Here is a 123,138-nt window from a genome sequence, read left to right as displayed (position 1 = left end):
AGGTGTTTTATTTCCCCTGTACGTGGCGGAGCACACAGTTATAGTTGCTTCCAGACCGAGACGTGCAACGCTCTGGTAAGCTGATCTTTGCCCAGGGAGCGACCTCCATAATGTCCTCCTGTCCACGCTGTCCACAGTCAGTCTTCCAGCAACAAATACTCCTCATTCGAGTAAGGTGCCCAGCACCTCATAGCAATTACCCAGCACCCAAATTTTTGGACCTCTTGTCAGACGTTTGGCAGAAGAGTGTCTCTGACAGCTTCCTGCGTTTAAGATGCTGGTTTCCCAAGGTTGAACGCCACCCCGTCGTTCTTGAGGGAGACAAAAAGATACCGGAGACATTCCGTAGCTCTTCGTCGTTAAGGCTTCCCCGTGCGCGCTACAAGAAGCCTAATTCAGTGGCATCTCCCCTTCCAGCTCCTTCATGGGCACATTTAGAAATGAAAGAACAATTCTGCAGGCTTGGGCGGGGGGGGCTTGTGTTAAATTATCCCTTTAACATGCTCTGAAAATGTCATCTAAACGGAGTATGACTTGAGAGTTAAAAGAAAACCAATCCAAGAAGTGTTTCCCTTCACTGTTGCATCTCCAGCCCATCTCTGCGCTCCTCCTCACGCTCTGATTGAGCGCACGTCGCAGCGCGGCGATCTGATGGAGCTGTCGGCTGGTAGAACAGGAGTCGTCAGGTGCAGGAACAGCAAAGTGTTCGGGCATTTCTGTCAGAAAGAAACTATAACCAAATCTCTGCTGCCGAGGCAAAGAGACAGCGGCGTAGATCTTACGATGCATTGGCTAAGGATAAATAGTTGCAGTGACCCAAGCAAACATACCGGGGTTATATATTCCTTCTATACGTCGTGCCATCAGTGACAAACTCTTTTGATTCAGAAAAGGCACCGAGGTGAGGCACTGCTGCGGCGCAGCGCGTTCTCATCCCCTCCGTGCGTCCATGCGTCTTCTCTGACACAGGGACGTGGCAACACCTCAACTGGTGAGAACTCTTCGCTAGCAAATTCTCGCCACAACGTAGGGACGTATATACCCGTTCCCTGCCGTTAACAGCATTGCTGCGTTTAAACAGGCAACACAGACTACCGTGGGTACTTCATTTCCTTCCTTGCACAAAAAAAAAACGAAGCGGGGGGGGGAGATGCCCTTGGGAATACGAAAGCGAAGAAACTTTATTTCCAAAAAACTGCCCTGCTTGCTCAGCAACAGCCACAGCGCTGGCCAAATCCCAGCATCCAGAACAAAGGAAAACAGCGCGCTCCCTATGCCTGGCGCACGCAGCCGAAACGCGCTTTCCTTCCCAAAACCAGCCCTGCCGTGCAACAAACGCTTTTGCGGGAGACGTGGCTGCGGGAGACAACGCGGGCCCCCGCCCTCCCTCACTCCCTGCCCGGGGGGGGGCCCTTTGCGGGGCAGCGAGCTCCGGCACGGGAAGATGGAGCGTTCCCCGAGCGGCGCCCGGACTACAGCTCCCAGAAGGCAGCCGCGGCCCCGCCGCCGTGCCGGGCTGGCAGCCCCCCGGGGGCCCCGCCGGCCCCCCGCCCGCGCCCCCCGCTGCCTCCCCGGGGTGGGCGTCCGGCTGCGGGAGCGTCCTCCTTTGTTGGCGGCCTCCGCGTGCCTCCGGGGGTTTGCGTGGGTTTGTTCGCCCGTGGGCATGAGGCGGGGGGGGGGGCTGGAGACGCTGGCTTTGAGTTGGGGGTGCGTTTTACCCCGCAGCTACGCTGCTGCTCCGAGGGGCTGAGGGGGAGGCTTGGCAGAGAGCATGGGCGAGGGACGGCGTGCCGCTGGGCAGGAGCTGCTCCTTACCACCGAGATCTGTTCTGTATTCACCAGAGATCCCCCAGAAACCAATCCTCTCTCTGCCCTGCCATTCTCCCTCCCACCCTCTTTTCTGTTCTGGGCATGTGTGCCACAGCCTTTGTCTTCCCTTCTTGAACTTGCTCCCTTTTCTACACTATTCCGTAAAGAATCAGCAGTGAAACGCCCATCTTACAAAGCGTTGTCTTTTGATTTTAAAGCTTGCATCAGGACACAGGTGAGGGGGCTTGGGACTTGCTGAGCGACCTCGGTCTTTACCCTTGCCGTTACGAAAGACAAGGCGGTGTGGCTTAAGCGAGGGTCTGGAAACTTTCCGTAGTGAAGTGGGGCAGGAGGTTTGCAGCACCAAGTACATAGAGGTGCCACTGGCATGAACCGGTAACAGTGGGCAAGGTGGTTTTATCGTTTATTCTCCGTCATAGCTTGGGTTGGATTTCTCACAGTAGCACCCTCCCAGCCTCCCGCCTTCCTTGGAGTCTGTCCAGAATAACGCTGCTGAGCAGGCGCTGGGGTTTGCTGGCACTCAGCCTGCTGGGGCACCCGCCGGAGCACGGGGCTGCTTTCCCCAAGTACTGCTGTGTTGCCCCTGTGAAACAAGACGAAGCGGAGAGAGACTGGCATCCCACCCACCCCTCTGTTTACTGCCCTGCAAGCCCCTTTTAGGGGAGGAGGATCAGCTTTTTCTCTCCCAAAGACTTGCAGTTCCAGTTTATCATCGCTTGAGCCCAATGGGCAGCTGGCCTGTGGCCCACCCTCAACTCTTTACATCAGCGGAGGGCACGTTAAAATCCCTGCGCAGCAGATCTTCATGCGACATGGTTTGGTGGAGGCGGCAGGGGCAATTCCCACCCTCCCACTGGCCTTCCCCGTGGCATTTCCCAGCTGGGCGGCTGACAGAGCGGTCTGGTTGTGGGGCAAGGCTGCAGAAGGAGGCGGGGGTCTGCTGGGCCTTCTCTTTCTCTTGCCGGTCCCCTCTGCTTGTTTTGGTTACCTTTCTGCGTGAGCCTCTCCTGCTTTGACGGCAAAATGTCCCCATTTCCCAAACACTGGCGTGTAGAGAGAAACATTGGGTCAAGCCAGGCAACTCAGGTGTGAAATACATTTTAATCGAGTTTAGGGATCTGTAGTTTGTCTGTTGCTCAGCTGAGCATGGGCTGTCCAGAAGGTGAAGCAGACGTTATGTGCGGAGAGGAGGGTGAAGGAGTGCAAGAGGGAAGGAAACAGAGAGAAAAAGGTCACGAGAAGCAAATGAGAGCATGGGTTTGTTTACGGATGTGTTTTAATATATTGCCCCACAGTACTAACGTGCTGACCCGGAGACTGACAGCACACACACACACGCACACCCACTGAGGGACAGCAGTGCACTTCAACGCTAAGCTGCTGGCAAGCACAGCCCGACACAGCACAGCACTCAGGATGGAAGGAGGGGACACGCGGGTCCCACCACGGCTCAGCGCAAACACACGCCTGGGGCACAAGGACGCTGTAGGCCAGTACACGTACACCTACACACATGCACAACGAGAGCGAGCCACTGGCGACACTCGTCCAGGCACAGCTACAGGTGTGAGACTTGTCCAAACACACCAGCCGACGCACGTATGTTCACCACACGTGCTTCGGCGTACAAGGGAAACACACCGGGCAGCATGCTCCCGTAGTCTAACACGTGAACAGAGTGGCTCAGACGCGGCCCTGCACAAAAAACAAGAGACACACAACGCCTAGATCCAGAAATGCTTATGACCCCAAAGCAAGGGACAGGGTGTAGGCCTCTCTCTCATACTTCACCTGGGTACACCTAGCCAGGGACACCTGAACTCGAGGGGTTTCGAGGTGAGAGGGAACCGAGTGGTGGACGGGGGGAGAAAGAGCAAAAAAGGGAGCAGTGGAGGGAAGGGGGCTTCAGAGTCTGTGAGGCGGGAAAGAGCAGCAGGGTGGCTGTGCCCTGGGGACAATGTTCAAAGAACACTTGGGTTACGGAAGTTGTGTCCGGCAAAGCGTGCTTCATCGCCGAGCTCTTCCTCAATCCTGCAGGAAAGAGAGAAAGTACGCGTCAGGCCCTTGCTGCAAGGGAGCATCGGAGGCACCAGGGCACCGGAGAGGCGGTGCATCGGCCAGGAAGCTGGCATGGGCCAGAGGAGCTCAGCTCCTGCGCCTGGGGGGCTGTACCCTCAGGCCAAGGAGGAGGGAAGGAGTCTGCTCCAGAGATCTCCCCAGGATCCTACTGTCATCTCTGCGCCTTGTCTTTGTAACACTTCCCCTGCAAGCCCCATCTACCCTTGGGCTTTCAGCTTCTCCCACCCCAGTTAGTCACTCCGCTGTTCTGCATTCCCGTCCCCTGGAGCCCCTTACCTCATGAGCTGGTTGTATTTAGCCAGGCGTTCAGACCTGCAGGGAGCACCCGTCTTTATCTGTAAAGCATTCCCCAAAACAAACACTGTAAGACACGGTTATGACTTGCACCAGTTTCCCATGGCAGGGCAGGGGATTCTGCCTTCACACCCCTTCGCTTTCCTCCAGGCCTGTGCGTGGCCTGGGTCTCACCTACCTGCCCGGTGCACAGTCCTACAACCAGATCAGCAATGAAGGTGTCTTCGGTCTCCCCAGATCGGTGGCTCACCATCACACCCCAGCCATTCTCCTGGGCCAACTTGCAGCTGCAAGGAGCGAGAAAAGCCATCAGTGGCTCCCACTCCTATAACCACCACCTGCACAGGGTGAGATCCAGGCACCCACTCCTCCCACCCGCAGCATCCTATGCTCTGGTAGAGACATAAGTCTATTCATCCAATGGATAGCGTGACACCCTGCTGTGGTTCATCACCAACCCTTTCACAGGACGAGGCCAGCGGGCTGGACTTACGCTTGGATGGCCTCCGTGACAGATCCAATCTGGTTGACTTTGAGCAGGAGGCAGTTGCAGGCCTTCTCTTCAACAGCTCGCTCGATGCGCTTGGGGTTTGTCACTGTCAGGTCATCTCCCACTATCTGAATCCCCACATTGGCTGTGAACTTGGACCAGGCCTCCCAGTCATCTTGGTCAAAGGGGTCCTCGATGGAGACCACTGAAGGGACAACAGCAGCGACATGGGTCAAAGCTGCCTCCCTTCCCACCCCAAAACCGCGGAGGGGATGCACCTGTTAAGTATGCAACACCAGTGCTCATTCCCTACTGCCAAGCACAGCAGCTCACCTGGATAATCACGTACAAAACTTTGGTAGAGGTCACCCAGCTCATCTGCAGAAATGTAGCGGCTTGGGTCATCCGGGGACTTGAAGTCCAGGTCATATTTGCCATCGCGGTAGAACTCGGAGGCTGCCACATCCATACCGATGACAATCTTGTCCGTGTAGCCTGCCTTGTCGATAGCTTCCTTGAGGAGCTCCAGAGCTGGGAGGAGGAAAGTTGCAGTCGTGAGAGTCAGCCCATGCAAAGAGCTCTGACTTTCAGTGGGAATCTCCCCAGGAGGGTCCCAAGAGCCACTGAGAGTCCGACGGTGTGATGGGAGCGGTAGAAGGGAGCCCAGAGCGCAACAGAAACATGCCAAGGAGCTGTGGAGGCCGTATCCAAAAGGACGAAGAGGAATTAAAATGCAACCCACAGCTCAGTGACAAGCTGGGGGAAGGCCTTGGAAAAGTCTGCACACACGTGACAGGTCTGTATGGGGAGGTTGTGACAGATCAAGGCCAAGGAGAAGGAGCTTAGAAACCGTTCCCTACCACAGGAGGTCAATGACACTGAAGCATGATTATTTTGAACCAATCTTTGGGGAATGCTGTGTGCTGGGTGTTAGGAAGCCACAGCATTGCAGGCAGGGGTAACCCCATCTCTGCAGGGCTCTCACCTTCGCTATTTTCCAGGATGTTGGGGGCAAAGCCTCCCTCATCACCCACATTGGTAGCATCTTTGCCATACTTCTCCTTGATGACGCTCTTGAGGTTGTGATAGACTTCAGCCCCGATGCGCATGGCATCGCGGAAGCTTTCAGCTCCCACGGGCAGGATCATGAACTCCTGCATGGCCAGTTTGTTGCCTGCATGGGAACCTCCATTGATCACGTTGAAAGCCTGGAAGAGTCCGTAAGAGCATCAGAGCTGAAGGAACCGGTCTTGGCACCACCTAGATGAGGCTCGCAGATGGTCACCATGCCCATTCATGCCATGTCCCACAGGGTAACGTAACACATCAGCTACTACGCATCAGACCAAAGGCACGTAAGCCCAGGGTCTTCCTTCCAACAGTGGCTCAAAGCAAATGGTTGGAGAGGACTTTCCCACCTGTTTCCCTCTCAGAGATCTCCTGAGCTACATGTGTTTATCTGTGCTGTGTTTATCGGTATCAGTTTATCAGCAATGCTACATCAATCTCTCTTCCAGGACCTTTCTCCTTGACTCTGAGAAAATGTTAGCATCCACAACATCCTTTTTGAAGGAGTTTCACAGGGCAGCTACCCCTGGTGTGAAGACCCACCTGCCCTTGTTTGGAACTGTGCCCCAGAGGGCTGACATGATGCCCTCTGGTTCTTGTGCTAAGAGTGCAATCCTCAGTCAACCCCCACCACGACCTCTGCCGTATCCTTCCCAGGCCCCTCTTTTCCGTACTGAAACCTGACAAATCTCAGGCCTTGGTTTGCTTCCTTGACGAGTGCAGCGCACTCAGCTGATGTTTCAGTCCTATATCCCTTCCTTCTCTACCTCCCAACACACCCTTTGAACTCTCTTTTGGAGTTTCTGAAGGCGGATGTCAAGGACAGAGAAGTCTTACTGGCACAGGAAGGATGAGATCGGAGTTGCCGGCCAGGTCAGCAATGTGCCGGTACAGGGGGACATCCTTCTCTGCAGCTCCCGCCTTGCACACGGCCAGTGAAACTCCCAGGATAGCATTGGCGCCAAACTTGGCTGTGGGTAAAACCAAGGCGGAGTCGGGCTTCGCGGGCAGCAACCTCCTGCCCAGCGGGAGCCCTTGCCAGCCCAGCCCTGGGCTCACCGCAGCTCCGACAGTGCCCCCCGCTCCAGCCCTGCAGCCTCCCGTGCTCTTTACTTCCCAGGCCAAAAAAGAGGAATGAATTACATTTGTTCTCCGTGCCGTCCATCTCAAGCATCAGATTGTCGATCTTCTCTTGATCCACAACAGAGAGGCCCTGCAAGAAAGGAACAGTTCCTGAGAAGGGGAGGCTGAGAAGAGCTGCTGGCTCTGGTGTGCGAGAAAGGAGGCATTGATGGAGAAGCTGGGGGTACGGGGACCTTTTTAGCTTGTGGGGGAACATATACACACAAAGCTCTGGAAATTAGTGCCTTGGCATATAGTCAAGTTAGGTAACCATGATGATGTTGCTGCAGCGTGGCGTAGATGTACCCGCGCCGGACAGGGGATCAGCTGCAGCCCAGGCAAGGCCACGCATTGCTGGGGACACAGGACTCCCTTGGGGATCTACCCAGCCTCCTGGCAGCTTCCAGGGAGCTTTGTGGTGCTGTGGCCACACAGAAGCTAGGCAGAACAACAGTACATGCTCAGCCCCAAGCAAGCGAAAATAGACTGGATGGAGCCGTCCCCAGGAGCGAGGTGGAGAGCAGGATTAGGCCCAACACAGGCAGCCCTCCACCAGACCGGGTGTTTTTCAGGGGTGGAGAGAGCTGGGCTCTCAGCCAGACCCCCCCCCGCCGCGGGCTGCATAGGGTGTAACGTGTGGCTTCAGCTCGGCTCTCCTTAGAGCAGGCGCCAGGTCTTCGGGTGTAAACAGGTTGCAGATGTGACACCACCGCTCCGCAAGGCTGTGCTGGGGGGGGCTGCCAGGCCTCGTGCGGGTACAGTCATTACTCATCACACCATGAGTGCTGGGTGGGATGAACGGGTGTGAGGCCACAGACACGTGGATGAGGTTCAGTGCTTGAGGAGGAGCACATCTGAAAGAGGGAGAGAGCTCTACAGGGAGCATCGAGGGGAAGAGTTAGGTGGTACAGATGCTGCGGTGGACCGGGGTAGCGTTAAATCCTTTCCGCCCAGAGAAAAGATAGCTGAGGACACATACAGGCATGGAGGGCAGGAGGGGTGTGCCCAGGTTCACAGAGAGCATCACTATGTCTGTTAACCCAGTGAGATGAAGAGAGGCAGAAACAGAGATTGGGGGACAGAGACGGAGCAGAGTAAGCGTTGGACAAGGGAGAACAAAGAGAAATCCTTACAGAGCCCACGAGAGCTGGGGCGACAGTGCTGTTGATATGATCCACGGCCTGCAGGACCCCTAAAGAAGGGAGGAGACAGAGAAAGAAAGAGAGAGAGAGAGAGAGAGTGAGGCAAAGAGGAGAGTGGAAAGAGGAAGGGAGAGAACCAATAGACAGAGAGGGAGACAGCGAGGGAAGATCAAGGCCTGATCTTTCACTTTACACTAGGTCTGTGCCTCTGTGTTCTCCCTGAGGGCAGTGGGACGCATTCCCGTCACGCCAGCGGATGAGCGGTGCCCTCCAGCAGAGCCCCACGCACAGGCATCCCCGGGGACGGGGTGCGGAGCAGGCATCTCCCCACCTTTTCCGAGGAAACGCGACTTGTCGTTGTCTCGCAGCTCCAGCGCTTCGTAGATACCAGTGGATGCGCCGCTGGGGACCGCTGCTCGAAACATGCCTGGGAAACAGCAAAACGTGGGTGTGAGACAAGCAGAGGGTGAAAAGGAAGGAAACCCCTCGTGCCCCTGCTGCTGTCCCACTTTCGAGGGAAAGGATTTGGCAACCGCTTGTGCAAATAGATGGCCCCGCTGGCTGGCTGCTCATGGCTGGTCTTCTCAGAGGCGGAGCACCTCAGGGAGGTGGAGCACCAGGGTGGCAGAAATAAATACACCCAGGGCTTCCAGAGTGGGAAACCTGGATCTCGGGCACCCAGAGCTCCACACTGATCCCAGAACCACGGATGATGGGTGGAAGTCTGGCTCCTCAGCCATCCTCCTGGTTCCAGAGGCAGCCTGACCCACAGCCGCCAGCGGCTTCCTCCCCCTCAGACTGCGGCTGGGTTTCTGCCTCGGTGAAGAAGGAAGAGACTGGTTGGATGCCTGCTCCGGCCCCTCACCGCTCCTCAGCCCACCTAGCTCTAGGCTCAGCGCAGATGCAGCTCTTCCAGTTGAGACACATGTGCGCGTACATGCCAGCACAGAGATCTCGGGGACAAACCTTCCCACCACCTCATGAGCATGGCCATAGATGTGCTTCCAAACTTGTGCTGTGTCCCAGGAGTAAAAGCATGGCTGCAGGAGGGCATGGCGGTGATAGGACAAGAAGGTAAATATATGTATGTTAACTAAATTTTCCATCCTTGCTACTAGCAGGCACATGTCTCAAGTCAGATACACGGCAGCCAGCTGTCTCGTCGTGATTTGCCCAGCACGTGTGTGGAGTTGCTGAGCACAGGCACAAGCGGAGCCACAAGCAAGTTTTGCCCTCTGCCTCTTCTCCCGGCTTGCTGTCTGCCAGGGGTTCACTGGAGAAGACCCTCCGTGCTCTCGGCAGAGCGTGCCAGGCTGCCGTGCAGCGCCAGCTCTGCTGGGGTGGGCAGGACCTCCCCTCCATCTCTTGTCCTCACCCACCTACCTTTGTGTGTGTACAGGTCCACCTCAACCGTGGGGTTCCCACGGGAGTCCAGGATCTCACGGGCGTGGATCCTCTCGACTGCCATGGCGAGTCTGTGGAGAGGAGAGGACAGGACAGGAGATGTTCAGCTCTGAGAGGCCCCAGGATGTGGTGCTCACCCTTCTAATGGCTAGACAATACACTGACAGAGAGAAGGGAGCTCAAGGAAGAGCGACCTTAGGAGCTGGAGCTAAAACTCTTGGCTCAAGGAAATTTAGAAATTGCTATTAAACCCCAGATTGTGGAAATCTACCCACATTTTTTCCAGGAACTGGTTATCTATTTGAATTTACTCTGTCCCTTTGCTGCAGATGACAAACTGGCAGCTCTCTCTCCCTCTCCCTGCGCCACAGCCGAGTGCTCCGAGACAGGGAGGGTGCCACAGCATCCACAGGCAGCAGAGAGGGAGGGATCAGCTGTTGCAGCCGGGAGGTGCCCCCCGGCTCTGGTGCCAAGGTCAGGGCACCAGCTCCCAGCGTCTCCCTTCCCCTTGCCGGGGGAGAGGACGGTCCCTGCCAGGGCCTGGCAGCGAGCGGCCGCTGTGTCCGTGTGCAGCGGGCAGGGAGCCAGCCGAGCAGCGGCTGCCTGGGGCAGAGATGGCCAGGGCAGGGGGGCAGCCGGCCCACGGGGACCCTCCATCCCCTCTCCAGCCTGCGGCAGCGGGGAGCTGCCTCAGCGCGGCTCTCGGAGACCCCCAGCCGCACCCCTCCAGCCGAGTGCCTGGCTCAGCCTTCCTGTCACCCCATGAGCCGCTGGGTCAGGCTGCGCTGAGGCGACAGGAGTGCGGAGGAGGCCAGCAGCCAGAGGAGCCATCTTGCTGAAGGCAGTGCTGCCTCAGACACGGGAGAAAGGGCTCTGAGGGGAGGGGGGACCAGGCCCTGCCTGAACACAGGGGCTGGGGCCAGCTGCCGACCTTTCGCTCCGCTCCTGAGGCGGGGAAGCGGATGAGTCTGGGAGACGCCTCTGTAGGACGAGGAGGGTGAGGAAACCTGGTGTTTTGGGGAGCCTGGTTAAACCTGAAGTGGAAAACAGCCTGGTGGGTGAGGACAGCTGTTTCAAAGAGCTTCTCTTGCTGAAATTGGCTCCCTAGGGGCTCCAGAACAACTCCTTCCCCCCATCCCACCTTCTTATTCCCCCAGCCGTGGGGCCATGGGATGCTGGGGAGCTGCATCCTCCCGGAGAGGGAGCAGCAGCGAGATGCGCGTCACCCCACGCCCCCAGACCTGCCAGGTTTTCCTCCCCTGGCTCCCACAGATGATTCACCCAACCCTGCGCAGGGCCGGACCCACGCACAACTCGGCGCGGAGGCCGGGCCTGGGGTAACCACAGGGCCCCAGGCAGAACCGCGCCGTGGCGCGTGTGAGCGTTCGGGGGGGGGGGTCCGGCCAGCGCAGGGGCTCAGCACGGGGCGGGGGGGGGTGTGGTGGGTGGGGGTCACAGTGTGTCACAGCACTGAGGGGAGCTAAGAAGCAGGCTGGGGGAAGCTGGAGTCGGCTCTCGACCCCATTGCCTGGGGTGGGTGGAAATTGCACGGGCGTGAGGAAATCGCGCTGCTCTGAAGTTCCAGCAAGAACTTCCCATACTGGGGAGTTTCAGTCAGCGACACCAGGGCTCTCTGGAGCCTGCGCAGGGTCCTCCACCACGTCCATCTGGGCTGGGATCCCCCATCGGCCGCCTTGGCAGCGCTCCTCACGCCATCTGGCACACGCCGCGGGAACTTCCTCCAGAGCCGTGCCCGCGCAGCTGCGAGCTTCCTTTGCAGCAGTGCCCTGGCCATGCCCCAACAGTCTCCACGGGGCAGAGAGGAACAGGACCCCATTAAAGCAATCTTTGACAGCAAGACCCGTGCCAGATGCAGCGCCTCTCTGCTTACGTGGTCACGTTGCCCGTGGTCACATCCCTCTGCCCACATCCACCTGCCCCTGTTGGGGCCGGGAAGCCAAGTGAGAAGCCCAAGTCCAGCCTTGCCCGCCCCACCCCATCACTCACTTGATCTCTTCTCCCCTCTAGTCCTCCACACTCCTTTCTCCACTTGCGTTGCTGCCCCACGTCCCCCTGCGTTTGTCCTCCGTTGAACAGTGCAAAGAACCACCCTGAAATCCCTGGCATCAGCTGCACTGTCCTGAAAGGAGGTCAGAGGCGGATAAGCCAGGATAAGGGATTGGGATGGAGCCATAGCCGGGAGCCCGTAGACCAGAGTGAGAAGAGGGGAGCCAGGCTGGAGGCTGGGCAGCCTCCCTCGAACAGGGGCTGGGCAGGGCGCCCCGGGGAGACTGGCACTGCTGCAGTGCCTTCCTGGGGGCACTGCTTCGTGGCACCCCGTGTCACCAGGGCACCGTCTCGCCGGAGGAGCTCCCGCTGCAGCAATTCCCCCTCCCCACCGGGCAGGCCAGCATGGCGAAGACCTTTCCCCCAAGCCACCGCCACCGGTCCCGTGTGCTGCTGCTGCTGCGATTCCCCGGGGCTGGGCACTGCTCCCAGGAAGCCCGCACTGCTGCAGTGTCGTGGCTGATGCAGCTATTGCTTGCTTGACTGTCACCTCCTCTCCCTGCTGCCCCCCCCTCCCCTGTGTGGTGGGGGGGGCTGTGCAGACGATAGGAAAAACATCCCCTCTCCTCCCTCCCTCTCCCCGGGAGCCGGCTGAGCGCCTGCGTTTATGTCAACACCTCGGGAGACTGGGGGGCTGCTCCGCTCCTTGGCTGGGCGCTTTCCCCAGCAGCGCCCGAGCGGAGCTTTGCCTCCTCCCCACCGCCACCCCCCTCCCCCGGGTAACGCTCCATCCCGCAGCACCTCCCGGCAATGCCCTTGGGAGCACCGCCTATCCGTGCGGGTTGCCCCCCCCGCGATCCCCTAGGCTCACATCCGAAATGATGCTCGCCGGGGGTAGGGGAGGAGGGAGTACCTGAAATTAAAATACGAAAGAAAAGTGAGAAAAGGGGGGGGTGGGTGAGAGGAGCAGGGGGAGGAAGTGAGGGGAGTTGAGGTGTTCATGCGGCTCACCGTGGTCCTTCCCCGCGGGGACCCCAAAGCGCGTGTGGGGTTTGGAGGGCACAGGGTGGGGAGCAGAAACCTGCATGCGGTGAGGAGGGGGGGTGTGCTGGGGGACACTTACCTTCCTGGGGCAGGGGTGAAGGAGAGACCGAGAAAGTGCTGGTAGGAAGGAGAGAGGAGGAAGCCGAGGAGGGACGCAGGACCTCAAGGGGAGATGATGCGTCCTCTGAGCCGGCGGCAGGATGGAGACGCCCCTGATAGGGCCGGGCCGGCAGCATGTGACCCGGAGCGGCGATGAGTCAGGGTTTAGCTCAGCTCTGCGAACAGCACGTAGAGGATGGAGAGAGGGAGAGGGAGAGGCAGGCGGGGCGCCGGCATCGGCAGGCGAGGGTGAGAGGGCCCGGGAGTAGGAGTGGGAGCGCAGGATAAACAGCTCCAGTCACTCCAGGCTCGTTAACTGTTTTTATTCGAATCAGAAAATCTCGTACGATTTTGGGGAGCCAGGAATCGAGCCACAGAGCCTGCAACTCTCCCCTTCTTTTCCCTCTGAGAATGGAGCATGTGAGTGCAGCGACTGCAAAAAGACTGCAGTGCCTCAGGGCAGCTTCCAGGAGCAGGGTGGGTAGCCCTCCTCTGTTCTCCAGGGGCAAAACAAAAAAAAAGGTGATGGTGGCTCTGGTACCCGCAGCCTTCACTTTCCCAGCTGCACCCATGGGGGAAGGCAGCTCCAAATCATGACCGTCTCAGGGAACAGGTGTTAAAACCAGGGGTCACTCGGTCCCCTCGCCCTGGAGAGATCCCTCCATCTCCTGTGGAAGGAAAGCGGGAGAAGTGAAGCGACTCCATGCCCGACCTCTTTTCCCCTTCCGCCGCTCAGTTCTGCTAGTGGGGTCGGGAATGGCTGCAGGGTGGACAACGGCGGCAGGGTCGCCGTGCTGGCCATCACAATCAGGTTGCGAAGCCTGGGCTCTGTTTCAGGCTCCTCTGTCCTTGGGACTGACCTCCCTCAGCCTTCTCCACCCATAATCCAGAGGAGGAGGGGCTCGATCAGCATGTTCGATCCTCTCTCCTTCCCTTTGCTTCCTTCTCCTCCCCCCGGCCGCGCTGTTCTCACCTGTTCTTCTTTCTGCCTTTTCTGACGGATTTTGTTCGCCTCTGCCCGCTCGTCTTGCTCAAACAATTCCTTATCCAGGCGTTGCAGGTGTGGCAGCAGGACCAGCACCTCCAGCCGGTAATTGGGTTCATCAGAACATGGATTGTCCAACAGCACCAGTGCCTGCAGCATCGGGAGGACCTGCAGTTTTGCCACCTCCTGAAGGCTACTGATCCCATTGTTCCTGAAGAAGAGGAAGCACAGAGGGCAGGGGAGAGAGGCAGGTAGTGAGGTCCCTTCGGAACAGTGAGCTGACAAGACAGACAAAGCAAAACTCAGCAGTGTGGTAGACCACAGACCTTAGACCACAGACCTTAGACCTGAGACCCAGATCTGTCTGCAGCTCCCCAGACTGAGGGACAAAAAGGACACCGCCTCTGGATATCTCTGTGCTCAAACAGTCCATGAATTGTCTGATACTGCCGTCGCCCTGTATGGCATATGCCGAGAAGGGCACTTGCAGTCATGTCCAGGACACAGAGAACACGCAGAGAGGGATCCAAAGGAATAAAAACTATGAGGTGGGGTATGAGTGTGACTGGAGAGGCACATCTTTTTCTGAGAAGCCCAGGAAAGGCCCGGGCCATTGGCTTCCTAGACAGCTGAGCGCTGAACACCAGTTAAGGACGGTAAAGATCAACCCATCCCCATCCGGTCTTCAACTTCCAAAGAAACCAGAAAATCCTGAAGGTCTAAATGGGAGTACAGCCTGATGAAGGGGTCTCTGGACCCAACACAGAGCAGGGAGGACCCACCGTAGATTGAGGTACTGCAGGCACTTCATGCTACTACAGAATCCATCCAGGGTCTCAAGCTGGTTGTCACGCAGGTGCAGAGTTGCCAGCTGCCCTAGCCCCTCAAGGCCTTCAAGGCTCCGAATGGCGTTCTGGGCCTGAGCACCAGGGAGGCAGGCAGAGAGATGGAAAAAAGGAACACACAGGAGAGGGAACAGCAGTTATTTCTGGCCTTTAAAGCTCTTTCTACCCTTCAGACTCCCTACCACTCATAACACGGCCTTCTCTGAAGCTAGATCAGGTTGCTCAGGGTCTTGCCCAAATGGGTTCTAAGTATTCAGCTTCAAGGACCAAAAGCTTGCTGAAAAAGTGTTTCCTGTAGCATCACTTGGTGACTGAGACAAAACCACCCCAGATGAATACTCCACCGCCAGCACAGCCCCCCCCCTTCCATGGCAGTGCCGAATCGGAGTCCCAAAGGCCTCAGGGAGCAACAGCGTGGAGGGGAAAGCGCGGGCCTGAGCCTGAAACAAGTGGATGAATAACCAGCCCCTCTCAGTCACACATGTAGTCCAGGGCTCTTCCAGTGCCAGCTGCTTCTCTGCTACTACCAAGAAGTCTCCTCTTCTACTCCTCTGGGAGCAGAAGCAGGCTGCGTGTTTCTGAGAGAGGTTGCAGGGGGCTGGGGGGTGTTGGTTGGTTTAATTTTAAGTGTTTCCTGGTGTAATTGTTGTTACCCATCCATAGGTGCACCTTCTTGCAACAAATCTGACACTCTTACGGGAGGAAGAATGTGTCCTATCAGTTCAAAATTCCCCATCATTGAATTTCGTTCACTTCACTGTGATGTGAGTAACGAGCTCTGAATTCCAGCAATAGTTCCACAGCGGGATTTTGGCTGGGAAGGACCAGTAGTGGTCTCCTGCCCAAGCCCGGGCTCACCGCAGCGCTAGAACCGACGCCAGGTCAGGCTGCTCACTGCCCCGTGCAGCCAAGTTTGGAACATCCCTGGTAACTACAACCTCCCCGCCACGTTCTCCAGCCTGGAGCTGCGCAGGACTTCGCTCGCAATTGTGGCTCAGGGCTGCAGGCTCTGAGGATGCAGATGCCTGCATGGGAAACGGGGGGAGAGAGGTGCCGTTGTGCTCTCTGTTCCTTGTTGGCACCCAGGCAGCGAGGTAGCCGACGCCTGAGGCTGATGAAAGGGGCACAGGCTGAACTGGTGGGATAAGAGAACAGTTTAGGGCTGGGTCACTCAGGAAAAGGACGTTTTGTAGAAAAAGAGGACTCTAATGGAAACTGGACAAGGAAAAGTCTGGACCAGCTGGGCCAAGTAAAGAGGGTAACACACGGACAAAAAGAGGAAAGTCAGAGATTTGGCGAAGGTTGTGTCAACAGATCTAACAACCAGGAAGGATTAGTAAATTGTACCTCAAAGGAAATCAGGAGCTGGTGTGGGAAATAGGGTGGGGAGCTCACAGACCGCTGGTCTGTAAAATGAATAGTGACCTCCCATCACTCTCACTTTCTTCATTACTTCAGTGTGACTAGTTTTAGCGGCTCTGGCCCTGCAAGCACTAACAGGACAAATGCAGAAACGGTTTTTTTTTTCAGGGTTGGGTTTTCTTCCCTAAATCAAAGAACATTCCATATGACTCGTTTAATTACATGTTCACGTCATCACCTTACCTTAGATACCAGTTCTTCACATAGGTGTGATGCCAACATTTGTTACGGAAAGCTGCTATAATAGGTTGCCCATGATTCCCTCTCCCCTTCCTGCACACCTGACCTTGCTCTCACTGGCCTTTGTCACCGCTGCTGCACAATGACCAGGAACCAACATAGCCCTAATGACAGCAGTGATCCTCAAACCGATACAAATGCCACCCGCTAAGCAGCCAGCTCGTAGTCTCCCTGCTAGGAGGTATAACTTTTAAAGTTACATAGTAGTTATAACCGCTAAATTTCATCTGCGGTTATGTCATACATCATTAACCAAATTTGGTTCACGTCCTTTGAATTGAACCCTTTGTCTTGAACCCTGCCCTTGAGGCATCAGCTTCATCTACCCATGGCTCAAAATCTTTATACAGAAAGCAAAGCAGTATTGGGAGAGGCCCCCCCACCAATGATTCAGTGAGCAGGCGGACATGGGAGACAAAGTCAAGCCCCCAAAGATTCCTGAGAAAGGAGTCAGTTGTTCTAGTTTTAATAATCACGCCTTGCAATTTGCCCACTTCGTATGTGCAGCTCAGAAATTCCTCAGTCATGCCAGGCACCTTCTTTAAATATAGGTGCAGTGTTTGCTTCCCTCCAATCATTCACTAAAGCGACTGGGTTTACTTTGAAATTCTGTATTACACCTAGTGACTTCGCCACTTCATCCCTTCTTCCAGCACCTCTAGCCCTAAAATCTCAGTTTTCTACCTGAAAATTGCAGACAATCTCAGCAAGCAATCTCCTTGATGTTTTCTGCCAGGGAGGCTTGATGAAAAGAAACCATATAGCTTTTCAAAGCCTTTATAATCTTTAATTGCTTTTTAAGAGGCAATGACTCAGGACACCTATCCAGTCTTCGCACGCTGTAGCACTGTGTGATGCATGGGACTAAGCCGTACGTACTTTCTTCACTTGCATCTCCAGGAGTAAACGTTCCCTGAAGCAATTGTTTACGGTATTAGGAAATTGCTTCTCCTATCTTAGTTTCACTGTGCTGTTCAATCAGTTTCTTTTCTGGCAGCTGAAGGTGTGAATCATGTAATTGTGCTGGTTTTAAACCAGTATTTGACTAGGCCCATCGGAGAGGAGAAAGAGGCATCACCTCCCCCTGTCACCCAGAGCAAACCTGTTGCTTTCCCCACTGACCTCCGCGGGTCCCGGGACACACAGAATACAGGCCTGCCTAACACTGCCGGGGGAGAACACCGCTCTCCCAGAGGAGGCTGGGAGGGAAGGAAGAACCCGACGCCCTGAACATCACCAACTCCTCCGCTCTCTACAGCGGAATTACTGGTCGGTGGCTACTCCCTTCGCACTATCTGGGCAGACAGCGTAGAAGGAGCTACCCCAAAGAAGTGATTTTGTCTCTTTAGCTCTCTGAAATCTGTTCCTCCTTAGCTCTGTGAAATCTGCTCCTCTCTCGGGCTGAGAAGATTGAACTGAATGGGCTAGCACGAAAATTATGCTGCTTTGAAGGGGACAGCCTCCTCCCCTCCTCCCGCTGAGTGGAGGTGCCAGGCTCTATAACAGCTCTGTCCCATTCCCTGGCTGATCCCTTACCAGATAGAGGTTCTTGAGCCTGGGAAGATTGAGTCCTGCTGTGCTCTCTAGCACGTTTCCTCGCAGCTCCAGGATTTGCAGGCTGAACAGCTGGCCGTGACTCAGGCCCAGCGCTGTGTGGATTTTGTTTCCTGAGCGCCAGAGGAGGAAGAAACGACAAGAGAGTTAATCCCACCCAAATAGAGCGCCCTACGTGCACAAGAATGAAGAGAGGTGGTCTGTATCACCTTTCAGGCTGAGGTTGGCTAAGCGGGGGTGAGTAATGCCCTCCATATCCTTGATGCGGTTGTGAGCAAAGCTGATGATCTGGAGGTACGGCAGCTCCTGCATGCAGGCACTGGTAAGCAGATTCCCATCCACCTTCAGCCAAAGCAGGTGGGTTAGGCTGCTCAGTGGAGACAAATCTTGCAGCTTGTTCTCTGACAAATCCACGTACCGCAGGTGAATGAAGCATTCGAGGAGGCTGATGTCTGTCAAGTCCCTGTGGGAGGGAGGATGTGAATAAAACATATCTTATATTTCGCCCTGCTACCTGCTTTCAGTTTGCTCTTCACCACTGCTGGAGGGAGGGCATCCTCCTCTCCCACGTCCCTGCTGTGCTAGGAAGCCTTGCTGGAGAGAAGGAGGAAAAAGGCAGGCGATAGGGACAGGCCGAATAGTCTGTAAACGAGGCTGAATGTTAAGATTGGACCTGCTTTCCTGGCACAGGGAGTGCTTATTCCCATTGAACCGTACCTGTCAGGAGAGGGCAGAACCAGAGCGGAAAAGAGGGTGCGTTTGGAAGGGTGGGTCTGTTAGTACTGGCAACACCAAGGACTGTGTGGAAGGACTTTGCTAGTGGGAAAAAGCTGGCTGAGATACCCACGAGGCTGCTGAAAAACACAGTCTTACCGGGGCCTGTTAGTTAGGTCTAGGGTTATATGGGTGTACTGATGGGGCTGAGGCTCTAAACTGTCCCCAGGCCATTGTGGCACTGTACTTACAAGTGCATGCCTTAAAGGTTAGCAGGTAACAAGAGAGATGCTTAATGGGTATTTCTTGAAGTGACTGTGGGGTCAGTCACTGTTCAGGTCCCCCTAGGAGACCACGGTCCAGAGGGACGGACAGGCTCCCCTCAGTCTAGGGGGACACTGATGTTCCCACCAGTGCGTCTGGCTACGGTGGAGGCAGTCCCCAGCCCAGGACTGAGGATGGACAAGCTATGCTGAGGCACAGACTGGAAGCCAGACAGCTGGAGAACATGGCCTGGAAACACTCCCACCCCACACGGCCGGTCAGCAGCGGCCTTATGGCACAGCTGCTCCGTGGCTACATAGATGCCCGGGGAGGAGGAGCCCTTCTCCTGGGGCAGGTGGAGACCTTCTCCTGGGGCAGGTGTCGCACACTCACTTGTATTTGGCTTCAAATTTCACATAGGCGTGGGCCAGGCCGTTGCCGGTCTTACAGAGGAGAGAGAGGCCTTCCTTCAGGACCTCCTCCGTCAGGGGACAGGGGGCCCGCACCTGGGAGAGAAGGAGAGAGCACAACGCCAGCGCCGGCCTACCCACAGCCGGAGGGTGCTGAGGCCCCCCTCCCTCACCTGTTCTTCCTCCTCCTGCTCCCACAGCGCCGCCGCCGCCTCCTCCTCCTCCTCTCCCTCCTCCTGAAGGCTGTACTCGTCCCCCTCCACCTCCTCGCCCTCCATCCTCGCAGGCCCCGCTCCCCGCCCCGCTGAGGGAGCTCCCTCAGGCCCGCCGCCTGCGCGGGCCGCGGCGCCCCGCTGCCATGGAAACCGGGGAGGCGGGGCCCGGCCCCACTGCCATAGCAACCGCGCTGAGTGACAGCGACGGGGCGAGGCGGGGGGGGCTTGTTGCTTCCCGCGCCGGCGCAGAGCGTGCGGAGCAGCCGGGGCCGGCGGCGCTGCAGGGTGTTATAGGGTGTTATAGGGTGTTATAGGGTTATAGGGTGTTATAGGGTTATAGGGTGTTACAAGGGGTTATAGGGTGCTGCAGGGTGTTATAGGGTGTTATAGGGTGTTATAGGGTTATAGGGTGCTGCAGGGTGTTATAGGGTGTTATAGGGTGTTATAGGGTTATAGGGTGCTGCAGGGTGTTATAGGGTGTTATAGGGTGTTATAGGGTTATAGGGTGCTGCAGGGTGTTATAGGGTGTTATAGGGTGTTATAGGGTTTTAGGGTGCTGCAGGGTGTTATAGGGTGTTATAGGGTGTTATAGGGTGCTGCAGGGTGTTATAGGGTGTTATAGGGTTATAGGGTGCTGCAGGGTGTTATAGGGTGTTATAGGGTGTTATAGGGTGTTATAGGGTTTTAGGGTGCTGCAGGGTGTTATAGGGTGTTATAGGGTGTTATAGGGTGCTGCAGGGTGTTATAGGGTGTTATAGGGTTATAGGGTGTTATAGGGTGTTATAGGGTGCTGCAGGGTGTTATAGGGTGTTATAGGGTGTTATAGGGTTATAGGGTGTTATAGGGTGCTGCAGGGTGTTATAGGGTGTTATAGGGTGTTATAGGGTTATAGGGTTATAGGGTGCTGCAGGGTGTTGTAGGGTGTTATAGGGTGTTATAGGGTTATAGGGTGCTGCAGGGTGTTATAGGGTGCTGCAGGGTGTTATAGGGTGTTATAGGGTGCTGCAGGGTGCTGCAGGGTGTTATAGGGTGTTATAGGGTGTTATAGGGTTATAGGGTGCTGCAGGGTGTTATAAGGGGTTATAGGGCGCTGCAGGGTGTTATAGGGTGTTATAGGGTGTTATAGGGTGTTATAGGGTTATAGGGTGCTGCAGGGTGTTATAAGGGGTTATAGGGCGCTGCAGGGTGTTATAGGGTGTTATAGGGTGTTATAGGGTGTTATAGGGTTATAGGGTGCTGCAGGGTGTTATAAGGGGTTATAGGGCGCTGCAGGGTGTTATAGGGTGTTATAGGGTGTTATAGGGTTATAGGGTGTTATAGGGTTATAGGGTGTTACAAGGGGTTATAGGGTGCTGCAGGGTGTTATAGGGTGTTATAGGGTGTTATAGGGTTATAGGGTGCTGCAGGGTGTTATAGGGTATTACAAGGGGTTATAGGGCGCTGCAGGGTGTTATAGGGTGTTATAAGGGGTTATAGGGTGTTATAGGGCGCTGCAGGGTGTTACAGGGTGTTACAGGGTGCTGCAGGGTCTTATAGGGTGCTGCAGGGTGTTATAAGGTGTTATAGGGCGCTGCAGGGTGTTACAGGGTGTTATAAGGTGTTATAGGGCGCTGCGGGGTGTTATAGGGTCTTATAGAGTGTTACAGGGCGCTGCAGGGTGTTACAGGGCACTGCAGGGTGTTCTAGGGTGCTGTGGAGTGTTGTAGGGTGTTGTAGGACGCTGCAGGGTGTTATAGGGCACTGCAGGGTATTATAGGGTGCTGTAGGGTGTTATAGGGTGCTGCAGAGTGCTGTAGGGTGTTGCAGGCTGCTGTAGAGTGTTGCAGGGTGTTATAGGGTGCTGTAGGGTGTTATAGGCCGTTACAGGGTGCTGCAGGGCACTGCAGGGTGCTGCAGGGTTTTGTAGGGCGCTGCAGGCACCCTCGGCCTCTGCCTCGGCCCCACAGGCCTCATCCTCGGGGCTTTCCCAGAGACACCCCTTCTTTCGCCAGCGTTATCCTTGCCCCCCCAAATCCGGACCTTTCTGCTGCCTCAGACAGGGCAAATGTGAAACCCAAACTCCTGTCAGCTCTGAGTAACACCTTCCCCCCCAAAAAAAAGGACTTCCCCTGTTTCACGGCAGTGTTCCGGTTAGCGCACCCCGCAGCTAACACCCGATTTCTCGCAGCAAAGCGGGCGCTGCAGGTTTGCCGTTCGTCGGCCATCCCAGCTCCCTGTCGTTTTTTTCCGGTAACACTCCTCCCAGCTGACTGTCTGCGTTGGTTCGCTGCTCCGGCCACAACGGCTCCGCGTTCGCACTATTAAATTCCGCGTGGAAAGCTCAGCGCGTGTCTCGCCTTCGCCAGAAGCGCCTTGCGATCGTGCTCGACTTTCCCAAGCGCTCCCGGCCCTTCCTAGCTGGGCGACATCCGTAATTCTTGGGAGCGTCTCCAGGGAATTGAAGGATCATTTCAGTGGGAAGGGACCACTGGAGGTCGCGTCGTCCACCCCCCCCGCTCGAAACGGGGCCAGCTTCGAAGTTAGGCTGGGCTGCGCAGGGTGGTGGTCACGCAGGGGGTCAGCGTCTCTGGGAAAGACGTCCCCCCCGGTAAACGTTTAATTAATACGTTGAGCAGAATTAGGCTGGGGGTCAGTGCGAAACCTCCCACGACACGCTCTCCCGGATGCCAGGAAGCGGCTTTTTGGGGTACAGTGTCCCGAGGGGCTGCAGGTGACACTGCCTCAGCCCTCTCCTCCAGGCCGGGGAGCCGGGGAGGGCTGAGGCTGCCGGTGCCCAGCAGATGCCATCGATGCCTGCCCGGCTTTGGCACCCCCATGGCTGTGCCCCCGTCGGCTGCCGAGCAGAGACGGGTGTTCTCCATCTGGGAATGCTGCTCAGAGCTGACGGCCGCCAGTGTTTTGCAGTTAGTACCAAAGTCCAAGGCCTTGCTCCCTTTCCCTCCGGTGCACTTTGCTCCTTCGCAGCCCCCCCGGGCAACGTCAGTATTAGATAAGCTGGTCCAAGCGGAGGTGGGCACACAACCATCAGACACCGGTCTCACGCTCTCGCAGTGCGTGTGCCCACCGTCACCCCCCCACTGCTGCAAAGCACCCCTTGGGGTGGCACAGCGAGCTGCCGCCCATGTCCCCCGCCTCATCCTGCTTGACTCCCCGGCGCCGACCTCTTGTCCTGCGCTACGCTCGCCCCATCTGCATTCACTCCCTGGTCATTAACCTGCATATGATGTGGTTTTCTGCTATATCCCCTGCAAAAAAGCACCCTCTACACCTAAAGCTCTCCAGCTCCTCTCACCTTCGCTTTCCGAGGCTTTGAGGAGCCCTTCAGCAAATCGGTGCTGGAGGAAAAGCCGCAACATGCTTTTCTTCCCGTCCCTCGTCCCTTTGTGCTGAAGAACGGACTGGTAGAAGTCGTGCGTGCCTCTATGCGGGTGTTTTCTATAGTCTTACAACAGGAACACATGGCTCAATTGCCTTGTTTCTAGGTGACCAAAGAACTTACAAGAAACAAGAGAAATTATACAAGGAAATCCAAACCTTTAAAAGAGAGAAATTTTATTTAGGGTGTATATATTTAAAAAAAAAAGACCCCAAACCTAACTATACTGACCATTAAGGTCGCCGTGGTCAGGGGTGCGGGACACACGATGGGGAAGAGCATTTGGGGGTTGCACTGGACTCGTTATGGGATGTTTGGGGGAGGAACAAAGGTGGGAAAGGGGGGGATCTAGGTGATTTTGGAGGAGTAAGTGTGGGAGAGCAGAGGGATATGGGAATAAAAAGGGCCGGTTGCGCGTAAATGGTTTGTGATGGTTTGTCTGGCCGTGCCCGACGCCTGATCGGCGCAGCCTGTCCCCGCTTATCGTTGAACTCCTTCCACTTTGCCCTGGGCCAGGGACTCTCACGCGGGGGGTGTGGGGGGGTCTGGGTGCCAGCGGCTGGGCTGGGACTGGGGCCCTGTGGGTGCGGGCGAGTGTGTGAGCGGCAGCAAGGGCGCAGCCAGACCGGCCAGCGAGGGGGCCTGGGGGGGGGCTGCGGGGCAGGAGCTGGCTGCCCGGGGGACTGGGGGTGTCCCGGCAGTGGCCGAAGAGGCTGGGGGGGCCGGAGCACCACGGGGGAGCTGGCTACTGGGGGACCAGGGGGACTGGAGAGACTGGGATCAAGGGGCAGCTACTGGGCAGACTGCCTGAGCCCGGCTGCTGGAGGGAGCCACGCCATACATATCTGTGTGCATATATATATATAAAAATACACATATATATCTGCATGCTTACTAGCACACCTCCATCCCGCTCAGCCAGAGGAGGGAGTGGGATGAGGGTGCTGGTCCTGTGTTCATCTGAGTGCTGTGTGACTGGCCATATAATCCGCATGGCCATTGTGTATGTACGTGGTATATATGTGTGCTTGTGTGTGGGTGCCTACTGGGAATACAAGCTCAGCCTGGCTACTGGCTGAGGACACAGAGCCACAGCAGCCTCTTTCGGGCTGTCGCATCTGGCACAATGCGTTTTCCCCAACAGCAACCTGTTTAAGATAAAACCACTACAATTTGCAGTGGGGATCAGGCAGTATTTCCGCTCCAGAGAGCTGTGGTCCTGCCAGAAAGCAGACAAAAAGAAGAAAAACAAGGTCTGGCATTCCTGCTGATGCAGAAATTATTTTCCGTGAGTTTACTCCTCATTAGACAAATGCTTTTATGCCTCTGTATTCTGCTCAAAGCAGCAAGATCGATGCTCAGCTCCCATCTGTTTTTTTTCTATGTAGGTCACTCTCCTGGGCTCTTGCCTAGCTCCGCGGGCAGGGCTGGGAACTGATGGCAGAGCTGCTGCCCGTGGCCGATCCCTGCGAGCCATCCTGGCTACCTGCTCCCGGCAGCCTCAGGCACAGTCCATGTCCCAGTCGAGACAATACCGCTCTGGTCACGCTGATCCTAATGCCCTGGGGCACCAAACTGCGGGGTCGTGCCCCAGCAGCCTCCCAGAAACACTTCCTCGCACTTCAGCAGAGTGGGAGGACCCGCAGCCTTAGTGGGTTTCCTAAGATTTTTCTCCTTCATCCCTTGGGTGATGCTGGCAGGGCAATACACGGACAGCGGAGTACCAGGGGAGGAACGTGCCACAACCGCAAAAGCTACTGTGGACCAGAAACATGAAATGGAAGAGGATCTCTCAGACATGCGTTAACAGACCAAGCGTCCTTTCGCACGTCTGCTCCATACCCAAGCACTGCCCACAGGCTCCCAAGGACACACTGCCTCACAGATAAGCTCCTCCTTGTGAAGCATTTCCTTTTCCATTTCCCTTAGCACTACCCAAGTATCTCCCAGCTGGTGCAGCAGCTTGCTTTCTCATCTCGTCTTGATTTCTCACCCATCAGCACACAGCTGCAAGCAGGCAGCCAAGCACAGCCTCAGCACACACCCAAAAAACCTTCCCTGCATAAAGAGGGAGGTGCTCTGCACCGCATTTTACGAGCAGCAAGTCAATTACCAGCCCTCACAGAGAGAGCAGGGTGAGTGCATTACCGAGCCTGCCTGGAGAGATCAGCTCACTAGCGGGACAGCCAGGTGCTCCAGCAGCTACTGGAACGGAGAAACGCATGTCAGAAGACACACACAAATCACCATGGGCCCAAAGAAGAGCTGTAACCTGACAGAAGCGAGGTGCTCAGGGCATGCTGCAGGTGAAACCCACGACAGCGAGACGCAGGTTAAACCTGTGCAATGCCTACTGGGGCAACAGCGGACCCTCGAAGAAAACCCCACACGACCCTCTCTGCAACCAGCTACCTCCAGAAGCAGCAAGCTCGCTACACTGCTCATCCCCAGCTGCTTCTGAATAAGATCCAAGACACACCTTTGCTTTTTCTTTTTTCCATTTATTGTTCAGTACAGGACACAGGTGAGGTAAGACATCTCACAAAGGTCTAAGCTGACAGGCTCCTTGCGGATGGAGCTGAAGGATGCAGGAGAGTGTGGTTCCTTTTTCCCCTCCCCCAGCACCGGTGGCCCTCTCTCCCTGCAGCGCTGCAGAGAAGGGGGGGGAAGTACCAGCCAGGTTGACCGTGGGCTCTTACAGGTCAACAGGCAACTGAGGATTTTGCCAATTCGGAGAGGAGGCTGTCAAGACTCTGCCGAGACAGGCTCCCACTAACAGGACTCCAACATGGTGGTGGGGGTTAGCAGCACAGCTAGAACAATGACCGTGGAGGGGGGCAGCCTCAGAGGAGGCCTCTGTACTGAGACGTGTGCAATGAAAGGTCCCTTTTGCTTCCGTTTCTTGCTCTTAACCACAAGGGACTGCTCCTCACCGGCTGCTTCAGTGTTTGGCATTGATAATATCCACAAACTCTGGCTTGAGAGAAGCTCCACCAACAAGGAAGCCATCCACATCATGCTGAGAGGCCAGCTCCTTACAGTTGCTGCCAGTGACGGAACCTAAGGAGGGAGCAGTATTTCAAGGTCAGATGTGGCCAGCTCTAGGAAATGGGGCCAGGGAACAAAGGTAAGACTAGCCACATCTTACACCGCTGACAGTAAAACCATCTCCCATTTACTACAACAGGCTAGTAGGCGATTCTTCATGCTCTGACCATCAGCAGAGCATGTTGTACAGCTGCAGCAACAAGCAGAGAAACTACGCGCTTCCTGCACCAGAAAGTGGCTTCAGATTTATTTACCTCCATAGATGATCCTAGTCGACTGAGCAACAGCATCAGACACGTGGCTTTTCAGCCACCCCCTCAGCTTCTCATGAACTTCCTGAGCCTGCAACGGAACAGAAAGAGTTCCACTGAGGGCTGAGCAATACATGCTCTGCGTACAGTTCCCTTCCAAAGAGAAGGGAGAATCTCTTTGAGAGATTCTTTAGAGCTTCTCTAATTTTTTTAGTCTTTAGAGAGAATCTTCAAAAAGATCTCTTGGTGGGAAGGGCCAGTTGGCCATTTAGTCAGCCACCTTCCCCCTGCTCGTACCTGTTGGGGAGTTGCAGTTTTACCAGTTCCAATAGCCCAAACCGGCTCATAGGCAAGAACCACTTTACTCCAGTCCTTCACGTTATCTGGGGAGGAGGGAGAAGGTGTAAGCAAGCACAGTGCCCCACGCTGGGAAGGGTAGAGCTGGAAAGCTTTCTGGAACACGCTTTTATTAACACGATCGTTACTGCGTGTGGACGTTTGCAGCAAGATATCTGCGAGCCTCACAAGGAAGGCCAGGATGGCCATTGTGGCCTCCCAGTTAGAGCCCGGATGGCCGTTTCCCAAACGTCCAAAGCAGAAAACAGCACCCGTTTTCTTCCCTTACCAGCAATGGCCTTGGTCTGTTCAAAAACCACCTTCTCCGTTATGCCAGCTTCTCTCTCGTCCAGCTTCTCCCCAATGCAGGCAATGACCCCGAGGCCCTCGGCGAGAGCGTGAGCCACCTTCTGCCCAATCAACTGGGGACGGAAGGGGAACAACGCAACCGACAGTCAGACCTGCTCCTGGGGTCGTATTTTAACCGCTCAGCCCCCCCAGCCCTTCGCAGGCACATCTGAGCTGGGCCATCCCCGGGTCACTCACCTCATCAGACTCCCCAAAAACGTGCCTTCGCTCGGAGTGGCCCAGGATCACCCACGCGGCTCCAATATCTTTGATCATCGCCGGGCTGGGGAGAAAGGAGACGACTCGTGCCTCTGGGGGAGACTCGCGTCCCAGAGGCGCCCCGGCGTCACCCTCCTCCGCGGGCTCACCTGATCTCTCCGGTGAAAGCGCCCTTAGGGACCTTGTAACAGTTCTGAGCCGCCACCCCGATCTTCGCATCCAGCTTCTGACGGGCGAAGTCCAGGTAGATGGAGGGGGCTCCGCAGACCACCTCTGGGAGCCGAAGGAGGCCGTCACCCCCGAGGCGGGCGCAGGGCAGGGACCGCGGCCCGGGCACCCACCGGGAATCCCCCCCCCCCCGATATTTGGGGGACCCTCCGCCGCGGGAGCACCCCCCGCCCCCCGATGACTGGACCGTTCCAGCGGGCGGACCGGGCCGACGGCCAGGCCACGGCCTGCGGTTGTAACCGGGCCCGGCGCGGCTGGCACAGGGAGCTCCGCACCCCGCGGGCGGCGGGGCCGAGGCCGGGGGAGAGGCGCCGGGCTGCCGGCGGGCCCGGGCCTCCTCCGGGGGGCCGCAGCCGGAGGCGAGCCGGCCGCACGCATCCGCGGCCCCGGATCCGGTTTCGCGGGTATATTTAGCCCCGCCGCCGGGTTATATTTAGGCCCCCGCCGCCCTCTGACATTTGCCGCTCCCCCGCCCGTCCCCGGGCCCCGCCGGGCCGGACGTGCGCTACGTGCGGCCGCGCCCTCACCGGTGTCGGCGGAGAGCTTGGCGCCGTTCAGCGTGTGGATGAGCTCGCCCAGGCTCTTCCTGTCGCCGTTCATCTTCCAGTTGCCCCCCACGAAGAACTTCCTGGGCGCCATGGCGGGAGCGGGCAGCGGCCGGGACCGGGACCGGGACCGGGTGGAAGGCGAAGGTCGGCGGCGGCGGCGGCGCGCGGACACCGGCGCCCGCTTTTATAGCCCGGGCCCCGCCCCGCCCCTGGCCCCGCCCCTGCGCTGGCCCCGCCCCTCCGCTCCTCGCCCCGCGCGGCCAGACGGGGGCGCTGCGCGGCTCCCACCCCACTCGCGTCCCGGCTCCCGCAGGGCCCCGGCGGCGCCGAGGGCAGACAGAAACGGGGCCGGGGGGGGGTGTGGTGTGGTGTATTTCGATTTTTATTTTGTCCCTCGTGTATTTTGGCATGTAACGGGCACACAAGGCGGGGGGGGCGCCGCCCGTGGCCCACCCTGCTGCCCGCCCCGCGCCCTCCCCGGCAGGGCGGGCAGGAGGAGCCCCCCCCACGCACAAGCCACACGTACACACAAGCCCCCCCCGCCCCTTTCCAGCCAGCAGGGAGGTGGCCCCATCCCACCAAGCAGCAAAGCACTAGGGCTGTGTCACGGGGGTGGGGACAGCGAGGACATTTCCTATAGAAACACAGGTATTCCCACCCCCCCCGGACCCCCCTTCACTCATGTCGGCGCAGGGGGGGCTCCAGCCCCCAGGCTGTGAGTCAGGGAACTCTCCTCTCCCCGTGTGTCCCCACGGAGAGGCCGCGGAGGGACGAGTGGGGAGAGAGGCGCAGGGGAGAGAAGGACCCTGCTCTCATCCTCCCGGCCCCCACCCCTTCCCCCCCCACGCCTTCAGCCCACTCTCCCCCCACCACCCACAGCAGGAGGGTGTTCTAGCTGGGAATCCGCTGGTAGAAGTAGATGTAGCCCAGGTCCTTGGGGGGCTTCTCAGAAGCACAGACCTTCTGGTCGTTGTAGATCACCCACCTGCAACAGGCAGAAGGGGGGCTCAGGGACGCCGTTCTGCGGCTACGACGCAACTCGATTCCCCGCGCCCGCTCTCATCCCCGACCCCCCAAGACGGCTGAAGAAACGGGGGAGGACAGCGGTTTAAAGCTGTACCTCGGAGCCCCCTTACGCTGTGAAAATCCCTCGTACCTGCCATCTTTCTTGATGTGACAAACGTAGTGTCCACACATAGTCGAAGTGCCCATGTGGCTGATGAAGGCGAACAGCTGATATTCTTGAGGAGAAGGGAAGAGAGGAACGATCAGAGACAGAAAGGCGTCTTACCCCAAAACACCCTGTGCAAGGCCCTCTCTAGAAAAGGATCCCTGCGGGAAGCTCTGCTGGGTAGTAATTCGGGAGCGGGTCCCTGCCAAGCGTGACTGTGAGGATTTGGCCTGAAGGCCAAACGTGCAGGGAATCAGGAGACAGTAACTGCCGCTTAGCCTTCTCTCTTCCAACTCTTTTATTTGGCCCACGGGTGCCGGGTGGGTAACGGCAGAGATTTCCCCCTCCCTCTGGCACCCAGCAGCCGAGCAGCATTGGCACGGATTCTGCACAGAGACTGGAACCTGGTTTTTCAATGGGAGCCTGAGGAACAGAAAAGCCTCCCGGGATGACTGGGGAAAAGCAGCACAGCCCTTCCCGTCTTTCACTTGATGATGCTTCCCCTGCCTCTCTCTTACTAGCTTCCAGGTAATCCCCAGCCTGAAGGGTCTATACCCGACTTTGCCATCCCTCTCCTTTTCCTCCCTGCTTCCACCTCAACAGAGCCAGACCAGCTCTGCGGCAGCTGCTGCTGCTAAAACCCGTGGTACGGCACGGATTAGGGAGGATAAAGCCACGTTGAGTTTGCACCCCCAAATCCAATGTTCCTACTGATGGGAACTCACTTCCAGGCCCATCGCGCACTTTAGGACCCACAGGGACAGATTCAGAGATGGACTCAGCTGCCGAGCGCCCTTCTGAGATATCCATAGCGGCTTCTGCATCGAGGTCATCAATGTGACTAAAGATCCAATCCACAGCACGCTCCAGACTGTTGTTCTGGAAGGAAGAAGGGAAGACCGTGAACTTGGGAATGCCTGTTCCTGGGAATATCCTTTCACTGACATCCCCCACGCCTCTCACCGTGGCTCTAAGCGCTTTCATAGCCTGGTCCCGGGAGAAGCCCATGGAGACAATGGTGGCCACACTGTCTTCTGAAGGAGGGTCTGGGCAGGCAATAGTTGACCCCGGTCCACTGGATCCAGGGAGAACTAACGGGTTAGCAAAGTCTGCAGCAGAAAACAGAACAGAGCTCAGAGCAGTTAGATCTCTCCAAAAGGGATACGTACAGTCCGAGGTCCCAGCTACTTCAGTTTTCCACTGCGGTAGTGGGACAGGATGTACGACGGCCCAGATGCAGTGAGCTTCACCACGGCCGTGTGGTCTCATACCCGGATCATCCATGTGTGACATGACCCAGTTCATGGCAGCCTCAACCCCACTGTTCCCTGTGTAATACACGGCTTTGCGGCAGGCATCCATGGGAAAGCCCATCTCCACTAGCTGGATAATCACCGACTCGTCCAACATGGGTGCTGCGGGAAGAGAGAGATGAGAGCCACCCACTCCCACCCAGCCCTGCCTGCTCCGTTTTGTGCAGTGTCACACATCCCCCAAGCCACTGTTTCCTGGCTTCGTTCCACTCCAGTTCTGTCTCTCTGCTCTTCTCATCCTTTGCTACCTTTCTTCTGCAGAAGCGCCATCTCACAGACAGGCACCCAGGGAACAAAAGGGTTCAACTCATGAACCCAGGAGCACTGGCTCTTCCCTACCCTCCAAACCCTACCTCCCACTGCGTTTTGTGAAAATAAAATACTTCTGCCATTTAAATCTTGTATAAACCCTGGCTCTGCCCCCTCTAAATGCACTAGACGTGCCACCTCCCCATCTTCCACAGAACACGAATCAAGAAGCTCCCTTGCATAACACCCTTGTGTAACAGGCATGCAAGGGAGGCAGCCGGCATTCGCTGACAGAGGGACAAGGAAAGTCTGAGCAGGTGGAAACCACTATCATGGGAGACAAGACAAGGAGAGCAAGGAAATGAGTCAGGCATCAGGAAGAGAGGAGGAGAATCACTAACATGTCGGAGAGGAGAAGTGAGGGGAGCAGAAGGAGTCGTCGTCCTCGTTGCCATAGAACCCCAGGCTACCTTTGGGCTCGTCTGGTGTCACCAGTGGGGGTGCGATGTCTGGCATTTCTTCTTCTCCATCTTGCAGCCCTGTTCCCTGCAGCGCAGAGATATCCAGCTCCTCTGGCATTTCAATGGAGACATCTGCAAGACACAGTCTTGCTCAGCCTCCCCGAAAGGGGCAGAAACAGAGGACTCGGTTGGGAGATCTAGAAGGGTAAGTCCCCGGGGATGCGATACGCTACAGTCTGCAGCTCCTTTTGGGGTCGTTACTTTCCTCTTTGCAGTAACGACCACAATACCCATATATGACTCCCAATACCTATATGCTCCGTACTTCTCATCCTTCTTACCAAGCTTTTTGGGCACCCAGTCCAGACCGAAAGTGAATTTCTTGATCTGGATCACCAGATAATCCGGGAAAGAGGCGAACCGTGTTGTTCTGAAAGAGATAAACAATACTTCTAAATACTTCGGCAGCAATGCTCGAGGGCGCCTAGCTGATTCAAGAAATCATTGAATAGGGTGGAGGCGTGTCCTAAGGGGGGGATACACGTATCTGCGCAGCTCTCCTGTGCTGAGCTTAAAGCTCCTCCAACACAGAACCATTTCTGAAGCCGATGCTCTGACAAGAAGAGACGGAATGCAACATTTACAAAATCTTGGGGGATGAGGAAAAACAGTACATGTTCCCTACCTTCCAATCCTGTATTTTACAAGCCTCCTCAGATTTTAGTATTTAATTAAAAGTCTAACCTTTAAGGAAGGTAGAAGAAATTACATCTTTTCTTAGACCGACAGATACAGCTGCAGGAACTGCAAGCTTTCAAGCACGAGAGCACTTCTTCAGATACAAAGCAGAAGCAGTGAATTTTAAGCTAACTGAATTTGACCAAACGTTATTTAGTTAGACCGTTTGAGAGAGAGGGTGTCTAGAATCTATGAAACAGAGGGGAATGTTTGTGAAGGGAGAAGCAGTAGTAAGAAGAAGCAGTAGTAAGAGAGACAGATAGTTATTATCAGGGGATAATTCTAACGTGCCGTAAAATCAGTTTAAGCAACGGTATATGTTCAATGCTAATTCTTACCAAGTGTTTGAACACGACTCACTACTTAGAAGCAAAATGTTACTTTTCAATGTGATCAGATTACTGACTGTTCGTTTATAGTAGCTATTGCTTAACAACAGAATATTTGTTAGAAAAACACTTCCAGTTCTTTGAGGACTACTCTTTCATTGCAGAAGAAGAGTCAGTAGCATCACAGCAGGAAGCTGCTTAAGTTTGTGATCTTCTCACTACCCCTTTGCGCTGTTGCATGTGCTGCAGACAGTGAGACAAATTAAAGCTGTTTTTTAAACCTTGCTATTAGCACGTATGTTGGCCTTCTTTAAAATAACTCGCGCGTCTGTTACACTCAGCGTTTTGCTCAAACTTTAATAGCTGAAAACTTCCTTTAAAGAAATTTCAGAGACCACGCAAGACCTGTGTTGCCATACTGTCAGTACTGATTTTAAAGCTAAATTCTGAATTTAGAATAAAAGCTGCTGGTTTTCTGGAGTATCACTGTATTTTCACAGCCCCTCAGCAACTGACATCTGATGGTAAGGATTTCACTAGCACTGCTGTTCTGCCCACTGTAATCCCTTGGGGGCAATCACTTCAGCACTGGCAGACTGGTTCCCCCTCGCCTCAACGTTCCATGGGCCCAGGGTGTGGAGGACTGCAAAGCTTTGGTAACACTCCTTCCCCAAGCAACTAAAAGAAGTCCCCAAAAATGCAGCTATAGCAAGTTCGTCGCGGCCTAGCTGGTCACTCACGCACACTCACTTGAGAGCCACAGACTTGGCCTGCAAGGCTGTGCTCCAGAAATCATCCACCTGCTCTGGAGCTCCATAGGCCTCTAGGCAGGAGCTGAAAGGCACCTTGGCTCGCACCAGCTCAGGTAGCGGCTGCTTCTCCTCCTCTGCCTGCCGCTTCTTCTCCTCATATTCCAGTAGTTCATCTAGAGAACAAAGCAGAGGAGTCAAGGACCACCTCTAGTTACCTACAAAGCAACTGGTGTAAGCTACACCCAGAGGCAGAATAGGCCTATAGATACACGCCATCAGGAACGGAGCACAAAGTAGACAACGCCTTCCAGAGCACTGTTCTGCCACTGCAGTCCTGTTTTGCTGTTGAATCACAGCCCAGCTTGTGGTGTCGGAGGGAAAGGTTCTAGAGGGACATCACCGTGTCACACCACCTCTGAAGAAATCAGCCTGATCCCACAAAAGCAGGTGAAGGATCGATCTGGCTTCGGAAGTGGCAAAGCCAGTCCTTGAGGAAGTCCCTTCCTCATTTAAGGAGTTCTGTAATAAAAGTACAATATCCAAACACAGTGTTTGCTACTGTTCTGGCCTTGGCACGTTACTGACCTTTGTTGAGTGCAGCATCCATGGGCACGGGTAGCTGCATGATATAGTCCACACGCTGGGTATATTTCACCTTTTCTGTGGCCAGGCACTTCAGCTTCTCCTCCACCAGAAAACGGAAGACCTCATTAGGGTTTTCCGAGCTGCGGCAGTTCCTCTGAAGAAGGATAGATTAGAAGGACAGACGTAACATCAGAATGCCAGAAATAATTATCTGCAGTAGCGGCGGTTCTACACAGGACATGGCTAAAGAGTATTCGCTTCTGTACCCAGCCTACTGGAAAAGACAGCAAAGAGTAAACTAGAGCCAACTTCTGTACCCCAGGAACCCATGCCATTCCTGCTCCTAAAGAAGACAATTTACATCTCCAGCTGTACCACTCCCGGCAGAGATTCCCCCAAGGAATCAGCCCTGAAAACATGGCCAAGCATCTCTCCTCCTCTGCTCCTGCAGGTGCTAGCTGGCCCATTTCCCTGTGTTCTCTCCCTCTCTCTTACCCGATTGCCAGCTTCTCACCTCTGCTCCTCACCCCCTGCTGTGGGGAAGAACCAAAGCCGGGCTTTTCCGTGATTTGACAGACAGACGCAACCATTACCTCCACCATGTTGATGAAGTGCAGAAAGAATTCCTGGGCGTCCTGCTGTCGGTTAGTGGAAAATTCTGGGTGCCCCTTTCCAATGAGGGATTTAAACATGCGTGGAGCAATGCCATTTTGCATACCCTGCAAATAACAAGGTGGAAGAGGAAGGTGGTTATAATTTGCTAAGCACATGTCCTGGCATCTGGCACTCTGCTCTTAGCCATCCTTTTCGTCAGGTGACAGGGCCCTGGAACGATCCCCAGGACACATCTTCAGAAAGGGTTCTCTCTCCATCCCCACGTAACACACACAATGCCTCACACAACACACACATCATGAGGATGCTGTATCCAAGTCTCACCTTCTGATCGGGCTGCTGTTCCCCATCTGCAGAAGCTGGCTTTGAATACTCCCCAGAAAGCAGTCCATGGCCCAGTTTGGCTCTGGAATGATGATGAAGTCACTGTTAGCATCAAAAAGGCTTCTGCAATCCCACATAATCCAGCAGCCACATCAACCCATCCAGCTTTAACACTGCCATGGACTGTCAATCTCACAGAGATCAGCTTTCTCTGCTGCACCAGCCAAGATCTTCTCATCTTGGTCTGCTCTCTGGTCCCATGCGACGTCATTGACCTGAAAGTTACTAGGGCTTCTGGGCACCATTCTCAACCACTGCTTGCCCAGTGGGGAGAACGTAAAGGAACAGTTTTCTTTTCCCCACAGAAAGGCAGCCAGTGCTGAGCCATGCAGCAGCTGCGCAACAGCCGAACTAAGCTGCAGCCTGATGCGGGTAAAGTAGCAGCGTATCAAACTGATTGTGCAGGAGACAACAGGGCAGAGTGAAATTGTCTGAGCCAGAAATAGCATTGCTGTGAGCAGACTGATCACGTTTTCCCAGGGGAAAGATCAAGAATGACTGCACGAGGCGCTCAATGGACAACAATAAGGTTCAGCGATTTCCTCCTATGCTCAGACTCTCCAACTATTCCACTTCACTCCAGTCCCTCCCCATCACTGTTGCCATTTGTCTGGAACCAAACCCTACCAATTCCTCCCTTTGCCCAAGGAAAAATCTTTCCAGCTGTCTCAACCTAATCCCCTCCGCAGTGAACAACTCACCCCAGCCTGTCCAAATTTAGAATCCTCCCTTATCACGGAACTCCCTTCCACAAATGCCACCTTCCATTCCTCCACCCCAAACCTCCATATACCACTTCGCTGTTTTAGAGCGGATGTAGCACAGAATTCACGTATTTAAAGTGCAACACCCTCCCAAATCTTGTGTTCCTTCTTCCGTATATTCTCCTGATACTGCTCGCACAATACCTCTTGCAGGAAGCCTCCTTAAGTATATATAAATCACCCACTGAGAATGAAGTTGCCTAAATCTATGTATTTCTTTGCTTTTAGCCATCTCCCTCTGCTGCAGAGAGCAAGCACCTTTTTGCTGTCACGCAGATAGAATATGCCTACCAGAAATCCCCCCGTGGTAACAGATGCTACTGTGTTCCCCACATAATGCATTTAAGAGCCTCTCATGAACACTGAGGTGCACTCTGTCCTCTCCATCTAGGGCATTCAGCTGAACTTTCCTGGCTTAGACCCTTATTGATCACCGAGGATCAGTGTCTCTGGCGATGGACACGGAAACAGAGAGGCGAGGCTTGAGGGAGAAACCTGCAGCAAAGCACACTGTAGCAGTGCAGAGGGGACGCACCCAGGCAGCCTCAGCCTTCCTTCTCTCACCAAAACTCTACGTACACTTGTGTGCTGAAGTCCTGCGTGGGGTCCGAAGGAGCACTTTGGAATATCTTCTCCAGCTTGTCCACATACCTGCAAAGCAAGACGGAGTAATCTAAGGGACGTACAGGTTCATCTAGTAATGACACAGTTCTGAGCCTGATTATACTGTAACAGAAGCTCCCAGCTCTAGGAGACCTTTGTACTGATCCCAGGGGATCCCAGGCTAATGGAAAGGAGTGATTAAGCTCACTTACTTTCTCTGGAAGTCTGGGATACTGAACAGCACCTGCATCACAGAATTGAGGTAGCAACTGTTGCCCAGGTTACGGATACCAGTGTACCCAGGCCCATAGAGGGGCTTGAGCTGCACGCCAGACTCCTGGATGAGCTCCCACTCCCCAATGCGCTGGTTCATGTCTATTTCCAGTTCTGTCATTGTCTTGTCTGTCTGCGGAGGGAAAGAACAGGAAAAACCCTCAAAGAAGACTCAAGGGAAGATCAGAGGTGTGAAAAGCGTGATGCTGTAGAGAAACAGAGTCAAATCCATTCTGTTCCATTAAATTAGAAGAGGAGGAAGACACAAGAATTGTTTTCAAATATCTGAACGCCTGGGACAGAAAGAGGAATGATAAGAAACACGGGAGAAATCTGAACCATCCCCTGGAAAGGGGCATGGAAATCACACACTAACACTGAATCTAGGGAACAAAGCTCAGTGCCTGGGAACCTCCCTGCCCTCAGTACTGACACAGAACCCCAAGGAAATAAACTTGAGGGACAGGAAAGAAAGGCAAAAAAGGCAATGAAAGAAGAGAGGTGGATGAGACAACTCTCTGCCTAACAAAAAACCAGGGTTTCTTGACCAGGGATGGTTCTGCATAGCCACAGAAAGCTGGGAGCCAGCTAAGACACCTCAGAGTTGCTCCCCTCCTGCTCTGGGCCTACGGAGGACCATGACCCCCTGCCCCTCACCTTCTGCATCTTGAGCATGTCAATCCCAAAGTGAGCAAGGTGTTCCGCCAGGTTGGGATCCAACACCATGTCATCCTCGTCGTAGGAGTAGACGTCTATGCAGGAACACAGAGGAAAAGGAGAGACTTATAATGGCCTGTGATCTAACATTCACTGCTGGACGAAGAGAACAGAGTGCTCAGAACTGGGAGTTTTGACAAACCGAGCAGCTGGGGTTTCTCTCCTCTCTCAGGAGAGCAGCACGACAGACAGAATATTGAGGTTCCTCCAAAACACGTGACAAGACAAACAACTTTGTCACTGATCAAGGTACAGAGGTATAGATATGTCTGGAGTGAGGGAAGTGGGTTACTGTGCCATATACTCTCCACTCAGGCTTTGCACACAAAATTCTTTGATAAACGTCCCACCACAGAAAATAAGACGGCAACCTGGATAACTATTCAAAACCCCTCCAAATTACAAGGGAGGGGAGGAGGAAGGCAAGGTTTTATCAGCTGTTTCTTTTCCTGCCACAAGAAGCAGGTCAGAGTGGGAAAGTTCATGACAGGATGACACTGAATGTTCCAGGTCATAAGATGGGCAGCACCAGCCTAATTCCTGGAAATCCTCCCTTCGCTCCCTTCGCAGAGACCGCAGGCCTGAGTGGTGCCTGGCATCTATAACCTTCACAGGATCCCCCTTCTCACCAGCCCCATCAGGAGTAATGGTTCCCAGTTTCACAGCCAGCGGGTAGCCAGTTTCCCGATAATGCTCGACCGCGTGATTGTTGCCACCGCTGCCATCAAAATAGCGCCGACCACAGAGGATGGCTCCATCGGTCATGTTCAGCCACAGGTTCTCCCTCATGTCACACTTGCTGCACTTCCAGCCACTATTGGCAAGGAACAGAGAAAAAGAGATTAGGGTGAAAACCTTTGGGTGCTACCTCCCGAGCCCTCTACATCACTACCCACTGACCATAGTATAAGCACTCTCACTCCTCTTTTACTTCGGAGCGCATCCTGAAATACCTTAATTTGCCACTTCCCCTCAATTTACTATGACAAGGCACACTCAGAGACTCACAGAGGAAGTCTCATCTGCTGCTGCAGTCGAGAACAGGAGAAGAAGGTGATGGGGGTGGGATACAGAGCGATACAGCTAGTTTCAGTACTATGCTCACCACGGTGGGATGCGGACATCATTCTGAAGTTGGTGCAAGGAAAAAGCGTGTTTGGATACACGCCGAACCTCCCCATCCCAAGCCTGCACCTCCTGTTTCCGTGAGGCTGAATCTGCTGTCAGGATGGCCTCGACTGCACTGGCAATCTGGAAATAGGACAACAGGAACAAAAGATGAAGGGCACAAGGAGAGAAGCTTCCAGTGCCACAATGCTCCGCATCTAGGCTCAGATCAGCAAGTCAGTTGTGCTAGGGAAGCATTCAGGAGCCCCAGTCACAAGCCAGGGCTCCGTAATATAAAGCACTGTATAAGTGCAGAACAACCTCTCTTACTCCACGCTGCGACTTCCCAGCAGCTCCGCAGGATCCCTTTTACGGGACAGCAGTTCTTTCTCTGTAATGGTGCGTTTCCTCCTTACCAAAAGAAACCACAGCCCCCCACCCAAACGTACCCTGTCTCTGACCATGTCTGGTAGTCCCTCCAGCCCATCGCGAGGAATATCCAAATGCTCTGGGAAAATTACTATTTTTACATCTTCGTCGTATTCAAACTTTTCCTCTGTGATGTCAAATCCACCTTCTACACCTACAGGAAGAAAAAATGTTGCGGTAACAGGCAACACTACATAGCTTCCGAGGCCTCTTTGCCCACAGCTTACACGAATAAGGCACCATGACTAAGGCAAAGCTCTAGATCAACAATCCACAATCTTTCTTCTATTTCTGGATCCCAAAGTCTCCGCTGGAGGTGTGGACTTGACAGGAGCAAACATAAGCCTAGCGACAATAGATTTGCTTTTCCCAGCTCTTTTTAACAGGTGCTTAGAGGGTATCTCCAGACCCTGACTACGACCAGAACAAAGAGGTGCTCTAGAGAGACAGTCGCCAGAACAGAGCCATGATGAAGCACTGCTGTTCATCCTTCACCATATATCCAAGATGACGGACGGATATGTGCATGAAGAGATCGTATTCTAACCCCGTTCAAAGGTCTAGTCTACCAGCATCTTTAAGGAGCCTGGCTCTGCTTCTTGCCTCTTCCAGGAAGGACAGTTCAGAGTCCTGAACTTAAGCAAGGAGTTCCCTGGAACCAGAACATCCAGAATTACAGAAGTCATCTTAGGAAAGGTATAGTGCTAGTAGTTTCTCATGCCCACCTAGCCAAGCTTTGCAGAGGTTGAAACAGAAATGGGAGTTCCGTACATAGCGGGTTATTTGCCAGTTGTCGAGAGTCGTGATGGACGGTCACCGAAAAGTAACATTTGCAGTGGAGAGAACAGTTTCTGATTTATGTAAGTACTCAGGAAAAAACCGCGGCCTTTCCTGTTCTCCAAGTGTGGACACCTTACATCCCAGAAGGAAACGGGCAGAAGACTGCTTACGAGCAGCCTTAACCCCCTATGGGTTTTTTTTAACTGAATTTCCTTTATTTCTTTAAAAATGGCATGCTGTGACTGCAATAGATCTCTGCAACAGATCTCTGAAGATCTGTCGCTGCAACAAATCTCTGAAGGGAATACGAATTTTTGCTGTTTAATGCCTCAGCCTCAAGAATCCTGTCCGTGACACAGTTCTGATAACCGTTACCACATTTAGTTAAAACATTGAAAAAAAATACCCGGTTCCCACAGTGCCTCCTGCAGCTCTCCCCTCAAATACCTGCATTTTTTAGGCTATGCACAAACGGCCACGTATGAATGCAGATGCTGCAAGCCGGAGCGATTTTAGAAATACCTGAAAACAGTCACCAGCACCATGCAACGACATACCCAGATAATCCTCTTCTGTGCCTCTTCAGCACACCCCAGAGAGACCTCCTGTCGCCACTTCATAGAGTTAAGCAATACACAATCCTTCATGGTATTACACAATTCCTGAACTCTAAACAAACTAAAACAGACCGGTGAGGTCCCCTCGGGTGGTTACGTGAACCTTCTGAGGGTCCAGTTGAGGAAGAGGGTCTTCAGCCAGCAGACTACCTCCTAGCCCTTTCCCCTCCACATTTAGCCAACAGCTTGCCATGAGGTACACTGCCTCCCTCTCCACGGTTGTATCTAAGCACCACAAACTCTGAAAGTCCTTCAACCAACATGCAGGCATGGGAGGCAAACCCTATAGATTTTTTTTCCCATGGAGAGGGAAGCTGAGGTACAGAGAGGTCAAGGGCTACGTTTTGCAGCCAAAAACGTTTTGCTCCTAAATCTTCCTAGTACTTTAAAAAATCTCCCATGTTAGGCTTAGCTAAACCACCACCGTTTAGCTAAAAAAGAGGGGGGAAAAAAAAATCTCTCCTGGATTTAAGATCACTGCCTTACGGGGCTAATACTTTCTTTTATTCTCTCCTTCTCCATTCACGCCACTAAGCTGTTATCACAGGCACCTATTTGCTGACCCAGTGACAAATCCTGTCTCAAGACCTTTGTGGAACTGAGGATGCAGAACGAACTCACAATGCAGACTGAGCCGCACCTCTCCAAAAGCAGCTTAATCCTCTATATAGAAGCACTGGCTATCTGAAGAAACGTAGATTCTGGTCTCAATTTTGCCAGAAGTGGCCTTTGGGACTCCATTCACCTCACCATAAAAACAGGGAGCAGCTGGAAGTCTTAATGTTGGTGTTTGCGTTGTGGCAGCAGTGGAGTCACCAGGCGTCTGCTACACAATGGCACAGCCAGGGAAAAAGTGAGCAAAAAGCAAGAAGAGCATGGTCCGGGTTCTGGATTTCCCTCTAGTGGTCAGCTTCCAGCAAGCCAAGAACCTGTTACTGCTAAAAAAAATGTTCCTATCCTCTGCTTTATGAATCTCCATAACGGTTCAGAAATTACTAGCCGAGACTGCTCCAAATAAGCAGCATCTTCACTGATTGCCATGACAGCCTTTGCAGTCGGTGCAAGAGAGTAAAGGAATACCAGCCCCGTTCTTCCGAAAAAGGGCTCCTTTTCAGTATTTTAAAGTTCATGTGTATTTTCTCCAGAATCAGCCTTGTATTTCAAAGAACTACCAAGCCAAAAATGTTAATACAGCATTTACCAGTAACTTCTTCCCCATCTATAGAAATAACACGAGTTCAATTTCTCAGAAGTTTAAAAAATAGTTTTTCTACCAGAAACTTCAAACGGACTTTTCTCAGACCCACACATTTTATCAAACTTACTTCAGCCCCACGCTGGACGCATCCATATAGAGCAACAGCCCCACACTGGTTATACCCACACCAAGCCGAGTCAGGCAGGCAGAGTTAAGAGAAGATGCAAAACACGTTTACCTACAGAAAACGTGATGCAACTTTGAACACAGAACAGAACTACCACCTCAAGGACTGTTTTGCAGTCATTGCCCACCTAAGACACACCAGGAAACGAGAAGCTTGAATTCCATCGGGGATACTAGCTTCAACTAGCCCAGAAGAGGAAAGGCAAAGGAGACATGCCACGAAGCCAGGCAGCTCCAGAGGACGGGTCCAAACCAACAACGACGATACAGCACACGAGCGCGTTCTTACCAATAGCCAAGCGAGTTGGTTTCTTCCTCGGGGGGTCCCCAGCGCTGGAGTTGGCGTCTTCTTCCTTCTATCGCGTTGAGAAGAAACAGGGAAATAAGAGTTAGGGGGACAGGCAAGCTGTGGCAAGCCTTAAGGATCGAAATTAAGCTGCTCTGAAAACCGAAAGAGGCCAGGCAGAAATAGCGTGGGCACTCCATACTACAGTTCAACATAAGCAGAGCTGAAGAACCGGTGTACCTCAGTTCACCAAGAAAAACATCAGTTACATTTCAGGAGAGAGAACTCTATCTGACTGAATACAGAGACATAGCCCAGCTCTCAATTTCAGAACAAGTTTGATTGTACGTCTTTTTATTGTTTACCGGTTTACGTGTTCTTTTGAGGTGCAGGTAGACCCGCTGGCCTGTTTTCTGATAGTGCTTTTCCACATACTGCTTCCCAAAGCCCAGGAACGTGTTCATGCAGATATACAAGCCGCCATCTGACTCCTGGAAGGGAGGAGAGAGAAAAACTGAAGGGAGGTGGCAAAGAATGCCATTCCAACTGCTAGGATAGGCACAGACTTAGCTCTGGGAACACTATTCATTACTCATTAAATCATGGCTACAGCTCATTCCTACAAACCAGCCACTTAGTAGCTAGTCGGAAATCAGATGGCAAGCCCCAGCCTGGCTGTCCCAGAAGAACAGGCACTCCTGTCACGACGATGTATTTGAAAACCTATGTGCCTGTTCACGTACGGCAGGATGCTACTGAATCAGGGAAGCCTGAGCTTCCTCAGAAGCTGATCTCGCAAAAGGCCCTTGGCACGCACAGTTCACACGTTCAGAGCACGGCACGATCACTACCAACAAAACTGTGCCACCCTGTCTGAAAGCATAATTCCCAGTGCCATAGGGAACTTTGCCAAACGACAGCGTGAGGAAGGTTAACAGACCGCTGTTTATTTTTGCTGCTGCATTCAAAAGCTCGGGAGAAGCTCCGAAACGGATGCAGAATGAGCCTTCCCCATCCCACAAACACCTGGAAAACGCCACGCTCATTCAGCAGAGACGCCCTTTTTAAATCGAAGGGGCGAGGGGCCCAAATACAGAGGCTGGAAAAGAGGGAAACCACTAAGAAGCTCTCAGCCTGCTTCCCAGCATTAAGCAGCTGGGACTGAATCAGAGCGGGGAGCGCACGGACAGGCATCACCGTGGGGCTTGGGGAGGGAAAGAGGGCCAGGCTGCCGGGCGCTTGCTTCCTCGAAGGACCCGTATCTTCCAGCCGCAGCCCATTTCTTCTGGCGGGCCGGGACACAGCCCGGGCGGGCGCCTGCGGAGGAGGCCAAGGGGGGCACCTTGCCCTCCCGCCGCCTGGGCCTGCCCAGGTCCGCCTGGGCCAGGCGGGGGCAGGGAGGGAGGAGCAGGGATGCCGGGCGGGGTGGAGACGGCTGGAGAAGGGACCACTGCCATCTTAATGACACAGCACCGGCTCGCCCCCCCCCCGCCCCCCCCTCCCCGCCTCACGGGCCACGCCACGCGGTGAGGCCGGGGGGGCGGCTCAGACCCGGGCAGGGCGGGACCCCCGGCCCGCTCCCCGGCGCCAAGGGCCGGGCGCGGGGCGCGCCCCGGCCCCCCGCCGGACTACAAGTCCCGGCACGGCCCCGCAACGGGGGGACGGCGGGACGACACCCGCTCCCCGGGCGCGCGGGGCCGGGCCGGGCCGGCGCCGAACGGGGCGAGCGACCTGCCCACGCCCGCTCCGGCCCCAGGACTACAGCCCCCAGCGCGCCGCGGCCGGGAGGGGCGCGGCGCGGGGCACGCCGGGCGCTGTAGTCCCCGAGGGCCCCGCGCTCCGCCCGGCCGCGGGCCGCCCCGGCCGCCGGGGAACCACAAGTCCCATCGCGCCCCGCGCGGGCGGCGCCCCGACGGGCGGGTGGGCCGGGAGCGGGCCGGAGCGGGGGGCAGCCCGGCCAGCCGGGCGGGCCGGCCGCGGGGCGCGCTTACCGGCGTGTCAAAGGAAAAGGCGCACTCGTCCTTGTGGACCCGGTCGCCGGCCTTGGGCACCCGGATGGACGGCAACACGGAGAGCAGCGCCTCGCTCAGCTCCGCCATGACAGCGGCTCCCTGCAGCACCGCCCACGGCCCCACCCTAACCAATCAGAGCCCAGCGCGGTCAGGCGGGCTCTGGCCAATCCCGCGCCGCACGGGCGCGCCGGCAGCGAGGCTGAGGGCCGGGCCCGCGGCACCGCCCGGCCGGTTCGCCCAATCGCAGCCACCCCTTCTGCCGTCCCGGGAGGCGGCGCCGGGCTCCTCGGCCAATGGCGGCGTAGAGCGGGGCGGTGCCGGGGGGCGCTCCCCGAAGATCGACAGCGGGCCGGCGGCGGGCGGGGCGGGGCGGGTCGTGCCGGGCGCGGTGCTGCCGCCGAGCCGCCGGGCGGCCCCCGCGGCAGATGGGCGGTCCCGGGGGGCGGGGCGGGCCGAGGCTGGCCCCGCCTCCGCGCGGGGGCCAATGGGGCGGTGCCGCCCGGCGCGCGGGAGATTTGAATCGCGGCGGCGGAGGAGCGCGGCCGGGCGCCCGCCGCCATGGGGGTCTCCGGCAGCGCCCCGGCCACCCCCGCCGCGCCCCGCAACAAGCACCTGGCGCACGTCAGCGACCCCCGCTCCCCCAGCGCCGGCATCCCGCGCACCCCCATCGAGGTAGGCGCCCTCCCGCCGGCCCCCCCCCCCCCCCCCCCCCCCCCCGCCGGCGGCCCCGGCCCGCCGCCCCCACGCCCGCCCTCTCCGCAGGTGGTGAGCTCCCCGGCGGGCAGCCCTCAGCCCGGCCCCGCCGAGCCGGCGGCGGGCACCAGCCAGGACCGGGACCCGCGCTCGCCCACGCCCGGCATCTCCCGCACGCCCATGAGAGCCGCGTCGAGTGGTGAGTGCGGCCGCCCCGGGAGGGCGGGCGGACGGCGCGGCCCGTCCGCTCACCCCGTCCGCTCACCCCGTCCGCTCACCCCGTCCGCTCACCCCGTCCGCTCACCCCGTCCGCTCACCCCGTCCGCTCACCCCGTCCGCTCACCCCGTCCTCCCTCCCTCCCTCCCCGGCAGACGGCGCGGACCGCCTGATGAAGCAGCTCAGCGAGGCCTTCGGGGCGGAGGCCGCGGCCCCGGCGCCGCCGGGAGCGGCCTGCCCCGCCGAGGAGCCGGCGGCCGAGGAGGGGCCGGCCCGGCGGAGCTCCCCGCCCGCCGGCGGCCCGGAGGCGGCCGCCCCCTCGGGGGACGGGGCGGAGAGGCCGCCCTCCCCCGGCGCGGCCCCGGCCCGGCCCGCCCGCCTGGCCGGGCCCGGCTTCCCCGGTAAGTGCTCGGGGCGGGGCGGGGGGGTAACGCAGCGGAGGCTCCGTGTGCCTGAGGGCTGCTCGGTCCGTGGCGTGAGCGGGTCGGGGCTCAGCACCCTCCGGTGCATCCGCCTTCTCCAGGCTGGCTTGCGTACCGAGGCCTTGTCCGCCCGCCCCGCCACAGCCTGGCCTGGGGGCTCTGCAGGTGGGAGGCCCCTTTGGGACCCCTTCTTTTATCAAACCGATTTCTGTCAGGAATCGAAAAATCACGTTTTCAACCCGTAGCCAGAACCGAGGGGTGAGCGTACCTCTTGGAGGTAAACGTCAGCCCTTCCCCTCTCCGAGACAGGTTTGTGGTTGTGGAGGCCCGTTCAGAGGGACCTTGTGGCTTCTCCTTGGGAAGAGCTGGGGGGCGAGGGCGGGGAGCGCATCTCGGCGCTACGACGGAGCGGTGCTGAGGCTTTAACACAGACCGTGCTTCAGAAAACTCTGTGCCGAGCATCCCTCCTATGAGGAGAGGCTGAGAGCTGGGACTCTTCAGCCTGGAGAAGAGCAGGCTCGGGGGGGATCTTATTAATAAGAATAAATACCTGAAGGGATGGTGTAAGGAAGGGAGAGCCAGGCTCTTCTCAGTGGTGCCCAGTGATGGGACCAGCGGCGATGGGCACAAACTGGAACATGGAGGCTCCCTCTGAACATCAGGAAACACTTTTCACCGTGAGGATGACCAAGCACTGGAGCAGGTTGCCCAGAGAGGTTGTGGAGTCTCCATTCTTGGAGATATTCAAAAGCGGTTTGGACACAGTCCTGGGCAACCGGCTGTAGGCGGTCCTGCTGGAGCAGGGGGGTTGGACCAGATGACCTCCAGAGCTCCCTTCCCACCTCAACCTTTCTGTGATCCCTTTACCTGGAAGTCCTTGGGGAACAGCCTTTGCAGTGCAGGCAAGCAAACTAGATCATAGAGGCCAGGAGGCATTTAAAATCCAGGAGCTTCTAGCCATGTTGTGATATACTGGTGCACTTACTTCTGTCACTAGGGAGCAAGCCCGTAAGACGCAAGACCAACAACAAAATCATGGCAACACCTGGTGGAACTGGCCGCTCGCCCCTCAGCATCCTGCAAGATGATAATTCCCCCAGTGCTCCTGCCCCTCGCCAGGTAAAGCTTAGTGAGCCATACTGTGGGAGGGAGAACGGGCTGGAAAAAATGCCCGAATCCTTCAATTTCTGTGTTTTGCAGGGCCCGAGTTTGGAACTGTGGCCTCCTGGGCCCATAGAGCCTGGTGACTGCGTAAGCATTTTTCTCTGGCTCAGTCTTGTCCCTAGATGACTCCAAGTCTTGTTCAATGTCTGTGCCTTTGGCATTACTATGATATTGCCTGTTTCAGTGCACCCTTTCTCTTTAGGCTGCAGAAAGAAGTCCGTCACTCTTGGATGCTATCACAAGAGAGCCAAAGCCAAGCGGCCTGCAAATGGGCTACGTGTTCCACTGAGAATTAACTAACCCTCAATTAACTTGTTTTACACTGTGTTGTTTTTTTTAATTTCTCTAGGGTAAGAGGCACGTGTTGGGAGAGAACCTTGGGGAGAAGAAGGAAGTAACAGTGGATCTGAGCAGGAGCCTCAAATCTGGGAACTGTGCTTGGAGGGACTTGAACAAGGAGAACCAACAGTGTCATTTTGTGGAGAACTAGATTTCCCTTTCCAGGATCTCGGTGTAACTTGCTTCTATGTTTTGAGAGTCGTCTTGGGGTGAGAAATCCTGCAATAGACTGAAACTTCAGACTTGTGGTCACTCTTCTCACCTATCCTTGTTGGGGAAAGGTGAAAGAGCCCACTCTCTCCTAGACTTTGGCTCTTCCATTGTATATCAGCTGTATCGACTTACTGTAGAGTTCTTATCTGTAGCAAATAAATTTGCATTAAACCTTTGACTGTATCTATGTCCTGATAGGACAGTAGGAATCCCTTGCTTGCCCAGTGCAATGTTTTCTTTGGGGACAAGGTTTAGGAACAAATAGTTCAGCCTTCCTTTAGCCCTAAAACTCAGCTCTGTCCCCTGCCTGTAATGTGCTGAGAAAGGTCTGACCTTGAACCCATGTGCTACAGGCTGGCCTGGGGACTGGCAGCTCTGTGCAGGAGACTGATGTGTCTAGTGTAACTTTTGGAGTTCTGCTGTACTGACTCTGACCCAAAACTAACAAACACACAAAGGACCGTAGCTGATGGTGAGGGTCAAGCATGAGGGTGAGACCCAAAATAGGATGAGATAGTATTGTGCATTAATATCTTGACCTTCTGTCAATTAGGTCGCTACACCTTGTTGATGTTCAGCTCTCCCTGGCAGAGCTTTGGGGCTGCAGCATGTGGCTATGAGCCAACCAGTGGAATAGGGGTTGAATACAATGGCTGTGTCCTGTAGCTGAGCTCAGATCCCCAAATTCCGCAAGGATGCGTTTTCAGCTCTCTATCCCCACTCTAGGGCAGCAAGCCTTGGGACTAACAGCCTCTTCTCAATGAAAACGTAGGTGAGGAACACCCTCCCCTGGGGACTTTGAGGTAGAGCAAGACCTGTGGATGAGATGTTCTCTGGCCGGGGTCAGTAGGCAGTATTCACAGGAGGAGAGTTGTGTTTGCAGTAGCTCATTGCAATGCTGGAAAGAACACAGCCTGCAGTGCTTATGTGAGCTTTCTTTATTAGCCTGGGCTATGATGATCTATAACAGATGTGAAAACAGGGGCTGATGGCTACTGGTTAGAGTGGGTCACCACACAACGCAGGAGTGAGGGGAAAAAGAGAAGGAACAGCAAGAAGCAGAAGATAACTAAGAATAAATAATATTCCTCGGTATTCTGGCAGGTCTGAGGGCTACTTTTCCCCCATTTATGCATAGATAAGACTTGAGCAAAGTCTTCCCTGATGGAAAATGAGCCCAATTTACACTACCTTTTTCGTTTGATGTTGCGTGATAGAAATCTCAAGCCCTGTACGTCTCTGAGGCTGTCTGCAGGGATATAGGACAGCTGCACAGAGAAGCTAGGCAGAGTTAAATCGGGGACAGAGGTGTTGCATGAGGGGTCCTCCGAAGGATGGGTGTCAGCGTGGGCAGAGGTGTTTGAAGGAAGATGCAGGGTGTACTGTACTGTGAAGTCCTGAGACATCATGAACAGTGTTTTGCATGTCTTCAAGCCTGCATGAGGCTGGAAACCGCTGGGCCTGTTTAGAGGTGGAGAGAGGGGCCAGTGTGTGTGTGTTTGCTCCTCAGCTCCTCCTGACCTCTCCTTTCCCTTTCACTCTGGGAGACCCCTACAAGTGACCTGTGTCTAGAGGCAAGCGGGAGTGGTAAGTAGGCGTTTGTTGTGCTCAGCTGACGATGCTGTTCGCATGGGCTCGGGCTGTGGGCTGTGCTTCCGCTGCTTTTTCCCTCTCTGCTGCCGTCCTCAGTTCCAAACCTTGAGGAAGCTGTCCCAGGAGCCGGTGGCAACGGCCATGCCATCTGCCGTCACCCCCAGGCAGCTCACTCTGTTGTCGTGGCCAGAAAGGATTCCTACGAGGGGGGGGGAAAGAAGAGAGGTCAGGAAAAGATGTGGGGCCTGGGAGAGATGAAGGGGTTGACCATGCTGAGGACGCTCATCGTGGGCTGTGTACCTACACCCCTGTGTATCGCACTGTCTGTTCCTGCACATCGTGTTACAGTCAGTACGTGGCTAATAAGAACAAACACGCAGAAGAACGTTTGCGTGTGGCATACCACCACCACCCATGGGACTGGCCGAAGAACAATGTTCTTGGGAAGGTTTGGCTAGCTGACTCCTTGTACGACTGCTTTCACCCTGGAGCGATGGTAGGACTAAGAAAGGATGGCATCCCTGATAAGACTGAGAAATAGCAATGCCGTTGGTGGGCTGCGTTATAAATTTTCAGAGGCTAGGGGCCACATCTGAAAGAAAAATGGCACTTGGGTGTATTCTGTGTATGAACACCACAGTGTATCCAGAGATGTTGGATGGAAGCCCAGGTCCGTGCCCAGCCCAGTGCCTGGCCACCACGAGGCACTGTGAGCACCTGGAACTGGCAAACGGCAGAGGCTAGGAGAAAGTAGGAAATACTGCTGGTGCTTGTGAGCAGTTTTAGCTAATAGGAACCTTAATGCTCTTTTCCCCCTTGAAGCAAAGTTGTTTAAAGGCTTGACTTCCTTAACATTAAAAATAATAGTTCTTCTACACAAAAGATCACATAATCACAGAACCATTAAGGTTGGAAAAGACCTGTAAGATCATCAGGTCCAATCATCAACCAACACCACCATGCCCCCTAAACCATGTCCCGCAGTGCCACGTCTACACGTTTTTTGCACACTTCCAGTGATAGTTGTACCACTTATGGTGTGCTCCTTAAATGCGAGGAAGCTTTGTTGGGTTTCAGTCAGTATAGGATGTGCCCCTTTTAGAAAAATTAAGGGCCTTTTCCTTGCCTTGGTAGGGACAGAAGATCTTGCAGGGGATGAAAGAGGGACCTCCAGGAGCCACTCACCCACACGCTCTGCTTTCAGGGAGTCCCAGATGTTGCAGTTGAAGTCGTCATATCCAGCAAGCAAGAGGCGCCCACTGCGGGAGAAGGCGACTGATGTGATTCCGCAGATGATGCTCTCGTGAGAGTACACTATGAGCTCCTGGTCTGCCCGGAGGTCAAAGAGACGGCAAGTGGCATCGTCTGAGCCGGTGCAGATGGCTTCACCGTTAGGGAAGAACTGAGGAGGGCACACACCAGATTTTAATCAGGCTGTGCCTTACAGATTTCCTGGACATCTTCCCCTCCCTGCTAGCCACCAGGAAGCCACGGCGGTAGGAGAACCCAGTGGGACAAGACACTGGATGATCAAAGTTGAGTCTGCCGGAGGGTGAGACTGATGCTTCTCCTAAGACCAAGTAGTCCCCTTCCACTTCAAGCCAATGACCCAGGGGCTAGAACTATTGCAAGATGTCCCAGTGATTGAGGAAGGGTTATTGCCTCTTTAACTCCAGCTGTTCGTTCAGGGCTTGGCAAGTGTCCACCCCCATCCCCCAGATGGGGTCTGGCATGGTTCAGAGCTATGAGAGCCTTCCCCTGTCTGATCCTCATACCCCAACCTTCTCATGGACACTCCTTTCGTGCGACCTCGCTCCGAGGAGCAAAAAAGAGCTCCTCGGGAGCAGGTGTGGCAGAAAACCATGCGGCTGGCAGAGTAACCACGGCTCAGGTGAGAAAGGCTGTCCTAACCGAAGTCAGTGGTTCAAGCAGCAGACGTTGCAGGAAGCTGGCAAACTCATTTGGTTAGCAGAAAGGGATTAAACCGACAAGTTTCTTGCCCTCCCACCTCTAGGGCTCCGGTTTGAATCCTCGCCTCTGAGGGGGATACTTGCCCTTCCTCCTGTGAAGATTTCATCTGCCGAAGATCTCCCTGTGATCCCAAGTTACCACCTCTGCTCTCTGGAGCTGACCAAGACCCTCAGCCGAGCTGGGTATTCCTACTGCCTCGCTTGCGTCTTGCGCCAGGGCTCCTGGAGCACGGGGCCAAGGTCTCCCGAGACCCACGTTGCCCACATGACTGTGACAGCTTCTTTCAACCTCATCCCAAGACCCTATTTCAGCGCTGGTCCACCCTCTGTTTTCCTTGCCTCCCCACCACCATGCAGACTACAGCATACATACGCAGATGGCGTTGATATCAGACTCGTGCCCTGAGAAGGTCTGACGGCAGGTGCCCTCCCGCACGTCCCACAGTTTGGCAGTAGCATCACAGGCCCCAGAGATGAAGAGTTTGAAGTCTGGGGAGACGGCCAAGCTCATACAGTCTCCGGTGTGACCCAGGAACACCGTCTTCTGCTGCCCCGTCTCAATGTCCCAGAGCGCGCTGCGGGAGAGGAGAGAACTTCTCAGAGCCAAGCCAGGCAGAGCAGATCTACCGCTGGGCTGAAGAACCCTCCTACTCGCAAATGAAAGGAGGGAAGCCACGGGCCTGGGTACGGCATGGAAGAAGGGGTGAGAGTGTGGCTGGAGTCAGCTGTGTACAAGAGGAGATATCTTCACAGCTGCTGGTGGTCATACCTTTGTCAAAGCAGAGTTAGACTAAGGCTGGGGGTGTGTGAGGTTTGACCGTACTCCCATAACTGCAACAGCTGAAGGAAATACTGAGAGGAGGTAAGAGGGACCCACAGGCAAACAGATGGAAAAGGTCTGCTGTATCCACGCACGTAGGATGCACGGGCCGTGTTCACCGGGATCCTGCACTACAGCCGGGCGAACGAGTCCCGGGTAACCTTGAACGTAGGATGCGCGGGCCGTGTTCACCGGGATCCTGCACTACAGCTGGGCGAAGGAGTCCCAGGTAACTTTGATCTCTGATGGAAAAGCCACAACCTGACTTGTCCTTGGTCAAGAGGTTCTCCCGAAGCAGGTGTGGGGATGGGGCAGGGGTGATTAAAGACTCGGCGCTGCTCAGAGTCACAGCAGAGCGAGACCTGAGAGCTGGGAACCAAAGGATCCAGGCACTGGCTTTGCCGGTGTCCCTTGCACAGTGGGTAAGACTTGAGAAGTGGAATGTCTATGTGGGCTTCACATAAATTTACGATGTTTTGTGTTCTGGGATGAATGACACCGTGCTTTGTGAGAACTGATGACATGGTCCCTACTGCTTCACCGATCGATCTGCATCTTGGCCTGACCTCAACTGGGAAAAGAAGCACCCGTTCTGCCACGGGAGGAAGAATGGATCTGGCTTCCTAAGGTGCTCTGCATGGCTTCCCGTGTAGGATCAATTCGTCCTTAGGTAGCGGACTGCTGCAGAGCAAAAGGACGGCGCTTGCTGACGTGAGCTGTGCCTCTAAGAGCTAGGATGCAGAAGATAACACTCACCATGTGGTATCTCCAGAGCTAGTCACAATATTGTTGTCATCAAGAAATCGGCAGCAGGAGAGGTAACCTGGGAAGGGGGATCAAGGAAAGATGAGAAACGGGGCAGGGCTAGAAGGGTGAGGTTTGGAAGCGGAGGGCACCCAGGTTGCAGGCAGGCAGGGCACACACACCTGTATGGGCTGAGAGCTCCCTGCTCACTTTGACGTTGCCTTCACGAGTCTTGAGGTTGTAGATGGAGCACATGTTGTCAAGGCCCCCACAGGCCACAAAATTGCCTGAGGGGGCATAGGCACAGGTCATGACCCAGGAAGAACGCAAAGGGATGGCATGAACCTGGGAGGACGAGAAACCATGTCGGGACTCCGGCAGCAGAGAGAGCAGGGCAAGGGCACCAGCTCCGAGGGGACCCGCTCCAGCATCCCGGTTTGCTGCAGCCATCTGACTCCTACCTTGTTAGTTGTGTATGTGTCCCACACAATCAGTTTCCCGTCTTGTGAGGCACTGACCATAAGTCTGTGAGAGAAGAACAAGATCATGTTAGTAGCTCTCTTCCCATCACGCCTTCTTGCCCTTCACGCCCCTGTGCCTCCCTGCACCCAGCAGACCAGCAGCATCGCTCTCACTTGGAGTCCGTGGACCAGTGCATGGCGTAGATCTTGGCCAGGTGCCCACGCAGGGTCCTTCGGGTCCGCATCTGAATCCGACCAACAACCTCCACTCCAGACACAATCTGAGGAAAGAGTGGGGGGAGAGAAAGAATTAATCTTGGACTGGCAGGAGCTTTACTGCTCCCCACGTCTCTGCCTCCTGACTCTGCTTCCCGACTGGAGAGGGTCCCCCTTGGAGTGGTGCTAGCTGACCCCCCCCACACTCACCTGCCCAGCCAGCCCTGTCCCTTACCTGAGCAAGCGTTGTGTCTGCACAGGCTTTCCGGGCATCCTGGAGAAGAGAGAAGAGCAGATGAGACAGATAAAAGCCGTGTGATGAAGGCAATGGCACGTGGAATTCAGGGGCAGAGCCTGGGAGCTGCTAGAGGTAGGAACTGTGGATTTGCTCTGTTTGGATTGTGGCCAGCACAGGGGGATCCTGGTCTGCGACCAGGGCACCTTGGCACTGGTCAAACATCAGGAAGGTGAGCCAAAAGCTACTTGGTGTACATTTCCCCATGCTACACCCTTTCCATGGATCCTCCCACTGGGCAGAACACCAGCTGCCTCCCAGACAGAGGAGGTCCTGGGGACACGCGACACTCTCTGGTCCCCTGCAGACACAACACCCATGGCCACCTCCTTCTCACTGTTGTAGAATCCCCCCTTCTCTCCCTTCATCTCCCCCCACCATGCTATGAAGATCTCCACTAGCACTCCAAGGGCTGTGCGGAACTGCGGGGGACTACACGGATGCAGATGGAGAAAGCTCAACTCCAAGTTGTGGCTGAGGAGGAGAACTTGGACATGGAGCGTAGACGCTCTGTCAGCAGTTTCACGACCGTTGCCAGCATTACCGCAATCTGCTTCTTCAGCTGCTCAGCCTCCTGCTTCATCTGTTCCATTTCCCCCATCTTTCTGACCTAGGGGCGGCTCCTCCACGTGGGCAGCCTTGGTTCTGGGGAGACAAATCAAAGGGGAGAGGTGTGAGGTAGAAACGGCACCGATACGACTGCTCGGTTATGCTGACGTTGGCATCTCTGATAAGGGCTGAATGACTGGTAATGTCGTGCTGTATCTGGTCAAAGCCCTTAGCATTTGGAAAGTTGGTACTGGGCCTGATCAAAGGTCCGTTTGGTCTTGTATCCTGCCTACACCTACACTGGGAAGGTGAAGACCTCCAGAACCTCTCGCTCACCTCTTTATTTATAACCTCCCCATTCCAGGCCCTACCAAGTCCTGGGTCCTCTTCATCAGCTTCTCCCTGTCCATGGCCAAGCTGTCCATCTCAGCTCCAGGAGGAGAAAATGGGGGGGGGAGCCCAGTGGCTATTTCCTACCGTTTGTCCTCGGCAAAGCATCACCAGTCAGTGCCCACCAGCTCTTTGACCACCAAAGAAATCTGGAGGCTGTTGAGGTGCTCTGTCAGGGTTCCCCTCTAGTTTCCCATCCAAAAAAACCCCAAAAAACAGGTGGATACCTAGGGAATGATCTAAGAATAACATACACAGATAGTGGTATTACTCCTGCTTTCCTAGACCCAGCTTTTAATTGACTTCCAAAGCTAGAGGCAGCATTACTGTATGCAAGTTCTTGATGGATTTTTCTTCTGTGCGTTTGTCCACACACTTTTTGCACCCACGCTGAAATTTAGCATCCTCCACGGTGAGGATTTCCACAGCTTAGGGGCATGCTCTGCAAAGAAGGTCCTGGTTCTGTTACTCCCGAATGGCACTAGTTCCACTTGGTGGTACCTAGCTTCTGAGCTGGAAGAATCAGCAAATAACTGATCTCTATTCACCTCAGCATCACTTGGGTTTTTTTTTATAGATCTTTGTCATATCCGTCTTCATCCATCTCTTTTCCAGACTGCAGAGCACACTTAGTCATTCCTCCCATGTAAGCCGCTACATCCTATTACCTCTGTTGTTCTCTAAGCCCTTTTCAGTTGTTTACAGAGTATAGCCGATATGTTTTTGCAGAGAGGGCAATGAACCAGAACTGTAATCCATATTCAAGATACAGGTGCACCATATGATTATACAGCATCTCTGTTCTGTTCTCTCTTTCTCGTTAGATGCACTTAAAACTTCACTGCTGATTCTAGCATTTCCCAGTCTTGTAGACAAATCTGGTCTTCATTGCTCCAATCTTTGTCCTGGGTAGGTGTGAGTCTCCAGACGTGCTCCAGGTGTTCTTCATCATTAGAACCAGCACTTTGCCCCAAGGCCAAGAAATGCTCCTCCCAAGAAATGCTGCAGAATTTCTCCTTCTAGTCCCTGCGAGTCACATCGCCTCCGTCCCCCTCTGGCCTGTTGCCTGAAGGCCTCGTTTCTTCCAGCCAACGGGGCTTTGTGTCCTTCCATGCCAGGCTGGTCTCTTGCTGTGGGCAAGCATGTGCAGATAGCTCCCGAGCCCCACCTTCGCTCGCTGCTTCGCAGAGCTCTTCGAGTTTCCCTCCAGAATCCCTTCCCCTGAACGTCTCCGTGGCTTTCCTTCGCTCTCCCAGGCAGGGCGAGTTTCTGCTTGGTCAACGACTCCCGAGGCATGGCTTGAGCATAGGAAAAACAGGGAGATAGAGGTTTCCCCCAGGTCCCAGGAGGCGTGAGCTCATCCCAGAGGGAGGCTATTTCAGGCTATACTTTGCGGAGAAAGACGTGTAGCTGCTGCCTGCAAGCCTGAAACAGAGCCACAGCACTGCCGCCTCTTCCCTGCTCGCTGCCCGTGCGCTGGACGTGGCCGCTGGCCCCGTCTGCTGGCCCCAGCGCACGCCGAGGGAGCAGGAGAGGGGCCCAGGGCTGCAGCGTCAGAGCCCGGAGGCAGGTGCCACAGCGGTGGCCTGGGGCTGCCAGCCTCAGCTGCGCTGAAGGACGGGGATAGAGCAGCGTGTGAGCTGGGCTCTTTCCACCAGTTTTTTTTCTTCTATTGCACTGACAGAACAGTGACGCGGGGGTTCCTCCCAGCAAGGATACATAGCTGCCCCTGGCTGAGCGATGCTGGTCATGAAAACCCACCTGAACACACTTCTCCTTCGGGGAGGAGCTGGGCACCCCACACCATCTCTCAGCTCTCTGACAGACTGGGGAGATGCTGGGGGAGGCCTTGCAGCTTTCCGCAGGAGGCTGCACACCCTCCTTGTCTTGTGGCGTTTGCCCCTCGGCTTTGGTGCACGGTCAAGCTGCAGAGACTGCATCCAGCTCTGGTTGCTGCCTCCCAGCACACCAAGTGGCAAAGCTGAGCTTCCAGCCACCCTTCCAGCCCTACCATTGTGGTCCACGCCTTCCCCATCCTCGGTTTTCCCCAGGACTGATCCGATGTCCCCCCCATCAACCGCAAGCGGTGGATTGCCTTTTCCTGCTGGGTCACCTCTTCTCTCTCTACTCTCTCCTTCCAGTCTCCCCTGCTTGGTCCCCAAGGCCTGGCCTCCCCACGGCACTCCCTTCCAGGAGCTTCTCCCAGACAGGACAGCACTGGCTTTCTGCTCGCCAGGCTGTCCTTTCACAGACCATCGGCCATCTGAGATCACCACCCAGCCACCCGTCCTCATCCGTCTTCGCGGACTTCTGCTTTTGCCCACCCAGACCTGCATGGAGGTGGGAGCCTTGTTCTCCCTTCCTTCCCGTTTCTGCCCCAGGTGACGCTGGCTGCACGCCTCCTCCCCACCTCCATCGGGTCCCCGGGCTTCCTGGCATCTCTCCTGCTTTTTTACCATCCCCTTCCCTTCCCCGGGGGTTTCTTTCTCAACGCTGGCACTGGCACAAGCGCCTGCTCCGTGAAGTTGGACAACCAGATGAGGGGCTTTGGGAGCCGGCAGGCAGATCAAAGGGCAGGGGCACGATGTTGAGGACGGATAAAAAGGGCTAAATAGAGAGAAGGTGCAGCTCAGGTTCAGGACTCTGTCCAAACCTTTAAATCCCTTTCAGAGAACACTCTAAATGAAGTTGGGAATTGTTCTCAGCCTCAGAAGGACACAGAGCCACAGATGAGCGGCAATAACAGCTCCAGCCTTGCCTGTCGCCTCCGCCCGTCACGTCCCGATGCAATTTGCGGAGAGTGAGTTACCTGGTCCCCAGCGGAGCGCAGCTGCCTCCCAGGAGGCCCACGGCAGCTGTGCAAAAAAGCAGCTCGTCACGGTCATGTAAATTTAGGACAGGAAACGGGGGAACCAAATGGGGGAAGAACAGAGGAAAGGGGAATGGAGTTTGGAGTCTGGCCAAGGCATGTTCCTGCCGTGACCAGCGGGACCTTAGGGGTGCGTGTTTCTTGTGGATCCACGGATCAGCTCACAGTTGCTCATGGTAGCTGCCCAGCCTGGTTTTAATGGGAAAGGCTTCTAAATGGTGCACGCTCAGCGCTTTCTGGAAGTGAGGTGTCTTTCAGGTGGATGCTAAGTAGTAGAGGAAACCACGTCCTTACGTACCTCTGAAAAAGCAATTCACCACCACGGCCCCAGCATTGCAAAGAGCTACTGACAAGAGGACCTCAGCACCAGCTCTGGTCCAGACTTCTGCCTCCTACAAGCATCACTGAGGATCACGGCACAGGCGAACAGAGCCTGGGCTTAGTCAGTTCACGCCAGCCTTCTGAGCTCTGCCTTGGCTGTGCTCATCCAGTTCACAGTTCTCGGCGTCTGAAACCGCGTTTCATTTCTTCTGCCCTCCAACACAACAGTTCTTTCCCCTCCTGCCTTTTCTGACAAACTTGCTGGTGGCACCTGCTGCAGCTCTCCTGTCTGCGGGCAACCAGACCCATCCTGAGCCCTTGGGGGTCCGCTCGTGGCAGACCAAACACCCCCACCGTGGAGCGAGGCTGAGGTGGGGTCTGGAATCATCCGCCTTCTGCCTCTTGCTGCCACGCCGTGACAGTTCAGGGCAGTGGCTGTGTCCCTTGCACCATGCCATGGTGGGGGCCCAGCCTGCGCCCCAGGGGCTGTCCCACCGCGCCATCTGCATCAGTCCCTCGGTGGGGATCGGGGTGCAAGTGATGGGTGGGAAGAAAAGGGAGGTGAACTCCCTTGTTTCCTACCCTCCCAGTAGCTTTTCCCACACCGGGGAAGGAGTGGTCCCTCTGTGGGATGCTGGGAGAGGGCTGTACATAGAAAAGGGAAAGGTGCAGGAGGGAGGAGTGAGTATTAATGGGCAGCATCGTGGGTCTCTGTGTAATCGCCGGCTGGCCTTGCACGCTCGCCCTGGTGACCCTGGGCTCCTTGCAGAGCCGGATACAGAGATCATCCCCCTCCCCTGTGATGGAGATCAAAGGCCAGGGTAAAATTACCCTGCTCTGCTCCTCGCTTTCTGAGGGCTCCTTCTCCGTCCACAAAAGCAGCCAGCTGCAAAGAGGTGTGCACAGGGGGGCACTGGGGGTGCAGCACCCTGTGCGGGTAGCGAGTCCCAGGTCCCTCAGGGGAGGCGTTACCCTCCTGTTCCAGTCTGGAAACTGGTGAGATTTACCGGCCAAGGGGAGAACGAGCAACCCCATTCCAGTGCAAAGCCACTCATCATCGTAAAGACATCTCAGCGCTAACCCCAACTGCTTCCCCACCATGATCTTTGCTCCCAAATCCTCAGCTGGCATCTGCCCATGCACAAAAACTTCCCACAGCGTCACACCAAGAATCCCTGGGTCCCAAGTGCCGGGCTCACCAAGGTGACCTCAGGCATCACAACAAGGTAGCATCCTTACCGGGATCTGTAGAGCGAGGTGGGTTTCAGTCCCCCCTGGATAGGACCCTCACGGCCTGCCTCCCCTGCTGAGAACGGCTCCCCGCCGGCCAGAAGCCCCTTGTCCCTGCGAGGTTTCCAGTCAGTCCTGCCCGTCCACCCAGCGAGTCCCTTGCTCCCTCTCTGCTCCTCAGCCTCTCCCAGGACTGATCTCCCCATGGGGAGCTGGAAGGCTGTGGACGGGAGGGGTTGGGGGAGGGCTGATTCCAGGAGCAGCGTCAGGCAAATTAAATCAGACACCAGAGACTTGGGGAAATCGGATTGGGACGTAATGCAAAGCAGGTGGATGGGGAGGGGTGAAAAGAGAGAGTAGCACGCTGCTCCTGAAGGGAAAGAAACCATCACAGGCGGATTTGACTCCCTCCGTTTATATCAGCAACAAACTAATAAAAGTGAAGATTAGCCAGAACAGGCGCTGGGATTATCAGCCACTGGGGCCGGGCTGGCTGCACCTCACAGTCCGCAGGAATCCCCTTTTTGCCGGGGACAGCGTGCCACTTGTGCCCTGGGCAGGGCGGGAAGAGGGATGGTGCCATCCACGGTGGCCCTGCCAAGGGAAAACCCACAGCAGGGCCGGGGTCACACCCTCTCTGGGCAGCGAACTGGGCTCTGCATGGGGAAAAGAGACCTGGGCACAGGGGCCAGGGGTGGCAAAAGATTTGGTGGTGTGCCTTTTGGCAGCCACTTTAGCGGGATGCTGCGAGGGGATTATCTTGGCCTCAATCTCTTTTAATCTCTCCCGCGGCTTTGGCCCAAGCCCGAGATAAATACCTTTTAACGGATCTCATCTGACGTCAGGAGACCATCAGTCTAATCACCCAAGCCACCTTTGGGCAAAGCAAGCCAGAGATGTGGACACGGGCCCCTCATCCCCCAACACGTCCTCGTCAAGCAGGAACGATCCAGCGTCCCCACATAAATCATCGGGACGAACGTGCGAGGGCTAGGATGTGATGGACCTCCTGCCAGGGAGAGGGAATTTCAAATGCACGCATCAAATTGTCTTTTTCCTGTGACCCTGGGGAGGACGGGAGGCAAGAAGTGTTGCCGATGCAGGTTTCCCAAGCTTGTGTGTTAAGGAAGTGCCGGGATTCAGGCTGAGGAAAGCCCTCCCTTTCCAGGGAGCAGGGACCCTGTGCCACCAGCGACGAGGGGATCACCCACCCACCTCTTACACCACTGGCCCTGGCCCTACAGATTTCTTCCAGCTGGACCGTAGTTGGGGTCTCCATGCACAACTCTCATCCAGGCCCGTGTATGTCATGACCACAGACTGATCTCTGGCTCTAATGCTTCCCAGGAAAAGGGTCATTGCTCTTTTTGATACTCCATATCCACCCCATTCAATTCCTGTTTGGCTACAATATAATCCCATCTCGGGACACTAATCCCCTGGGCAGTGACAGCAGATTGTTTTTGTATCAGGGTGGAAAATGATAAACAAAATATCTCTTCTGCTTTCAGGGGCAACTTGGTGCATGGAGCAGAAAAAAAAGAAAGGGAAGAGAGGCCTTGCTGCCGGGAAACGTGTGCGTACAGTGCTTTTTCTTAAAGGCGCTCCCCACCCTTTCCAGGGGTTAGTCACGGCAGAGCTGACCTTCTCTCTTGCTCTCCCTTACCAGAAGTAGCTGGCATCTGGGCAAATACTTTGTTTTCTTTCACTGAAGGCTCAATCTCCTTCCACCATTTGTTAATTAAATTTCCATCAGCAACGAGTGTCCAGGTCTCCCTCCTGGTGTACAGACTCAAGTTCCCACCAGCATCTGTGTCCAGCATTTTGCTTTTATTCCATATACTCACAGTCCCTCACCTTCCCCCTCTCAGACCAGTTGCGAGGTTCTGGAGTTTGCAGGTGCCTAGGAAATTCAGAGGCTTCTGGTTTGAGCTCCTGAATGTGAGACAGCCCTTGCTGAAAGACCCCAGGCTCCTCCTCTGCCTCTCGGATTTGGCCCTGGATGACCAAGAAGCTGGCACGGAGAGGAGCGGGGTGAGGAGACCCTGCCTTCTCACTTCTGAGTGACACAAACACGTTGGTGTGGCAGTGAAGAAAGTTCCTGGTGTCACTGACTTTAATACTCTGTCCCTGCTCCCATTTTTCAGCTGCTGGGATGTCACAAAGAAGAAAGCTGCATCCCTCCCCATCACTACGGCTCTAGCATGCTAATACACTGCTCCAGGCCTCTGTGGTCCCGGTGCTACCGTGACCTGCCAGGCCACGGTGCGTTCCAGTCCTGCCCCCACGGCCCCACGTACTCAGAACTCATCTCGGGCCCGCAGCTCCTTGGGCTGCTGCGTCCTGTCCGAGCCAGGCTTGTGTCTCCGGCTTGTGGGCCTGGCTCCGCTGTTGGGAACGGGAAGCTCTGAGAAGGATCTGCCGCTGTGATCAGCCCCCTGACGTTCTTCTCTGTCAGGCCAGTCCTGCTCCATCAGCTCCTCTGCCTTCACCCGTTCCTGCGGCCATGGAGACAGAGATGATGTGAACCCCTCCTTGCTAGGGACTTCGTCCTGCTCGCAGGGGCTGACAGGACACATCTCGTCTTTGCCACGTCCATCCAACCCCCCCCAGCCCGAGCCCATCCTCTCTTGCAGGACCCATCACAGGCTGGCCACTCCACCAGGTACCTTGTCAGAGGACAACCCCCAGCTGCCGCGCTAGGCCCTGCCCCACGGGAAAGCCCCCAAGCCATTCCTCGGGGGGACTTGATCTAGCTTGGAGGTACTCGTATCCGTTTCTCCAGCACAGCCCTTTACCTGCTCAGCATGCTCCCGGGAGTGTGTGTACCAGAGAGCGATGGCGCAGCGCCTTCCGCGGCTCACTGCCCACACGCCGTGGGGGTTCTCCTTGCCAGAGCTGAAGGCTACCAGCCTCCCACACTTAGGATGCACTTCAGCCTGCAAGGAGAGAGAAAAGAGACAATGACGCCAGCAGCCCCCTGCTCTGGGGTACACGGTCCTTCTACAGAGCTTACATTGCCACTGGGAACGTGGAACAGCAGAAAGCCACTAGGCATCCACTGCCAGTCCACGAGCAAGGCAGACCTTGGGGAGGGACAGAGAGAATCAAAGGGACAACACAGGTCACAGACACCCATGGACTGGAAGAGCCTGCAACATCTCAGCTAGGAAGGAGTTAACCTCTCCTCTGTCTGAGATTTGCCTCAATTTGCCTTTAGCTGTCTCTATTTGAATCTGCCACAGCACCAGCACTGGGTTGTTTTTGGAGCGGTGGGATGCAATAACCAACTAGTTTCCTCCCGCCCAGACTAAGTCTCGCCCTCACTCCTCTCCCCTACTTTTGGCCAGTCCCAGACTTACTGTGACAGTCACAGTGTCCATTTCAGTGAAGAAAAGGCCCCCACCTTGGAAGTCATCATTGAGGTAGAGGATGCCACTGTGGACCAAAAGAAAGAGGACATATGGATGGTGAAGCTCATTCCTCCCAGGTGCTTCCCCACACTCCTTGTCACAGGAGGCTGTGGCGCCTGAACGATACCACAGGATCAAAAAGTGACTAGACCAGTTAACAGGAGAATCCGTTCGGGGGTGTTAAATACAGCAGTGCCTAACTCGGGGGAATCCCTGAGCTGCAAGCCACAGGAGGCTAGGAGAGCACGCCAGGGAGTTAGCTCTACGCGCTTGTCCTGTTTTGGGTTTTTTTAGTCTCTGCAGCATGCATCTGTCACACTGCTGTGACAACACCCTGGGCTGGACGGACCTTGGTTCTGACCTGGCATGACGTGATGTTTTAAGATAGGAAATAATCCAAAGCCTGGAAGAGGAGACCGATCAGCAAAGAAAGCCATGTCGTAAGAGTCAAGGCATGTCAGGGCAACATAAGAATGGTGAAAAAGAGGCCTAGCGCATGCAGGAAGGACAGTTAAACCAAGAAATTTCTTTACTAATGTTACTACAAAAAGAGAAGTAGCGAGGCCACTGTGCAGCGCAGGTGAGACCACAGTCAACTAGGTGAAAGATTGGACCACAAACTACTTGAATTCCTCCTGGTATTCAATTAAGCTGATCGAAAACGTCAGAGGAACACCAGAGGGTCGTTGATGGGACCAGAAAAAAGAAACAGAAATCAACACTGTGGCTGCTGAAGCAAAACGTTAAGGACATAAGGACAGCGAGAGGATTACCAACGCTGAAACCCAGGAAGTTATAGCTCTTCTGCCATAGGGTTCTAGGGTTTTAAAACTTCACAGTTTTAAGACTGTGAAGTCAGGGTGGTAACATGACTGGAAAAGAGCAAGGATAGCTCTCACACGCACGAAGGGGCAGGAGGGTGGGGATAGTGGCTGAAGCATAACCAGGCCTGTTAGCCTGACCTCAGTAGCCTGCAGGGCTTTAGACTCCATTTCTGAGGAGAAGGATAATTGAAGGACAAGAAGTAAACGGAAAACGGTCTTAAAATGTACCATGGGGGTACTAAAAGCAGACTGGGCTAGCCACACAACCTTTGACAAAACAGCTGATGTCCCAGGGAAAGACAACACGCTCGATCTTGTCAGTTTGGACTCTGGTAAAAGTTCTCGGAACGGTGCCACTGGAGAAATTACTAATGAACACAGAGAAGGTGAAGAAGAGCACGTGAAGGGCACACAGTGACTAGCGCACCACCGGCACCGGAAGGAGTACTGTTTGCCTGGAGGAGGATCACTGGGACTTCTGGACCCAATCCTGTTCAACAGTTTCATTAATGACCATAGCACAAATACACAGAAGAGATCCAGGGAGTTTGGAGCACAGGGACCTCTTTCAAAAGGACACTGGAAGAGCTCAGTCCTTGTGAGTTGGCTGGTCAATCACAATTCACTCTGCAAGAGGAGAGGAATACTCCTGGAAATAGCTCAGTGGAACAGATCCCAGGAAAACATTTTAACATACATTCAAGTAGAAGTCAGAGAAGCCCACTACCCAGGGAGAAGTGAGGTGCAGGACAGCTTTCCCACAAGAGGGACAGGGATCTAACCAGTTGCATGACAGAGCCTGGTAACTTTACACTCTGGCTATGTACCAAGTCAATGTCTATATCAGAAGGGAAATGGACTCAATGATACTGGAATTCCCTTTAAGTCCCACATCCTTACCATAGGCTGCTCAGAGAAGATTTCTGCTCTGGGTACAGCTACCACTCAAAGAAAAGGCAAACAAGACTTCTGGATGCCCAGGGATGGGATGGAATCAACTGTAGCGAACTGACCTCATTTGGCTGCAGTGTGCAACAATTGTCACCGTCTTTACAATGTATTTCAGGTTCTTTCACGGAAGAGTAACAAAACCTGCCACAGGCTGGAAAAAAAGTCTCACATGGAATGGAAAAATCCAGCACAAAGTATTGGCAGTGAATCTTGAGAGAGATGAATGGAGAGAACAGTCACCAAAGTACACTGACTGTTCAAACAAAGGAAATCCAAGGAGCCTGGTTCTCCCTCTTGTAATGCACGGAAGACTGTGAAAGATGGAACTTTATTAGAAGAAAGACTGTCATAAGGGCTGGCAGTGGACAGCAGCACTGTGGTAGACCCGCAAGACAACAATCTGGTATCACGGTTCTAGTCCCTGCAGCCTCCCAGCCTCGTTCTGCTCTCCGTTAACGCTGGCTATGAGGAGGGAGGAGGGAGAAAGGGCACACCTTCTTCCCAGCCTAGGGAAGGTGTTTCACGCGTCGGTCTGAAGCTACTGATGCAGCCTTCTGCCTGATGCCACAGTCCTGGCTGGCTTTGAGCCAACAACCCATCACCTGGTTTCTATAAGCTGAGCTCATCCTCTGATGGGGCCGGGGAGATGTTCTGATCTCCACATGATCTAATGCAGGTCCCCTTCTTCTCTTACCTGTAGTCCCTGTACACGTAGGCAGGCGGTTCTCGCCAGCACTCTTGCCCCTCAGGATCCAAGAGACAATTATCAGCATGGACAGGATGACTAAGATCCATGCGACCTTCCTGTTCCTCTGAAAAGGGAAGTCACAAAAAAAGAACAGGGGCAATTTCAGTTTCAAGAAAGAATAAGGCAGAGGGAAAGGGGCACAGTGGGAGTAAAGGGAAGAGAGTCTCCTGAGAGCACATGGCTGGGACTGAGGAGACCCTCCAGGAGACAGGGACTGACTGGGTGAAAGATTCTTTACCGTCTACGGCCGTCCGACACACAAGGTGTGTGAATGAGAAATGCAGTTTCTTTCCAGGAGTGAAATAGGACTCTATGATTTTCCGCGATTTCTCACTGGCCTGCAGAAGCAATTTGGCATCTCTCCAGTCCACGTCCCCATTCTGGGCCAGCTACAAGTGAAAGACAAGCCTGTTAGAATACTTACATACAAAGACACGCAAAGAAATGATACATCTACGTGGTACAGAAGAAGAGACCTGTGACCACACATGTAAGAAAAGAAGATGTTTTCTCATGTAAATATAAGTCAGGAGTACACCTGTACAGCACAGCAGTTCTTTCCTTCTACTCAGTACACGAAGCCACATCTGGAATGCAGCATCGTTTTGGGTCCCCCAGTACACAAGGGACGCTAGCAAACTGGAGAGAGTCTTCAGTGAAGGGTCTTAAGATGGCAGGGGTGTTGGAGCACATGACTTAGAAAAAGAGGCTGAAAGAGCTAGTTTTCTTCAGCCTGAAGAAGTCCAAAGGAGGATCTAACTACTGTCTCCTGTCACCTAAAAGGGGGTCAATAGAGAAGATGAAGAGAGTCTCTTCTCAGAGGGACACACTGAAAAGACAAGAGGCAACAGGCAAAAGCTGCAGCAAGGGAAATTTTGGCTAGAGATGAAGAAAAATTTCATGCTCCCGAGAGCAGTCCAGCCCTGAAACAGGTGCCCAGAGAGGCTGGGGAATCTCCACCCTCGGAAACGTTCAGGACTTGCCTGCGCAAAGCCTTAAGGGATCTCATCTAGCTTTGGAATTAGCCATGCTCTGGGCAGGGGGTCGGACCAGAGATCTCCAAAGGCTCCTTCCACCTCAATTTATTCTCCAACTCTAAGCTAAGCACGTCTGTAAGACTACCGCACAGGGACAAGTAGCAATCCCAAAATCCTGTTCCACAGGAGAGAAAGCACTTGTCAAGCCCTCCATGTACAACGTACCTAAACGTGATTGTGAAGGAAGAGGGTCAGGGGAGACCGCAAATGTGGTTTTTGAGGAAGATAACACACCCATGACCCCATCCAGAGTGCACTTCACTGAGAAAAAACGCTCGGGTGGCAAACACTCTTTCTGGACAATCAAGAAGGCGGCAGACTCACAGAGCCACTTACCTGCATGGCCTTCAAAACGGTTAACCCTTCAAACCTCTCATGTGGGGTATGAGGCGACCGTCTTGCCCGGTAGCCATCTCCTACTTCTCCTGCTGCCTGGAATAGAAGGATACAGATGACACACATTAGGCTGCCATCTCTCCTCCACGGAAACACTACAACCCTGCCTGCTGAGGAGGAAAGTACACATACAAGAGCTCCTACAAGACCCAGGTCTCACCTTTGTCAGCCGGAGAAGGTCCTTACACTCAGACTCCGTCAGCACTCTGTCGAACACGACCCTCTGGGTTCCATTCATCTGGTGGGAATCCATCGTGACAGCAATACCCTCAAAGGGCAAAGGACCTGTCGAGAAGCACGTACAGACAGGCATGAGCAAGCTTTGGACAAGAAGCCCTCAGACACCAACCCCCAGCCTGGACAAGGAAGTGGAGAGACACTATACATTCTCTGAGAAGACAGGACAGTTCCCCAGAAGACCTGGGGAAGTTCCTCGCAGACCTGGACCACTTGCACCCCTCGCATGCTTCAGGGGAACCAGAGCATCAGCTGGGGAAGCTGGCCTACAGCGAATGCTTCAGGAGCCAGCAGAAACTTGGGGCTTGCTGGGAGAGCAGCAGGGAGCTGGGGAAAGTTGAGTGCACTGTGGATCGCAGCAGCAGAACAGGTCCAGCCTACTGGGGTGAGACTCTGGAGAAAAGAAGCAGGTAAACACCTCCATCAACCCTCCTTTCAATCACACATCTCACCCCAGAATTATCTCCAGTGAATCTTTCTACTTTCTTCAGCCCCGAAGAGAAGCAACGGGTATTAGTTGGTGATTTGATCTTTTGATCTTTGGCCTTTTCCCCGCCCTCCCTCTGACCTCTGGATGGTCAGGAATGCCAAGGCACTCGGGCCCTCAGAATGATCTGCTCTCCCATGTGTCACAGCAGAGAACCGCTTGGGGTCACTTCAAGCAAAGACTCCAGGACAGAGGCTGTGTGTCCACACGTTAAGAATAGAAGACCAGCAAGAACACGGGGCTCTGCGCTGCAGTCTGTAGCATTCAGCCACAAACCATTTGGACTCGTTTTTTTTCAGGGGAAGACTTGCCCAAGCCGAATAGTCTGTTTCCAGTTTCCATTTCCCCCCCCTCTCTCCTTGTCCCCTTCAGAAAAATGTTGTTTGAAGTTGGGCTGGTGGAGTTGAATCAGGTTTGGTGTAGACACTCCTGCCACACTGAACAGGGATCTGCATGTCCACAGGCTTGTCACGTATTCAGGCACCGCTGCTCTCAGCTTCTCCAGCCACAGTGCTCTTTGAGTTCCCATCCCAGAGATGTACGTAGTGAGATTTTGCAAGATTGCACATGCATCAAAGAGGGAGAAAAGAAACAGTGAGAAGACTTGCTGAGCCATTCCAGTCAGTCTGCATCTATGCTAGCATTCAAATGTCTGAGGATGGAAGAAAAGACAGAACTTAGCCTGACTAAGCCTGGCTGACTGCATCCAAGCCCTTCTTCAAGCTCTTTTACTCACCCCTCTTCTCCCTCTCTTCCACATCCAGAGTTTCCTGCTTTTGCTTCTCCTGATCCTCTCTCGGGAACAAGGGAAAAAACAGAGACCAGGGTTGTCAGTACGCAGAGCTATGCCTAACCCTCCTCTGTGGCAGCATTTCACACCCCTCCTGTTCCTGTTTCATCCATTCCTCAGCAGGTGTTACTGTTCCTTGTACCCCCCCCGCCAGTCCAACCCCATCCCCTACTTCCGACACTTGTATTTCCGTCCTAGTCGACTTGGCCGGCCTTACCTGTGTTTCTCTTTTAGGTTTTCAGGAATCAGCTCATCTGGAGTCCAAAGATCCTGTAGGAACAAATGCAGACGGTTCAGTACACAACAAACTTCTCCCACATTGGATCACGTCAAACAGCCAGTTCCCTGTCCCGCTCCTCCAGTGAATATCAGACCAATGGTTCTGGCCTGCGTCTGATGACAGACAGACTGGGCTAATGCGTATGGTTACAGCAGCAATTTCAAACTAACTTCAGTCCTGGAGCAGCAGAAAGGCCTTAAAGATCCACCTCGTAAGGACTTGGGGGTCCTTCTCATCAGCACCCGATCCTTTCTGGATCAGGTGCTACTGAAGTGAATTCTGACAACTGTCTTGGTGAGATCAGGGCAAGAAGATTTAAGATGACACCGTTACTTACGGGGTCATTAAAAGTTCCTCCTAGATGCTCCACTGCGTAATAAATCAACTTCTTCTCCATCAAAGACCTCTGCACGTAATGTTGAATACTCTAAGGAAGAAAAGAGGCTGTCAAACAACCACCCCACAAAAGACAACCCCATCCCCATCCAGGGCAGAAACCTGCCCCTACACACTGCTGTGCACTATGAAAGCCTGGTTCTCTCCTGAAGGGACAGACTATAAGAAAACTCAGGCTCCAGTTTCTTCAGCCCTAGGCTTGGCACACTTCTGCAGTTAAACACGTTTCCCTTTTTGTCTCCTGGACTGTGATCCTGTCATATGGGACAGGCGACAGCCAAAAAGTACAGGCCTGGGGTTGTAACTACCTCTCTGGCTGCGACAGCTGTGTCCTCTCCCAGTTCTGTGCGATACTGTTTCATTTTCTCCAACATTGGCTCATCCGTGGGATAGAAGAGCAAGTAGGAAGCAGCACATTCAGCAGCCAGCGCCTGGTTCCCCACTTGGGCAGGGACAGAACAGAACAAACAGGTATGTCTCAGAAAGACTTGACGTTAGCAGCAAACGTGTGTAGGCCAGCAGCACCCAACACCCCGGTCAGGATCCGGCGGTAGGAGGCCTTACACCGAGGACACATCATCCCCTGCCCAGTTGGGCCTCACACAAGGATAGGCAGAGAAGACAGGGAACGAGCCCGGTGAAGAACGGGCCCACTTTTGATACTCACTGGGGGGTTGTATAGAGGAGACAGAGAAAAAAATAAGTATATATTTAGAAGAAAGACGGTCCCACCTCCCAACAGACATGATGAGGGGTCTGGAGGCTTCTTTGAGATACAAGTTTTACCAGTGGTCTGACAGAGGAAGATGAGAGACAGTTGGGTCAGTGTGGGACGGAGCAGAGGTATCCAAGAGAAGAGCTGAGGGAGGTGTGAAAGTGACAGGGTGACGGGATGACCAATGTCATGACAGGCCATCAGTTCAGCGAGGGCAGGTGGGGCTGACTCAGAAGGAACACCACTGTTGAGATGAGACGCACGCGCAGGCTCTAGATAGGACGTGGGGGCCTGGTCTGGAGCCATGTACTGAAAAGGAGGGTATAAAATAGGCAGCAGATAGTCGGAGCAAGGACTTGAAATGGGGAGTGCTGGAGGAAAGACGTGGGAACAGCCACACGTTACAGAAGCTGCACAAGGAGACTGAAGTGGACCACAAGGGACCTCTCCCAAGGTGGCCAGAGGCTTGAGCAAGAGAAGGTTCTGGGAAGAGTCGGGGGGCAGAAAGGGGGGAGACAGAGGTAGAGCTCAGGTCAGCGTGCCACTTCTCCCCACGACATGCTGCCCTCCAGGCCCAGAGGCAAAGGGCAAGTTTAGGGGTGCCACAGCATAACCCGCTGGGTTGTGGTTCCGCTCACCTTGATCGTAGGCAAACTGCAGTAAATCAAGATGAGAGGGTATGAAATCTTCCGTGGCAGAAATCCGCCCCGGCTTTGTGGCAATTTCGAGGACGCACTGCTGTCTGCACTTCAAAACTTGAATATAATGGGCTGCAGAGAGAGGAGCAAGAAAGGCGGTAGCTCACACTTCTTCTGGGCAGAAGCGGTGGGAAACGGGGCATGTCCGGTGTGGGGCGCAGGGCCTTCCTACCCAGCCCTCTGTGCCTCTAACGCTACCTGCAATGGCTTCGTACAGGCCAGGTTGCATGTCCTCCTCCTCGTCCTCATCCTCCCAAGGCCCTTCACACAGGGCACGACACTCTTCCAGCGCTGACAGCGCCTCTGCGAGTGACTCCTCCAGCCTGGCCGCAGCCTGCAGGTACGCATCTGCATCGTAGTGCTGCACCCCAGCCTCGTACGCTTCCTGCGAAGGACAGACCCAGGTCCTTCATCAGCGTGGGTGACACCCAAGGAAGCCTTGAGACTTCGAGTCACTCACAGGGCAGTGCTGACATCTAGGGGCCTGCCTGACAGCGCGCAGCCCACCACGCAGTGTCAGCAAATCTTCTGGACTTAAGCCAAACGTACTTCTCCCAGGCCCTGCAGCCTGCCATAACAGGTCACCAGAAAGTCTCTGTGTCACACTCGCAATGGTTTGTCTTCACCCTGGAGAGAAGGCTTCAGGGAGACCTTCTTGCCGCCTTTCAAATATAAAGGGGGCTTACAAGAAAGACCGAGCGAGAGTTTTGACCAAGGCCTGGAGTGACAGTACGAGGGGCAACGGTTTTAAACTGAAAGAGGGTAGATTTCGATCGGAGATAAGGAAGACATTTGTTAGGATGAGGGTGGCGAGGCACTGGAGCAGGTTGCTCAGAGAAGCTGGGGATGCCCCGTCACTGGGAGTGTTCAAGGCCAGGTTGGACGGGGCTCTGAGCAAGCTGATCCAGTGAAAGACGTCCCTGCCCACGGCAGGGGTTTGGACTAGGTGGTCTTTAAAGGTCCCTTCCAGCCCAAACCGTTCTGTGATTCTATGTACGGGGGCCCTGCCTCAAGCCATGGCCCTTGCGTGGGCACAGCTGGGGGTCCCAGACTGGTCCCTAGGATGGGATAAGAGCTGCTGACGCCTGGCTCTGCCTCGAGCCCTTACCCAGTGCGGCGTGGCCTCCAGGTCCCGGAAGTTGTCCGACTTCACCCCTGACATACGCCGGTACTTCTCGATGTCCTCCCGCATTTGGAGGTGCTGGGGATTAGCGACGAAGAAGGTGTGAGCGGCGGACACGGCCTGGTCCAGCTTCTTCAGCTGCGGGGAAAAGGCAGCAGCAGCTGTCACGGTCCTGCGGGCCCCCTCCTCCTCACGCCCACCCCTCGCCCCAGCTGCTCCCTGGATTGCCCCGGGCTGCCGAGCCCTGGCCCGCCACCTCCTCAGCCGGCCGGCGGCCCCTCCGGGAGAGCCTTTGCCGAGGGAGGCCCTCGGGGCCGGGGGGCGACTCCCAGCCGCCTGGGGCGAGCCCACCCCGGAGGGGGTGCCCCTGGCCCGCTCCCCCACCTGGAAGAAGGCCACCTGGAGGTAGTTGTAGGGCTCCCTCTGCTCGAAGTCCCGGCGGACGGCGCGGCTGGCGCGGTGGGCGGAGGGCGCGGCGCCCAGCCGGCGCCCCAGGCAGTGCTGCAGGCAGTCGGCGCGCTGCAGCACCCGGCCGAAGAGCGCGGCCTCCCAGGGCCCGGCCCCCGGCGGCCCGCCGAGGAAGGCCGCCTCCCGGCGGCAGACGGCGCGGCAGGCGCGGCGGGCCGCCCGCAGCCCCGCGTAGCTGTGGAGGGCGCGCTGCAGCAGCTCGGCCGCCCGCCCCCAGTCGCGGGCGAAGTACGCCCGCACCCCGTCGGCGTACAGCAGGTCGTAGGGGACCAGGCGGCCCGGCGAGGCGGCGGCGGCGGCGGCCAGGAGGAGGCCGAGGCGGAGGAGCGAGGCCATGGCCGGGCCGCCGGCGCGGAGGGGGAGAGGGGGTCCGGGGCGGGGAGGCGGCCCGGCGGGGCCCACCCAGCGGGGCGGGCCGGCGGGCGGCGCCGGGCCGGGGCCGCGGTGGGCGGGCGGGGGAGCGGGGGAGCGGGCCGCGGCCGGGGGCGAGGCCCGGCTCGGCCGCCGTCCCCCCGCCCGAGACCTGCCCTGCCGGCACTCCGCGGGCGCCTGGGCCGGCCCGGTGCGGGTCCTGCGCGGGCCGGCGGAGCCCCGGCACCTCGTTGTCCGCTGTGGTCCTTCGTCCAGGCCAAGCATCCCCCAGCGCTAACCCTCCCTTTGGTGGGGGTCACCCAGACCCCTCCAGCGAGACACCTCGTAAAAGGTTATGGCTACTCTACCAGGCTCCTCGCCGGGGACGAGGCAGGCTTTGGCAGTTGACAGACCAAGCCCCATCACCTCCCAAGTGCTCCTCCCCGTGAAGGGCTACCTACCTCCCGCAGCCCCTCCCATGCAGCCAAACCCTTGCCCATGGCTGGAACCGCAGCCGGCACCGGGCCGGAGAAGGTCCACGTCCCACACGCTACCTCGGCACCTCCCGTCCAAGAGTTTTGCGCGGGGCAGGAGCCGGCTCCAGACCTCACCACTCCCAGCTTTGACGGCGTGGGCAGTCGGGGGTCTTACCCCCGAAAGGCTCTGTCAGCTTTCCTCTTTGCGTGAGAAGTTTGGGCCATCGCATTTCATGCAAAGTTCGCGCTGAAATCAAGAGTTTGCACCGGTGAAATGAAACGTTATGGGTCAGGGTCTTTTTTGGAGATGGTAATTTAGTTGTTTTCAAGCCCGGGGTTGCCTCAAAGCAGTACCTTTTGCTGAGCGGTATTAGAAAGCACAGAGGCCGCTCCTGCTTAGCTGTAGGCAGCCTAAGTCTCCCCTGAAATGGACAGGAACGCTTTTCAGCCATTCTCCCATCACAACGCCTCTACAGGCTTCGTTCCCTTCCCTGGGCTGCTAAGCATCTGCTGCCTTCCAGATGCACTGACAAGAAAGGGATGGAGAGGGAGGAAAGGAGCCTCGCACATTCCGCGTTTCCCTTCCAGAAGCCCGTGAAGCTTCATTAAACATTGGGCCAGTCATTTTGTTTCTATGGAAACAAAATTATTACTAATATATTATTTTAAAAACAGACACACGATTGACACTCCAAATATAGAATTTTAATACCATTCTGCGCCTGCCTCGTCTCTTAGGGCAGAGCGGATGCGTCAAGGGTGGAGTTCACAAAGGGACGGGACTGGCGAGGGTGCCAAGTGGCGGTGGCAGCAGTGGGTGTGTTTGTAACCTGAGAGCAGGCACAGGCTGTCCCTCCGTCGTCGCGCTCCCTTCTGCGGGTCTGTCCCACTTCTCTTTCCCCCACCAGCGTGGGGTGCCGTGTTTCCTGCCTGCTGGCGAGAGAGATGAGAATGCAAATTAGTGATCAGGTCCCGGGACAAAGGGAACACTTGAAGTTCTATTTAAAAATCGCGATGGCACTGAATGTTTCTGATGCTGTCTCTCATAGTTTGGGATCCTGGAAGGTCTGTGCCTCACAGGCCTCAAGGGTCCTTTCACGCGGCGCCTGCTCTCCGTCCTGCAGATGCCAGGCTTCGTTGCCAGCCAAGGAGCAGCGCCGTGGCCGGTCGGTGTTCTCCTCCTCTCGGCTGCCGAGGGAGAGGCGGCGATCGCGGCGTGATGCGAGAGGGAGACGGGAGTGCCGTGGGCTGCAGGCTGGGCTGGGTAGTGGCGTCTCGTCAATGAAGGTGGTGATCTCATCTCGGAAGAAGCAGGCGCTGGAGCTGGAGCCCCGCGGCATCAGCCCCCCCTCCAAAAACTGCCGTAGGGTCGTCAGCTCGTCTTCTGGGGGCCGCCGGCGGTGCTGGTAGTCATGCAGCTGAGGAGGCAAGAAGCCAGGGCCTCCGGGCTTGCGGGGGGTGGAAATGCGGATGTCGTCAGATGAAGACCACTTGTGTAGGAAGGATGGAGCGGAGCGGTGGGCGGAGAAGATGTTAGTCTCATCGTGTGACATTCTCCGGGAGATAGGGACCTGGAAAACAGAGAAGGAGGCAGGTGATGGAAGGCTTGAAGAGACAGGAGGGGAGTAGCTGAGATTTTCTCAGAGAAGAGAGTCAAGAGGACACAAAGGCGTGGGGCACTGACAGAGAGGGGAGCGGGTTGCGGGGCTGCCCCTGCTAGCTCTCGGCTCACCTGCAGGTAGTGCACCTTGTCCTGGGGCAACAACATGTGGTGCATGGGTAGCAGCTTGATGTCCCGGGAGTCCCGCTTCACAGCTGCAGCACCGTTCGCATCAAATCTCACTTTGCAGATCCTGCCATCGCCATAATCGTCACACACACCATCTGTTGGCAAAGAGGAGAACAGCAGTCAACACTTTTCAGCCAGAAAAGAAGCGTTATCAGGGCACCTGGATGCCGTCCTAACGCTTCTCTGACTTCTGCCGCCCTACTTGCAGCCCTCAGGGCTCACCTCTGAACAAGGGCCTTGTCTTTCTGCTTGCAGCAGCACTAAAGCACCCAGAGACTGCCCTGTTTCTTCTGTCTCGCTTTTGAATCGCTCGCTGCCAGAACTTGGACCTTTGGATCAGCGAGTTGGGCTGCGGCCCAGCGTGTCACTTTGGTTGTGGTTTGGCAGCTGTACACATCGTCTCTACTCTTGCATCTACTGTGGAGGATGTTGCACTAATTTTTCTGGGATGCCAGTGAGTCCTAAGGCAGCAAGTGAGTGGCAGAGCCTTCTCCAGAATAGTTTTTCTTGTGGTTGCTGACTCCAGGCTATAACGTGAATCCCACCTAGCCACCCACAACACCACTCCTAGTGCCGCCACATCCTTTCCCCAAGGCAGACCCCTCTTTCCTCCGTAGTCTTTTGGGGAGGGGGTTAGTGAAGAAAGGTGACTGTGTGGTGGTGAGGAGCTTACCGTCATCTCCGTCTTCCTCAGACATGATAGCCACACACTGCTCCCACACGGTGCGGAGATCTGCTCGGTAGCGCTCGCAGGACCAGATGAAGGAGGGGAGCAGCAGGGTCTGCACCATGGAGCACCAGAGCACAGCCAGGACCATCCAGGTGGGAGCCGTATCATAGCGCAGGCTAAAAAAGCTCACGACCTTCGAGGTAAGAGAGAGAAACAATGCTGACAAAGAAGACAGAAGTGGGGATCGAGGGAGAAAGATAACGGGAGCCCATTCGGTAGTAGAACGTAATCTGCCTGTAAAGGATTCGTCAGGCAATTACCCCATGCCCCTTTGAAAAACTGTTCCTGGGGTGTTGCCCCAGGTTTGCTGGACAACATTCCGAGCACTGTCATATCTCTAATGTGAGACCTGGTGTTAGCATCCCTTCTTCCCCGTGCTCATTATGAGCTGGAGCTAAATAGGTGCTAACGAAGGACACAGCCACTGGAAAAAAAAAAAAAAAAAAAAAAAAGCTGTGACTAAGCCTCTGTTCTCTTAATGGTTCCCTTTGAGAACTTCCCCAGCTCTCCAGTTTTGCAGAGAATCAACCAGCCAGCCAAAACCTGAATGCTGACTACGACCATACACGCAGAAGGAAAAAGAAAACTGCCTGAAACAGCTTTTAAAGCTGGTGTATCAGTTCTCCAGAAGCAAACCGGAGAAACAGAAATCTCACTGCTTTTATGGAGGTAGATCCCCCTGTAAGTCTGCAGAATAATTTCCTCTCCTCGTAGCCACTTAAAACTTTCACAGTGGTTTTAGCTGTGTGGTGTGTATTCCCCAGGCTTAGACTTGTCTTAAGAAAATGCTGCTGCGGAAGGATGAGAGAATGACTGCAATCTTTTTCAAACCGGCCCTCAGAATAACACAGATTCAGATGCGGCAGCTCTGTGGCTGGTGGACAGAAGACAGAGTTTCTTCTCTAAAACTTGAGAGAAACGGAAATCTAGTTTAGCTGCAGACTCTGAAAGGAAAGGGAGAACTCGCTGCTTACCAAGATAGGCACCCCAGTGAGCGTGTCATAGAGGAAGACAATAGCGCTGATGAGGTTGGTCATCTGCAAGGAGGTCTTGGCTGACTCGGAGCCATCCAGTGAAGACCTCCTTTTGCCTCGTACGTCCTCCACTACAATGGCCGGCACATTGAAAGTGGTGTGTGCTGATGAAGAGCAGGATGACGCTTCCTCTGCCCTCTGATGGCGGCACTGCCGGCGTCTTCTGTGTGCCCACAGGGTCTGGTAGAAAGTGATACCCACGCACACCAAGCCCATGACGATTCCTCCGAGCAGCAGGAGGCTAAAGCAGACACCGAAGCCCAGCCCAATCTTGCTGACAATGAACTGGCAGCCACGGGCATAGTAGCGCTCGCCGTTGTTGTGCCAGCCGATGGAGGGCAGGGTGGAGAGGATGAATGATACCATCCAGATACCCATGACCGCGTGCAGAGCCTGCTTCTTGGCGTTGCTCAGCCGGTAGTTGACTGGCCACCTCACCATCCACATCCGGTGGTAGGAAAGGGAGGCCACTGTGAAGCAGGTGGCCAGCGCCAGGGTGTAGTACGTGGAGACAAAGACCTTGCAGATGCTTTCGTTCCAGTCGTAGTCGGAGGACTCGCGCCGCAGCTGCACCACGGCGTAGGTGGTGAGGGGTACTGCTGCCATAAGGATGTGGGTCCCAGCAAGGAAGCACAGCAGCAGCTCCAGGGGCTTGTGTTTCTGTTGTTTGGCCGTGATGCTGAGGATAATCCAAGAGTTGGCCAACAGGGCTAACATCCCACATGCCAGCCACCACAGTGAGTTGTTGTGCAAGGTGGACTCTGATTCAGAGTCCCCCATGCTGCCACCCCTGCTAGGCTGCACCCTGTCCCTGCCGCTGGGGTTTTGTAGGAGGGTGAGTGGGACTCTGCGCTGGGGGAGCCACGTCCCTCCTCATCTGCTGCTGCGACGCGAGGTGTTCGCAGGCGGGAGGGGTTCCTCAAGGCATTGCCACCAGGTGCTAGGCGGAACAGCCGTCAACTCTGTCTCACTTTCAGTCCTCCCTTTCCCTTCTGTCTGCTTATATTTCTTTCCCTTGTTCTAACTTTTTTACCTGTTTTTTCCCTTGTTCTCTTTCTTTTTCTTTCTTCCACCTTCTTTCTCTCTCTTTCTCATGAACGCTTGCCAGTGCTTCTTCCCTCACTCGCTTGGGCTCACTTTTTTTTCTCCTCCCCATCTATTTCATCCCCTTCCTCCACTCTTCCCCCAAAGAAAAAGCTCTCCTTACTTCACGTGCCCACCAGGCACCTTCTGTCTCAGGGACCACCTTCTGCTGGGACTGGTGAAGGCCACATGCAAACAGGGACTGCTGGGGACTCCAAACTGTTTGGTAGTAGCAGGTGCCTGCTGCCCAGTGCCCTAGTGAATGAGGAGCTAGCCAAGAGTTTCAGAGAAGTCGGGAGGCAGGACAAAGGTCCCGCGGAAGTGGTGAGGGTGGCGCAGACACCGTGCCTAATCCCCCTCTCACCAAACGCCACGCTCGTGGCCAGGTGGAGGTTCCTGCCAAGGCTGTCAGAGAGCCATCAGCGGAGAGTGAAGGGTGAGGAACAACATTCAGAGGGTTCCCTGTCCAAGACCTCACGGCACCCTCACTACGTTGTCCTTTTTGCTGTCCTCCAGGGCTCAGCCTGCTCTTTCAAGCTTCCCTGCACAGCGCAGGGCAGAGCTGGCAAACAATAAGGAGATGGCAGGGAGGGGAAGATCCTTTTCAAAGGTTCCCTTGGAGATTCAGGGCACGAGGTTCACTGTAGAAGAGAGAAAAGAAAAAAAAGTAATTTAAGATCATTCTATCTGCCCAGACCTCTCTCTCTCCTTGCCGACACAAACACCTGGTCGTGATTTAGGCTGCACAGAGCGCTCCCTGTGTCTTTCAGGGAACAGAAGAGCCAGATTTGCACCAGCCCCTGCATACCTCATGCCGGACTCTGGCCCCCAGCAACTCCTTCCAGTGCTGCCGAGACACGCGGTGCTCCCTGCCCAAAGCATTACTGTGACAGAAGGCCTGATTCGCATCGCTCCCTGCCATTCGGGTGTTGCCCTCCCCACGCGCCCATTCCCTCACTCCTGCCGTACAGCTCCCACAGCTCCGCCAGTCTTTGGACCTCAGCTTTTCTCTGCCAGTGCTCTGGATTGTAACCCCGCCGCTCCCGTCCCATCCCGTCCCGTCCCACCCACAGGTGCGTGCCACCGCGCCAGCCGCACCCCACCGTCCCGCCGTCTTGAAGCAGGAGTCTTTCAGCCACACGCCTCGCCCACCTAGCGCGTTTCTGCCAGGGCATCTCCTGTCTCCAGACACCCCGCGGTTACAAGCCCAGCGAACGAGGCCGCTAACCCGGTCCTGAAACTACTCACCTTTGCCAGCGACCCTTGGTCCTACCAGCTCAGACCCCCCTCTCCTGTCTTCATCTATAGGGGATGCCCAAGCAGTATATTCCAGGAAGGTATAGGCCTGCTCCATGCCTTGACCAGAGCAGATGTAAACTTAATCTTTCTGTGCCCCCCCAGTCTGAGCTAGCGGCTCAGTTCCCACCCCTCCCCTTCCTTCTGCTTCTCCGTATTTTCCCACCCTCTCTGTAACCACCTGAGGCTTTTCCTCCTTTCCTCCCTGCTTGGAGCACTTTGCCGTGGCTGGATCAGCGATGCCCCCCTTCTGCCCTGGTTCATCTTTTTCCCCCCCCCCGGTGCCATCCCTCCTGCAGTTAGGCCTGTGGCCTCTGGAGACAGTTAGGAAGCCAGCCGGCCCTGATAATCCCAGGGGAACGAATTTCCTTGCAGCATCTCCTTCTGCCGCCCTTCCCACCCGGCTTGTTCTGGTGGCCCACGCTGTTCCCTCGATGAAGCAAGGAACCCTCCCGCCTCTGCTGGCTTTGGGGCCCGGTTCTGCTCCGGGCTGCGGTCCTCCCGCTCCCGGAGACGGGAGAGCCCCGGAGCTGATGCAGGATGGCCAGGTCGGGGAAACCCATCCTCACCTGGCCCTGCTCCCCGGCCAGAGCCGCCCCCCCGCTTCACCCCACCGCCCATCCCAGCAGCGGCGAGCCGAGAGACTCCCGGGGCCGGTGACTCAGGGGAAGGCGAGGGCGGGGGGTCTGGGGGGAAGATGACCCAGAAAAATTGCCAGGGAGAGCGGAGAAGACCGGGGGGCCGGGGGATGCGGCCGGCCCGGGGCCGAGCTGCGGTGCTGCCCCCGCCGCCCCCTCCCTTCGCCCGCCGCCCGGCAGCCCGGGCACGGCCGCGGCTCCCGCGGAGGGGCGGCGGGGGTCCGGGCCGGGCCGCCCCGAGCCTCGCCCGGCGGCGGCGGCGGGACGAAGCGGTGCGGAGCGGTGCGGAGAGGCGCGGCCGGCGCTGGGCTGGGCTGGGCGGGGGCCGGGGCCGCGGAGCCCGCGGGGCGCCCCGGGGCGCGGCCGTGCCCGGCGGCGGCGCCGCCCTGCGCGCGGCGGAGCGGAGCGGAGCGGGGGCCGACGGCGGCGGCGGCGGGGGCCGATCGCGGCGGCGGCGGCGGGGGCCGGAGGGACCCATCTTACCTCTCGCCGGAGCAAGCGCTGCCATGGCGACGGGCGCCCCGCGCGGCTGTGCGCGCCTCTGCCCGCCTGTGCCGGCCCCCGGCCCCGGCCGCCGCAGCGGACGCCGCAGGCAGCCGCCCCGGCCCCGCGCTCCGGCCATCCGCCGGGCGGGGCGACGGCGAGGGGCGAGGGGCGGGGAGCGCCGGCGGGAGACGGCGGCGGGAGCGCCGGCGGGCCGAGCAGCCAGGGGGCGGGCCGGCCGGACGGGCGCGGGCGCGGGCGCCGCCGCCCCGGCCCCGGCCCCGACCCGGCCCCGGCCCCGCCCGGCGCTCTGGGCCGCGGGGGGCTGCGGCGGCCGGGCCCCCCTCGCTCGCCTCCCGCCCGCCCCACGGGGCAAGGCTGGCCGCCGCCAGGACTGCGGGCCGAGAAGGCGCCGGGCTGCGGTTGCCAGGGAAGGAGGGTTGTGAGGAGGCCCCCAGGCCGCGGGTGCTGGCCTGAGGGGAAGGGCAAAGCGGTGGTGCGGAGGGAGGGGCGCGAGGGGAGCAGGGTGCCCAGGACACCCGCCTGCCGCGGTGGCAGCGCTGACCCGGTTTGTTGGGCTGCCGAGACGGCCTCTTCCATCAGCAGCCGGCTGCTGGTCCCACAGGTGGTGAAGGGAAGGGGATGGAGCGGGAGCAGCGCCCAGAGGAATGGGGGGGCATGGCAGAGGGGTGAAGCTCCCCCTCCAGCTGTGTCACCGCCGTGAGGGCAGTCCTGGCTGGAAAGTCTTCTCCAGACAACGGACATCTCATTTCCCTGTTGCTGTCTTGCTGCCGAAGTGAAGGCACCAACACCTTCCTCGTCTCCATTCCTTTTAGGAACCGATGTCTACCAAAATCTCTGCGCTCCTTTCCTCCACCAGAACTGGGGTGGGATGGGAGTCCATGTTTCTGGACAGCTAGGGAGCAGCTGCGTTAGCACCTCCGTTTGGATCAGGAGAACGTGAACAATTTAGGTGAAAGGACCTGCAAGACGTACAGCAAATGTGCTCTGAGGACTATGAGGGTTCAGCTTTGCTTTGGGCTAGGGTTAGTCTGAAGTCAGCCCCCAGACATGTACAGCGGGGCCACAGAGTCCTCAGCATCAGCTGTTTTCTTCTACAGAGCTGCTCCCACTGCCTCACCTTGTTTGCTAAAGTGGACCTGACCCTATGGATCCGGGGTCTGTTCAGCTTTATCACCCCCTCTGACCGGGCAGATTTCATACATCATTCTAAATATTGTCTGAGGTGATCCCAAGTGTCTTAGATACCAAGGAATTTCGTCTGAGGTTTCTATGGTCAGCAGAAGGGGAGGCTCCTGACTAAGAAAGCTGGAGGTACTGCCAGTTCTTGGGCCCAGGGGCAGCAGCGAAGGCAGTTCCAGAGGTGTAAAAGAGATCATCCCTGAGACAAGAGCCGTTTGCGTTGCACTGGCTGTTGTGACTGCGACCTGTTTTAGAGGCAGTGAGTAGGATGAGGAACCACTAGAATAGATCCGGCTTTGCATCAGGTGGGTGATAAGAGATATTTTTGAGGAAGGCGGGTGGTGACGGCACTGCTGTGCTTTGGCTGTTCTTTGGCATGCAGGAACCGCCACGGTGGAGCAGCCCCCAGGTGGTTCGTCTCAGTGGTCAGTCCGGCAATGGCAGGAGCCAGAGACATGAGAAGGGACAATTATGGCCCCACTCAATCATTTCTTTTCAACTCCTATCATCTGTGGGAGGTTTGTGCCCTGAAGTGAGAAGGTCTATAGCCACAAATGTAAACATTTGTGCGGCTCCAGTTGTGTCATTTGTATGAATTACTTAATGTGATAACTTCCACATTACCATCCTCTTCTGATTCAGAAGTTGAGTCTCCTTAGTGTGAGTTGTTAGCCTGCCTGCGTGGGTGAATAGATCCTCTTATTATCTCAGGGAAACAGCAAACCAAGCTTCTGGCACTTTCTGCGCTGCCTGCCTGCCTCAGCTCCGCTCAGGTAGGGACATCCTGCAGCCCAGCACCTCTTCATGGCTTGGGCTACGCCTGACAGGGACGGGTGAGCAGAGCTGGATGGGGACAGGTCCTCCTATCTTGAGGAGGCTTCTTGTGTTTGCAAATGTGGCTGGGTTCCTAGTTTGAATGAAAGCACGAGATTGAAGATTTACCGTGAAGCGGAATGAACTCTGTGGGAAGGAGAAGAGCATTTACCCTAGGGCTGACATACTCCCAAGCAGATGCTCATCCGTCCATCCATCTCATTTAAATGGATTTCAAAGACTCTCTTTATTTGCCTAGGATTTCCAGACACCTGGTTTTGATAAGCTGTGGGTCGCAACAACGTATGTGCTGTATATTGACAGTGCACATGCAAAGGAGCACCCGTGCTTGGATCTGGAAATCCTGAAGCCCCACAGTGCAGGGTTCCCTGCAGCTGCAGGGTTCCCTGTGTATCTAAGATGTCCAGGCTGGAAGTGAGACCCTCCCAGACTCATCTCTTAGAAGGACTCACAGAGCTGGGAGCGATTTTTAATTCCTACAGAGCCAGGCTGGACTCCGACCGGTCATCTGCTGTCTAAATGCTCATTAGGTCACTAGAACATCCTAAGGCATCCAGGCCCAAAGAAACACCACCGTTACAATGCCAGGGTAAGAAATGTGTTCTGGAAAAGTTCATTGCATAAAGATCAGTTATTTCTGGACAGCAGCTCTGCAGGTCCAGGGAAATGCTCTTCCCAGAGGTGCCCTGGATTCTTAAAGGAACAGAGCTCATTAACCAAGAAACAAACACTGGAATCATGAAAGCAAAAGCATTAACAGAATAGCCAAATTGACTTCATGGGGCTTTGACGGTTCACAGCTCTTACTCGGGACTTCGATAGTGACCATGGGACGTTTCACACATGTTTCTCACAGATCATGGATGCAATTAAATCCATCCTCAGAGCCCCAACATGGCTTACACAGCCTCTTGTGAGGCTATGCTGGTGTGCTTGCAAGCAGGTTTCCTGGCATCCTTCCTGGCTCTTTGAGCAGGGTGTGGTTAATGGCTAACAAGAATCCAGTCAAGCAGATACGTTAGCATATTCCTTCAGAAAAGACAGTGACTGCAATGTAGATTTGTCATACCCAAACTTTAGATTCTATTTCTAGCACCGTACAGGAAGATTTAGTGAGATTTCTCGGATAATTCATCTGCAAAGTGGGCAAGTGATAATAGCTCACATCAGGGGACGGACGACTAATGCTGGTCCTGAGCTACACAGAAATATTAAGGGCTTGTAATGTAAAGACCAGGATTTGAACTCATGGATGCTTGTTTACAGCTGAATGTTTTTCCTCACACAGCTGGGCACCTTCTAAAAGATTTTTTTTCCTCTGTCGCATACATAAATATTTGTATATGACATTTTCCTCCAGAAAAGGAAGTACCAGGGTAGGCTGGTCAAATACATGGTTGTTCTGACGCTGCATGCCATTTGGCAGAGGTGTATATATCCTCCTGCTTCCCCCACCCTGCTACCCGCCCGATATAATGCTTTGTGTGTTCTTCTCTTCTGTGTGTTACTGACCCCTTTTTCATCCCTCCTGCCCTTGTGGCCTCACTGATATCCCAGCGCAGTGAGTTCCACTCTGTAAAGGATGTAAAAATGTCATTTCAGAATTTAATTATGCCACTTTCCAAAACTACTGAACACTTACTTGTTTGTTCTCATACACAGAAAGGATAATTAGGAGCTCTTGAATCATTAATCTGGGAACCTACGGTATCTGGAAGGAGCTGAAACGATTTTTTTTCTTTGAATTTGTAACACAGAATTGCAATTTTCATTTTACCACCTGTTCCCCTAGCTTGTCTCAGTATGTCTGAGGTTTCTCAAGACCAGAACAATCTTTTCTTAATTCAAAAATAGGCTGGGATTTCAGGAGCGCCGCTGGCATGCTGGATGCAGCTGGCCGGTGCCAGGGAAGCTCTCTGGCTCCCCTCATCATTCCAGCTGGTGTGGTGGCCCCTCCAGAGCAGTGGTCCTCACAGAGCCAGCGTCACTGTTACTGCTGTTCATTTCCAGGACCTCACCTCTGCACAGCACCCAGACAAGCTCAGAGGAGGGACTTCCCAGCACCGGAGCCTGAAACAGGCACTTCGACGCCAGCCAGCTGGTGCCGAAGCATTGAGGAGCTGGGGTTTCTCCTCTCTTCCCTTTTGATTCCTTGCCAGCAAGGCAGGGTCTGCCACCACCTCTTATTCTGCTGTTCTCTAATTCTCCAAATCTGGAAGCACCTCTAAGGCTTGGCCAAGCTGGCTAGAAAATGAACAGGAGGAGAGCCAAAGGCTGCTTCAGGGGGGGATGCTGGGGAAGGGTGCTGATGCGCATGAGGCAAAGGCAGCCCTCCATGATTTGGGGGTGTTGCTCGGATGTGAGGGCACTAACGAACCCTGGGGTCCCTCCTAGTAAACACGCACTTGGCAATATGCTCAGAAAAGAACCAGTCCAGAGCTGAGCATCTGCAAGGGTCTGGTACTCCTACGCTACCCTCACCTCCGAGAAGGGCAGATGGAAACTACTCTCTCTGCAGCTGCATTAAGCTGATGAGGCACTCAAAATGGACGCTGAAAACTGTTCTTTTTTTTTTCCCCTGAGATAAAAAGAAATTAGAAGAGGCTGAAGTGCACAGCTTCCTCCCTTCTAGACCTTGGGAACATGCGAAGAAACACACAGGGTCATTTGGCTCTGAAGGCTGAGGGATGGGAGTGCTTTGCTGCAGAGCCCCCGGGGACCGTGAGTCACACGAGTGCCTCGGCAGATCCTGGCTGACAGCATCCACCGAATCACTGCCTCGCGTTGCACTCCAAGGGCAGAAATAAACTGGGAATCAGGAGGGGCTTAGGGAGGTAGGGCTATGGGCCGGGGTTATTTCAGCCCATGTGTTTCTGGTTCAGACTGGACAGGGCAGTATAGTTTCAGCTGCGTCCAAGCCCCTTCCTCCGCTGGAGCAAGCAGGTCTGTGGGTCCTGACAGGGGACCATACGTTGGAGGTGGGTCCAAAGGACTGAAACATGTGCCTTTTCCCTTCTGCAGCCCAGAAACATGGGGAACAGTAGCACCAGAAAGACCAACAGGTTACGGAAAACCAGCACTTCTCTTTTTTTTTTCTGAACTCTCGCTTTCCGTGATGTGGAAACATCATGGCACAGAGCTCTTGCTGCTGTTGTCATTTTGTAAGTATTGCCATGTATGGCTTTCTGAGTCCTGCCATCATCTCAGGGCTACTCTGATGAGCTGTCATCACATGACAAAATATGTCTGTCATTGTGTTTGCTGCTTTGTAGAGTTGTATATCGCTGTGGTTTACGTCATGCAGAGGCATTATTCCATTGCATAGTGTGGACAGACCCTCGTCACACCTAGCAAGGGGAAACGTCCTCAATGCCTCCTGAGAAGGAGGACCAGGATGCATGCAACGCAGCCTCTGAAGCCTTGGGATGCCACAAGGAAGGGACAACAGAAAAGTGATCTGATAGGGACACCTGGCTTTTCATCTCTGTCTTCAATGCCGCGTAGGAGCGCTGTTGCCACAGCATTACCTGCTGCACAGACTGTGAAGACAGTGGGTTGTGTCAGAAAGGGAGCATGCTGTTGTATCGCCTGGGCAAGATGTCCACTCCAGCTGGGGACTCGTCAGGTACCTCTACATCGACACTTACGTTTTGTGCAAGCTTGTTCTTATCTAGTCTGAACCTCCACCTCCGTACTGCCTTGAAGCCCACACTGATGCTTTAGGTATTGTGCTCAGATGGAAAGCAAAGTCCATCTAGGGCTTGCTCTGGGATGACTTTTCTCTCAATCAGGGCAGCCTGTGCATCTACGGAACAAAGAAGGTCATCATATGAAAAGATACAGACAGGAGAGCTGCCAAAAAAAGAGCTTTATGAGATTGGAGCCTAGAGTGGTTTGTGCTTCCAGGTGAGTTTCAAGTAGAGTAGGGCAGGGTCACGACTGCTGAGATCAGGAGACCTACTGAGGAAATGTGCAGTGTTGAGGAAGGCTTATCATTTTTGTTACACCCATCCAGACAGGAGAACTGGAAGCTGTGCATCTGTGGACACGGCTGTGCACTTACAGGCATCCCAGTGGCACCATCATGTTCGCTGTAACACCAGCCAGGCCACCTGGAAATGGGTGGAGGAACCTTCTGCATCGATGGCGGGGGTGTGAGCCTGACCGTGCTTTGCAGGTCAATCCCAGCTGTGAATGGGGCCTTTGGTCGCTTGTGGGGACTCAGCGTGACTCTTCCAGCCCTTGGAAAAGAGCAGAACTGGGGTTGCTGAGCTAAGGGTCGTGCGTCTGCACGGTGCCACTCCTCATCCCGTGAGAGGACCAGCCTGGCTTGGAGACTGCACTGCCGCCTGCTAGCGTGAGATCAGGGCTGTGCTGGGGCAGGCGTGCTGCCTCCTGGCTTTGCACAGCTGTGGGCAGCAGTGTCAGGCAGCACAGGCACCTCCGTGCTCTCCGAGCCACTGGTGCAGGCATTGTCTATTACCCATGTATTTCATCCCACGCAGGCCAGGTTTGATAGACCCTGTGCTGGAGGCCAGGTAGGCCCTGTTAGCTTAGTCTTTTTTTGTCAGGCTGATCCTCTCGCCGAAAAAGTCAAGGCGAGTTTTTAGGTACAGAGGTGGTTGGTTCAGCTGCCAGAGCCTTAGGTGAGCATCTGAAGTGCTGGAGGTGGCTGCAGTGCCGGAGGAGCTCATGATGGATGCTGCTTTGTCCCAGCCAGCGATCAGGTGGTACAGGATAATCCCTCTTCTCCGGACACCCGTGTGAGTGGAAAGAGGAGCAGACTTGGGTACTCGAGCAGTTAAGGAGAAGGGTCAGGACTGCAGGAGCAGGGGTTGGTTTCGGTTGAGGGGACTATGCCAAGCACTTTGTCATGATTATTGTTATCGACCACCACTGACCCTGTGCTCATTTTCCCTCATACAGCTCCCAAATCTGACCTTTCCTTAAGGCCCGATGATTCCTTGTTTAGCAGACTGATGGGCCTCAACCGGCTCCCAAGGTACTCTGGCAGTTCAGGGACAGGACAGGAGCAGGAGGAGCAACTGCATGCACCGGGACATGGGCCAAGGCTTTTCCAAAATTAATGTAGTTTTGTGTGCACAAGCACAAGCCATGGGAAGGAAAATGGCATTAGCAGGGGCCTTCATCACTCCTGTCTGTGTGAGGATGGTGGTGGAGGAGCAGGCATAACACTGGTGGTGGCCCACATCTGCTGCCACAGCTGCCTGGGGCTGCGTCCCCACTCCAGGAGAGAGAGGGGGTTGTGGCGGGGGGAAGATTTCCCCCGGCTCACAGGTGTTGTCTCTGCCGTTGTTGCCACCTGCCTTTTCTCTGTCAGTAACGGCGTGAGGCTGGGGTGACTGCTACAGAGAAACTCCCTCTTCCAGCACTGGGCATCCTGCGTGGAGGTCTCTGCCACGGGGAGCCCCCCTTACAGCCGGGTGCCCCTCTCTGCCTCTCCCCAGCAAGCCCAACGCAGATGAACAAACCTGGACTGCAGCCAGCGGCAGCTGTAGGACCTCAATGCCTTTTTGACCTGCCACTAGCAGTCAGTAGAATAACTTCTATAAACACAAGGCTTCTGTGTACATATTTTAACAGTATTTTTCTTTCAGGATATTCTGGCATCTCTGCAACACGCTTTTACTTCCAACCTAAATTTTCTGGGCTTTTCACTCTTTCTTCCCATCTCCTTGAGCCAACGAAGAGCCATTTTGGTGAGAACTGTTTTCGGCGGCTTTCTCAGAAGCATCTGTTCTCTGCACTCTGTGGGCTTGCTCAGTCCAAGGCTGGTTTGTTCTCCTTCTAGATCAACATTCACAACTTCTTCAGGCTCTGATTTCCAGAAGCTATTGGTATCCTGAACTGCCTTCCTGACAAAATTAGTCCTGAATTATCCCACTGCTCGTGGTGTTTTCACTTGTGCCTTGGTTTGTTGTGGGAGAGGTGAAGACTGCAGGCCGAGGGGTGGGTCTGGGGGGTACTGTGGGCTCAGACTGCCCAGGAGAGGCAAATGAGGAAGGATGGGTTTCACGGAGAGCAGAGGGCTGGTGCATTAAGGAAGGCTCATGGCAGCCAGGGAGGTGGGAGATAGTGAGAATCAGGATTCCACATCCTAGCAGGAAAGGGAGAAATGTGAATTTGAACCAGACAAGAATGCCTCAGAAAAAATTTAGTCCAGCTTGCAAAAAAAACCAACCCAGCCCTGAAGTAATTTATTGTAGCTCAGGCGGATAAAAGAAGTGCATAAAATTGGTTCCACAAGAAGGTCAAATTAAGTGCATGAGCAAAATACAAGCGCATATATGTATCTCTCTCTTCTAGTCAGTGTCTCTCATTATAGAACTGAGATCAGTCATAATCCGTAAGGGTTTCTTGTCTTGTCCATCAGCTCCTGGCCAGACAACATCCCTCCATGGCATTAGACTGAAGGAATGATGAAGGAATAAAGAATTACATCAAAACAGGAGAAAGTGAGATGGATTCACAGAGCACTATGGACTGGCAGGTGTTTAAGTATAGGCAGAGACTTCATCAGTCCTTCTGACTCCAGTGCGGCAATACTACTTATTCGTCCGGCTGCAAGAGAAAAGTATGATGTGAGTACCAGTATTGTAGAGGTGCAAGGCTTCACTCGGATACCTTGAAGCCAGAAAACCCCCCACTTTTTTGCGTAGTGTAGAGAATGACTGCCCATCTCTGTAGCTGAGGATGCAAATGGTTACTTGTGCATCCACACAGCTGCGGCTTAGGTTTCAGTTACACTGAGCTGCTTACTTGGCAAAGAGAGTTAAAGAACAACTGTATCAGCACTTGTACTGCACAGATTTATCTAGTTTTTCATGTAGCTGTATGGGCTTTGTCTTCTCCTTATGGGGATTATTTCTTAACCTTGATAAAAAGCAGGTGAAGATGAGGTGAATTCTTTGGCACATGTTATGCTAACCAACTCTTCACCACATATGCATCCCAGCTATGAAGTAGTATTTGCCAGTAAACATTCTCACTGAATTCTCAGTGGCAGTGAAAAAAAATAGGTGAAACTGTCACAGTTTGCCACTGTCACCAGTGAAAATTAAGCAGAAGTCCAGTTCTGTACCTATACATTCACTGAACTTGTTCATGCAATCATTTATACTGTGCTTAGCTCTCCACTTCCAGGGACGGAATAGCTGTCAGTGTTTCTCCACAGCTGCTTCTGATGCCTGATACCATATAAGCTTAAAGACCTGGAAAAGGGCCAGGACATGATGGTGCATTTCGTATCACCCAAGGCCTTTGGGAGAGGGCATGGTTCACAGTGTTCTGTGATTTTCTCTTCTCTTTCCTTGCTCCCAGGAGGTTATCGGCAATTTTCACAGATTGCAGTCCAGCACTGCAGAGCTGGAATTACATTACGGACATAATGGATTTTTAAAATTTGGGTTTCATCCTCGAGCTTGGTTGTGTGCCTTCCACCTGCACAACCTTGAAATCCACGTCCCAGATCCACTGTGGAACCTATCAAAGGACTCTGGAGCTCCTGCTTGGGTTTGGCTAACATCTCTCAATGTCAAGGTAATTCAAGTGAAACCTCTCTGCTCAAAAGTTTCCCAGCACAGTGCGACCATGGGTTTCAGGCATAACAGGAAATTCATTAAACATAGCTCATAGCTCTTAAGCATGACTTAACATGAGTAAGAGCTGAAAATGCTAAAAAGCAGCCGTACTGTAGCACCAAGCAGGCTCAAGCTCCATTTCTCCTCGCTCAACTGTCCAGCTCCCCCGTCTTGAAACCAGAGTCTTTGCCCATTCTGGGTGCCCTCGTTGCCACTTACTGTTGACACTGACATGTCTTGTTTTCCAGCAAGTATTGTCTTGCTCGTGCCATCCTTTTTGCCCGTTGCTGCCAGGAGAGAAGGGATAAATAATGATTGGATATTTTTATGCTTCAAATGCTTTCCTCGGAAGTGGTAGTAAAGTACTGTCTGACATCTGCAGACTGTCCATCTCCAACCATTTGCTTTGAGTCTAAGGATTGACCCTTTATCTGTTCTTCCCCGCACCCAGACAAAAAGCTCAGACTCCTCCTACGGTTTGGGGAGACTGTCATCTCATCACCTTTCACAGGGACCAGGGCACTCACCCTTCTCCGCTGCCAGCTTATACCACTGATGATGCACAGGCACGCGAGGCCAAACGCCAGTGCACTGCCTCCAATGCTTGCTCCAATTACCACATAGCTAATCCAAACAGGAGCTTCCTCTGTGGAAGGAGAAAAGTATTCAGACACAGAAACAAAGAGAATTTTAAGGCTTTTGGGTGGAGGCAGGGATGTGATGCTAATTTCCATACCCACGGGGTAATGAAGGCTGATCTTCCTGTCATTGTCTTCTATGAGGTGACAGTTCCACAGGCCTGCAGTGCTGACGTTCACCTCCACCATTACTTCATCCTGCTTTGACTTCTTGATGTCCATCCGAGTCCCATTCACACGTTCCCAGCGCAACTGGGCGTTGGATGGGAGCGGACTAGAGACCTGGCAGATGAGGGTCATCTCGGCCCCTCTGGGGAGTGGCCCAACAGGGTTAGCTGAGACTGTAAAGGTAAGAAAAGGACATGTAAGTGAGAGGATGGGAAGATGCGTCCACCCACACTCTTGTGGCTTCCCGGTTTCTGCAGCTCCTCATCTCTTGACCCACTTCTCTTTCCCTCACCTTTCATCACCACCAGCTCTATCTTGCTCTGCACGGATCTTCCATTGTACGCCAGCTGGCACTGGTATTGCCCAGAGTGGTTGAAATGGACTTTGGGGAGTTTCACTTCTATGGTACTTTCAGGTTTGTTTTCAAGTATCTCAAACCGAAAGTGGCTGCCTTTTTTGGTCCTATGCTGCTCTCCTCGTGCTGTGACGTTGAAATCAAGTAGCTCATGAGTGGTTGCATTTTCCTGCTGTTTCCAACTCAGTTGTCCTGTGAAACCTTCTTTCCATTTTATCTTCTGGAAGTTCAGACTCCATGACAAGATGACAGTGCTGTCAACAGCTGCATACTTTCTTTCCAAATCCGGATTCTGAAAACCTGAATTCAGAAGAGACAAGGAATACAGAGGCAGGGAAAGCCATGGCTACACTTCCCCATGTCCACCCTTGATCTGGAGAGATGCATGCTGTGCTCAGTTGAAAGAGGACTTGGAGGAAAGCCACAAGATATCCCAGGAAGGATAAACAGTTAGTGTCTGAGAAGAGAATAAGTTTGAAGAGCCAAAGCTCCCAAGCTCACCAGAGCTGAGGATAACAGACCCCAAGGAGAGGAGGATCCTCTCCTCAGCAAGCCTGGAGAGGAAAATGGGAGCAAGTGTGGAACAGAGCTCAGGCAGCAGAGCAATTCCCAAGCTGCAGTGTTGGGAGCCCTGGGAAATCAACCATTGCTTGGGATGCTGGAAAGTAAGAGCGCAGCTCATGAGCTGGAGGGAGCACTGGTTCCCGAGCCTGTGTGTGAATTGCATTTTTGTTGTCGCATACCTAATACCTTCACATCAAAGGAGATGTTCCAATTAATCAATGGAGAGTCTGAATGGACGTGACACATCCAGGTCCCGCTGTCCGTAGCCTCCAGTTTCTTTAACTTCAGTATGTATTTTTGACGGGTCTTGTTTTGTAAGAGTTTTGGTCTTACTATGTTATTGTTACTGTTAAACAATGTGATGGTGAGATCGGATAGAGGATGGGATGAATTTTGCATTAAAGTCAGCTCAGGGATTTCATTTGGCAGGAAGTACCCATTTGAAGAGATCATCACTGTAAAAAGAAAAAGTGCAGCCGATAACTCAACAGCTCTTCCTGCGAGAGACGCACAGGTGTCACAGCAAAGAGAATATGGAGACTTTGTGCCCTGGAGATGGAGGAGAAATGAACTATGATAGCCCAGGCCAGAAGAAATGGCAGCTGGATAAAGAATCCCAGCAGAGACGTCTCTCTCTGAGCTCTATGGTTTCCTCCCCCCCTCACCTCCTCATGGATAAAAGCCCTCTAATCACTCACATTTAAAGACATGCAGTGAGATACTGACTGTGTGAGAGCCATATTCACAGGTGTAGATGCCAGCATCGGAGAGCCTTAAGTCCGACACCCTCAGGTGTTTGTTGCGGGTGATTTCAGATCGTTCGGTCATGGTAGCTCTGCCTTTTGAAAAAATCAGCTTGCTTAGGAGGGAAGAGGTTTCTCAGCCATGTATTTTGGAGAAGGGGTGATGAACTGGAAGCCTTACCTTTCAAAGAGGTAGTTGTCAATGACTTTATAAGAATCTTATAGTACTTCCAGATAACATGTGAGTCATGAAGTATGCCTCTGCAGTTCAGGGTCACCGCCTGTCCTGCGACCCCAATCTGTAGTTCGTTTTGCTGAGCCATAATGGGGATCAGACCTGAAAGTCAATACCCACCAAAATAGGCATATGTTCACTTTCTGAAGGGTGGCTCAGTGAATACTTCCCATCCCTCCAGAAAGATGCAGGTATTTCTCCTCCCTTTCCCAGATACCAGGAAGATTATCCTCAATTTCTGAATTTTTCACTCCTTTTTCTCATCAATCAATCAATCAGCCAGTCAATCAATCCCTTTTCTTTTTAGCTCCATAGCTTCCCTCCCCTTCACTTTGGGCTCCTTACCTGACTGCTCCTTACCTGGCTAATGGCTATTCTGTTTCACATACCTTCAGAAACAGGGAAAATCCCAGTGGTTGTGGTGGATTCACCACCATTCATAATGTTGAGATGTCAACAGTTTTACTGAAACAACCTTTTTCCACTAGACAAGATTTAGTTGTCCTACTGGTAGCAAAGGCAGGACAGCATATGCCAGCCCTCCTCCACTCCCCAGTCAAGACTCAAGGCAGCACTGGCAAATTTGCTCACTCCTTCTTCCAATTTTTGCATGGAGCAAGACTGAAAGCCCAGCAAAATGAAAGGATAAAGTAAAAAAGAAAGAAAGAAGGCTGGCCTAGCATCAGGTTCCTGTTCTTGGGATGAGGGCTATGTGACAGTAAAAGAAGCAGGATATCTAACATTGAAGGAACATTAGGAGCGGTTTCTTGGGAGAACCACTTCCTTTCCTTCATTGTAAAGAGAATTTCTGCAGAAAACTGTAAGAAGGAGATGGAGTCGCTAGAGGTACGATTTGGAATAACAGGATTGTGGTCTCCTGCCTCACTGCTGGTAAGCTCTCAGAGCTGCCTAACCTGCAGATCCCCCAGGTGACCCTAGTACTAGAGAACCACAGTGCAAAATAAAAAGTTTACATGAGTTTAATGGAGGGTTTTCCACCAGTTACATATTCCTCCGAGCATAGGTAATCTGCAACATTGCCAATACAGATTTTCAATAAATGCACATTGTACCACAGAAAATGAGGATTTTGTCTTAAACTGTGAAATTATAAATGCTATTAATAAGAGTTCGTATATTTTGCTTTGCTTTTGGTTGTAGGGTGCATAAAAGATTTCCAATCTTTCCTCTGCAACCAGAGGAATCAAAGCTGAGTATCTGAGAAATGCAGGCTCAGCCTTATTTAGTCGCCTTCCTTTTGTGGAAAATGAGCACTAAAAAGTCCACCAAATCTTATAACATTAGCAGTCAAACTAAGCAAGCTGGTAGCATCACATTTGTAAGGGCAAATCTGTGACGAGAAACAGACGTTTTTGCCCAGGCAGCTGGAGGCAGTGTGGAAGGTGGTATTTTCCACTCTGTGCTCGGTGTGCACGCTAGCACTCACAGGAACCCTGCTCCTGCATCTCCCCAAACCCGGTGATGCTCCAGACACCCTGGGTTTCGGCTGGCAGGCTGGGAACAACCTGAGTCCCAAAGTTTGAGCTGTCCGTGCTGCCTCTGAAATAATAGGACGTGGATGTAGGGAGCCTCTCAGCTTCTAGCCCCTCTGTCCTAATCTCCGCTGCACGGCCCCACAGAGAGTTGTTGGGCAGTGCAGGGGTGGGCCAGACAAGGTAAGAAGGCAGCTGTCGCAGCTTCATGGCTGGAATGAACCTGCTCTAAACCGTGTGAGGTACGTTATACAGCAAATCTGGAGGAGCCTAAAAACACACAAAATGTTACGAGGCTTATGGAAAGGCTGTAAGAACCAGGAGGGTTTGCTGAGCCGAGGACTCACCCAGATGCAGAACCAAGAAGACGGCAAGCGTGCTGCTCACCACCGTGCCGCATGACTCCATCGCTGCGGGAACGCTCCTCCCTGCTGCGGACCACAGGTCTGGAGATGCTGCCGGTGCCAAGGGATGCTATCCTGGAAGACCCAAATGCTCTGTTAATAATGGCTGATTTTCAGACCTTGGTGGATGGGGCCCATGTTCCCAGCCAGTACCCACCATCCTTCAGTGCCGTGAAGTGGAAACTCATCGGTAAAGTCACCTGAGCCCTGTGTTTCAGCAAAGAATCCAGCTGCAGTGGTTGCCCCTAGAGTTTGGTATTAAACATTTCATTTTACTCATCCCTAGGTTTCTGGCGTTCATTGGACTGCAGGTGTTTATATTGCCAAGAGTTCTGTGCTTTTTTACTTCTCTATGCTGGGTTATCATCGCTCGTGCAGCGATTAAGGCTAAACGCATACAGGGCTGCGCTAGCAAGAGCATAGCCAGCAGGCTGAGGCAAGTAATTATTTCCCTCTATTTGGCACACCTTAGGCCTCATCTAGAAGACAGGATCCAGTTTTGGGCCCCCAGTACAAGATGGATGCCAACAAACTGGACGGAGTCCAATGGAGGGCTACTGGGACAGTGAGGAGGCTGGAGCAGATGACATACAGTGAGAGACCAAAAGCTGGGTTTGGTAGGGAGAAGAGAGCCAAGGTGGGATCTAATTTCAATCTCCCATTATCTAAAGGATATTACCTAGAAGAAGGAGCCGCATTCTTCTCAGAGGTGTGCAGGAGAGGAACGGGAGGCAGCAGCCATAGGTTGCAGCAAGGAACTATTGACCAGATAAAAGGAGCCCAGCTGTGAGCAGGAGGTTGGACTGGAGACCTCCAGGAGTCCCTCGCTGTCTAAGTATTTCCATGTGATTTTGTGATTCTATGATTAAGGCCATCTTTAGGCTTTTATTAATATCTTTCTTCAGTTTGGTTTTTGTCTACTTATTTCTTACCTTAAAAATCTCAATAACCACCAAGTCTGATGTTGGAAAGACTTGCTTGGATTCTTAGGTCTATTCAACAAAAAGTCTGGGGAGAAGGGAGGAATGAGGTCAGAAAGAAGAAGATGCATTGATGGTAACAAAACCTTAAGCGGGAACTGGGAGCTAACTGTCGTGTTAAGGTGAGTTATCAAATTAGATGACGTATCTGACTGCAGCAGAAACCAAGTGCTGGTATCAGCGGCAGCTGGGTGGGCTGACAAGGTGAAGGGGACCATGGCTGCTGGTGCGAGGAGACTACCGAGCTCTCCATCCCCAAACCAAGGCGTGTATCACAAAAAGGAAGCCAAGAAGGTTAACCGGTCTGGGGAGTGAGCAGAAACAGTGAGGCGACCTCACCTCTCTGGAAGCAGGCACTCCCCATGGCAAGAGGCCCTTGGGGCAGACCTTTCCCGTTGCTTGTACAAGGGGTCAGCCCTACCAGGACTTGTCCCTGGCCAGCCTCCACCACCCCTCAGACAGAGACCTCCAAGGGGTCTCTTGCGGCCAAGGTGGCTGAGCCAAGCTGGGAGCCAGCCGACGAGGCACTGGGGCAGCTCAGAAGCATCCCACCTCCAAGCTCAGTACTGGTCAGGCTGAGGCAAAGGTTGGAGGATGTCAGGTTTGTGAAGGGGAGCTGGAGGGTGCTGTGAGAACACCAACAGCATAGAGGCAGGTCAGGAAAGGTTTTACCGGCATAGCTCAACTTGTAAGGCAGGAAGTTCAAAGCTGGAAATGCTTCTAGAAACATGCATCAGATGAGGCAGGGTGCTAGGGTTGCAAAGTGTGACGGAGAAAGCAGTGTAAAGAAGAGGAGTATGGGGTCATCAGGAACAGGGGAACTCGTTCTGTACAGAAAACATGGGCTTCATCTAAAGCAAGAGAGGCTTCATTCAAACAAAACAGCACCTGGCTGCTGACACATAAAGGAAGAACTTTTTTAAACAAAGACTGGGGAAAATCCAGCAAATAAAGACGAGCATATTATGTGGGCTGAAGCATCTGAAACACAAAAACTCCGTGTCCTCAAGTGAAGGGTCAGGCAGAAGCTGACAAAGGTCAAGGGACAAGCAGTGGGAAGCAAGCTGAACAAACCAAATCCTGTTTTAATGGAGTATGGGAAAACACTATGGATGCTATCAACGGAGAAAATCAGGTATCAGAAGTAGAAGTGATAAGTAGTGGGGACGTGGAGGAGAGATCCAAGCCCAAGGAGGTCTGGAGCCCTAACAAAAAAATTCACACGGATTTTCAGAGAAGTCAGTAGGATAGCTGGTGGGACGGTCACTCAGCTCTAGCTGATAATAGAAACCTCCTGTCACAGGTAACATGATAGACTGAAGGCTGGGACTGAACTCAAAAGAAATGCAAGAATAATTTTTTTACAATATTTATATGTATTGTGTGCAATACTAAGTATAATATGTTCTATTAGAGGATAATTTAATATGAAAATTAATTTAAATGATCAGAGCCCATGAAACTATCAAAGAGTAGATGAAAACATCAGCACTACACTTACAAGGAGATCAGGTCAGCATGACAAGCAACCTGACAGCTAGGCAGATGTACACACATGCACGTAGGAAAAATACAGGTGCAAGAGCAAGGCAGCAGCCATGTGCACAATCAGAAGAGAAATAGATGGCAAAGGCACAGTCAGAGAAGATTTGTGGCTTGCCTTGTGCAAAGCAAAAAACCCCATCCCAGCCCCAGGGGATATTTGCATGAGCTGTTTTGTGTGAAAATAGTAAAACGAAGGAGCCAGTGCATGTGACTGGGAGATCACTTCTAACAAGACGCAGTAGTAGTGATCAAGCAGTTTGCTGGGCTACACTACAGAATAAAGAAAGGGGCAACAACCAGACATCTGTATGCATCTCACTCCAAAGAAACATCTGTAACTGAGAGCTGGCGTAGGGCCCTGGGTAAGATCGGTTCCTGAGACAACAGAAGAAACCTCGTTGCTGCTGTGAACACTCGTGTCACCTGTCCCAGTGGGACCAGCAGGAAAAGTCAGTCCCCAGTCTAAAGTGGTACCTACAAATTAACAGGGTCCATGCTGGGTTTCAAATATTTTAAGTCATTAAACTTTATATAAAACCCGAAGGTAATGGAACAGGTAAAAATGAACGAAATCGCCGAGTCACACACCATCATTTTGTTTTGGCTGGGTATCTCTATTTTCCTGTCATCTTATGGCTTCAGTTTGTTCTTTGCCTTCTTGCTACCTGGTTATTGAGCAAAACCACACAACCAGAGCACCGTGGGACCGGTGAACTGCTGACCTTGAGCAGCTTGGTAGATGCGGATTGATGCACCTTTGTTTTTCTGTTTCTTCTCATGGTTTCACAGATTCTGCATTCCTACTTCATTCACACTAATCTTTGTATTTCTGTGGCAGATTTCTACAGTACGATGTTTACCACCTACATGTTGCAAGTCAGTGTGGGGAAAATGGGTTGCCTTCAGCCAGCATTTCTTTCGTACACTCTGTCTCTTTCCCTGTTTATCTCTACTTCTCGTGCATGCCACTTCCTATTTTCCCCCTGTCTTTCTATCTCCTTCTGTATCCCTCCAGGCCAGATCACAGGCAACGCTGCTCTCGAGTTTACAGATCTCGGTGAGCAAGGCTGTGCTACGCTAACGGAGCAAGCCGCTCTCATTAAGCAGATGCCTGTAGCAGACCCCCAGCCTCCTTACAGGCAGCCCAGCTGTATCTCACGGTGGTACTCATAAATTAAGCGGTGTCAGGGAATGTCCCCAGGCACTGGAACACACTCATCAGTCCTGTTAAATTGCTAGAACATTTCCTGACACATTTTTGGCCCAGGACAACTCTCGCTCCTGCGAACAACTCCTGGGATGCATTTAGGTGTTAGCACGGGCCAGGGACCACTCCCATTAGGCGGCTGGCATGTAGCCAGTTCATTTTGGAGGTTAAGTGAGTTTAATAGCCCAGACCATCTCATGCCAGTTGGCCTCTGTGCCAGAAACAGTCCAGGCATACTTGATTTATTAGCACGTCTAGCGATAGAGGAGCAGGGCTCCCTCCCAAGTGAACATTGATTTCCATTTCATTTTAACTTCCCCCTCTTATTAAACTTGTTTAATTTCCTTCTTGACTTATTTTAATAATCCCTGCCTCTCTGAGGGATAGGAAGAGGCGAGCTGAGGTAGTGAGAGGTCTTGCTGCGGGGAATGATGCCTGCAGGACCAAGTCTGGCCTGGAGAACATCTGCTTGGGAGGGGGTCTGGCAGCTCCTTGCTCCCTCCAGCACTGAGCTCCAGCGGGAGACGGCTGCAGAGGGCTCTCCCCCCTGGCTGGCACCGGTATGACGCAGGAGGAAACTGAAATTAAAAAAAAACCAAAAAAGTCAGCAACCACTCCTGCTGCAGAGTAGGCCATCTCCCTCTCACGGTGCGCTCCTGTGCCTCTTTCATGCGCTGTGGTTTTCTTGTTTTCTTCTCTCGCTCTTGCTTGTGGCTCTGCTTTTGATCTGGCAGCAGCTCGCTCTGCCGGGGCCGGGGGGGGCCCCCCAGCCATCCATCCGCACAAGGGCTCCGCATCTCAGCCTCTGCCGCTGCGCTGCATTTCCCTTTGCAGTGGCTGCCAGGCGAGGAGGGCTGAGGGACGCAGCTGCCTCGTGTCCCTGCACGTCAGTTGGGCTTGGCTTTGGGGCTCTGGGTTACAGAGGATCACCTCTCTTTTTCTCAGTTTAACCATCTAAAGCAAAGCCGATCCGGCTTTTTTACTGAGTAGCGGTTTCTTTGAAATGACATATTAATGTTAAAGCAAACCCGTGCGAGCAGCAGGCAGGGTAAGAGGCCAAAGGCAACAAAAATAGCCGGCAGAGAGCAAGAGATGATAGCAGCGAAGGTGGTTTCACTGATCCCCCCAGTGAGAGGTCCCACCAAGGCTGGATGGCGAGGCCGCCATGTCAGCGCCAGCCAAGCTCTCTTCAGCCATAAAGTCCCCCCGCCTAGCCGTGCTCCTGGACCCATGTGGAGGCCACGAGAAGCGGCTCCATCTCCGCCGGCCGGGCTGCTCCCTTCGGCCTCGAACCCCTCCGGCGGCCTAAGGGGAATCCAAGACCTGCCTTCGCCTCACAGGCATTCCAGCACTTGCTTTCTGTGCCTCAGCCCCTCTTCTTTCCTCCTAACCCTCCTCTTCGTGGCTCCGCAAACCATCTTTCATCCTGCAGTTCTCAACTGCAGCCCGGGGGTGCCTTTCTAAAGCCACTGGAGGCTGTGACTAGCAAAGGCACTGAGATGGCCTCCGAAGGCAGGCCCTCCATCGCCCTCCCAAGCCGTGTGCAAGCTTGGGATGACGTTCAGGTGTCATTAACACAGCTGCTAAAATAGGAACACTGAGATCTTACCATGCGGCTTACTTGATGTGCAGCCCAGACGGGAACAGGGCCTATACACCCATTGATAAGGTCAGCATGGCAAAATGGCGTATATCTGCCCGTTCAGAGCAAAAATGCATCCCTCCTCAATTTTTCCCTGGTGAATAGAGGGTCCCCGTGCGAGGCTGCGGCAGATCAGGTGGATGCCGTCCCTGGGCGCCCGAGAACCGCGAGCGGGAACGGGACGGATGCTCAGTTTAGATGAGGCAAGCCCCGCTGTACTGCAGGCAGCATTGGCAGCCATGTTTGTGAAACACTGGGGAGGATAAAGGGAAAGCCTGCGATTTGATTTGAGGCTAACGTGCAGCAGGGTCTTAAGAGGACTGTCCAGTTTATAGAGGAGAATGTTAAGTAGTAACCTGAGCTCAACCTTAATGCACCACGTAGAGGAATATCTGAGGTGGCTGACGAAGGTTGAGTAGGATACACCACCTGAAAGTTGAAAAATTCAACCAGAAATGAAACTCCCGTTTTCAACCGTGCGGCAGCCCATGGAAGGGGAAGGCAAGTCTCTTTTCAGGTGTCCTTAAATTGAAAGGACCCCTCTTTCTCCAAGAAATCCTGCTCGCTCAGCCCTGAGCCGGTGGATCAGGCTGCATCGGCAGCCGGTGTCAGGCAGTGAGCCAGTCAGCCTGGATTAGCAGAACAGACCCCTCCGGTCTCAGCACGTACAGATGTAAGCAGACGTCCCTAGTTAGCTAGAGACCGGCATCTTCTTATTTTCCAGGCTTTTTTTAGAATAAAGTTCCCCTTCCTGGAGGGCGCATGAAGAAGGTGATAGCAAGTGGCAGCTGGTGGAGGGCTGCTCCCCAGTGTGTTTCAGCCCTTGGGGATATACGGTCACCAGTGACAGGCCCTCATATTGGACATTTTCCTCTATACATGGTTTTACAAAGATCTGTGAGATCCTGAGGCTCCAAGGCAGGTTGAGCTTTTTGTAGGTGCCTTTTTTTTTGCCCCTTTCAGGGAAAAATCCAGGGAGACAAACACTTCTTAGTTAAAACTAAAAGGCCTCAGAGAATTGAACAGCCAGGAGTTATTACCAAGTCAAAGGTTCAAGGTGGTTTTACATCAGACCTTTAAGTGGAGCAAAACCCATCCACCCGTGCTGAAACAGCAACTTGTGTGGAATAGTAAAGTTCGTAACATTAAAAAAACCGAAAACAGACTGGCCTTTTTTCGCAAAGAAAGAAAGTTTCCTTACCTCTTTTCCTTTCTCTCTGCCTCTGTGTTTCTGTCTCCTTGTGTTTGTCACCTGCCGTAATTGATCTCACCCAGCTACAGCTGAAACAAAAGAAGACGAAGTCGACGTTCAGAAAGCAGCTCAACAGACGTCTCCTTGAGGCCTTGATGTCTCCTCCTCTCCAGCCGGAGCGTCTTGCTACCGGTCCAGGTTCTGCTGACATCCGCCAACTTCTCTAGGTAGATGGTGATTTTCCAAATGCATGTGATTTCAACTCTGGGTGTGAACAGAAATGGAGACCATAACGGAAGGCGATGTATTGCAACGCCTGGGGAGAATGAGTGTGTAAAACAGAGAGAGCCTATTGGCCGTATGGCAGCTGATGGGAGGCCGTGACGGGGCTGAAACTTCAAAGAGAATGGTTGGAAACTGGTTCTGCTCTACTGACAAAGAAAGCTCGCAAATTAACGTGTTAGCTGAGCAGATCCGGACCCAGCCCGCGCCTCTGATACTCTGTAAGAGCAAGCTGACCTCCATTTCCCAGCCTGTCTCCTGCATCACCACTAAGAGGAGGCGTCTCTGAGGAGTGGGACATGGACCTGAACGCAGAGGTTGCACCGGGATAGTGACAGAGGAAAAGGGGACCCCTGAAGATATGTTAGGGGCACCTGTCTGTGGAGTACGGCTGAGATTTGGGGTGAGATGAGAGAATATTTTCTTTATAGCAGTGGCAGGTTGACCTTGGCTGGCCGCCAGCTGCCCACCCAGCAGCTCTCTCACTCCCCTTCCTGAGCAAGGCAGGGGGAGAAGATAAGATAAAAAAACCTCATGGGTCAAGATAAGGACAGGGAGATTGCTCACCAATTACCATCATGGGCAAAACAGACTCGATTTGGGAAAAGATTAATTTAATTGATGGCCAATTAAAAACCAAGTAGGGTAGTGAGAAATAAAAACAAAACTAAAAATGCCTTCGCCCACCCTGCTTTTCTTCTCACTCTCAACTTCATACCTGAGTCTTCTGCCCCTCCTTCCTCCTCTGAGTGTCGCAGGGGGACAGGGTAGTGGGGGACGGGGTAGTGGGGGTCGTGGTGAGCTGATAGCACTTCGTCTCTGCCGCTCTTTCCTGCTCACGCTGTTCCCCTGCTCCACCATGGGGTCCTTCATGAAGTCAGCCAGTGCAGGTCCTTCCCATGGGCTGCAGTTCTTCATGTTCATCCTGACATAAGAAAGATGTTTTTTACAGTGAGAACAATCATTCACTCGAACAATCTCCCCAGGGACGTGGTAGAGTCCCCATCGCTGGAGGCTTTCAAGATGTGGTTGGGCAGGGTGCTAGGTAATCTCATCTAGGGCCCCTTTCCCATGAAAGGCTGGACCAGATGATTTTTCGAGGTCCTGTCCAACCTGGGCTGTTCTACGATTTGATGATTCTAACGGCTCCAGCGTGGGTCCTCTGCATGGGGTGCTGTCCTTCAGGAATGGACTGCTCCAGCATGGGTCCTCCATGGGCCACAGATCCTACCAGAAAACCTGCTCCTGCATGGGATCCTCTCCACGAGCCACAGCTCCTGCCAGGAGCCTGCTGCAGTGTGGACTCTCCAGGGGCTGCAGTGCGGATATCTGCTCCAACATGGACCTCCATGGGCTGCAGGTGGACAACCTGCATCACCATGGTCTTCTCCAGGGGCTGCAGGGGAATCTCTGATCTGGTGCCTGCATGAAGCACCTCCTCCGCCTCCTTCTTCACTGATCTTGGTGTCTGCAGGGCTGTTTCTCTCACATTTTCTCACTCCTCTCTCTCACAGCTCCTGTGCAGTGTTTTTTATCCTTTCTTAAATATGATATCACAGAGGCACCACCAGCATCGCCGATCGGCTCAGCTTTGGCCTGCGGTGGGTCTGTTTTGGGGATGGCCTGACATGGCTCTGACTGACATGGGGCCAGCTCCTGCTCACACCTCACAGAAGCCACCCATGCAGCCCCTCCGCTACCAAAATCTTGCCATGCAAAACCAACACAAGGTTACTTTTAGGTAACCTGTACTGCTACTGAATCTCGGCTATTTCCCTTCTCTGTAGGGTGGAGGAGGGGACTTTTGTGGTTTTCCACCCACATTTGGTCTCTCTCTCTGAATCCCAGCCTCAGCCAAGACGACGGAAACCCACTGAGCCCCAGACATGGCTGAGATTTCATCTCTGTGCTGCCGTCTCTTCTCCTCCTGGCAGTGATTTGCCCCTTTGTTTGGAGGATGGGGGTGTGAGACGCAACCAGGCTTTGGAGGAGCGGGGACAGACAAACACATGGAGGAGCAGGGACAGACAGACACAGCACCGAGGTTCATAATGTGCCAGCAGGAACAGCGCTGATCAGGCCTCGAGCGCAACAGATGGTCCATTGGTTGTGTCTTTGGAGAAAGATGAAGCTGTCACATCACGGGGAAAGAGCCACCTGTGTGAGACAGGAACTTCCCAGTGTGGGATACAGGCTACGGGATGGGACGGGACGGGACAGGACGGGATGGGACGGGACGGGACGGGATGGGATGGGATGGGATGGGATGGGATGGGATGGGATGGGACGGGATGGGTGCCCACTTTGCCAGTATCCAGAGCCTGTGAAAGCCCCGTTCTGAGACACAGCTGTCCTGCCAGAGCCTGTTGCATCACATCAGTATCTTCAAAACGCTTTCACATGCTTGCAAGTAGAAATGTCTCTTCTGGTCCCTAGCTGCCAGAGAGGGGCTGTCCTGGGTAAAACAGAGCTGAGAAAAATCAGGTTGGGATTGTAAGACCCTGGCATCTCAGGGCTTGGGGCTCTGGGGCATTGAGCTGATGCTTCAGTTCGCACAGATTCTGACTTGCATTTTGTCTCCCCAGCATGCTGTAATGCAGAAACACTGGCTTGTTTTTAAACAGTTGGTTTATGTCACTGCAAATATCTACCAGAAATAGCATTCCCTGAAGGGATAAAGCTTCCAAAACGCACTTGAACTTGCTGCAGAGTTGCAAGGAGAAGCAGGGCTGTGGGTTTGAGGTGACAAAGCTGTAGGCCTGGCCCCCACATAGACCAGTTCTCACCCCATGGGAGGGATTCAGGAGGGAGCCTCATCTCTCAGAGCTGCTACAGCTGTGTGGTGAACAGGTACCCCTGGGACCGAGGGTCACAGCGTGCGGTGACGTGTTTGTATCACTTTCATCCAAGCATCTCAAAGCACTTTGCAAGCATTAATTAAACATCAGAATCCAGGAGGGATGAATACTATTAGCCAGCCAGTCTCTCTTCTGAATGTAATATTGCTTATAAATATTTAACTGGTTTTTAAATTCCATGCGAGTCTGGTTCTCACCTTGCTGGGACGTTGCTGTACTGCACCCGTGGGGAAACCGGGGCTTATCCAGCATCACACACTGACCCTGTGGCAGAGTGAGGAGAAGAAGAGCCTGAGCACTACACGCCGCTCCCCCCCAGTCAAGTTGGTGGCTGCCACGTTTCCCTGTTTTCTCCCCTGCAGAGACACTCCCCACCCACCCTGCGCTGTCTCTCTTTGCTCTAATCCCATCACCAGCAATATTTTTGCAAACCAGGGTTGGCGAGTAACAGATTCTTGTAGATCTCAGCGGAGAGAGGAGGCTCCCAGGCTATGCTGGGTGGAGGTCACAGTCTGCAGGGACACGAATCTCTCTGAGGAAGTGCGAAAAAGGGAGAAAAGCATCTCAGAAATCAGCTGTTGAGAAGGTCCTTTTACTGACTCCGGTGGAAAGCCAAGAAACCTCCAGAGATGGTCTCCTTAAAACCAAGTTCCCTGCACATCAGCGAGGGCTGGGAGTGTTTCTGTGAACTTTGATGGGTAGAGGATACCCAGATGTATTGGAAAATGAGTGATTGCTCAGTGGTATTGGAGAGAAGGAAGGAGGAGTGTTGAAGACAGCATGAAAACCGTATCTTCAGGCACCTGAATGTCAGCGGCTTCAAAGGCCGGCAGCTTTCTCTTTGCAACGGAAGACCCGACACCTGTTGAGCTTGTTGAGGGGCTTTTCTGACGCTGGATGCGGAGAGCTGGAAACAACCAACTGTCTGGCGAGGAAGCCTAGGGATTTGCCCCAGCACAACTATGTACCTCGGAAAGGAGGAAGGCTCCTAGGTTGTGCTGGGGGGAGATACCTCTCTGCAGGCGCTTGGAGTCTCTCTGCAGAAGCTTAAATTGGGAAGAGAGGACTCTCTAAGCAGATATCGTGCAGGTTCATTTGCTGATCACGGTGGGAAATCAGGAAATCTCCAGAGATGTTCTCCATGAGCAAGGGGTCCCCTGTATTTTGGCAGGAGGCGTGAAGTCTGATGGAGCCAGACTAGCCAGATGCGCTGGGACTGCGCGGGGAGAGGCATTGGAGAGAGGGATGGTCCAAGAATCACCAACTGCAAAAGTGTGTTGCCGAAAGTGACAGGGGCTAAAGTGAGCCTAGGCAAAACCAAGCCAACGTCAAAGACGTGTCAGAAATGCAACAGGCAGGAGAGAGGTGGCTGAGGGAGTTTTTAAGGACCTGTATGGGATGGATATTGCTTACTATCTTACTATTAATGCCCTTGGCAAAAGGAAGGGGGAGAAGTTGGTGACAGTATGTGTTATGACGCACAGCTGGCAGGGTTTCATCAGTGCAGAGGGTCTGGGATATGGCACTGGAAGCGGCTTGAGGCTCGGAGCATGGACGTGGAGTGCAATTCAACAGCACGCGCCGCGAGGTTTTGCTTCCGAGCGGTAATTGTAAGAATTTTTGCTTTAATGCCCTTAGCCGAAAGCAAAGGGAGAGAAGGACCGGGGCGTATTGACCGGTCACCGGGGAGCTGAGCCACCGGCCTTCCCAGCCCAGAAGGCACAAACGATGGTGTAGCCGGTAACGCGGGTGGGCAGGAAATCCCCGTCGTGCGTGGACACTAGATGGCGGCAGAAACCCGGGCCGAGGAGCGGCCGGGGCGGGAGGGGCCCCCGCCGTGCCCCCCGGGACAGCCCGCCGTGGGTGAGACACGGGTGATGGAGGCAGAAGGGTCCTGCACCGGGCAGCCGGGGCTTTGGGGCTGCGGGATGCCTGGTGCGGGCGGAGGGGGACACACCCGTTGGGGGGACACACCCTTCGGGGGGACACACCCTTCGGGGCACCCTGGGTGCTTGCGCTCACCTGGGCGTGAGATTTGGAAGGGCTGGGGAGGGCCTGACTGGAGGGTCCCGGCTGCGCTCCTGCCAGCCCCCAAAGCTTGTTAGGGAGTCTGCGGGTGCCTCCTCCTTGGTCCAAAAACCCGTGTTGTTTTCCATGAAAAAAGGAGGATGCTGACCCGGTGACAAGCGAGGAAGACACACAGTGTTTGTAAAGGAAGAAGAACATGAGAAACCTCAGTATTATATTATGGCTTGTATCAGAAATAGGTGGCTGGAAGGAGCAGGGAGGTGATCGTGCCCCTGTACTCGGCTCTGGTGAGGCCATACCTCAAATACTGTGTTCAGTTTTGGGCCCCTCACTACAAGAAGGACATTGAGGTGCTGGAGCGTGTCCAGAGAAGGGCGACGAAGCTGGTGAGGGGTCTGGAGCACAAGTCTGATGAGGAGCGGCTGAGGGAGCTGGGGTTGTTCAGTCTGGAGAAGAGGAGGCTGAGGGGAGACCTCATCGCTCTCTACAACTACCTGAAAGGAGGTTGTGGTGAGGTGGGTGTTGGTCTCTTCTCCCAAGTGACTAGCGACAGGACGAGAGGAAATGGCGTCAAGTTGCGCCAGGAGAGGTTTAGACTGGGTACTAGGAAAAACTTCTTCACTGAAAGGGTTGTCAGACATTGGAACAGGCTGCCCAGGGAGGTGGTGGAGTCACCATCGCTGGAGGTATTTAAAAGACGTGTGGATGAGGCATGTAGGAACATGATTTAGTGGTGGACTTAGCAGGGTTGGGTTTACGGTTGGACTTGATGATCTTACAGGTCTTTTCCAACCTAAATGATGCTATGATTCTATGATTAGTGAGGAATAACAAGTCCTTCCAAAGGTGCCCTTGGGCATCACCTCCTGCCATTTTTCCCAGGCACAGAGTGTCCTACGTCCTCTTACGCTAAGACCCTCGGAACCCCATCCCTTCAGGTGGGAGCAACAGCCATTTCAGAGGTACACCGTATGACAGCTTTTGCGAGCTGGAGTGAGCTGCATCGAACCATCAGGCCAGCAAGGCGGAAACCTAGGAGTAGAAACTCTTGAGCATGATAGAGTCAACAACTACGTAACGACTGTCCAAGGTGCCTTGGGTCTCCGCGGCTGGCACAAGATGCAGTACCTACAACAACAGCGTTCCTGTAAGGAGCTTGTTTTGAGGGAACCTTTGGAAGGCAAAACGAATGATCCCAGATATTTTGGGTTTATTCACTGCTGCATCAAAGTGTTGAAGAAATCCAAGGAGAGTAGTGAGGCATGGGTTTTGGTTTTTTTTTTTCCAGAATCGGTGCTGATATTGTTCCCACCAATTTGCCAAGCAGATGTAAAACTCAGTGTGCCTTAGTGTCCTAGACCATTTGAGATCTGGTTCTAATTTTTTATTTTCTTTAAAAGGCTGCACAGAATGTACCAAGACACCAACAAACATGTTGTTTCTAGCTGTTTCTTTGTCAGGTGACACTATTTGCTAGCACTCACTTAGCCTCTCACTTGAAATCCCTCAGAAGCCTTGGATGCAGAACATCTGGACCTAGTCATGATTTTTTTCTGATAGTGCTGGTCTTGCTTATCAAAAAAAGATTAATTTGGGATTAAAGATCCTCTTCCCATTCCTTTTGGAGGAGTCAGATGCAAAGGAATTTGTATGCATAGTACTTTCTTTGCCTTCCTTTACTGTTCCCCTCTACCAAAAGGGAATCCACTGGATTTCCTGTGTTTTTCTCAAGCTTTCTGCTTCTGGTAGATTGAAAATATTTATCTGAATTTTGCATCTGTAGCTGTATCCTTGTGGAAAAGCATCAGGTCTCTTTCCTTCATATGACATTTGCTTTGTTTGCTGCTCCTGCTTATTGGCTCCACCTGGGACGGTTTCTCCAGATTTATTCGCTTTATTGTACAGACTCTTGGTCCTTCTTTCAGCTGTGCTGATTTGCCTTGTGCCATCTGGATTCCCTCAGTGTTCAGAAATGTTTTCCTACTTCCTAGTGTTGCACTGATCCATTCTTTATCCTGCAGCATTTGGGACGTAAAGCTTCCTGTGGCCATAGACAGCTATTTCTGCACTGGTGGCGGCTGGCTTTTGAGCATTTTTCCTTGAGGTCTGTCAAACAAAATAGCTCCATGGGCACGCTTGTCACTTTTGTTGGTGCCTGTATTTTGTCGGTAATGCTCACCTGCGTCAAGTGCTCTGCTGGTTACAAAAGCGAGATTGCAACATTCGTCAAGCTTCCGATACCATTCTCAGCATCCCAGAGCTGGTGGAATTTGTATTTATAGACAACCATGTCTGAGACCGCGTAACCTTTGTAGATGGTGTCACCCTAACCTATGCAGACTATGCACCTCAGCCACCATTGTCCTCTCTGTTCGAAAGAAAGTAGTTTCGGGACCTGGTACAGGTATTACAATGATTGTGGAGGTGCCTACTGCATACCCAGGTCTTGCAGCGTAACCATACATAATTGCGTGAATGCCTCTGGTCAAACTGGCTCCAGGTATCATCAGTTGTTGGTGGAGTCATGAAGCAAGAGTACCTGTGTTACAGTAAATAATCCAGTGCTCGGCTTGCGTCTTGCACCTTTGAACAGCTTGCACCTTCTCCTTGCCCCCTTGGAGCTGCAGGGCTAACCAGGTCAATGGATTGAACCTGCATGGGGGCGAGCGGGCCAGCTCTGCTGGGCGCCTGAGACCGGCCCTGGGGTGGGAAGCGAGGAGGAGGAGGAGGATTAAACTGCTGGTTGTCATCAGAGGCAGCAGTGAGGCCCAAAAGCATCTGAATTAAGACATGAGTTACTAGCGTTCAAGGAGGTCAGCAGCAAGAAGGCCAAGTATGTAGACGACATGAAGCTATTTAAATTTGTCAAGAGACGAGAGAATGACAAGAGCTTTGGAGACGGGTAAGAAAGCTGTGCTCATCAGCAACAGGAAGGCAAATGAAATTCAGCATCACTGTTCCCAAAGTCATGTAGCTGGAGGGAAAATGTAAACTGCATAAATACTTCTAGGCTTTGGCTTACCGTAACTGTACCAGTTCAGGCAGGAGCCCCAGAGATCACAACAGGTGTTTCACTGAGGACACAGCGAACAGCTCAGTACAAGCTCAGTGCTGTTCAGCGGGGAACGACGGTCAGAAGAGCAGACAAGACGTCGGGAGCCACGAAGGGCAGGATGGAAGCAATGCGGAGAAAGGCACCGTGCCTCCTTGTAAGCCAGCACTGCCGCCCCACTGGGCTTCCTTCCAGAACAAAGGGTCCGCGGAGAGTTGACCATGCATAGAGATGGTCCTGAGCAAACTGTTGGGGAGAAAGTCCCCAAAATCTGGGATTTGTACCTGAAAGGCAATGAGTCGGGGGGGGGGGGGGGGGGATGCAGAAATAAGAAAAAAGGGATGTGATAAAAGGCCACAGAATAATGACTGGCCAAGAGACGACAGATTGGGAGTCCCTCTTCTTCCAGCCTTTGTGACAGGAAAAAAGAAAACAGATGATGAAAGTGGAAAGCTTTGAATCTGAAACTGATAAAGAGGAACCATTTTCACACAGTGAATGAGCGGACCCGAGGACAGACTGCCAGAGAAAGTCAGGGAGTACAAGAAAACAGCGAGGTTTAGAGACAGACCGGGCACACATCTGAGCAATGAGAACATCCAGGCTGGTAACAGGCAATGCTGGAAGTATTACAGGAGGAGAGAGCATCCCATTGTGCGTGAGAAGAGAGAGCAAACTGCTGTCAGGTTCTGAGAGAGTATGATGTGGTCCTGCTGAATAATGGATTGCTCCTTAGCCCCACTGGGGCTAACCCACCTTTTCTCTATCTCCAAAGCATCTGGCAAAGAGCGGAGTCTGAGCCAGACAGATCGCTCCCAACTTGAAAAAATTGCAGCATTATCATTTGCCCAGGAAGATGCCTGGTAGCAGGCTGGACTGTCCTTCCTCATGTTGGTTCTGTTTCAGTGTCTGCCTGAAATTGCATGAGACTGTTGAAGCAGACAAGTCTGCCTCACACCTCTGCTTGCATTTCTCTAGAGGTTAGTGGAGAAATGGGTATTATTTTCAGTAAAATACATGGCTTGGGCTTTTTGGGTGCTGCGCCACTACCTGCAGTCTGAGGATCCCCGAGTGCATTCATCACCTGCGTGCCTGAAGCTCTTGGGGGGAAGGTGAGGGCCACACACCAAGAAGGCCTCTTCACGTTCCTGCTGCAATAATGAAAAGCTGGCCTGGTAGCAAAGCCCTCTGCTCAAGTCAAGAGAATCTCCCTTCCTAAACACTGAGAGCTTCATTTTTGTACCACCACCCCCTTGCTTGAGCAGCCACAGCCCAGGGACCCATATGGGAGAAGCTAGATGTGTGACTCTACTAGCAAGGCTTTCTTCTGGGGTGGCATGCAATGACTGTTCAAGAGCAGTACTGCAGTCCTCCATGGCTGTTTGGAGAGTAGGTGAAGAGCTTCTCTGACTAGGTGAAACCTAAACGCATTGAGGGTCGTGGGATATGGGACCTGGCAGGCTCACGATTACATTAGTGAGTACGTCCTTAGCCGGAGGTGAGTGACAGAGAACCTTAACATCAATGCGAGATCTATCAGGACAATGTGAGGACTGAGAGAAGGAATAAACGAATGAATGAACAGGGAGAGCCAGACAGGGTTTAAAAAAAAAAGACTCTGAAGCACAGCAAAAAGGAGGGACTGAACCTGTGATTCTTTCTTCTCAAGTGGCATTTAATTTCCCCTTCCCCACCGTCAAAATGTCAGAAATGAACAGGCAACTTCAGTAAAACAGAACTGAAAGAGAAAAAGAAAGCAGCAAAGTCCTTAGAAGCTGCTTCACACACACAGGCAGAGGTACACCCGGCACCATCAATAGGCACGATCCTCCACAAGCACACGCAGGGGCCAGCGGGTTTTTTTTGTCAGATGGCTTTATTTTAGGTTCTAAAATGAGCATCTAATAAAATAAAATGCTCAAAATGTGCAACATGTGCAGTCCTCTGTGGGGTCCCCTCTGCCACTGAATGAGCGCAAGAGCAGGGCAGTGCGGGGAGAGGGAGAAGAAAGTGGGCAGCGGGGAGAAAACACCATCGGGCTGCAGGGGAGCTGGGTTCCAGCCGTCTCCCGCATTTAAGTGTCCCACCAGTGAAAGGCTGTGAGAGAGGCCGTGAAGGAGGGGCAAAGGGTGGGAGAGAGAGGTGGCACTGAAGCGGGCAATAGCTCAAATACTCCCAATAGCTCCAAAGCGTCTGGGCTGCCTGCCACCTCACTGCAGCGGTGAGTCTCATCTTGCTCTGCTACGCATCTTCAGCCCCTCTGCAGGTACAGAGCTCCCATGGCCTTCCGCTATGTTCATGCCATCCTAGGCCCTGCTGAGAGGTCTGCATGGCGCCCATCTCTCTGCAGCACGGCACACAGAGTTTCATCCTCCCATGCAGACTGGGCCTGGTGTCCCTGCTCCCGTCAGCACTCAGTTTGCTGGATCTTCTCTTTCTGGTTGTCCTCCATCTCCTTCTTCCTCGGCACAGTGACCGCAACCATCCCTTCCAGCGCTGGGAAGGCAGGAGACCGTGCCTGAAAGGGAAGAAAGGGGCAATATCAGGCATGAGAGGGAGACTGAATGGCACAAGTCTGGGCTTCTCCCTGCCGCGGAAGACATGGTCCTACTGATTGCGACCACGAGGCTCCCATTCCTTCCTAGAGCCAGGGAGGAGCCCCAGTTCCATTCTCTGAGACACGTGGTTTCTTCTGGGGAAGGCTGGCTCAACACTATGCTTTGTGGTGTCATGGGCATAAGGAATAACAAAGGCAGCTTAAGAGAGAGCAAAGAATGATCTGGGCAATGGTCAGGCCATTGTCAGGTTCAATGGCATGCCAGATTTTACACCACCTTTTCAGAGAGAATAACTAAAGGCATGAAGGTTCATGCAAAATGAGATAAGAACAAATTAAAGACAGAAGCGCTTTCACATCTTGCTTTAACAAGTGACTTTCTAGACAATGGAAAAGAGGTAGATATCAGGGCTCCTGATAACGACAAAGTATATGGTGACACACAGGCAATCAATACAACTGGAAAGATGAGATTAGCAAAAGAATGGCATGGCAGGTGTGATCTCAGCTAAGAGGAAGGGACTGGGATTTTGCTGGCAGGTTTCTGCCAGGCTGTAGAGAAATGATAAGCACAAGTCTTCAAAGATCAGTTGTGGGACCAATCATTAATGGCACAGAGAGTGTGAAAGTGCTAATGAGTTATGTAGCTGATAACGTTGAGGAGCCTCATTTGGAAGAAAGCAGATGAAAATGTCACCCGAGACCCAGATATTTTAGGAGAATGGAGCAGTAAACTGAATGACAGGGTGAACAAAATGCAACAGTACCAACCGCAGGTTGATAGGCTCAGGGGATCGGAACAGGAATTCCTAATGTGTGGGCAATAGCCCATCAAGGGATACCGGTGAGCAGCCGGTGTTCAACCAATGCGAGAAGGGCAAATGTAATCTCAGCGAGTGCCAGCAGAGAGAGGGAGAGAACAAGAGAAGAGCTAACGTCTTTGCTCAAGGCACCTCATCTGCATTCTCCCAAAGGATGAGCCCACCAGGGAGACTGTGCAGAGAAGGGCAGGAGGACCATCAGTGGATGGAGCACCTGCGCTGCAACAGAGCAGCTTTGCTTACTTGGCAAAGCAAGGCTGTGAGGGCATACGCAAATGCTTTGAGGCGCTAAGTATCCTGGCTGGCTTGGAGCTGTTTGACCTAGCAGAGCTGGACACCCAGGTATCCTGCTTCCTGCTAGCTGAGGGTTTACAGTTAGTCTGTAAAGGGTTATTTGTCCAAGGTTTTAGGCCAGAAAGGGTGGTTCTGATCACCTTGTCCTGGACTTGCGCAGTCTAGAGAGTCACCCAGAAGCTGTAGACCTCTGCCTTAGATTATCCTTTACCATCAGTGCTGATAAAGGACCGATGGCGAAGAACCAGTCACGAGTCTCTCTAGTGCTACCCGCAGTGGGTTTTTTTTAAATTACCATCTTGCTTCTGTTCTGATGTTGCCTGACTTCAGCCTCCAGCCACCAGGATTTGCTAAGAATTTGCATCAGTGCTGTCACATCCCTCATCTTCAGCTCAAGGCAGGTTCAAGGCACCCAGCTCTTTCGCCAGGGCAAGTTCTCCCAACCTGAGATCGCCCTGAGCCCACGGCCCCTTCTGCACTAGACGGGGATTTTTACTGTGGGCCCTTTCCAAGAAGCTGAGTGGAAAGCAACTACTCACGAAAGGTGTCCCTCGTCAGCAAAGAGAAACCCTGAAGGAAGAATTTGCCATGCCATTTGCAGAAAAACATCGTGAAAACTGCAGAGAAACGGTCTGATTTGTTTGCAGTTTTTTCCGGTGGCATGCTGGGGAGGGATCAGCCCTGTCCTCGTCTTTGGGATAATAAAGGCAAGGCAGAGTTTTCAGAAGACGAGATACTGGAACAAGTGGAGCTAACAAAGGGCAGTAAGTTGCCAGAAGCAGACAGCCAAGGCGTGAGGGCTGAGCCAGCAACAGCAGACCTGCATCGAGAATGGCGTCCGGAGACCAGCAGGCATTTATATGGAACAGGAGACTCTGTCGCAGCAAAGCATCCAGATAAGGAATAAGAGAGAGGACACCTACAAAAGCCTGGAAATTAACCCTCCTCTATTCCAGTGGGGCTTGGTCGCTGCAAGAATAAAGAAGCAGCTTTTCAAGGCTGGGCTGTGACTGCCTCCTAGGAGGTTTTAGCCCTCCTCTGAAGTGTCTGACCTGCCCCCAGACAAACGCCACGGTTAGCCAGACCTGCCAATGCCCAGGATACAGCTTTCACTACATGTCGGTGCCACCCTCAGCAGGCTGCCCGAGCCCCGTTCTTCCTCTGGCTGCTGTGTCCCTGAGACATTTCACTGCTGTCTCTCGGGTACCCAGGGGAAGGTCAAATAAGGGATGATGTACGGGAAAACTAACAGAAATGGGGTGACGGACACTTACCCTTTTTTGTAGGGTCAGAGCCAGAACACAGACCGTAAGCAGGAGGACGAGGGTGAGTGTGAGCCCAAAAGTAACCTGCCCACTGAAGATGGTGGGAGGGCTGGAGACCTGGGCACCTGTGAGGAGGAACCACCGTTAGGAAGGAGGGGAAGGTTGATTTTGCACTGGGGCAAGGCTGGGACTGCACAAAGAGAGGCAAACTGGAAAAGGGTGCAGGGAACTGGAAGGAGGAACTGGTGAGAGCTAAGACAGGATGACAACAAGGTGGGATCCAAGCGGTCAAAGGGGAGAAGGAAGGGGTGAGGCTGCGAGAGGAATGTGCACCAGGGAGCTGAATAGGGCGAGAAGAAGGGATCGGTTACAGAGCCACGGGACACAGTACCTGTGATCTGCAGCCCGTACTCCACTGCTCCCAGCCTGCCTTCTGGGCCATATACACTGCATTCCCACGTGCCCGTATCCTTTTGTGACACTCGGGGTATTTCCAAGGTAGGGCCTGTCTGGGACCTGTGGCCTTCCAGCTTACGGGAGGTGGCCACAGCCAGCTTGCTGTTAGTGGGGGCCGAGTCGAGGTGCTTCCACTGGAAACGTTCGTGTCCCCGGGGGTGTGTGAGGCTGCAGATGAGCAGCAAGCGAGACCCCTCAGAAACCGGTCCTTGGATGCTCGGGGTGACTGCAGCAAAGGAAAAAACTGTCCTCAGGAAAGACTGCAGGCAGGTCCACATCTCTTCCCCATCACTCCTTCTTCTAATACGCCCCTCCTTCATTACCTCCTCTAATTTATTTTATTTGTCTTCAGCAGTCTTCAAGAAGAATAATCAAGTTACCCGGGAAAACCCCTGCTTTCAGCAGAGTCCAGTGCACTGCAATGCCCTGAATAGAGACCTTGTTTCCCTCCCCGGGGTGAGAACCTATGAGCAGGAGCAACCCACGGTCACGGCACTGACATTCAGGGAGGTTTATCTGCAAGCGGTGGGGGACCCAGAGGGGCGATGCACCTCCCTGTCTCTCCTCTCACCTGTAACCACTGCCAAGGTCACGTCCCTGATGATTGTCTTGCTGCCAACAGAGACGGCACAGCGGTACTGCCCTGCGTCACCCGGCCCCACCGCAGGGAGACGAAGGGGGAAGCTTCTGCTGCTTAAATTCTGGGAGATGCCCCAGTCTTGCAAGCGTCCTCCTGCAAGGCTGCTCCAGTGGGCTGTCACCACGTTGATCCCAAAGACACCGGGAAGGTAGCTCAGGGTACACGGTAGATCAGCTGCAGAGCCAGCTGCAGCATAGACCACAGGGTTCGTTGGGCCATCAAAACCTGAGCCAGAGAGAGAGGACAATGTGGGGTGGTGGCTGGAAAGAGGTCCGCAGGGAGGTGACTGGCCTGGGAAGCGAGGACAGGGTGGGAGCGGGGAAGCTGGAGCCACTGGGATTGATCGGTCACATCAAAGGGAGCAGCTTGGGGATGCTGGAGTAGCAACACAGAGGCTGAGCTCACCTAGAATTTGCAGGTTGTACGTGGCAGAAATGACCTCGTTATCGGAGTATCTGAGCTGGCAGCGCCAGGAGCCCGCATCACTCATGGCTGGCCGGAGGATGGAGAGAGCCCCATGCGAGGAGCAGAAGGTCCCAGAGGTGGGGACCAGGCGCCCGTTGTGGAACCAGCACGTCTCCACGAGGCTGGCCCGGTGGCTAGAGTTGCAGCTCAACAAGAGCGGCTCATTTTCTACCACAGGGGTGGGTGGACTGAGGGTTACTGAAAGAAAAAGAAAGGCGGGGAGGCAGGGGAAGCTAAGATCACGGGGGAGGGACCACCAAACCGTCCCTTTGTGCCTCTTCTGTCCTATCTTTGTCCCTCAGGCAGTCCTCTCTCCAGAGCTGAGAGCAGACAGCAGGAAGCTGTGAGCTTTCAGGGGGCTGCTGCCTGTACTCTAACCTGCCCTGGCAAACACAGCATCCCCACCCCATCCCACCCTTACAACCTCCCCGGACCTAAAGTCAACATTCTCCAGGATTTCCATCTTCTCTTTACCTGTAATTACCCCCAGCTCCACCTGGCAGCTCTGGACCTCCATGTTGTGTGCCACCCGTGCCTCGTACAGCCCGGCGTCCTCGCTCCGGACCGGGTCGATTCGCAGGGAGAAATTGCCGTTGCGTAAGTCAGAGTCCTGGACTGACACCCGGGGCCTCATGGCCAGCGCCGTCTTCCGGAGGCCCGAGTAGCCCACCTCCAGCACCACGTGTGGCTCCTGGTGGGTGCTGGGAGCGAGACAAGTGAGCGGCTCGTGCCGGAAGGAAAGGCGAGATCAAGGAGCTGGGGCAGGAAGGAGGGAATGTGGGGAGGGAGAAAGGGGGCTCTAAGAGTCTCCCACCCTCCCCAGTCCCCCCATGAGGACACAGATCTGTCTTGGCCCTGGAGTACCTTCCCCCATGCCTCTTCCACAGCACAGATGTCTTGTCAGGCAGCTGCTTCCAGCTCTTCCACATCTTTCTGGGGCTCAGGTGGCAAGGCAGCACGGCTGAACTCCCCGCTCTGGCCCACAATTTCTGCTCCCTGCTTTCCCCCTTTGCCACTCCCGGTAGGATGTGGCCAGCTGTAATGAGATGGAGGGTTGAGCAGAGGGTGGGACTTATGGAGCAGAGGGCAATAGCTGGCCATCTTCAGTCAGAAGGGCACAAATTCTCCCTTTAGACCTGGTCAGGCACCAAGCAACACCCAGACTCAGTTTACCGAGCTACTCTGCCCTCCCTGATACGTTCAGCCCCTCTTACCATTGAAAGCCAGCAGAGTGAAGGTGAGGAGCAGCACCAGGGACACCGGCCTCATGGTGGCATCCAGGAGAGGCAAGGGGCTGCGTCTTCCCACTCGGGTCCGTGCTTGATCGGGTCCGAAGCTTTCGGAGATCAGCAAAAATGAGGCATGGGCAAAGAAGATGTTAGAGTGGGTGGATGAACCAAGGCGGGGTCAGCTGGACGTGCTTGCTCTCGTGCTGTCTGTCTCTCCGATCAAAGCATTTCCCTAGATGGCTTTATATTGCAGGTGGGCAGCTAATTTCCTCATATCGCTAAGAAGATGCGTCACGACCAAGAAACCAGTATAAGTCTGAGGCACGTGAAGGCAGGGCTGAAGTCAGTGAGAGAGAGGAGGGAGGGACCAGAGACACTGCTCTAAGCATCTTTTAGTGGAAATTCTTTGGGTCGCTGTTGTTTTTCTTACAAGTTTCGCTTCTACATAGACAATGGAAAAAGTGTAGAAGACACTTCCCAGCAAGTGCCCTTCATGTTTTTCTTTCATCTCTTACCTTTTTTGGTTTGATCTTTCCGCCTCTTACAGCTTCTCTCTAATTGTTTCAGGGCTTTTGAGAACATGTTGGTCTTTTTTCTGCTGTTCTTTTTTTGTTGTTGTTGTTGGGGTTTTGGTGGTTTGGTTTTGTGTTTTTTTCCTTCTTTAATCCTTCAAATGTGCTGATTTTTTTGCTTTTTCTCATCGGCCAGTTCACAGGCTGCACGAGGAAAGGGTCTATGGCGACCTCCAACCAGGGCACATGTAACCCATCAATCCACAGCCCAGGGGCAATCTGGGACAAAACCGAGGTGGTCTGCGGAGAGAGAAAGCAGCATCCAGGAGAAGCAACCAGCACTGAGAAGAGGGGCTGCACGCTGTGGCACTGCGAGGGGTGTGAGGAAGGGACCCTCCTCCTCTAGCAGCGCCGGGGAAAACCCACCCCAGCTCGTGCGCTGAGGGGGCTCGTCCCAGCTCCCGTGCAGCTGCTGAGCTTTGCACAGGGTAATACATTGCCACCCATGTGCCTCATCCTGGGGCCCCTTTTGCCTCAGAGAACCCCCACTGAGCTCACACTTTCCAGCAACCCACTGGCTCTGACTCTTTCGGACTTAATCAGCCCTTCATGATGGGTGTCAGACAGCAGAGCCCCTCGGCAGCTGGGCTGGGGCTTTTCCTGGGGGTGAGGGAAGGGAGGTGACTCAGAGCAGCCGCTTCTTTGCTGCGGAAGGATCCCTGCTCGCTCTCTAGTTTTCCTCAGCTGGGTGGTGAAGGTGGAGGATAAAAGAGAGCAAGTGGTACGCCTCACTTCAGCAGCTCCCTGTTGTGGTGACGGCTCTCGTCTCTTTTATCACACACGGCTCTTCAGTCTCCTGAGGAGTGGGATCGGTGTAGGGGAACCTGGTGCAACCTTGTGCACCTTGATGTCCCTGGGGGACTGCTTTGTGGTCGGCGTTCATGCCCTCTGTGTTGCACAGCCCATGGGATCGCGTGAGAGGAAGAGAGGAGGAAAGATGGGGGAGAACTTGTGACGGTTGGCAGGAGGTGCTTTTTCCTTCTGTTCAAGAAAAACAGTTTGTGGTGCCCAGTCCAAGCAGAAAGCATCAACTTCTCTTTCCCCTGAATCAGCAGTGCGAGAATGGTGTGAGTGTGTGGGTGAAGACGAGAGAGAGAGAAGGGAGATGGAACCGTGGTGGGGAGACACATATGGCTCGACCGGCTTCGCTCAGGGGACACGGAGCTCACTGCTCTCCCCCTCCATCCCGACCCGCTCTGTACTCTTAGCCTTGACACCCTGGCACTAATCCCACCTAGTCCCCCAAACCACCCTAAACTGTGTCCGTGCCCTAGGAACTGCTTCTTTCTTCTAAGAACCGGCGAAGGAGAGAGACGTATTCCCATCCTGCTGCCGCTTCCCGGGAGGCGGTCATGACGGACTGACGGCGAGCCCAGGACAGTGATAGGAGCTGTCTGGCTCTGGGGGGTGTTTGGGGCCCAAGGGGTTATTATGCTGAGTGAGCATGTTGTGAAATGAAGGTTTTGGAGGCACTGTTTTACTCAGCACCAGGCTATCTTTAGCAAAGACACCTGTGACGTTTCTTTCTAACGACCCATTTTAAATGCTGACTCCCTTGAATGGCATTTTCGTCATCTCCCAGAACAGGACCCCGGCACAGAAATAACAGTGACCGGAGCAAGATCAGCACAGGAGCGTCTTCTCAGAACCACCTGCGTGGGTCCCCTGGGCGGAGGGGCTGACAGGGACGTGTGGGACCCCGGCAGAGCTGTGGGGAATGAGGGGCAGGTTACGACGGGAGTAGCCCAGGACAGGGCTACAGGAGCCCAGGTCGCTAAATGCTCCTTTGTCCGTGTTAGGCATTTAGCTAGCTTCAGCCAGGTTCCAGACTTACCCGCAGCAGTCACCTTGCACACAACCTGAATACATTGCTTTTCTTGTCTCTCTTGGCATGTCTTACGGGTGCAAACTACACTTACCAAGAAAAATAGGAATAGAAAACACTATTCTGCAGTATCATTGAGTTAGTCTGCTGAAGGGATTTTCCGTTGCGTTTCCAGGTTTCTGTGACACCATGTTTTTCTCTGAGTGATTCCGCTTTCATGTTTTGGTCCTTGCAGCGTCAAGTCTGAAGCTAGTCATAGTCTTCTGCTCCGTGCTGACTTTTCGAGGTGCTCTATAATTTATTTGCAGACTTTAACTGACCTAAGGAATTGGGCTGTGACTTGGAGACTGGGTTATCAGCTCTGCAACTTGAGATCTGCTGGTCTGGGCGTTCCTGAGATGGAGCACTCACCAAAAGGACCTCGTGTAAAACATCCTGATTGCTGTTTGCCCAGAGCTAAAGCAAACATAACAAGCAAAAAGAAATTACTTACTAATAAGAGGTAGCTAATAACTTCGTGGCGAGGGACTGTAAACAGAAAGCAGCCACGCCTGGGGAGAGAGAAGGGAAGGTCTGGCAGGGGATGCGGTGTGAGCAAAGGCTGCTGGGCGGGTTGGTGCTCAACAGGCACCTGGAGAGGCCATGGGCTTTCCAGGGCTCAGACTGGGATTACCTGTGAGACTTCGGGCACTGGCTGGGAAGCTCAGGGAGCTAAAAGAGATCTAAGCTCAGCTCCAGAGGGGAAGTAACAGAGCTGCCCTTCTCTGGGTGTTCAGGACAGGCGTAGTGGTTCCCGAGTCAACACCTTGTGGTGGATGCGGAGGGGCCAAGCAGCGGAACCCTGAACCAGAAAGAGCTGATGCCCATGGCTTGGCAGGCTTCGTGTGAGATGCACAATGGGTAAATGCGTAGAAATAGGCACCCCTGAGGTAGAGGGATGTAAACCAGTCTTCCCCCGCAAAGGGCCATCATGCTTTCTACCAAGGCACCAACCTGAGATCCATTCTGTATATGAAATTGCTCAGCTTCTCGAAGGCCAGGGTGGGTACCAAACGCGCTTCCTTTCTCGTGGGACGAAGCAGTTGCTCCAGTCTTCTGTCCCTCCGCCATGCCTGGAAGCAGCATGTTATCATCCCAGGGCCAGGGTGCCCCGTGCATCAGAGGAGGTCTTGGAGGAGGGACCCATTTATCTGAGGTGACAGATCCCCAAAAGGGCTGAGAAGAGGATTAGAAAAGAGAAAGTTCACACGTCCCAGTAGTTCTGGGCAAAACCAAACCGTACCTCTGCCGAGGTGCTCGGAGAAGGAAGAGTGGCTGGCTGCCTGACATTTGCTGGGAGGCTCTTTACTTTTGAAAAGGTCCTTTTTAGAGGATTTGCTGAATGGGCAGTGCCTGGGTCACCACAGGTCCCTGATGTGGACCTGAGGAGAGTCTAGCAGTGGCCTGCTTCCCAGAATCCCATGGGAATATCTTTAGGAAAGCATAGCTTTATGGAGTCTTTGGACAAATCTGCAGCCTCTTTCTTGACAGTGCTAAAAGGCGAGCGACCTTTGTATGACAGTCCCCAGCAGATAGCTGAATATGCGAGAGAAACCTGAATTAGAAAGTCGGCAACAACACTGGGGGATGCTGACTGAAGCTGTGGGCTGCATTTCTGCTAAAAAAACCCCAGTGACTTCATCACTGAAGAGAATCTACAGCATTCATGGGCATATTTGGCAGCTAGCATCTTGTATCTGGCCAGCATTAGTTGTAGAGAAGTGTGTAACTGTTCTCTTTCACAAGACCTCCAGATCCTTCCTGGGGGAGAGAGGGGATGCTGCAGGATCCTCTTTGGACACCCACAGCTACCTGCGGAGATGGTGATGACTATCGCTACCTTGGCCAGTATGTAGTTAAGAGATGTCTTTGGTGCCGCAGGATGTCTTTGATGCCACAGCCGCTGTGTTTTGCAACAGAGAGGGTGAGGTGGATCAGCTACAAAAATCCATGCAGCATGCTAGGTTACATGTTTGACTCACTTCTCGTTGCAGCATTCATGCCGTGCTTTTAATTCAACGGAAAAGTAGGTGATAGCCTCCCAAACATCCCAGGGCTGTGGTGAGTTTTCTCAAGAGAAAAGAGGTACCCAGGAGCCGAACACATGCAAGGGGTGGGAGAAGCACGCCAGCTTTGAGGAGAAATCTCCCAGTTACAGTGACCTGACACCGAGGTGAAGGAGTCATGCACTGACTCAACGTGCCATGTGTCGCTGAGTGACTGGAGCAGTGGCAGAATGGTCCTAAAAGATTCCCTTGACTCAGGTATGGACTGAAAAGAGCTGAGGAGTGCTCTGACGGGAGCTGAACCTTGGTCTGAGAGTGGGACTCCCAAAATGTGGTCTGTGCTCCCAGGGGTAGCTGGAGAGAGAGGGTCCGACCATCTGCAGGGTCCCTGGGCCCCGGAGGGCTGGAAGCTCCAGTGCCAACAGCGGAGCTGGATGACGGAAAACTGCTGGACATCAGGGGTAGTCCAGAAAGCAGGTGAGCACTGGCAGAAGTGGGCAGCAAAAACAAGACCTCTGAAAGAGCTGTCAGCACCAAGACTGGTGGTAAGAGTGGTGTCAGGACAGGCTGGGAGGATGATGCTGGACATGTAGTGAAGCCGGGGTGCCCAGATTCCCCCAGTGTCTTACACAGAAGTCCCTTCTTGGGTGTGGCTTCTCTGGTTTGCCAGTCTCTTGCCCGTTTTGCAAGGAGACTGTATGACTGCCTCTCCTGAGAGCTGTTTTGGCCTGGGGGATCTCCAGGGGGATCTCTGGGTTGTGTCTGCAGGTGTGAGACCTTCCAGCAGCTGATCTGGGGGAATATTGATGATCTCCTGGGCACCAAGAGAGAGACAGCCTGATCGAGATATGCCAGGCTCAGATCCCCATTGCTGCTGTTACTCTCAGCTGACAATACAGCGCGTATCCCCTCAAAGAAAAACTGCCAAAGAAGGACGTGCCTTCTGCTCATGGGGCTCATATCCTCTCTATGTCTTATTCTTGGCAGCAGCGTGGGTCTCTCTGACACAGAAGAGGCACCTTGGGCATGTTTCAGATGCTGGGGGATGAGCATTGCACAGGGTGCGGAGGGGTCTGGCTCCAGGCTTAGTCGCATGTGTCCTGAGGAGCTGTGAAAAAGTAGAGCTGGTCCATGTTTTCACAGTGCATCATGGCAGAGGAACATGAGCCCGTAGCTCCTGGACCTCTGGAGGCTACAGGCAAATACTTATTAATAAAGAATATGCTATTTCCTTCTTAGTGGGAAAGCTAGATATAAAAAAAGTAGAGGATTACTAAAGGAGCATGTGCTGCTATGAGAAATCATTTGCAGAAGAATGCAATCCCTGGGAAGGTTCATGTGCATGATGGCACAGCGAGGAAGGGGACAGCAGTGCTCCAGAATACTCCCAAAGATAATAAAGTCTCTGATTTGGTGATCCCTAACCACTTTGCTTTGGAAAAAAATTGCTAGGGAGGGAGATGGTGCATTTTTAAACTGAAAGTGCTCATTGTAAATCAAAATGGATTTCTTTCCCTATAGTTTAGTTTTCAGCTAGATCAATTCTCTGATGCTCATCAGTGTTGACAAAAGAGAGGCAGCAGGAGAGACGAAAGGGAAGATGGGATAGCCCCTTTCTGCAACACAACGCATTTATGCTGGATTAACGTGATTGTGTGACAGACTGAAATTCAGAGTGTGGCAGCAGCTGAGCCATTTTTTCTATTTCTTCTCCATTTGGCACCTCATGGCAGGTAGCAGCCTGCATCGTTTTGTAAGATAGCTTCTCCTGCCCTGCTAAGAAAAAACGCAATATCAAATAAACCCATTTGTTAGTCACAGCATTGCAGGAAGATTCATGTGGGAAGAGTCTCTACTCCATCCCTCTGCTCCAAGCAGTGTGACTTTCAAACTAGACTGGGTTGCTCAGGGCCTGTCCCAGGCAAGTCCTGAACACCTCCAGTCACGGAGATTCTCCAGCCTCTCCGAAAACCTGTTCCACTGCTGAAACACCCTCGAAGGAGGCTGGGACCAAAGAGGTGGAACTATACTTTTGTGCAAAGGGGCTTCAAAATTCCCAAGAAGGGGTGGGAGCTCCCATGTCACGATGAGGGCTGGGAGAGATCCGGGCTCTCAAGATGGAGCTCCAACAAACTAAATATTAGGAAGTTCTGCCAGGATTCGGGCGCTGGGGTGCATTTAAGACCACATGGGGAAAACATGGTTTTAAGCTTGATTTTTTTTGTTGGTTTGGTGCCATTTATAATTTTTCCCGGTTCTGAGAAGCTTCTGTTTGCAGATGTCGGGTCCCTTTCTCTGGGAGGTGAACGGTCCACGCCGAGCAGCGTTCTCTCCACTGTAACAGGCTTCTCTGCCAGGTTTTTCTCAGAAAGCTACAAAAGACCAAAGGACCCTCTCTAGTGTGTGAGAGAGTAGAAGGTAAAGCAGATAATGCTTTTGTGTCCTGTATAAATACTTCAGACCCTTTGCTGATGGGATGAAAGCGTCCTAGAAATTCAGACTCTGTGAGCTTCCAGATTGCTGCATGATTTGTTCAACATCCAACGGCTTTCTGATGTCCATGGCTGTCTTACGCTGCCAAAATGTGGTTAGGAGGCCTTCACAGCTCTGCAGGTGTGACTGTCTCTCCTGGCATGGTGCGCACTTCATATTTGGCAAGGTTAACGGTAAGACCCCTGGTGAAATCACACTTAGAATTAAAACATAAGGTTATATGCTGAGGAACAAAGTATGCGGATCACACTTCCAGAACAGAATACAGTATCCGGGGAAGACAAGACTCCAGGGAGGGAGATACATGATAGCATACCCTGTAAAACGGGATCTCAAAGAGCGAACAGATTGTGTTACCTCTGTTTACAGCACAAGTTACTGGAGCGTGTCCATGATTTGAGAAAGGATGCGGGGAAATGGAAAAGGATTTAGAAGAGTGGTGCAAAAAAACCTGACCCGGGGCCTGGAGATCTTGCTTTCGAATGTACAGAACTTGAGCTGTTTGATCTATTTTACCTAATCCAAAGGAAGCGGTGGTAAGCTCAAGCAGCGATTTTACTGCACACAAAAGGGAATTCATTTTTCCTGTCACAAAGACGGTAGAATTATTGTTAGAGGATGTTGTGGAGACCAGGAGTATAAATGAGTTCAAATAGGGATTAGGTAATTTGTGGAGGATCAGTTCCTCACTGGCTTTTGAATACGATGGCCTGGGTATGCCTGCCAACTCAGGATGTCCTTACCTCTTGTTTACAGGAAGCTTCTACCTGATGCCCCATCTCGCAGTGCCTTTCCTTAGGGATCTTGTACCAGCCACAGCAGAGCACGAGGCTAGAGAGACCGTTGGTACAACCGTTTTGACGCTCTTACATTCGCAGTCTATCATCTTGGATATTTTTCTCCCCATGAGGGGAAGATGTGAAACAGAGGCAGGTTCTCGACTCCAGCAGAGGAGCATAAGGATGACCCGTGGCTGAAATGAAAACCAAAATCTGTCTGGAAATGAGGTACGTGTTTTCCACAGCAAGGCTCTTTTACGGGAAGAACGCGTGTGGTGGCCTCTTCAACACCTGCAGACTGTTGACGTGAAAAATGGTCGATGGCAGCCTCTTGCTCTGCCCTAGGATATGGGGCTTTCTGCAGGAATGAGGAAGACAAGCCAGCTGGTCACCATCATGAGAGTAAAACACGATCTCTTCATATTTCCCCAGGCTTTTCCCTTACTCACAGCCCTGACGGGAGGGCTTCCCTAAGAGTGCGTGTGGGCCCTTTTTAAGACTCAGGAAAAAAGCCAACTGGTCTTGCTCTGCAAGAAAACTCCAGCACAGGGCTGGGAAACGGCAGAGGAGCTT

At 53.8% G+C, this 123,138-nt stretch overlaps 10 protein-coding genes across 15 annotated transcripts; 1 reads left to right on the top strand and 9 right to left on the bottom strand.

The window, feature by feature from the left end:
• Positions 1-2,912: 2,912 nt before the first annotated feature.
• On the bottom strand, positions 2,913-12,651 carry ENO2 (enolase 2). 2 transcript variants are annotated; one of them, XM_059835699.1, is made up of 12 exons: positions 12,560-12,651; positions 9,409-9,500; positions 8,357-8,452; positions 8,017-8,075; positions 6,905-6,974; positions 6,599-6,732; positions 5,679-5,901; positions 5,027-5,224; positions 4,697-4,898; positions 4,382-4,490; positions 4,186-4,244; positions 2,913-3,861 (listed from the first exon to the last, which is right to left on the bottom strand). In XM_059835699.1, the coding sequence occupies exons 2-12, from the start codon at positions 9,491-9,493 to the stop codon at positions 3,792-3,794; spliced, it is 1,305 nt and encodes a 434-aa protein (XP_059691682.1). In that variant the 5' UTR covers positions 9,494-9,500; positions 12,560-12,651; the 3' UTR covers positions 2,913-3,791. The 2 variants fall into 2 exon arrangements, with proteins under 2 accessions (XP_059691682.1, XP_059691686.1); XM_059835703.1 differs by lacking the exon at positions 12,560-12,651 and adding an exon at positions 10,361-10,396.
• A 557-nt stretch (positions 12,652-13,208) lies between these two features.
• On the bottom strand, positions 13,209-19,291 carry LRRC23 (leucine rich repeat containing 23). The gene is made up of 7 exons (XM_009819252.2): positions 19,187-19,291; positions 18,997-19,109; positions 17,835-18,088; positions 17,608-17,738; positions 14,347-14,483; positions 13,553-13,775; positions 13,209-13,247 (listed from the first exon to the last, which is right to left on the bottom strand). The coding sequence occupies exons 1-7, from the start codon at positions 19,289-19,291 to the stop codon at positions 13,209-13,211; spliced, it is 1,002 nt and encodes a 333-aa protein (XP_009817554.2).
• A 5,799-nt stretch (positions 19,292-25,090) lies between these two features.
• Positions 25,091-27,725, bottom strand: TPI1 (triosephosphate isomerase 1). The gene is made up of 7 exons (XM_059821247.1): positions 27,562-27,725; positions 26,956-27,079; positions 26,786-26,870; positions 26,529-26,661; positions 26,201-26,286; positions 25,907-25,994; positions 25,091-25,664 (listed from the first exon to the last, which is right to left on the bottom strand). The coding sequence occupies exons 1-7, from the start codon at positions 27,671-27,673 to the stop codon at positions 25,546-25,548; spliced, it is 747 nt and encodes a 248-aa protein (XP_059677230.1). The 5' UTR covers positions 27,674-27,725; the 3' UTR covers positions 25,091-25,545.
• A 737-nt stretch (positions 27,726-28,462) lies between these two features.
• On the bottom strand, positions 28,463-43,238 carry USP5 (ubiquitin specific peptidase 5). 5 transcript variants are annotated; one of them, XM_059817301.1, is made up of 20 exons: positions 43,131-43,238; positions 41,505-41,630; positions 41,143-41,209; positions 38,093-38,226; positions 37,642-37,787; positions 37,166-37,350; positions 36,477-36,571; positions 35,759-35,952; positions 35,523-35,594; positions 34,120-34,201; positions 33,774-33,899; positions 33,181-33,334; positions 32,594-32,768; positions 31,118-31,206; positions 30,717-30,908; positions 30,025-30,168; positions 29,717-29,862; positions 29,479-29,632; positions 28,739-28,823; positions 28,463-28,567 (listed from the first exon to the last, which is right to left on the bottom strand). In XM_059817301.1, exons 1-20 carry the CDS (start codon positions 43,236-43,238, stop codon positions 28,474-28,476), a joined length of 2,568 nt encoding a protein of 855 aa, XP_059673284.1. In that variant the 3' UTR covers positions 28,463-28,473. The 5 variants fall into 5 exon arrangements, with proteins under 5 accessions (XP_059673284.1, XP_059674034.1, XP_059674746.1 ...); XM_059818051.1 differs by having other exon boundaries at positions 30,786-30,908; XM_059818763.1 differs by lacking the exon at positions 35,523-35,594.
• Positions 43,239-43,709: 471 nt separating this feature from the next.
• CDCA3 (cell division cycle associated 3) lies at positions 43,710-46,368 on the top strand. The gene is made up of 5 exons (XM_059815728.1): positions 43,710-43,823; positions 43,914-44,043; positions 44,217-44,462; positions 45,481-45,602; positions 45,997-46,368. The coding sequence occupies exons 1-5, from the start codon at positions 43,710-43,712 to the stop codon at positions 46,135-46,137; spliced, it is 753 nt and encodes a 250-aa protein (XP_059671711.1). The 3' UTR covers positions 46,138-46,368.
• A 1,516-nt stretch (positions 46,369-47,884) lies between these two features.
• On the bottom strand, positions 47,885-52,899 carry GNB3 (G protein subunit beta 3). The gene is made up of 9 exons (XM_009812118.2): positions 52,843-52,899; positions 52,239-52,277; positions 51,962-52,068; positions 51,788-51,851; positions 51,509-51,671; positions 51,339-51,405; positions 50,136-50,337; positions 48,978-49,194; positions 47,885-47,991 (listed from the first exon to the last, which is right to left on the bottom strand). The coding sequence occupies exons 1-9, from the start codon at positions 52,897-52,899 to the stop codon at positions 47,885-47,887; spliced, it is 1,023 nt and encodes a 340-aa protein (XP_009810420.1).
• A 6,575-nt stretch (positions 52,900-59,474) lies between these two features.
• Positions 59,475-70,556, bottom strand: P3H3 (prolyl 3-hydroxylase 3). The gene is made up of 15 exons (XM_059826823.1): positions 70,137-70,556; positions 69,738-69,890; positions 68,828-69,014; positions 68,570-68,701; positions 67,525-67,658; positions 67,158-67,247; positions 66,758-66,810; positions 66,487-66,545; positions 65,187-65,311; positions 64,967-65,062; positions 63,832-63,982; positions 63,540-63,657; positions 61,020-61,095; positions 60,456-60,596; positions 59,475-60,155 (listed from the first exon to the last, which is right to left on the bottom strand). The coding sequence occupies exons 1-15, from the start codon at positions 70,554-70,556 to the stop codon at positions 59,958-59,960; spliced, it is 2,133 nt and encodes a 710-aa protein (XP_059682806.1). The 3' UTR covers positions 59,475-59,957.
• Positions 70,557-71,745: 1,189 nt separating this feature from the next.
• GPR162 (G protein-coupled receptor 162) lies at positions 71,746-76,306 on the bottom strand. Its single transcript, XM_009807858.2, has 4 exons — positions 74,541-76,306; positions 73,510-73,699; positions 72,780-72,931; positions 71,746-72,618 (listed from the first exon to the last, which is right to left on the bottom strand). The coding sequence occupies exons 1-4, from the start codon at positions 75,378-75,380 to the stop codon at positions 72,091-72,093; spliced, it is 1,710 nt and encodes a 569-aa protein (XP_009806160.2). The 5' UTR covers positions 75,381-76,306; the 3' UTR covers positions 71,746-72,090.
• An 11,647-nt stretch (positions 76,307-87,953) lies between these two features.
• LOC104256801 (T-cell surface glycoprotein CD4) lies at positions 87,954-92,342 on the bottom strand. The gene is made up of 8 exons (XM_009811354.2): positions 92,282-92,342; positions 90,388-90,543; positions 90,162-90,302; positions 89,643-89,918; positions 88,837-89,199; positions 88,475-88,717; positions 88,266-88,384; positions 87,954-88,025 (listed from the first exon to the last, which is right to left on the bottom strand). Exons 1-8 carry the CDS (start codon positions 92,340-92,342, stop codon positions 87,954-87,956), a joined length of 1,431 nt encoding a protein of 476 aa, XP_009809656.1.
• A 17,189-nt stretch (positions 92,343-109,531) lies between these two features.
• Positions 109,532-114,924, bottom strand: LAG3 (lymphocyte activating 3). The gene is made up of 8 exons (XM_009812184.2): positions 114,837-114,924; positions 114,487-114,658; positions 114,097-114,323; positions 113,563-113,820; positions 113,089-113,382; positions 112,453-112,743; positions 112,071-112,186; positions 109,532-109,642 (listed from the first exon to the last, which is right to left on the bottom strand). The coding sequence occupies exons 1-8, from the start codon at positions 114,889-114,891 to the stop codon at positions 109,532-109,534; spliced, it is 1,524 nt and encodes a 507-aa protein (XP_009810486.2). The 5' UTR covers positions 114,892-114,924.
• Positions 114,925-123,138: the final 8,214 nt, after the last annotated feature.

Source organism: Gavia stellata, chromosome 1 (genome assembly GCF_030936135.1).
Source record: "Gavia stellata isolate bGavSte3 chromosome 1, bGavSte3.hap2, whole genome shotgun sequence".
In the NCBI taxonomy this organism is placed as follows: domain Eukaryota; kingdom Metazoa; phylum Chordata; class Aves; order Gaviiformes; family Gaviidae; genus Gavia; species Gavia stellata.
The sequence above is the reverse complement of the archived record's forward strand: the minus strand, read 5'-3'. Positions and strand labels throughout refer to the sequence as shown.

Coding starts and splice junctions, on each gene's coding strand:
- LRRC23 (XM_009819252.2), bottom strand. CDS start 19,291: ATGGAGGGCGAGGAGGTGGAGGGGGACGAGTACAGCCTTCAGGAGGAG. Junction 18,089..18,996: donor AAATTTGAAGCCAAATACAA/GTGAGTGTGCGA, acceptor TCCCTCCCACAG/GGACTTGACAGACATCAGCC. Junction 13,248..13,552: donor AAAGGCAGAAAGAAGAACAG/GTGAGAACAGCG, acceptor TTCCTTCCACAG/GAGATGGAGGGATCTCTCCA.
- ENO2 (XM_059835699.1), bottom strand. CDS start 9,493: ATGGCAGTCGAGAGGATCCACGCCCGTGAGATCCTGGACTCCCGTGGG. Junction 5,902..6,598: donor ATCTCATCCTTCCTGTGCCA/GTAAGACTTCTC, acceptor GGACTCTTCCAG/GCTTTCAACGTGATCAATGG. Junction 4,245..4,381: donor TAGGACTGTGCACCGGGCAG/GTAGGTGAGACC, acceptor AATGCTTTACAG/ATAAAGACGGGTGCTCCCTG.
- USP5 (XM_059817301.1), bottom strand. CDS start 43,238: ATGGCGGAGCTGAGCGAGGCGCTGCTCTCCGTGTTGCCGTCCATCCGG. Junction 32,769..33,180: donor GGATGCTGCACTCAACAAAG/GTCAGTAACGTG, acceptor TTTGTTCTCTAG/ATGAACTACTGGAATATGAG. Junction 29,863..30,024: donor GTCACACATGGATGATCCGG/GTATGAGACCAC, acceptor TTTCTGCTGCAG/ACTTTGCTAACCCGTTAGTT.
- GNB3 (XM_009812118.2), bottom strand. CDS start 52,899: ATGGGGGAAATGGAACAGATGAAGCAGGAGGCTGAGCAGCTGAAGAAG. Junction 51,672..51,787: donor ACACATACACAACTAACAAG/GTAGGAGTCAGA, acceptor TCGTCCTCCCAG/GTTCATGCCATCCCTTTGCG. Junction 47,992..48,977: donor CCTGAAAGCAGAGCGTGTGG/GTGAGTGGCTCC, acceptor CCCCCCTCGTAG/GAATCCTTTCTGGCCACGAC.
- P3H3 (XM_059826823.1), bottom strand. CDS start 70,556: ATGGCCTCGCTCCTCCGCCTCGGCCTCCTCCTGGCCGCCGCCGCCGCC. Junction 67,659..68,569: donor GCAGTTTGCCTACGATCAAG/GTGAGCGGAACC, acceptor TCCCTGCCCAAG/TGGGGAACCAGGCGCTGGCT. Junction 65,312..66,486: donor GGAAGAGAGGGAGAAGAGGG/GTGAGTAAAAGA, acceptor GCTTCTCGACAG/GTCCTTTGCCCTTTGAGGGT.
- TPI1 (XM_059821247.1), bottom strand. CDS start 27,673: ATGGCGCCCAGGAAGTTCTTCGTGGGGGGCAACTGGAAGATGAACGGC. Junction 27,080..27,561: donor CAAGCTCTCCGCCGACACCG/GTGAGGGCGCGG, acceptor TTCGGCTCCCAG/AGGTGGTCTGCGGAGCCCCC. Junction 26,871..26,955: donor GCTTTCACCGGAGAGATCAG/GTGAGCCCGCGG, acceptor CTTTCTCCCCAG/CCCGGCGATGATCAAAGATA.
- LAG3 (XM_009812184.2), bottom strand. CDS start 114,891: ATGAGGCCGGTGTCCCTGGTGCTGCTCCTCACCTTCACTCTGCTGGCT. Junction 114,324..114,486: donor TGGAAGAGGCATGGGGGAAG/GTACTCCAGGGC, acceptor TCTCGCTCCCAG/CACCCACCAGGAGCCACACG. Junction 112,187..112,452: donor GTACGGGCTGCAGATCACAG/GTACTGTGTCCC, acceptor TCCTCCTCACAG/GTGCCCAGGTCTCCAGCCCT.
- LOC104256801 (XM_009811354.2), bottom strand. CDS start 92,342: ATGGAGTCATGCGGCACGGTGGTGAGCAGCACGCTTGCCGTCTTCTTG. Junction 90,303..90,387: donor GACAACTACCTCTTTGAAAG/GTAAGGCTTCCA, acceptor TTTTTTCAAAAG/GCAGAGCTACCATGACCGAA. Junction 88,718..88,836: donor AGAGCTGGTGGTGATGAAAG/GTGAGGGAAAGA, acceptor TTACCTTTACAG/TCTCAGCTAACCCTGTTGGG.
- GPR162 (XM_009807858.2), bottom strand. CDS start 75,380: ATGGGGGACTCTGAATCAGAGTCCACCTTGCACAACAACTCACTGTGG. Junction 72,932..73,509: donor TGAGGAAGACGGAGATGACG/GTAAGCTCCTCA, acceptor CTTTGCCAACAG/ATGGTGTGTGTGACGATTAT. Junction 72,619..72,779: donor ACAAGGTGCACTACCTGCAG/GTGAGCCGAGAG, acceptor TCTGTTTTCCAG/GTCCCTATCTCCCGGAGAAT.
- CDCA3 (XM_059815728.1), top strand. CDS start 43,710: ATGGGGGTCTCCGGCAGCGCCCCGGCCACCCCCGCCGCGCCCCGCAAC. Junction 44,044..44,216: donor CATGAGAGCCGCGTCGAGTG/GTGAGTGCGGCC, acceptor CCTCCCCGGCAG/ACGGCGCGGACCGCCTGATG. Junction 44,463..45,480: donor GGCCGGGCCCGGCTTCCCCG/GTAAGTGCTCGG, acceptor TTCTGTCACTAG/GGAGCAAGCCCGTAAGACGC.